At 44.3% G+C, this 130,420-nt stretch overlaps 11 protein-coding genes across 16 annotated transcripts; 8 read left to right on the top strand and 3 right to left on the bottom strand.

Annotated features, from left to right (window-relative positions):
- Positions 1-4,121: 4,121 nt before the first annotated feature.
- On the bottom strand, positions 4,122-15,043 carry LOC124470168 (septin-8-A-like). Of its 2 annotated transcripts, none has more exons than XM_047023935.1 (10): positions 14,837-15,043; positions 13,249-13,363; positions 12,918-13,113; positions 10,578-10,764; positions 10,165-10,326; positions 8,284-8,380; positions 6,208-6,376; positions 5,914-6,046; positions 5,324-5,511; positions 4,122-4,936 (listed from the first exon to the last, which is right to left on the bottom strand). In XM_047023935.1, the coding sequence occupies exons 1-10, from the start codon at positions 14,864-14,866 to the stop codon at positions 4,933-4,935; spliced, it is 1,281 nt and encodes a 426-aa protein (XP_046879891.1). In that variant the 5' UTR covers positions 14,867-15,043; the 3' UTR covers positions 4,122-4,932. The 2 variants fall into 2 exon arrangements, with proteins under 2 accessions (XP_046879891.1, XP_046879898.1); XM_047023942.1 differs by lacking the exon at positions 14,837-15,043 and adding an exon at positions 13,468-13,497.
- A 663-nt stretch (positions 15,044-15,706) lies between these two features.
- Positions 15,707-18,050, top strand: sowahab (sosondowah ankyrin repeat domain family member Ab). Its single transcript, XM_047023922.1, has one exon. It carries the CDS (start codon positions 15,780-15,782, stop codon positions 17,226-17,228), a length of 1,449 nt encoding a protein of 482 aa, XP_046879878.1. The 5' UTR covers positions 15,707-15,779; the 3' UTR covers positions 17,229-18,050.
- A 2,458-nt stretch (positions 18,051-20,508) lies between these two features.
- gdf9 (growth differentiation factor 9) lies at positions 20,509-21,780 on the top strand. Its single transcript, XM_047023953.1, has 2 exons — positions 20,509-20,647; positions 20,845-21,780. Exons 1-2 carry the CDS (start codon positions 20,536-20,538, stop codon positions 21,756-21,758), a joined length of 1,026 nt encoding a protein of 341 aa, XP_046879909.1. The 5' UTR covers positions 20,509-20,535; the 3' UTR covers positions 21,759-21,780.
- A 1,296-nt stretch (positions 21,781-23,076) lies between these two features.
- On the top strand, positions 23,077-24,598 carry LOC124481928 (cytochrome b-c1 complex subunit 8). Its single transcript, XM_047042259.1, has 3 exons — positions 23,077-23,162; positions 23,995-24,171; positions 24,430-24,598. The coding sequence occupies exons 2-3, from the start codon at positions 24,018-24,020 to the stop codon at positions 24,525-24,527; spliced, it is 252 nt and encodes an 83-aa protein (XP_046898215.1). The 5' UTR covers positions 23,077-23,162; positions 23,995-24,017; the 3' UTR covers positions 24,528-24,598.
- Positions 24,599-25,755: 1,157 nt separating this feature from the next.
- On the top strand, positions 25,756-28,316 carry gnpda1 (glucosamine-6-phosphate deaminase 1). Its single transcript, XM_047042021.1, has 7 exons — positions 25,756-25,861; positions 26,152-26,288; positions 26,602-26,703; positions 26,837-27,019; positions 27,218-27,402; positions 27,628-27,802; positions 28,081-28,316. The coding sequence occupies exons 2-7, from the start codon at positions 26,165-26,167 to the stop codon at positions 28,122-28,124; spliced, it is 813 nt and encodes a 270-aa protein (XP_046897977.1). The 5' UTR covers positions 25,756-25,861; positions 26,152-26,164; the 3' UTR covers positions 28,125-28,316.
- A 90-nt stretch (positions 28,317-28,406) lies between these two features.
- Positions 28,407-34,792, top strand: ndfip1 (Nedd4 family interacting protein 1). The gene is made up of 8 exons (XM_047042143.1): positions 28,407-28,593; positions 29,418-29,511; positions 29,943-30,082; positions 30,182-30,269; positions 30,522-30,646; positions 30,854-30,920; positions 31,104-31,212; positions 33,440-34,792. Exons 1-7 carry the CDS (start codon positions 28,558-28,560, stop codon positions 31,208-31,210), a joined length of 657 nt encoding a protein of 218 aa, XP_046898099.1. The 5' UTR covers positions 28,407-28,557; the 3' UTR covers positions 31,211-31,212; positions 33,440-34,792.
- Positions 34,793-38,120: 3,328 nt separating this feature from the next.
- LOC124466868 (putative fibroblast growth factor 1) lies at positions 38,121-40,173 on the bottom strand. Its single transcript, XM_047018803.1, is given in 3 exon segments — positions 38,121-38,323; positions 40,019-40,044; positions 40,046-40,173. Coding segments are annotated over 3 exon segments (357 nt in total).
- Positions 40,174-45,418: 5,245 nt separating this feature from the next.
- nr3c1 (nuclear receptor subfamily 3, group C, member 1 (glucocorticoid receptor)) lies at positions 45,419-62,126 on the bottom strand. Of its 2 annotated transcripts, none has more exons than XM_047042375.1 (9): positions 61,134-62,126; positions 58,672-59,912; positions 50,782-50,948; positions 49,685-49,801; positions 49,261-49,542; positions 48,961-49,105; positions 47,308-47,438; positions 46,926-47,083; positions 45,419-46,769 (listed from the first exon to the last, which is right to left on the bottom strand). In XM_047042375.1, the coding sequence occupies exons 2-9, from the start codon at positions 59,901-59,903 to the stop codon at positions 46,644-46,646; spliced, it is 2,358 nt and encodes a 785-aa protein (XP_046898331.1). In that variant the 5' UTR covers positions 59,904-59,912; positions 61,134-62,126; the 3' UTR covers positions 45,419-46,643. The 2 variants fall into 2 exon arrangements, with proteins under 2 accessions (XP_046898331.1, XP_046898412.1); XM_047042456.1 differs by having other exon boundaries at positions 50,797-50,948; positions 61,134-62,125.
- A 5,225-nt stretch (positions 62,127-67,351) lies between these two features.
- On the top strand, positions 67,352-76,009 carry LOC124482152 (BTB/POZ domain-containing protein KCTD16-like). The gene is made up of 2 exons (XM_047042583.1): positions 67,352-68,150; positions 75,036-76,009. Exons 1-2 carry the CDS (start codon positions 67,358-67,360, stop codon positions 75,617-75,619), a joined length of 1,377 nt encoding a protein of 458 aa, XP_046898539.1. The 5' UTR covers positions 67,352-67,357; the 3' UTR covers positions 75,620-76,009.
- An 11,192-nt stretch (positions 76,010-87,201) lies between these two features.
- Positions 87,202-102,414, top strand: sh3rf2 (SH3 domain containing ring finger 2). 4 transcript variants are annotated; one of them, XM_047032891.1, is made up of 11 exons: positions 87,202-87,231; positions 89,942-90,119; positions 91,660-92,013; positions 93,169-93,264; positions 94,365-94,748; positions 97,212-97,339; positions 97,577-97,747; positions 97,967-98,238; positions 99,413-99,666; positions 100,061-100,311; positions 101,731-102,414. In XM_047032891.1, exons 2-11 carry the CDS (start codon positions 89,964-89,966, stop codon positions 101,909-101,911), a joined length of 2,247 nt encoding a protein of 748 aa, XP_046888847.1. In that variant the 5' UTR covers positions 87,202-87,231; positions 89,942-89,963; the 3' UTR covers positions 101,912-102,414. The 4 variants fall into 4 exon arrangements, with proteins under 4 accessions (XP_046888847.1, XP_046888762.1, XP_046889002.1 ...); XM_047032806.1 differs by having other exon boundaries at positions 87,211-87,316; XM_047032962.1 differs by lacking the exon at positions 87,202-87,231 and adding an exon at positions 88,992-89,020.
- A 391-nt stretch (positions 102,415-102,805) lies between these two features.
- kif3a (kinesin family member 3A) lies at positions 102,806-118,239 on the top strand. The gene is made up of 17 exons (XM_047033155.1): positions 102,806-102,963; positions 103,352-103,634; positions 103,876-104,020; positions 104,191-104,275; positions 106,365-106,470; positions 106,564-106,703; positions 106,947-107,144; positions 107,931-108,105; positions 108,499-108,597; positions 112,291-112,447; positions 112,779-112,959; positions 114,206-114,316; positions 115,705-115,830; positions 116,131-116,184; positions 116,611-116,679; positions 116,775-116,905; positions 117,478-118,239. The coding sequence occupies exons 1-17, from the start codon at positions 102,958-102,960 to the stop codon at positions 117,524-117,526; spliced, it is 2,115 nt and encodes a 704-aa protein (XP_046889111.1). The 5' UTR covers positions 102,806-102,957; the 3' UTR covers positions 117,527-118,239.
- Positions 118,240-130,420: the final 12,181 nt, after the last annotated feature.

Genomic DNA, 130,420 nt, shown 5'->3' with positions numbered 1-130,420 from the left:
AACATTACGCTCGGCCTATGACAATACACAATGTATTCTCCCTCCCTCCAAATACTAAATTATGAACTCAGATTACAGAAATACACACACATTCGGTCTACGTAAAAAGTCCAAATTTGTTGGGAAATTTATGAATTGAGCTTTTCAGCGCCAGGGTGTAGGCCTATTAGCCAGCAGCTGGTTTTCTAGAACTTTTAGACCCCAACCATGGGCGTCGTTAGACCCTTTTTTACGGGGGCACGTGCCCCAGTATAAAAAATAAGCTGTGCCCCAGTCAAATCTAGAGTTTTAACAATTTACTTTATTAGTCAGTGCATTAATTTAGATTGATAATCCCGGAAAAAATAACGCAGTATCTCAATCAACACGTGTAAAATTGTTTAACCGAAAACACAAACCTATGCACGCCGAATTCCATATCAGCGCCTCTTCTGAGCTTGCCAAACAGCCACTGCAGCACGCACACAGAAGTCCAGGTGTTGGACTCGGCACACAAGTCAGAATTGAGGTAGGCTAAGAAAACATTACTAAAGATAATTTCTAAATGAGAGGCCTACCAATCATCTTATTTTGATTAAAACGTAAAAACTTTATTACATGATGCTCAAAAAACAGTATTTGCGCTCAAATTAATCTGCAAAAAATGTGCAAGCTCGCATTAACTATTGATGTCCCTGCCAAAGCTGATATCAAACTTGCGTCCCTGAACTGTTATATAGTGGGTTAAGCAATGGGAGTTTCTGTAGCCTCAGCAAGCTTGAAAGAAAAAAAGGGATATGAATAGGGGCCTGTGCCCCAGTAGAGTTTTATGTCTAACAACGCCTCTGACTCCTACCCCAGAAGATTGTAGTAGTGTGGTAGCAGATTGCTATAAAGTTGCACCCGTGTTTAGTTGTGATCTAAACATGTGTTTCATAATTTATATCGTTCAGTAACTTCATATGACACACGTCCTTTCAAAGTACTTTATTCATTGAGAAAAAAATACAAATCCAATACGGGATGATTAAGCACAAACCTCATGAAGACAATACTCAATATGGATTAACTGTATAAGAAAATGTTTGAATCACGATTCACATTTTAGTTTAGTCTCATTAAGACAGTTAAGAATGTGCGTATGTATTTAATTATATGCCTAATCCCTTCAGCCTTCAACAATGTTAGGCTATTCAATAACTCCACGATCACATTTATAGGTATTGTATATAATTTAGTGTCTACGCGTTGTTTCATTAAAGTGCGTCTTATTTATAATTTGACCAACCCTGATAACCCTTTCTGACAAGGCCTTTAAGCATTTGTTCTTTAAATACAACCCCTTTCAACTTTACAATTTCACAGTGCATTAGGATGACACCAGTCAAATTTATATAAATATGAACAGAAACAAAATACAGCAACATCAGTAAAAGCACATTTAATAGTAAAATAAAGAGAATTTAATGGTTACCTGCAAGCATTCTGTGTCAGGTGAAGAGAGAGGAGTAACCATGCTACTGAGGTTGAGGAAGAGAGTAGTTCTTTAGCTTCCCCTAAACACAGATTAAATCTCATTTTGAACTGGGAAAAAAACTGATTTCCTGTTTCTTATGCTTCAGAGTTAATCTGTACCTGGATAACCACCTGTGAGTTAGGCAGGTTGGAAGACGGTGGTCAGAGAAGATCACAAGAGATCATACATAAACAGGAGCACAGAGGGTCTTCGAAAATGCTTCATACTGTCAAAAAACAGCAAACTTGATTATTAGTTTCAAACAAGGAAATTGATTTCTGTGGTAGAAAGTCTTCTAGTGTAGATTCCTCCCTGAGGTTAAGGAGCACGCAGACGGGAGACTAAAGAAGCTACAAACAGAAGAACATCAGGTCAGAGATCCTGACAGACGTTTCATTAGTGTACAAGTGCAACGCTACTAAACTGAACAAAAGAAATGTATGGATACTGACTTTAATGAACTATCATAGACCGACATAAGCATTAACATGGATAAAACAAAGATGTTTTCCTATCACTTTAAAGTTTGTGGCAAAATAACACTTAAAAATATTAAAAGTCTGTTAGGTAAATAGTTAGTGTTATCTGGTTATAGCAAGTAAATACTGTGTCAAAACCAGCTGTTCATTCTGAGATTCAACCAGTGTTTATTAACCCAGATAAACCAAGCTAACAGAGAGAAGAGGGAGGAGAGAAAAGAGAAGGAGAGGAGGGAGGAGAGATAAAATTGATTAATGGATGGGGAAAGAAATCAAAGATGGATAATAGGAGTGTAACCATAGATATATGTATATATGTCTATGGGTGTAACAATATATTGTGGCACAATATATCCCAATGCAAATTACAATATGTATCGTAGCCCTTTTATCCTATTGGATTAGCTATTAATAATATATAATAATAAAGTTCACTTTGATAATAATAATGTATAAATATAGCTGCAAGCACCAATGAGGTGGCCAAGCAGTCATATGACCCAGAAAACATTTTAAACATCCTTAGAACAGGGTTCCAAATCTCTATACCAAGTTTGGTGTGAATCCATAAAAGATTTGCTGAGATACGACCCAACTTCCTGTTTGCTGGCTTAACGGCACATTTTGATTGGCTGTACCGGACAAACGGTTCTGAAAATCCCAAAATCATGTGATGGCCTTTGTGAGGCTTAGTCTTAAGATACTCTCAGCCAAAATTGGTTCAGATTGGACAAACTTTGTAGGAGTAGTTGAGAAAAAAGTTTTTTCACTGAATTCGTCCGCATCAATTCGGCTGTTATCACAAGTTGTCACACACGGGATGTCCCAAGATATCATGAGACAAAGGAATCACTTAATTAAGGCAAACAAATCAACATTTATTGGCCAAAACACATTTTTGCTTCCTGCAGCCACGCCAAGTGATCATATGACACCAAATTGTGTGGACATCCTCAGAAGAGGGTTCCGAGTCATCATACCAAGTTTGGTGTTGATATCTCAAAGATTGGCTGAGATTTGATCCAACTTCCTGTTTGTTTGCTTTGTTGACAATTTAGATTGGCTGTACCGGACAAACGGTTTTGAAAATCAAATATTTAAATAACACCGAGTGAGGGTTGCTCTGACGATGATGTGTGCCAATTCCGGGAAAGATTGGAAAAAAAATGTAGGAGAAGAAGCGAAAAAACGTGTTTCCTTAAAATTCTAAATGGCGGAAAATTCATACAGCCGGAAATTGACCGGTAATAGGGCGTGTTGAACTCGTCTTCATCCAGGGAATCCAACGGTACCTCATTTTTGAAAATCGGTCATACGGTTCAAAAGTTATGTGTGTAAACACAAGTCCAACTTTGACCCATTGGTGGCGCTAGAGTGCTCGAATGGGAGACATAAAACTTGGTGAGATTAAAGAGGGACCTGTCCTTCATGAGTGTGCCAAATTTCACAAAAAGTGACCATAGAGTTCAAGGGGCTGCCATAGACTCCAATGGGAGAGGAAGATGATTAATAATAATAAGAAGAAAAGGTAGAAACACTTAAGTGGCTTCGCCGCTTTGCGGCTTGGCCACCAATAATAATAAACAATAAAGTCCACTTTGACTTTGACGATTGGATGAGCTACCAGCATGCAACCTACTCTGCACCTGTGTCACGCATGCATTCACTGCATTCACAGAAATCACTGTAGAAATCATTACAGAGTTAACAAAGTTGTATGTACAACAAAGAAAGTTATTGAACATTTTTAATGTTTGGGAAATAAATCTATTAATTGAATTTCAGTTTAATTTTTTTTGTTCAAGATATCGTGATACGTAGTATATCATGATCACTGTATTGTGATACGTATTGTATCATGATTCCTGTATCGTGATACGTATCGAATCATGAGCAGAGTGTTACGTTACGCCCCTAATGGATAATCATGGAACCCCAAATCAGTCAACTAGGTCTTTGTGTTTCAAGCTGATGGTAGACAAAAACATAAACAGCACCAAGGGTTCTATCTAGAACTTTACGGAGCAGAAAGGATTCTATCTAGAACCTTACAGAGCAGAAAGGGTTCTATCTCTGGAGTGAAATCATAAAAAACTGAAGTAAAGCCCATTTTCCATTCATTGCTTTATTTTCATTATAAGCAAGAACACTGTTCCACTGTGACAGGACCGACCAGAGTGCCTGAAACATCAGACACTAACTACCTAAACACAAACTCTCACTTTGGATCCATGCATGGATTGATATCTCATATATTCTACATACATGATCTATTCCGCTTCATAAGCAACTTTTTATTTTGAAAAACTATCAGAATCTTTTAGATATAGATATTGTATTTATACTCATAGGAACTGTATTAATATAAGACAGCACTGGAGTAATTAATGTTGTTGATTAACAGACTAGTCATATTTAGTTATGTAGCTTCACAAACATTTGCATGTATAAATACACAAATGTATAATTCCATGTTAAGACAGTACTTTAACACACACACTCATACATGCGTGAATTACATCATTACACCAGAGCTCGACACATCCCTGGGAACACAGGGTTAAAAGTGCTCAACAGGATGGAAACGATTTGAGGATCATGAAACAACATAAGCCTAGTTATCGCAACAGAACCCCCAGTCGTGTTTTCACACATCTAGCAGAGTCAGCATTCGAGACACACCAAGTCCACTGAGCTTAGACGCCTTCTGATCCATAAGAACACAAGTGGATTAGGGGCGCCACATCACACACACACACACACACACACACACACACACACACACACACACACACACACACACACACACACACACACACACACACACACACACACACACACTGGTGTCACAGTGTCACTGAGTCCATGCATACAAGTCAGTAGTCAATTACAACAGTCAATAGTTCCCATGATGATGGAGCACAAAACCCTGGTTTCCCTGGATGTCAGTTCCATGAATCAACTGAAAAGGGAAAAACATTAAAATGACAAAATATGAAATATTTAAATGAAAATAAATATAAAATATAAATGACATACCAAACTATAGTAAGATGAGACTGAAGATAAGAAAAGAGAGGAAAACTTAAAAGTAGAAAGAACCAAATGAATGATCAGCGCTCTAACTGCACTGTAAGCTGGGTGGGGGTGGGAATGAGGGTGGGGATGAGGTGGGGGTGAGGGAGGAGGGTGGGGACGAGGTGGGGGTGAGGGAGGAGGGTGGGGACGAGGTGGGGGTGAGGGAGGGGGGTGAGGGGGATTAATTTGGTTATATTTCAGAGAGGGGTTGAGAGAGAAGGAGTACTTGGTAAGAGAGGAGAGAAAAAGAGAAAAAAGGAAGAAGACTTACTTCTTCTTGTCCTTATCCTTCTTGAAGGGTTGAGAGGATCCTTGCAGGGCTTGTCCCATCAGCGCCTCTGCTGCCACCTTCCTCCTGTTGAAGGCGTTCATCTCCTCTTCCAGGTCTCTCCTTTTCTCCTCCAGGTTCCTCTTCTCCTCCTGGTGCATCCTCTTCAGCTGCTCAAACCGCTCATGGAGCTGGATTTTACAGACATACAGTTTAGCAGAGATGCAACAATAAAAGTTTGATCTTACCGTTAACCAGTGTCCACTGACACCTGCTCATTTTAGCTTCGTTGTAGTCATACACCTATGCAAGACTACCTTCTGTTATATCCTCTTTGACATTTAACACAACTGGTTAAAGACCAGATGTAGGGAGGCAGGTGGCTGAAAGGTGAGGGAATCGGGCTAGTAATCTGAAGGTCGCCAGTTCGATTCCCGGCCGAGCCAAATGACGTTGTGTCCTTGGGCAAGGCACTTCACCCTACTTGCCTCGGAGGAAATGTCCCTGTACTTACTGTAAGTCGCTCTGGATAAGAGCGTCTGCTAAATGACTGAATGTAAATGTAAAGACCACCCCCTCCCAGACTGGTTTACCTCTCTCTCCTTCTCTTTCAGCTCCACCTCGGTCTCCTTCACCTTGTTAACGAACATCTGCCTCATCTCCTCCTCCTTGTGCTGCAGCTCTCCCAGGAACTCCCTTCTCTTTGTTTCATATGTCTCCTGGAGGCTGGGGTGGACACACGCACACAGACACACAGACACACACAAAGACACACACGCAGACACAGACACACACGCACACACACACACACACACAGACACACACTTTAACCCCACTGGTTCAATAAAATAGCTGGTAGAGGAGCTAGGTGTTGCTGGTAGCCTCACCTGAAGGGTTGGCTGTCTGTGTCCGCGTCCTTGAAGCCCATCTCCTCCAGCTTGCAGCGTCGGTAGAGCTCGTAGTGGCGAGTGTGTGTCTGCTCTCTTAGGTCCTCCATGTTCACCCGCAGCAGCATCTCCCTCAGCTTCACAAAGTCACAGTGGCTCTCGTTCTCAACTGGGAACATCAAATCACATTTTTAATTGTACAACCCGTTTTACAAGCGACATCACAGAGGGCTTCACAGATGCCCACAGACCTCCCTATCAGCACCATGAGACAAAGACACGTGGGTGTGTACGATACCCTGACTCATGTTTATCTTTTGTATCACACTGATCTGGGGTGTTATTTTACAGTGATATCCTGGGCTGGTGGTGCCTCGATGCTTCGATGGCCAAACAACTGTCCTGGTGCACATAACTCTGTCATTATTGCATTTTGTACTTTTGTCGATCAATTTCTTATATCCTGTTAGTTACTGTGCATCCAATCAGCGATGAAAGTGTTGTACCTACCCGTTACAGTTTTTTACAATCACTTTGACACAAATTTCAGAACCTTGCTGTCCTTTTTCAAAACTCTAGATACAAAACTCGAAACAGTCATTACTTGTAACACACACTGTCACATGTTCAAAGCATAGTATTAGCATTGTATGTTCATATCTCTAAAGACACCTTGCACATGCAGAATCATGAGTTAAAAAAACAAATTTATCATGAAATACCATAGGAACATTCACTTAGATCATCCAAACACAAGATACCCAGAGTTTCATAATGTAGTTGTTTGTACAGTCATTAAATATTGTACAACTACAAAATATGTGATACATGTTTCATAACATACTACATCACCATAAATGGACTAAGGGAGAATACTACAGACAGTGGAATCATTGAGCAAAATATGAAATGTATTGATGACGTTCAATCAAATTACAACATTCCTTTGTTTTTTTTGTATCAAAGCAAACATAATAGATACAAAGGAAAACAATGCTACGGTACGTGAACATGTACTGCAGTGTTCCTCACCTGGCTCAAAAAACAAACAAACAAAGCAAAATAAAGGATTGATTACTCTCCTGTATTTCCATCCCCTGTCTTGTGGATTTGACCACAAGTTTTCATTCACATCTCAATGGATGTTTTCATTTGACAAACATCTCTGAAATAATCTCCAGGCATGGCGAATCCAGGCCTGACACTGGTCTGCCGTGATGTAATTGTAACCCTCATCCATGGCTTGGAGAAGAGGAACTTGTTCATGAGGGTGCCTATCGTACACCTCCATGTGAAAAACAATTCCTCAATAGGTTTGAGGAAGGGAGAGTATGGGGTCAAGTACAAGGCCGTAAATTGACAAAGCAATTACAGTACAAGGTCCGCATACCTACAAGTGCTGTTGGTTTTCAAATCTGGAAACATGTTGGTTTAGTCCAATTTGTTAATGTTTCATAGTAATTGGTGTTAATGGATCTCATTATACTGAAACTTTCATGTTCTAAACTTGAAATATTGTTTGTCAGTTTATATAAAACTATGCAGTAAGAGAAATGCAAAGGTCACTTATCATTTTGAGCAGTAGTATCAATTGCCAGTTAGATCATTGTAATGTAAGGAAATTACAGACATTTCAGATGTTATGTGTGAACTAGCATTTTGAAATGGTGATACTTTGATCTTTAGTTGTGTCTTTTTGAACAGATGATTATAGTTCAATGAACAAAAGATCTAAGATGTATGTGTAATGTATCCAAGCAATTGAAAATTGTGTTAGCGTTTTGAAAAATGTGCATTTTGATCATCAGTTGTGTTTTTTTGGGAAAAAAGGACATCAAGGTTCTGAAACTTGTGTCAAAGTGATTGTAAAAAACTGTAATGTAATGTCGTTTTGAGTTAATGTAATGTCGTTTCCCATTTGGGGGACCGTGTCTTTGTATTGGGGGGAGGAGAGCAAGTCATCCTATTTGGGGGGAGTTGACTCGTATTTGGGGGGAGTGTTTTCATTTGGGGGATGTACTCATATTAGTGGGTGTGTTTTGCACTTCAGGGCCACCGTAGTGGAGTGCTACCCACCCTGCACGGTGCCCCAAGGGTAGAGTCTGGCCCGCACCATCTTGTTCCCCACCTTCACCTCCTCGGTGCTCCCCACCACTGCAAATGGCAGGTGGGCCTGGAACCAAGAGCTCACAAGGTCAATCACACATAACACCAAAAGTTAACAACACACTAGATGGTTAGTTAGGGTTAGGGTTAACCCTTCCCCAGAGTCAGCGGTATGTGTACAGTGGTCTTGGGTGTAACTAGGAATGCCTGACAGAAAGCTTGCCCCACTGTGTGTACGTTTGTGTGTATGTGTGTTTGAGTGAGTATGTGTGTTTGTGTATGTGTGTGTGAGTGAGTATGTGTGTTTGTGTGTGTGAGTATGTGTGTTTGTGTGTGTGTTACGTCTGGACCAGAGGCTCCACGTCGACGCTCGGATTCACCGGAGTACTAGGGGCGGTGCTGGCCAGTGTATTACGCACCATTGCGCACACCTGTTATTCTATTCGTTCACCTGTTTCTGATTATCATTAGTAGAGTAAATAACCTGGGTTTTTGTTTTACTTGGGTGTCGGTTATTATGCGTTACACTGTCCTGACGTATCTAGTGTCAGAGGTTTTCATTTATATTCAGAGTATGTGCCTCCGTTGTTGCAAATCCCTGGAGGGTTATTAAAAGAACCATCAAATCTGCACTTGCCTCCTCATTCCTGCAAATACCGTAACCATAGACATGTCTATGACCATAACAGTGTGAGTCAGTAGCGGCCGGGACCCCTAAATCCACTCAATGTATCTCCATCTATTATCTTGTACCACTGCCAATAGACTGTCTACCTTTAACGATAACCTATATTCAGCAATGTGAAAGAGAAATAAAAAAGTAAAAAAATTACAAAAGCACAATTGCATCAGCACAACAGCAGACAACATCATTGTTCAAAACCAAAGACAGCGCTATAGCCTTCTGATAGTTCAGCACCAAGGATAGCATCGCCACTATGAAATAACATACAATCAATGGAGGGAAAGGAAAACATTTATTCTTGACAATAAGTAAGTAAGTATATTTATTGTTGGTTGCTGGTGAAGACGTGCTGCTGTTAGCTACCTGCGGCCGCTGTAGGTTTGGTCTGAGGAGATGGTCAGGGTTAGAGTTATGAGATGCTGATGATAGCTTCCTCTCTGGCTGGTCGAAATAAGTGTGTAATCTTTGGGTGTTTTGCTCAAGCTTGTTCAGACAACTGTTTATTGCTGCGCTTTTGAGAACCGCATGCATATTTTCTTTTACTCTACCGTCATCTAGCATAACGTAATGATTAGCACTTGTGCGAGTTTAAAAGGCGTAATGGCGTAGTAGTGCACGTAAGATACGTAAAAGCCATTGTTGCAAGATTCAGGGATTTTGAGACTATTTAGCCCATGGAAGTGGATGAAGATATGTTACATTTACATTTAGCAGACGCTCTTATCCAGAGCGACTTACAGTAAGTACAGGGACATTCCCCCCGAGGCAAGTAGGGTGAAGTGCCTTGCCCAAGGACACAACATCATTTGGCACAGCAGGGAGTCGATCCGGCAACCTTCTGATTACTAGCCCGACTCCCTCACCGCTTAGCCATCTGACTCCCTATTGCCGTTACGTTGCCTACATCACGGGATTCCTTTACCCGGTAGTTGAAACTTGGGGCTCTCAATGAGCACCCTAAAAGTTTTTTCCTTTTTTATATATATATTTATATAGGCCTAGTCAGTTTTTTTGCTATGCAGGGCGCCCCCCCCCCCCCCCCCCCCTTGCCTTGCGGTGGCTGCGGGGGTTTCCCAGCCGCTAGTGGTGTGAGTGAGTGTGTGTGTTTGTTTATGTCTGTGTGTGTCAGCTCTGAGGTATGGGTATGTTTTAGACATCAGACTCACGTTCATGGAGGAGTTGATCTCCGTCACGGCATCATCCTCCGTGGGGAACTGGTAGATCTGCACCCCGTTGCTCACTAGTTCACTCATGATCTTAATCTTGAACTTGTGCAGCTCGCTCTTCGATATCGTGTCTGCCTTGGCGATGATGGGAATTATGTTCACCTGCAGAGGCATGGCATTCTGATAGGCTGAACACCTGACACACTGGACACCTGACACGCTGGACACTCAAGCTACAAAGTTTTGCTCAATACATGAGACATTACTTGTCCCAATAACAGCGTTACAACTGGTTACACATTCTCTTTTGAGAACTGGTTACACATTCTCTTTTTTTGTAAAGAAATTTGCAAATGTTGAATGTTTCGGATAATTAGCTACCTATAGCAATATTGAACATTTTGGTTAAGTACCTTGCTGTCCAGCTTCTTCATAGTGACCAGGTCCAGAGATTTGAGGGAATGTCCGGTGGGGGCAATGAAGTACAAGCAGATATGAATCCTGCTGTCGTGGTAGTTGAAGAGGGAACGCTTGATCTTCAGTTCCTCCTGAAGGTAGTTCTCAAACTGCGTGTCGATGTAATCCACAACAGGCTTGTAGCTGTGTGGAGAGAGCACATGAGAAATTGAGTGGTTACTTTGCACTGTGCCTGGTAGCTGAGATGTGGTTACTCTACACTGTGCCTGGTAGCTGAAATGTGGTTACTGTACACTGTGTCTGGTAGCTGAGATGTGGTTACTTTACACTGTGCCTGGTAGCTGAGATGTGGTTACTCTACACTGTGCTTAGTAACTGAGATGTTACTGTACACTGTGCCTGGTAAATACAGTGTCTTGACTTTGTCCACCAAAATCCTGTTAGAACCAGGGGTGTTGTTTCAGCAAAAGCTAAGGTATGTGACATGAACTATCGTGATTCTGACCCTTCATTTTTTAGTCATTTTTATTTTTTAATTTTTTTATTTGTTTTCATCTTCTGCTGCACTTAGGATAAAAGTATCTGCTAAAGGAATAAAATGTTAAATGTAGCCAATGGTACAATGATAATCACATGGTACAATGATAATCATGTGGTACAATGATTATCAGATGCAGTCCGTAATTAACTGAATACTTGTATCCCAATCGTTACATACAAAAAATGCATTAATGTGTTTAAAACAGTCTAAAATGAATAGTTCCAGGTTACCAGGCGTCTTCCAAAGGCAGAAACCATTACCATTGTATCTTGGTAACAGTCTCAACTACATCAGTTATTGCCAAGAATCCTTTTCTCTCTTGTTGGACCAAGTCCTTTCAGATCACATTAGTTCCACCAGTCATTCTCTACCATCTTTTCCCCTTTCATTCATGCCCACACAAAGTCCAAAGCCCCACACCAGAAGCCCCACACCAGAAGAGTCTTCTGGGTTAGGGTTCTTCTACTTCTACACCATGAATGGAGCTACAAAAAGCACAGACCTTGGTCAAATACTACTTGCAAACACTCTCAAAATACTTTTTGTTTAGCCAATAAGAACAGTCACATTTTGTCAAGCTTTAATGGGACATAGCAACAGTGTACAGTTTCGTCTTTCTGGGAGCATCATCACAGATCAGGGTTATACTGCCCCAGGTAACCTCACCTCTGCTCCTGGTAACCTCACATTTACCCCTATAGCCCCAGGCAAACTCACCTCTACCACTATAGCCCCTGGTAACCTCACCTCTACCCCTATAGCCCCTGGCAACCTCACCTCTACCCCTTATAGCCCCTGGTAACCTCACCTCTACCCCTTATAGCCCCTGGCAACCTCACCTCTACCCCTTATAGCCCCTGGCAACCTCACCTCTATCCCTTATAGCCCCTGGTAACCTCACCTCTACCCCTATAGCCCCAGGCAAACTCACCTCTACCGCTATAGCCCCTGGTAACCTCACCTCTACCCCTATAGCCCCTGGCAACCTCACCTCTACCCCTTATAGCCCCTGGCAACCTCACCTCTACCCCTTATAGCCCCTGGCAACCTCACCTCTACCCCTTATAGCCCCTGGCAACCTCACCTCTACCCCTTATAGCCCCTGGCAACCTCACCTCTACCCCTTATAGCCCCTGGTAACCTCACCTCTACCCCTATAGCGCCTGGTAAGCCCTGGTACATTTAGTCATTTAGCAGACACTCTTATCCAGAGCAACTTACAGTAAATACAGGGACATTCCCCCGAAGCAAGTAGGGTGAAGTGCCTTGCACAACGACACAACGTAATTTTTGCACGGCCAGAATCAAACCGGCAACCTTCTGATTGTTACATTTATTCATTTAGCAGACGCTTTTATCCAAAGCGACTTCGAGGGAGAGATTTACAAAGTGCATAAATCACTGATAATAATCCCCCAAAGCATTGCAGGTAGCCAAAAACAAGAAGTACACATTGTGAACAAACAATAAATAAGTGCTTAAGGGAAGAACCCATACGAGCATGTAGTTAAGCAAGTTACAATTACACAACATGAATCTCTAAGTGCAAGTGTACCTTGCAGGAAAACAATAAAAATAGGATTAACTAAAATAGAATACAACAGTTTAAATCAGCTACCACTAACCAACAAGAGCAACAGTCTAAGCAAGTCTTGTTAGCCCGATTCCCTAACCACTCAGCCACCTGACTTGCTGGTGACCTCACCTCTACCCCTATATTCCCTGGTAACCTCACCTCTACCCTTATAGCCCCTGGTAACCTCACCTCTACCCCTATAGCCCCTGGTAACCCCACCTCTGCTCCTTGTTGATCTGGTCCCCAAAGCCCACGCTGTCCACCACGGTCAGCTTCAGGTGGACGCTGCTCTCGTGCAGGTCGTAGGTTTTTGGACACAGGTGGACGTCATCTTGGTAGTGGCTGGCCTCCTCATTATCAAATGCTGTGTTGAAGAGGGTGTTCATCAGAGTGGACTTTCCAATCCCCGTCTCCCCTAGAAAAGAAAAAAGAATGTAATCAGTTTAATCTGATTCAGCGTATAATCCTTCTCTCCAGTTTCTGTGGCACTGAGAAGCAGACTGCACCAGGGGCAACACTCCTGTCTCCCCACATCTCAATTGATACATACCCACACAGAGGATGTTGAAGCAGAAGCCCTGTGTGACGAACTTGCTGACCAGTTGATCAGGTAGGCTGTCGAACCCAACATGGCCACCCAACTCCAGCTTCCTCTTCTCTTCATTCTGAGACACCAAACACAGAATGACTGCTTTCTCGTTTAGGCATATGTTGAGAGACTTGTTGCTCTTGTTTGTTAGTTGTAACGGTTTTAAATTCTTGTACTCACTGTGAACTATTTTACTGTTGATTGTTTTTCTACAGGTACACTCTTGTGCTTTTTGAGTTTCATGTTGTTTAATTGTAACTTGTTTAACTGCATGCTCTTATGGTTCTTTCCTTTGGCACTTATTTGGTTTTTCACAATATATTCTTCACGTTTGGCTGCTCACAATGTTTGGGGCTATCTCGTTGTTATAATCAGTGACCTATGCGCTTTTGTAAAGCTCTCTCTTGGAAGTCGCTTTGGATAAAAGCATCTGCTAAATGCATAAATGTAAATGTATGTTTTTCCTGCATTATTTATGGGAAATGTATGTACTAATTACAGGTAGAGGGTTTGAATAAAACAGGGGTGAATCTGCATGAATAGGTTCATAACAAACATATTACTAAAACACCTGACATCTTAACATTTGAAGATGCTTTGAATCCTTCACTGCCCTCAAATAAACCCAATTTATAGTTCCAACTACAACCTAGATGTATCAGCCAAGACACAAAGACACTAGCTTTCTGCAACCATTTGACAATTAAATCTTATGAAGAGGTTTTAAAAAATATATACTATACATATATATAGTATATATACTGTATATAATATACACAACATCGTCTACTAATTGTAAGGTTTTTGAAACAGTTGTGATACTTTTTGATTATATGATAGGAATGATAGGGGCCTGTCCCATGTGTGTCCCATGTGTGATAACTGGTCTATGTGTTTCCAGTGTGGAATACACAGACCTGGGAGGAACACACAGCTGGTACCTCACTGCTGAGAGAAACCATGAGGACTTGGATATGCTTCACACAACCATCAACAATATCCCCTGGTGCACACACACACATGTGCACATGAGTGCTTTTATCTGGCTGTTATTTTACAGGATGAGAGGAGAAAGAGGAGTGTGCTCTTTATCTCATTATCCCACTATCCTCTTGCTCTGTCCATGTTACAACCTACTCTATAAACACCAGCCAAAATGAATACATGCAGTTAAAAATAACATGTAACTCTTACAATTTAGCAACGTCACATCCACTGATCTGTGAACTGAGTATGTGTCATCGTTTTACTCTTGACTGCGAGAATCGTGTGCAGTAGTGTGATTTGCATAGCCTATTTAAAAACCGGAATTTCACAATAGACCTAAACCTGAATATTGACATAATAAGCAAGTCTCATTTTACGCAGAAATTAGCTAAGACCGACTGTTGACATCTAAATAGAAATCACGGTTCGTAACCCTCGTACGATTGGCGCATTCTGACTACACCTGAACGTTGGTCCACAGGCAGCATCACAAAAGCCCCAGTTAACGAACAAGGGTAATTGAAAACATGACAACCCTAAACCAATAGGCCTGGCTACTTACAGTGAAAATGTCAATGTCCGTAGCCGCCATCGTGCAAGGAGTACGGAGAGAATCTGTGAGGACCTATCTTCATCGGAACTGGGGTTGACTGAGGGAACGGCTCAATTCATTCAATATGGCTACTTCGTGGCTACACCCCCTCGGTGCTGGAATGCCATTCACCAAGCACGTCTAGAACTCGGGCACTCTCGGCTTCTTGATTTGAACCGATGTTTGTCAAAAGCAACCAGACTTAACTGCAAGCAGGCATACTGCGTTATTACAGGAGTGGGTATACCAAATACTAGCCTACAGGACGTAGATGCTATAATAACTCGTTATTATCAACAAAAACGTATAATCAAACACAATGTGACCTAAAAATGATGTTAATAAAATGTAGGGGCCTACCGATGTAAATAGGATGCTTTACCACATAGGCCTATGCCTCACAGAAACCTATCGACAAACATCGCAACAGTCATAACAACATGTAACAGGTGTTTAGGCTATTAACAAACAAAAAACGTAGGCTAATTAATTGAATGCAACTTACAGATATAGCCTACATTAATAGCCAAAACATGTTCAAATATGTGCGTAGGCTATATAGCTTTAACCTATTTACTAAGTAATGTATGAGCCCCACTTGGGCGCTGACTCCACAGCATCAGTCGTCACCGAGCACAAGAACAGTCAGAACAAGAATCGGGGGGGCGCTTTTCATGCGCGTTCTGCCTTTTAGAGAATTAAATCCCGCGTTCAAGCGAAAAGAAAATTGCAAGAAACTATAGTCCAGACACCGGAAGCAGCAGGTAGTGACGAGGGGGAAGAGAGAATACTTGACCATCACACGGAGCAGCTCAAGAGAAGAGACGGACGGCGGGATTTGCTGCAGGAGTCAAAGAAAACAGGTTTTCCTGCATCCCGCTGATATCTTGTCAACGGATTGGGAGGTGAAAAGATGGCTTTGACTCAAGAATGTATTGTGACATTTTTGTTGGAGAACGGCGGAAAAGTGAAAAATTCTGAGTTGGTAAATAATTTCAAATGTCAACTAAATTGTAGCGATCCCGCAGAGAAGACGCATAATAGGGATATTTTTAAGAAATTCGTGAACAGTGTTGCGGTTGTGAAACAAGTCAATGAAGTCAAGTTTGTGGTCGTGAAAAAAAGATACCAGGACTTTGTTAAAGTGGGTATGAAATATAGCGCGCATAATTCGGATTTAGACGACAGCTTTAGTAGCCAGACCTTGTCCCTCTCACCGACGGTATCGGAGCTCAGTGCTTTAGTTAAGTACGAGTCTGTCAACATATCGAACTTGGATATTCAAAACAACAATACGTGCAACTCCTCAAACAGGAATGGAAATCGTTTGAACAATAGGGCTGATTTCCAACACACGCCTGTGCGTATGAGTAACATAGGAAGAGTCTTAAGAAACGGTGGGTCATGTAAGACTTCTAACGAAGACCCCCCTACCGTAATCAAGGTCATGAACCTTTCTTATGATCAGGTGATCAAAACGGGAAAAACTGGCCCAGTGTTTGCCATCGTGGCAGTCAAATCTCCATCCCGTGGTGATTCACCCCCGGCAAGACAAGATGAGTTAAACTGCATACCAACCTTTTCTGGGTTGAAAACCCCAGTTGGATCAAAGTTTCTGATTCAGATGCCAGTTTCACTGTCAGAGGGAGATTTCATGCCTCTTCCTAATGGTCCAGGACGGGTGGGCTCAGAGCAGAGTGTCTCCCTGTGGAGAGAGCGGTCCCAGGAGGAGACACGCGCCCCAGGCTCCCCCCTGCTCAGGAGAAGTAGGACCTGTAGAGCAGCAGAGGACCAGCAGGGCCTGGGGTGTGTCCCCCTGCCGCCGGGGGCCCACCGGTGGATGGTGACGGCAGCGTCTGGGCTGTGGGGTCAGATCCATGGCCAGCTGCAGCAGGACAGCCAGCTGGTGACCAGGAAAGACTTCATGTCTGGATACACAGCGCTGCACTGGGTGGCTAAGAGCGGCCACAGTGAGATGGTTCACACCATCATGGACGTGTCGCGCAGGACAGAGGTGAGAGTGGATGTGAACGCCCGCACGCATGGAGGCTACACACCGCTACACCTCGCTGCTCTGCACGGCCATGCAGAGCTGATGCTTCTGCTGCTGAAGCTCTACGGAGCCAACGCAAACATCCGGGACAATGATGGGAAGAAGCCGCTGAATTACCTTGGGCCAGGTGTGTCTCCTGAACTGCTGCAGCTGCTGGGAGGTGGGGCCCAGGCACACGGGGGGAGGGAGGAGGAGGACAGGGACATGCCCAGAGGGATAAACACCCTAAGCAGACTCTTCATGCAGCCTCACGGGACGCACCGGAGGAAAAACAAGCTGCTGCCTGGGGGCGTCTCACCCTGGGACTAGGAGGCTGGGACTAGGAGAGGCTGGAGACATCTCACAGTGGGACTAGGAGGCTGGGACTACGAGAGGCTGGAGGCATCTCACACTGGGACTAGGAGGCTGGGACTAGGATAGGCTGGAGGCATCCCACACTGGGACTAGGAGGCTGGGATTAGGAGAGGCTGGAGGCATCTCACACTGGGACTAGGAGGCTGGGACTACGAGAGGCTGGAGGCATCTCACACTGGGACTAGGAGGCTGGGACTACGAGAGGCTGGAGGCATCTCACACTGGGACTAGGAGGCTGGGACTACGAGAGGCTGGAGGCATCTCACACTGGGACTAGGAGGCTGGGACTACGAGAGGCTGGAGGCATCTCACACTGGGACTAGGAGGCTGGGACTACGAGAGGCTGGAGGCATCTCACACTGGGACTAGGAGGCTGGGACTACGAGAGGCTGGAGGCATCTCACACTGGGACTAGGAGGCTGGGACTTCGATAGGCTGGAGGCATCTCACACTGGGACTAGGAGGCTGGGACTACGAGAGGCTGGAGGCATCTACTAGGGGCAGGAGGATGAAGATGCACATGTACAAATAAGGATTTTTCAATATAGACCAGGGTGGGTATTAACTCGCTATTTGATATTTAGAATATTGATATTTTTATATCCTCTAACATGTGAATTGTATTTAATATTAATAATAGTCTTTAAAGTATTGTAATTGCCTAGAATTACATTAGGCTAAGCTTGAGTCCCTTGTCTTGAGTGACACTAAACATTAATGCATGTGATGCTCTTATTCTGTTTCTGAATCTGGTTGTGTCCCCAGGGACCTGTGAGTGAGATGATTTAAAGTTTAAAATGATATCTTAAATATATAGAGCTCTTAAATTGGTAATTGGTAAAAGTAACATTATTTTTGTATGAAACTAAGAACTTAATAAAGATAAATACACATTTACACATTCTAACTAGTTTTAAATGAATTACATCTTGTTTACCTTGAATTTAAACATGAGGAAATGCAGAGATGGGATGTATCAAAGTAAAAATAGTTTGTTAAGTAGAATTTTCTGGTATCATTACTTTCATTCACTATTTTTTTTCTGATAACTTTTTTCTTTCACTCCTTACATTTTTTACACAAATATCGGTAGTTTCTACTTCTTACATTTTTACTACTGCAGCCTCCAAAAGATTTTGGAAAAAATATGTTTTTGTTTTGTTTTGAGAAAAAGTTTCAAAAAAAGTTTGGAAAGGTAGAAAACGTATTTCTAAAAAAAGTTTCACAAAAATGTTTTGCATCATCGATGAGGACTCTACTGTACTCGATTGTACTCTGCTCTGCTTTAATCTACTCTGTTTTAAGCTTCTCTGTTCTCCTCTCTCTTTCCTCTCCTTTCACTGCGTGTGGGGGGAAAAAGTTTAGAAAAAATTTACATTAAGGATGAGACAGAAGGAGTTAGCGATGTCTACAGGACTGAGAATTGCCCTAAATGAGGGAGATGTTCGAAATTGTCAACGTCAAAAAGGATTCTTGGCAAATGCTCGGCGTGTCTGTAGTGTCTCTTTGTATTAATGTATTAATATGAGGTGTGACACTGAAACAGGACTTTTTTCAGTACTTCAACTTTTACCAGAGTCTGTTTGAACATGAGTATCTGTACTTCTACTTGAGTAAAGGATGTGCCATCTGCCATCTCTGAGGAAATGTAGAAGCAAGCTCACCACACCATGGCTACTGTAGACAGAAACCTTGTATTGTTCATATCATAATTTTCACTCTGTTCTTTCCCACAAAGAGTGATCTAATTGTTGTTTATCACAATCTCTTGTGACAGATGGGTGTGCTTTCCATGACTGTACAGGAGAGTAACATAACTAGTCTTTCAGAAAAAAGTAAAAGACAGCACTTCATACTTGAAACAGTTACTGTCATTGCAGTTTAAAATTCCAATTTTGAACCTTCATTCAGAGTATAGTTGTGTTCACAGTATTTATAATTATGCTTATTCATAAAACAAAACATCCTTATGTTTGACTCATTCATGACAGAACTCAAGACAATACTTGTGAATGCGTGTGATGGGGAGGTTGGTGGGATGAACAGACATGTGAGGCTTAGGAATGTTGATTTGCATTAAACTCTGTTCATGTGTAGGAGACATGGAGGAGGTGGTTTCATGAAAACTATCAGCTCGTTATCAGCTCGTTATCAGCTTTCAGAAAACTATCAGCTCGAGGAATTTCAGCAGGAATTAGAACAAGAATAACACATTATGACCACAGTTCCTCTTGTGAGTAATGATGATGTCAAATCTTTTTCTATGTTTTTTCATCCCCAATCTCAAACATCAATGATCAAGTAACTGGTGTTTTGGTTAAGTGCTGCCGAAATGAAGCAGGAGACCGGCCAAATCCCGCCGACCACCCTGCTCTGCCGCTCCTCTCGGCCTGCCGCTCCTCACGGCCTGCCGCTCCTCTCGGCCTGCCGCTCCTCTCGGCCTGCCGCTCCTCTAGGCCTGCCGCTCCTCTCGGCCTGCCGCTCCTCACGGCCTGCCGCTCTTCTCGCAGAGCAGAATGCAGCAGAGCTTTTCCCGGAATCCCCTCGAGTGAAAGAGATGCGGTGGAATGTTAGAGGGCTCAGGCCACAACAACAAAGGCGCATGGACAAAATAAGAAATCAGCAAGACCGAATACATATTTACAAAGAAGTAAAAAAATATAGCAACATTTTAGTGCATGGAGTTGCCACAGACTGCAGCTCTGGAAAACGACCAATATGACCGGTGATACACCGAGATAAAGACTAATACCTGTTCACAATTAATTATTAAAGTCATATAGCGGGATGACCTTACAGTAGCAGTATATTTGACACGTCTAACAGATCATTCACCTTTAATATTAAACTGTTCGGTTTTCATCCCGGCATCTTCTGTTGTTCTGCATGGCGACCTGCGGTGATTACGCGCACCTGCTTTATGAGCAGCACGTGCATAGGTTGGTTGACATCCGTTTTCACCGCAAAGTTCTCTCAAATGTTGGTGGATTTGTTTACTATGGCAGAAACTAATGTGCGGATGTCAGTCGTACTTTATAATCTGAACACTTTTCTTTTACTCCATCTTGTGATCTGTGGTCGTTCCCTGCGATCATCCCCTTCGACGACAAACGGATTAAACAACTTTGCCGACTCCTCTCTCTTTCAACATGGAAATATATTATCCCCCCTTTTGAGGGCATTGTCGGAACAAGGTGGAGAGTACTGGCGAGATGTAGGCCCAAACCCAAAGCAGCAAGCGAAGCCTACACATGTTCGGTACATGAAAAGACTGTACAAGAAGTCCGTTAGCCAGAAGGGTGCAGCTGGGACTAACCCGCTGTTCAACACAGTTCGACTCATAACCCCAAGAGAATGTCTCGAGCGGAGCAAAGGTAAGCAGACCAGTGAAACAGTGATACAACACTTAAACATTCTTACACTTAAATGAGAAGATATATATTCTTTGTTTATGAAGTGCATTCAAAATTAATGCAATTATTGTGGCCCAGACAGGCATGACTAAACAACACAGACAAACTGATGACAATGATCTGATGCACTTAAATGTTTTTTCCATATTTCCCAAAAGAGATCTTTATGCAAGACCTCTCCTTCAACCTTGAGCAGGTGAGAGCCAAAGAACAGCCTATGAAATCTGTGCTGCTCTACTCTTTTGAACGCCCAAGCCTGGTTCCATCTGTCTGCCACCTGTCAGTGCAGCAGCAGCAGGCAGAGCAGTGCCCCCTCGGTCTCGGGGCCCAGCATGCCTCCAGCTTCCTGCTGGGGAGGGGGCGCCAACCAGCGAGCAGAAGCAGGTGGGTAGAGGTGGACGTCAGCTCCTTCCTGCTCCCCCTTGTACAGGCCCACCAGAAAGACATTAATCTCCTCATCAACCTGACGTGTGCGGAGGAAAGAGGGGGCAAGATGTCCAGAGGGGGCTCTGTGAAGATGACCCTGAGTTCACCGTCTCTGCTGTTATATCTCAATGACACCAGCGAGCGGGTCTCCCACCGCCGGACCCCCGGTCCAGGTCAGAGGTCAGCAGGCTGGAACCGGTTTGAAACCCAGACGGACTCCGAGGCAGAGCGCTGGGTGGGGCACAACACGGGCCGGCTGAGGAGGAGTGCACCCAGAAACAGAGCAGCTAAAGCCAGCCTCCCCGAACTCAAGTCCACCTACGACTTCCCCACTAACGACTGTGCTTTGTACGACTTCCGTGTGACCTTCAGCCAGCTGAAACTGAACCACTGGATCATCTACCCTCACTGGTACAACCCCAGGTACTGCAAGGGAACCTGCCCTAGAACCATGGGCTTCATGTACGGCTCCCCGGTCCACACAATGGTGCAGAGCATCATCTACGAGAGACTGGACGCCTCAGTGCCAAGGCCGTCCTGTGTTCCCTCAGAATACAAACCCATGAATGTAATCACGGAGTACAATGGCATCATCACCTACAAGGTGTACGAGGAAATGATTGCTACTCGCTGTACTTGTCGCTAATATCCATGAGTGACACAGTGTGACAACGTTGTTTTAGTTTTACAAGCATCCTCGTCATTCACACGTGGCTTTCACCTGAATCAGATATGCGAAACTAACAAGCCAGCCTCAGTGATTTCATACATTGTAAAACCATCTTTGTGTGAAATTGTATTTATCAAGAGCAGATGCATTTACTTCATTCAGTGTTTTCTTTGCTAAGCACTGTGTTAAATACTAAAAGTTATTTGCAAATATTAGGATACATTTTGTTTTTGTTGTAGTGACGTGATGGCAGGAATGTTGTTAACACATATTTTAGTGCATCCGTCTTGTTTTGTTTTGCGATGTGGTGTTGCAGCTGAAGACACATGAAAATATTATCAAAATGATTTTTATGTTTAAGTTATATTTGTTTATTTATTTTGGGTGGGGGGTTTGTCCTTATCGTTTATTACTTTAAACACTATCTGCTCATTTTAAGTAGGCTAAATCTGTTCTTGACTAAATATAAAAGTGGTTCCCTCTCTGACTGAAACACTTTTACATTTTATTTCTTGGGATTGCAGTTGTCTCATGGACAACCTCTTTTCATAATATCAAAAAAGAACATTTCAATGTGTATTCATAACCTTTGGTCATGAAAGGGCTCCATACCAATGAATTTGTATTGACGAATATAACTAAATGCGTGTCATGTACTATTTATGCATAACAAATGAATTTACTCTAAGCTCTTGATCCCCTGCTGATTTTTCAAAACAGGAATTTTTGAACAGGGTCTATTCTGTGGAAGGGTTAGGGTTAGGGTTAGGTAACCTTAGCTAACCCTAACCCTAACAGGGTCTATTCTGTGGAAGACTAGAATAAACAAACTGCATAGTTCGTGTGTGTGTTGAAAGATTATATTAAGTGCCAACTGTACTATAAATGTGGTATTTTTCTGTCAATTGAGACTGGATAGTAACCTTAAAGTTTATTCCAAGCCCCGCCAACTGTAGAGATGCCCCGTGAAGAGAAAGCCTTTAGCTTATACCGTGCTCGTCCACTCAAAAGATTAGGTCCTGTGATATCATGTGTTCTGGTTGTTGGATCGCATCCAACTGTTAGATGCATACACCATCTACTGTGCTGGAGTGTGAACCCAGTCACTGCCTACTTAACCCTAACCAAAGAGTATGTAAAACTTATATACTATTTGGCCTAAACTTGTTTTCACAGTCAATGGCCCTAACCCTCCGACTGGTTGTATGACGTGTACAGTTGGTTGCAAGCGTGAGTGGGACTGGCCATTCACTCCTGCACAATAGGTGGCGGTGTAGGCACTCCTAAGTTGGATGTTTTCCACTAATCGAAGTTAAAGAAGAAGAAGAAGCACTGTCGTCACAACAATTTATCCGCCATTACAAGTTGTTGCGGCTAAAGGTTAGTGATGAATGTTCTTTCTTTTATTAATGTATTGCACAACCTTATTTTAAAATGATATAAACTGCTACTTAATGTCGTAATTTAGCCCATATGACTACACCTTTTTGCAATATAGCTAAATTAACTTTGAGACTTCGTGTGTTTTCATGTGAATGTCAAACAAGGTCTCGAGGACCCAATGTTGCCTATAGCTGCACGTTCTGCTAGCTCCTTGCGCCATTCACAGCAATGTGTCCAGATAATCACAAACTATCGTGTTTACTTTAGGTAGTCTTGTGGCCGTCCTGTGTGTCAAATGCCACTTATCTTAAAATATACTCTTTCGAGACGTGTATTACGTGGGCAATACTAGGCACCAAGTGATCTTAGCCAACATTACTTATCATTATTTGTTTGCTTTTGTTTGTCTTGAAAACATTGAGACGTACACAAAGCTAAATGTATCTAGGCTAGTGGGCATGTTATAGCAGGTACACTAGTGTGGCACAGTGCCATGCTGTCATGAGTTTACTCCGCAAATAACCTCAATCAGAACAGACTGCCCTTCTGCCCATGTCTCAGGCATGGACATGGGTGAGTTCAAGTATTTTATTGGTCAGGTACACAGAACAACACAAGGTTAGACTGGGCACTGAAATTCTTAAGACAACGCAAGCACCTGGCATGACACAACATATAAATACACTGAACATAATTTACATCTATGCTGAATGAGCACTCTGACTTGACTAGAACCCTAAACTATGGTAGAAAGATTAAGATAGTAGTTACTGTTATGCTGATTTGTGAGGTGCACATGCTGCAGTCACTCAACTTCTATTGTTTTCAGATCAGCTCATCTCGTCTGACATCATGGGTCGCCACTTTGGAGATTTGGCCAAGATCAGACATGTGATCACATACAGTCTGTCTCCCTTTGAGCAGAGGGCTTTCCCAAACTACTTCTCCAAGGGAATCCCCAACATGTGGAGGCGGTTCAGAGCCTCCGTCTTCAGATCCGCTCCCCGTGAGTTTTGTAGTGCTTAACTGTACCACTTGCTCAGGGAACTTACAAGTTATCTTATTCTTATATATATATATACATATATATATATAATATGTTCTAAATCGGAAGGAAGATTATTTCCATTTGGAAAAAGTAGTATAATACTACTTTTTCCAAATGGAAATAATCTTCCTTTTACCAAAGAGCTGCTCTTATTTGATCAAAACACAAACATGGAGTAAACATCGCACGGCTGAATGTGTCGTTCATCTGTTTCAGCCATGATCATCATGTACCTGACTTATACCTGGGGGAACCATGTCCATGAACAGGGCAAGAGGAAGAATCTGTCTGACTTTGAAACCCCCGAGGAGTAGAAGATCCTATACTGAGCTCCTGATGTTCCTGTGACTGTGTTTCTCTAAATAAAGATGGTATTTATCACTAACCTGTATTCATTTGGATGTATTATTCTGAGATCCACTCATGTACACCTCTGTTTCCATAGAGATTTGCTGTACAGCTTATATAAATGTTGGTGGTTGGACTGTATTTCCAGTTTGCCCGCGCAGCAGGTCACTAGTGCTTCTGTTTGGGGTCACGTGGGATGGAGACAGTAAAACTGTAGTAATGCTACGTTGTTCTTTATTGAAGTAAACTGCAGTGTATCAAGACAGCCTTTGTTTGCAGCTTAAATAATTGAGCGTGTTGGTAATTTATTATTTCATTAACCTAACATGCAATAATTACTGGAGATGAGCTGAATAATTGTTTAGGCTTTTCTTTTTTCATAGTTCCCGTGATTGTACATTTCATGCCATGTCTGATTCCTATGATAACCTATTTTACATGATGCCACTGATCATAACAGTATAGAACGTTGGGGACTTTTATGGTGAAAGTCAGAACTGGAAGGAAGTGTCTGATGTCAGGCTGTGAGAGACCAAGGATTTACCGGTACGCAAGAAAAGGTGCCGGTACGCTTAAGAATAAAATATATAGGTGCCACCGGTAGTACCGGCCCACTTCGAGCACTGCTTCTAAGTATCTGTTTACTGAGGTTAAAGTCAAAGCTGTGTTCTTAGTTTTGGAGAACAGGTCGCTGTGTTGAAGGATTATAAATCGTCACTAAGCGACTAAAGAACAAAAATTACACGGACATAATAAGAACATGACTGTTTCAGTGGGTGCGGGCTGATGGTCAATGGTTTGCTAGTTAAACTGTAGGTCCCTGATCATCACCTGTCAGTCTGCTGCCAGAGCATTTCCTTTATATTTTGCTGAAACGAAATTGAAATCCTTTGGCAATAAGCCTGTTGATTGACAATAAGCGCTGTACACATAATGGTATTTATTTCTGTTGTGTGCCCTCTAAACGTTTGGGTCAATGTAACAATTTGGTTTTAATAAAGTAACTGAAAATCAGTATTTGTTTAATGATTTTTAACTTTATTCCATATCTTACTGTGTTTTGATTTTCAATATAACTTCTCCTAAAAAAAACAGTCCTTTTTTTGTGACAGAATATAAAAAAGACAATTTCTTTGACATCTACATATTGGTTGTTATGCCCCGTCGCCCCGCCTCTGCCGCTGTGCTGGACTCTGGTCCTCGGTCATGTGACCATAGTTCTCCCGTACCTCGCGCACTCCTTGATATCTTCCTGTTTCTGCGAGAAAGACGGGGATAGATGAGTCGGATGCGGTAACAGGTAGGCTACGTTTAATTAATAGCTTTCTTTTTCACGAATCTGCAAATAGACCTACCAAACAAAACGACGCTAGTCCGAATATAACTATAACCATAGAAAGTATTTAACCATGACAAACTTAGAAAAACTGCTGACAGTGCAAAAAAAAAAAGTTAAGTGTCGACAAATATCACGTCTCCTGAATTGTATAGTCCCAACCCTTCATGGGTCTAAAGTCTCTTTTAAGTGTGTGACGAATGCTATTTGTATCTCGTGATAACAGCTTTTTCCTTCTTTAACTTACTTTTAAGTTCATTCAGCACAATGAAGTTGATCATCCTCAGTAACTATGACCAGGCCAGTGAATGGGCTGCAAAGTACATTAGGAATAAAATCCTTCGCTTCAATCCTGGTCCCGACAGATTGTTCACGTTGGGACTTCCTACTGGTAAGACACACATATTTATTCATTTAGCAGACACTTTTATCCAAAGTGACTTCCACATGCCACCGTGTTGAACACCGAAGCTGAACCGTAGCAAATTTTTAATGGGGGGGGCGGATAGATGCAGAATGTTATGTTGGGGTGGCACATTTATCAACATAGTTTTTAGCATGCAAAGTGCGTTTAACTGCTGTATTTAGAAAAATGATTTGTTCATCAATCAACATTTAAGTGGGAGGGGCACTCCCACCTACCCCCCCCCCCCCCCCCCCCCAATGACTATTCTGCTTTTAGTGTCTCTTTCTTCCTACAACAGGCAGTACACCACTAGGATGCTATAAAAAGCTAATTGAATATTATAAGAATGGAGAAATATCTTTCAAATATGTCAAAACCTTCAACATGGATGAATATGTCGGTATGTGCTTCACCTATTTTTCTGCATAAAACCTTCTGTTCTTAATACAGATAAATAACAAATGTGGCCAAACTTACCGGGACCAAGGTTAGGGTTAGACTGACTTGGATGAATTGTTGTCCAAATCATACAGGACTTCCCAGAGAACACCCTGAAAGTTACCATTCGTTCATGTGGAACAACTTCTTCAAGCACGTAGACATTCGGGCAGAGAACACCCACATCCTGGACGGCAATGCGTGCGACCTGCAGCAGGAGTGTGAGGCCTTCGAGGGGCTGATCACTGCTGCAGGCGGGATTGAACTGTTCGTAGGAGGTGAGGAGGATGGTCCTTCACAGCCCAACACCAGCCCTGCTCCCCTATTCTGTTCAGGCAGTTACAATAGCATTGTAATGTCTGTTGTTCAAGGCAGTTTTGTGAGCACAAACACACACGCGCGCTAGTTATGAGTAAGTGAAGGATATAAAAGCACAGTGACACAGTCTGCTCTAACGTGTGTCGCTCCATGTCTAGGCATTGGGCCGGACGGCCACATTGCTTTCAACGAGCCGGGATCCAGCCTGCTATCCAGGACGCGAGTGAAGACCCTGGCCAGGGACACCATCCTGGCCAACGCTCGCTTCTTCGACGGGGACCTGTCCAAGGTGCCCACCATGGCTCTGACCGTGGGTGTTGCCACCGTCATGGACGCCAAGGAGGTGAAGCGCGATGCTCTGGCGTGTTCCTCTGACAGGGGTCAGCCGTTTGTCCCTGACACAGACCACTAACACACTGTCAGAACTATTCACTTCTGGTTCTTGATTATCCTGCTTTACTTTTTATATGCACTATTTGTTTGTTGCTTTAGATAGAATCGCTCTGCTTTATGAGGGATCTGAAAGCATTCCATCTGTATCATGTGTTAATGTATGTTTGGCGGCCAGGTGATGATCCTAATCACAGGAGCCCATAAGGCCTTCGCTCTGTACAAGGCCATTGAGGAGGGTGTCAACCACATGTGGACGGTGTCCGCCTTCCAGCAGCATCCGCAGACCATGTTTGTGTGTGACGAGGACGCCACGCTGGAGCTCAAGGTCAAGACCGTGAAGTACTTCCAGGGTGAGAGTTTCACAGCACTTGTGACAACACTGAAGAACACCAGATTCTCTGGTGAAAGAGCTATCTTGGTGCTACAAACCCTAAATCTAGATATTTTTATTTATTTATTTTCAACTCTGCTGTAAGAAAATACAGGGGCTTACAATGTTGGAATGAGGATAATTAGCTTTGGTTTTGAAACAAATTAAATTGAATACAAGTCTGAAAAGACAGGAAATGTAAATGTAGGGGGACTTGGGGGTGTTTACCACTTCATGTGTTGTTTTTATTCCTAACAGGAATGATGCATGTGCACAACAAACTGGTGGCGCCTCCAGTCTGAGTGAGCTGGGATGCTGCTTTACGTTTCTGTGTCGTTGTCTGGTTTTAGCACGTAGGCCTACTATTGAATGACTTTGTACTTATATGTTGGTCGATAGTTCCATTGCTGTTTCTTTATGATCACATGAACCAATTATTCCACAACCTTGCATTTGCAAGTATTTGTCCTTTAAATAAAATACCTTCGATTGTCTTTCTTAAGTAATTATGTAATCATTTACATCTCGGTTGATCTTGTTACGTCTTTTGTTGTTGAACCAGTCAGTTGGTCTCAATCAGTCACATGACAGTGCGAGGGAGGAACAACAAGCACTCTCGCCTTGACTTTACAAGAAGCGATGGCCGACCTGTGCTAGTTTGCTATCAAGACTACATTTACGCACACAGGTTGAGAACTCGAGTGATCAATTGAAAGTGATTGAATCTTGGACGTTATGGCAGAGCAAGGCAGCAATGTTCGTTATCAGGAGGTAAGACATTATTTTTAGTATTACACTCAGCTTGCTCGATACCTACCTAGCATGGTATCGCAGTACAACGAAAAAACGGGTTCTGACATGCCAGCAAGTCAGCCAAGCCAAGCCCAATTGCAATTATGAATGCAGTGAAGATTTAGCAAACTAGCAACTCTCCAACTAGTTTTCTAGTTTGAAGTCAGCTATAAGAATTGTATAGGCTGCTTTGATGAATTATTGAAAATCACTCGTTCGTCACACTCATCGTTCGGTTTGTGTTTTGTTTACAGATTAGGCTAGTGTGTTAGCCTAGCTAGCTGCCGTGCTAGGAGGGCCCATTCAGAAAACGTCCCACCCAATATTTTCGAGATAGTCGACCGCAGCTGTAGGTATAGCTGTCTGTCCTTTAATTAGTTAAAATGGCCAGATTTTACGCAGTAGGCTAAGGTAGATTCTAAACAGGCAAATTCTAAGATCAAGTCTTGTCGTTGGTGTTAGTTTCATTGGATGTTAATAAGGGGTGCTGTCGGGAAATGAGTATACATTTGACTGGATAATAGCCATCTACACGAAGCTGGAATGGTACTATCGAGCCAGAGTGGGAATGGTCCATGGCGTACGGATCAGTACTATTGTAGTAATTGGTGTTATTACACATTATAGACGAGCCCTCCCGTCCAGTAAAGTGGTTACCCTGTCCTCTTAAGTAGCGTCAATTGTATCTTGTCTTCAGTTGTGTAAATGCTTGTATCAAGTAGTGTTAAGTCTTATCTGTAAGACTGTATTCTGCAGTAGTGTAAAGTGTGCTCAGCTGTAGTGAAAGAATGTTCTGTCTGCAGCTGGTGAATGAAGAGGAGCCGGGGGCGTCTTCCCAGGAGGCTGTGGGGCTGGACGCTCCCCCGCCCTACAGCAGCATCACAGCAGCCAACGCAGGTCGGACCCTCGTCACTTGGGAGTGGCTTGTCAACCAGAAATACTTTTAGATAATCACTGGGAACTAATCAACGATTCTTTTAACTTAATATCATGGCAGGGAAAGGTAGTTGTGCACTTAAGTAAAGCCACACAGTAGGTGAGCTCTTAAACCAATCACGTTTGATGGAAGTGTGTCACAAACACTTTCTTGATATGGTCGTAGTCCACCTTTAGACCTCAAGCAACATCTTCATTTCATCTACCCTGATAAAGGTTACTCATTTTGACATCCTTAGTTTAGTACTTGGCTGTAAGATCAGGTTTCACTTTAAAAGGGTTCAACAAGACCAATGTTATATCACCCTTCAAAAACCTGAAACAGAACTCTGACCCTGGCCTTCCAGAACTCTTCATTACCTGTAGCTCATGCAGCTTCCACTCCTCCACAGCTTTTTTTGACTACAAGGAAGATGGTGGCCGGTTCCCCAACCCCCCGTCCTACAACGTTGCCACCACACTGCCGTCCTACGACGAGGCGGAGCGGTCCAAGGCCGAGGCTGCAGCGCCCCTGGTGCCTGGCAGGGTTACGGTAAAGCTCTACCGGGAACTTCTCTTCACTCTGGTTTGTGTGTACGTGGTAGATTTGGGTCCTGAGATTATACGCTAAAATAGTTTCTTCTTTCTGCAGGAGGAGGACTTTGCTGCCAGGGATGAGTTTGATGATGCTGACCAGCTCAGGATCGGCAACGATGGCATCTTCATGCTCACCTTCTTCAGTACGAGTCCAGAACAAGCCCTACCTAACATATAAACAATATGTTAACATTCTAACATAATATTCCGTTTATGTAACTTCAGATGAAATTCTGTTTTAATGTTATGTGTCACTTGGCCTTGCATTGATGCTTTGTTAGTTGTGACCAGCAGCTCTATAGCTCAGTTGGTCTGTCCTCAATAATGTTGCACATGGTCACAGCTATTGTGGATTTGCGTTTGTTAGTGAGTGTGATTGTCGTCTCTCCCTCCAGTGGCATTCCTTTTCAACTGGATCGGGTTCTTCCTGTCCTTCTGCCTGACCACCTCGGCAGCCGGACGCTATGGGGCCATCTCTGGCTTCGGCCTGTCACTCATCAAATGGGTCCTCATTGTTAGGGTGAGGTGTTACACCACCATCTTCTCACCATCTAGCCTAACCCTTTACATAGAAAGTCAATGAAGTTCATAGTTTTAACACCACTTCGGTAATCAGTCAAGAAACGGTCTGTTTACCAGACGCAGTGCAACATAACCACATCTCAGCCAGGGTGTGGCATGGTGCAACAGTTTGTATCTAACGGGTGTCATCATGTTTTCCTCACAGTTTTCCACTTATTTCCCTGGATACTTTGATGGGCAGTACTGGCTGTGGTGGGTGTTCCTGGTTCTGGGTAAGTGTGACAACCAACAGCTGCCTTTTGCCCTCCTTAGGATTGTAGAGTACCCTCTGCTCAGTGGTGGAGTCTTGAGTCTTGACATGCAGATCAAGACACAGTACACTGCTTCAGATAAAAGTATCTGCTAGATGAACATATGATTGCAAAAGTAACACATTATGACCTGCTCTGCTCCAGGCTTCATGCTGTTCGTCAGAGGGTTTGTGAACTACTCCAGGGTGCGCAAGCTAGCCGACCCCTCTTACGCCACCCTCCCCCGCACCAGGGTCCTGTTCATCTACTGAAGGTGATGTACTCTGTTAACCACGAACACCGTTAACCAGATATGGGAAGTACGTACGTAGATTTTTTGGTGTTGATACTTCACTCAGAATCTTTTCAGACAACTTTTTACTTTCACTCAAAAAATAATAATGGTAAAAAAAATGGTTTGTAAAAAAGTTCACACTTTTTTTTTTTTGAAAGGTAGAAAACATATTTTTGAAAGAAAGTTTCTAAAAGACTGCGTGTCTGTAGTGTGTTGAGCTCCCCGGGGCTCTCCCCTGGAGAGGGCATTCCACGTAGACAAAGGCGTTCCCATGTGTAGTACCCTAAATCGGCCATAACTTGAGTGAAAAAGTGTAGTCAGTTTCTTTAAACATGAGTACTTGTACTTCTACTTGAGTGAAGGATGGGTCCCAGAGCCTCGCAGGGGTTAGATCATAATATGTTTATTGTTTGCAAATTCCTGCCACAGTAAATTCTGTGTTTGTGTAAACCTACATGGCGAATGAAGTGGATTCTGATTCTGAACTCAGACGGGTGTGCTTTGCCTTCGGCAAGGGCACAACCATTATTATCTCACATATATATTTCTTCATCTTATTGTTTCTTTTCGCCCCCCTAAAACTCAGTCAATATTTGGACTACATAGACAACCTAGGTGTCAAAAGTTTTGTCTTGATAGCGATTGAGTTGCTTGTATTGGGATTTACGTTCCGTTGCATGGTTTAGTAGAAATATTTTTTTTGTGGCGAAAAGTGAAGCTAATGGTGGCTAACTTGCTTGCCACAGTCACTGACGCTACTAACGTCACTAACGTCACGAAAACTCGCGTGACTATCTCTAGCAGAACATTAGTTTAGCAGCTCGTTAACTTCTGGGAGATGGCTAGGCTAATTGCTTTACTGCAAGGCAGCTGCAGAAACTCCCCAAGCAAAGAAAAAATTAAGTTTAAGTCATAGAGTTTAGGTCCATTTTTACACCGGTCTGCCAAATGTTTTTTTTTTTTTATTATTCAGCTATGAGGCTGCTGATCACCATTCCCTCTTGAAGGGGAAAGACAACTCTTTCATTCTACTTTTCACTCTTAGTATTTTGAGTGGTAAATAAGCAGAAATAAAATAATAATAATAAGTAGGCTATGCATTTTTTATATAAAATATACAGAAATATCAGTTGTAAAAATGTCATTAAAAAACGGACCCTTCTGCAACCGACGCAAGCAAGCACACCCTACAAATTCCCCAGAAATGGTACCCTCTCTAGTTTACATATGACTTACATATGTCATGGTTTATGGCAGGGGTGGGCAACCTTTTTTCTGCCAAGGGCCATTTGGTTATTTATAACATAATTCAGGGGCCATACAGAATTATAAACAAAAAAATGTGCCTGCTATATCTAATCAAACATTTAATTAACTCACCCCTGATGTGATGGCTGGAACTGCTTCTCTTTGGTGAGGTTTATGACGTTAGCTGGCAGGGCCGGATGCAACCTGCTTTGACTGGGGGTGCAGTGAACATTTCTGGGGGGGTATCATGATTACGGAAAGGGATCATATTATTTTTCATATTGCTACCATTTTTTAGACTGCTTTTTGATCTAGTGTTAATCAGGTGCGGAGCCAGACGTTGAAAACATTCGGGTCTTAGCCCAAACCTAGGACGTATTCTGGGTTTGATTTGATGCTCGAAAGGGAATTTCACACTTAATGCAGAGCGCGCAAGGAAATGTTATGGTACATTGGTACACAATGCTGCGGGCTTTCACGGACCTCCTCCATATATTAAAATAGTGCTGCTGCCGGCCGCGACCAACGAATAATGCAGCTAAAATCACCCAGACAATGCAGCTAATAATATGGTGCCTGCAGTGCCATGGGGGGCCGGACGTTGCCCACCCCTGGTTTATGGGATGGGTATGGCTACAGGGTGGAACCCCGATGTATGTTGCTTTGGATAAAAGCGTTGTTATTATTACATTATTATTATTATTATTACATTATTTACCATTTTCAACGTCATGAGTATTACTCTATTTTCATTATTATTATTATTTACTAGTTCAGGGTTTCCGCAGAAAATTTGTAGAAAAAAATCATATATATACATAGTTTATTTTACACCATAGTTAAGGCGGCAGGCGTGTGTTGCTTAGGTGGCCGCCTTAACTGAAAAGTGCTGCGGGAAACCCTGCAGTTCTATGTGAACAAGACTGTTATTGAATAAGCTTGTTTCCTCTTCATGCAGCTGCTGAAAGCCTGGAATCTGAAAGATCTGTTGTATGTTGAAAACAAAAACATCAACTCTGCAAAAGTCTGAAACCAAACTCCCATCACACACCCGCTGAAAGACAGCTCAAACATTCAGGAAATAATAATCACTTTTTTGGGGGGGTGGGGGGGGGGGGGACCGTATTCATGGATGTTGATAAAGGTGTTAGTTTGTTCAACTGTGTACTCATTAGTGGCAAATGTTGCTTTTTACATTTGAAGTTTGCAATACTGGGTGATGCCTTATATCTTTTGATGTTGGCATCCCAGCATGCACCTGCCCAACAGTCCTATGTACAGTTGATGTAACACCACCAGTAGCCCACAGATCAGGGTACACAGTTACTAACATAACCTTAGAATCACTTCAATGGCTTAGTCTGCTATTCATCACTCAGTGCTCTCCATGCTGACATGTACAGAGACCTTAGACCTTATATATAAGACCTGATTTTGAATGACTTCTTTTAATGATTTCATGAACCGATCTGTTGCAGGTGACCCTAACTCTGTGGGCTTGAAGTAGTGTTGCCTTGTTGTAGCCAGAAGTGGGCAGTGTTCTTTGCTACATTTATTCTGAGTTTTAATGATCTCTTCAAGGTCAGTAATGAGAGGAGGTCTTTAGGCGTAGTTATGTCTTGAGAAGGTGTCTTTTTTTTCTAGGCACGGTAGAGCACATTGTTAGAACACCAGTGATGTCTGTGTGCATCTCAATTTATGATTCATAACCATTGTTGTTTTATTCAGATTCACACTGATTTGTATGAAGGGATCAGAAGATGTTTCTTTTTTTGTTTATGTTTTAAATGGACTTTCTGTTTGGAGAGGTGGGGAGGGAGTGTGTGTAGAAGTGTAATAATCAAACTATTATCAAAGATTGTTGTAAGGAGGTGCACTTTTAGATCATACCAATTAAACCCTGGGGATTCTTCCTCATAGTCATCCAGAGTCCCCGAAAAATCATCCCAAACCATGCAGAAACATCATCCCAAACCATGCAGAAACATGGACATTACCGATGGGTTACATTTATTCATTAGCAGTCTACATTCTTAAAGGTTGGTGAAAAGGACACTCAATAGGCTACTATTACTTTGTCTTGATAATTATGAGTAATGATTTTGGATCCATTAATTGTCGTTATGGATGTTTTCAACATGTACAAGCTAGCTGACCCACCCAGCGGTGGACCTGCCCTGGGTGATGGCCCAGCTGCAGCCAGGCCCACACACCCCTAGTCCACACAGTCTGTTGCATCCTTATGGTTTGTTATGAGCTGTTTAAAACTGTAAAAAGCTTCATGTCTAATAAATGTCACTTTTAAAGTGTTCTCCTGTCTCTTGAGTCCCTCCTCAGATGTTCCTAAAATAACGCTTTCAAGACAAATTATTGTGTGTAAATTGGTAGATTTTATTTGGGTATTATTTAAATCTTCTCTTTTGAGTTAAGTTGCAAAGTGTAGTCTGTACTTCTTCTTGAATGAAGGATGTGTTTAATTTACCCATCTCTGCATTTATATGATTCATTCATGTATTCATTTGATTCATCGTGATTTGATAAATTACAGTGTGCAACCGCAGCACATTTGTTATGAGTGAGCAGCAAATAAAATTAGCTGTGTCAGTAAAACAAGTACTGTCAGTACAACAACCAGTGGCGACTGGTCATTAGGGGCAGCCAATCAGATCTACCGATTCTGTTGACCTGTCGTCAACAAAAAGAACTGCTACAAAATTGTTATTTTTATTTCTAGAGGATTACTTTCTATAATGTATTATCTATGAATAAAGCATCTTTCTAAATTGCATATAATTTGTGTTACGATTTTATTTCATGTTCATTGGTCGATGCATCAGACTGCGTTCGGCCGATTCGAGTTTGCAGTAGTAGGCTAAGCGTGAATGTGGTGCTAGCCAGTCTCACATTTGCAATGTAGCCTACATTGTACGAGTGAAAGTACTAACTTTCACAATAAGCCCCAAGAGGCCGTGTTTTGCGCTGATTTTAGAACAGGTAAGGGGAGTTGTTGTGCCTAACAATTTCAAGAGCGTTGAAATTGCTCTGATTTCAAAAGCGTTGAAAGAGAATTAAGACATGTTCAGAATGTTAGTGCTGCTGGTACAGCGTCATTTTGTATTTCACACCTGATTGGCTGTCTGTCTGGCGCCAACATTAGTCGGCAAGAAGAGCGAGGAGGGGAGATTGTCTCAGCTAGCTAGTTAGCTTCACAAACGCCAGATAACTCGAGAAAATAAATCAAGTGGATTTCATACTCGAGCACCGGTTATATATGGAGTGGAGGAGAAACTTGGAAGTAAAGCGACTTTGTGCCCATCAGCCACGAGATATGTCTGGCAGCCTGCGGAAACCCGTCGGATGTCGCGGCCGCTCATTGTTGGCTATAAGCCATACAAGGTCGAAAATCCAGACATCCCAACCTGCTGAGACTCATTTCCAGGTGGAAATCCGCATGCATGATGTACCCCCTTAACCAGCGCTAGTTTCCAAATATGTATAATAACCAGACAGTCAAATGTTCACGACGTGAAGGGTTTCCGCAGGCCTCCACACGTATTGTCATCACTCAGATTGCTGGTAAAAGGAACCGCAGGTTTAACGACGTGGAGTGGTGTTTGAAGAAAAAGTGGCTTACGGTTAGCATACAAAAGAAGGCACCTGTCTCTTCAAGTGAGCCCTCAGCCTTGGTGAGTGAAAACATATTTAATCATCTTGCCTTTGTGGTGCTGGTCCGTGCATTGTAGCAGTTCTGCTAACGTTGTAAACAGTAATGGCCGAGGCGCAGGGGAGGGTTGCTTTATACACAGCAAAATTTGGGTTGGCCCCACCAAATCTTACTCCAAGGTTTTTTTTTTTGTTGGCAGCCCTGGCTTTGTGGTGGCCAGTGGTGTTGAGCTCATTGCTGTTCGCGTATGGCCCTGTAAGCAGGGGCGTAACTATAGGGGGTGCAGCAGGTGCGGCTGCACCTGGGCCAGTGGGGTGTCGGGGCCCGCACCAGGGCCCAAAGACATACACGGGTCACTCAACGGGTGTATGTCTCCAAGTACCGTCGCTGGACGGGCCCTCCCTCAGTACAGTTCTGTACTCCCTCTCGGATATGCTTATGTTCAAATACGCGTTGTCAATCATTTAACGGTAGTGTCAAATGCTATTTATACACCTAAAAAGGCAAACTTATCTCAGTCATGGTAGTTATTATTTTTTGGGCAAAAGTAGCAATTTATACCAAAATCATATGCTTATCCTACTTAAGAAACTATCAAAAAACTATTCAATGAAATGAATAAGTTCTTATTTTCTTTGGTATTTTTGTGATTAGCATGATTGCTGGGTACTATGTATGTTGTTGTCCAATGTCAAGTCTCTATTTTATCATGTGACGATATAATACGCTATAGATACACCAATTCGAAGGTCACGACAACGCAGTTCATTGAGCACAGCACAACTGAACGTATAGCAATGCCATTTAAGCATAAAAGTGGAAGAAGGAAAAGGCAAGAGAAAAAAGAACAAGATGAGAAGGCGGCAAAGCTGCCGAAATTAGATTATTTTATAACTAGACCATCAACTAGTCGCCAGCCCACGAAGTCCGCCCACGGACGACCCCGGTACGGACGACCCCCCTGCTAGCAGCAGTGCAGAAGTTCAGCTGGGATCAGTATTGCTGCCCTCAGACAGGTAACCTACGGCTATTGTGATAGATATACATTTCAAGCCCAGTTATAGCCTACATACATTATGGTCGGGGAGGATAACTAGGATACAAGTTTGGTAAATAGTGGTCACTACTAGGTGGATAGCAAATTATTATGTTAAGCTAGCCAATAGCCTAGCAGGGTGCTAGGGAGGCTATTCCTAGGAGAGGCAGGGGAGCCCAATGTAACAAAGTGTTTCCTCATTTATTCCAATGTGAAACAAAATTATTTTTGCAGTCACTAAGGGGGGGGGGGGGCGTCATAATATCTAGCACCTGACAAAACACTAAAATGGTGTTCATGAGAAAACTGCACTTTAAAGATGATTGGGTTGAATCTGACCCTGTACAATGCACCATTTAAATCCATATGGATAATACGTACAGCTAGGGTGACCAGACATCCTCTTTTACCTGGACATGTCCTCTTTTCGAGACCAAAAAAACGCGTCCGGCAGGGATTCCAAAATTGCCTCGTCGGATATTTCTTGTTCCCTGGGATCTTTCACAAACTATTACGCCCTTACAAGTTTTGGAAAGGGTATCTCCCTTACGTTCCACCTTCTTGCGCAAGCTCTGACTGTAGAGAGAACTGTCATTTTGATTACAAACTCAAATCTGGTCACCCTAGTACAGCTAAACTCACAAATCCTGTTCTGAATTATCACAAATCTTTACAAAAGTGTTTTTATATAGTAGTTAATTCCTGCTTTTTTGCCCATGGTGGTTAAATACTTTTGAAGGAATTTGTGACGTATGAGTGCCAGTACTGACGTATCACAGGCAGGAGGTGAGGATAGTAATTCGCTGTGTTCATGTATCATGTCTAGCGTTTGGGAAGTCCCCAAAATGAGACAGGGAGTAGGTAGGACCAGGTGTGTACATTATGGTCAACAACATCCTCCTCCCCTATAAACGTCAGTGGTCTGCTCTGAGCATCTCTTCACTCGCCTGTGTTCTCCAGCCTCCTCGGCAGGAAGTAGGTGGCTTTCTGTCCAACGTGGGTTCTGTGACCCAGTTTGGGTTTGCCGTTCTTCTTCAGACCGACGTACCATCCCTTGTCCTGGTTGGTCAGGGATCGGTAGGTGTTTTGATGGTTCTCCTCCAGGTTCTCCAGGAAGTAACAGTCCTCTGTCACAGTTAGGGCTGCAACAAAGAATTATTTTGATAATCGAATAATCTAACGATTATTAGATAGATTAGTCGACTAATAATATATATTTTTTCATTAATTGATCAGAAAGCTTTGAACGATTATTCAGCTTTTGCAATTCGTTAAAACATTGAGTTATAGTTATTGTAACAAATAAATAAAACCAAGAAATCACTTCAGCTTTTGAAAAAAATATATGTATTGCACTTTGAGCCAACTGAACAGGCTATTACATCTCTTTTTGTCTAATTGTGACCAACCTAAATAAAAAATGCTCTCTAAGCATTGTTTCAATCATGTTGCTCTAAATTATATAAAAGATAAAGACAAAAGTAAGTCAGTTGTAATACAGACAAAAAAAGTAGGAATGTAAACAAATCTCTTGTAAGACAACAGGGTTCTGTTCAATGAAAAACTGTGAGTAACAGTATAATTTCTGGACTGGCTTTTTGTTTGGCTCATTACAATGGTCGTATACACTGAACTGTCTAACTGCTGTCTGTGGACATGTTGCTACGGTGTTAGTATCCATGAAATACTGCGTAATTCGTTATTATCAACTGGTGTAGCTAACTAGCCATCCAGCTTGAGCACACTCACCTCCTGCCGTTTCCATCTCCTCTCGTGCGGGGATGCTTTCGTTTTAAATGTTCATGCATACACGTTGTGCTACCCTGGAAAACAATTTCCGCCTTGCACACATTACATATTACAGTATTTTTAGTTGGATCTTTGGTGAAACCTTCCCACACAATACTTTTTCAGGCCTGTTTACAACCTAAAATGTTTACCGCTGTTTTTATTCTATTGGATATCATACGGGAGCCTGCATTAGTCTAGCGCTACAGCGCCGCACTGGTCAAATCACGTTATTGCAGGCACTTAAAATAGGTCTTATGAGATCAAACGATTTGTCGACCACAGAAATACTTGTAGACAATTTTTTATTGTCGACGTTGTCAATAACGTCGATTAATCATTGCAGCCCTAGTCACAGTGGGCTTGGACAGAAAGAGAGAAACACTGGTGAAGGGCTGGGAACTCAACGAAGGACTGACAGTTAAAATCTAAATTCACTGGTTAGAAACTGTTAGTAAATATGTAACTATAAAGGCAGTAATCTCTGTATTTCTGTCTGTGTCTCGATAATCTCGAGAACCGGACACTGTACGTTCAACTTGGTTACATTTACTCCTGCATCCAACATGTTGACCATGAACTGATTGTTTGTTTACAATCCAATCTACCCAGACCTTGGGCCTGTTCATTAAAGGCTGCTCAAAAAAGCTAGACTTAAAGTCTTAAACCAGACTTGAATAAGTTGAATTAGTCAAGCTGGGCATTAAGCGGTTCCACAAAGTCCAATTTCAGCTCAAGCAGTCCTACTAATTCAAGTCAGATTTAAGTAGTCAAGCTAATTGAAGTCGCTTTGGATAAAAGCGTCTGCTAAATGCTTAAATGTAAATTGCGCGTGCTTATACTGCTGAACGACAATGATTGTTTACTGAACTTACACTATCCTTTCAACAAGCTTTTTATTTGGGAATATTAAGCCATGCTTTATAAATATACCTTGTAACCTTTTATACGCTTCCAATGTTAAGCCTCAAAATTTTAATATTAAGCTACCCACCAGATGCGGTGTATGAATTTTCACCAAACAAACATGTAAATTACAGACTTCTTACTGTGGATGTCACCATTGTCTCTCTGTCACTGTCCCATCGGGAAGAATTTGAAGATGATGTCCGCAATACAGGCGAGTCAGGTTTGTGTAATCCTGCAGGTCTATCCCCTGCCTCTCTTGCCCGCCTGGCAGTACTTTTAATTCTCCATCCGTCATCTTGGCCAAGTGAGGACGTTATCTAAAGAGCGTGCTATGGACTGTCCGACCTAAATGATGGGTCCAGTAACTATGGCCTTTATAGTTACCCGAACAAGCAACAGTAGTGTCAAACAATCTGAATCAGGCTTGGCAAAGCAGTGACCCTTGAACAAAGAATCAGCCCCCCCCCCCCCCCCCCCCCCCCCTCTTATAGAATATAGAGCTGGAATGTACAAGACAAGTCATGTAAACACATTGTTGCATGGCCTACCACAAACATGATACCAGCCAACTCTTCGATCTTTCATCCATTTACTTGGAAAACATTTTTTATACATGATTTTAAAGTTCAGAACTGGAGAGGAACGCATCCCCACACAGGGAATTAGAACCTGTGACCTCATGATCTAAGGTCAGATGCAGTCATACCATAGTGTGCAATGACTATTTAATCAAAGCAATTCAGCCCCCTCCACTATACAAGAATCATCCAGCAATTAATGATGACACTCACAGCAACAGAGATGCGCCTTTATTTTTATTTATTTTAGTGGCTTCTAGCTCACTGCTGGGTTTGAGTTCATATATCAGCATACATCAACTGACAATTAGTTTGTTTTGAAAAGTACCACACAACAAAAGACAACCTGTTTAACATTTAATCAGATAAAGGGAAAAGATCAACCAGATTCACTCTACAGGGAGAAATTATACAGGTGGATATAGAAAACTATTATTTTGGGACAAGTACGCCACATTTTCTTTACATTGGGGTTATATGTACACACAACAAGAATTTGAAAGCAAAAAAAAAGATTTAAAGAAAGCATATCAGTAACACTTGATATTGATTTTTCTCAAAAGTTAATGTTTGCATATGTTTTATACAAAATAGAATTTTAAACAATATTTGGGGTAGTGCAAATTTTCAGGTTGTGATTACTTTCACAAGCAGTGTGTGAAAAGAAGAAGCCGACTCCTATCAAATTCACAGTATTACACATTTTGACCAAAGCAATATGGGGCTAAAATACAAAAAACTATATATGAAACCAAAGTACTGTACATTTGTCTGGCTAAAGGCTGCTAATTCTAGATTGAAATATGCTGAACTTGTCAAAGCTTTGGTCACCTTGGAGTTCGAGCACCAGAAGCTTCCGAGGACTGGTTTACTGACGTACAGGTAAACGTTTCCTGAAAATCTGTCCTGCAGAAGTACTAAGAATGTCCACTAAACTGAGTGTGGAAAAGGTATGAAAAGTCTAGTGTAAAAAGGACAGATCACTGAAGTCTAATCTTCTGTTAGTCTATTGCATATTATGAAGGCCTTGCCTAAGATGTAGCAGCTTTCATCCACAGAGGAAAGCAAGATGAGACAAGGAGTACACACCTGCAGGGGGTTGAGAAGTGTGACGCACTGGATGTGAAAGTAAACTATAAGTAAACCTGGGGAGCCTTGAGGGATCATTAGCTAATAAAGTTGAAATATAATAAAAAAATGTACACACAAGCATCCGTTCTGGGGAAGGGGGGGGAACGACACACAAACCAACACTTACCCAATCTGCTAAGCACTTCCTGTCAAAAAAACAAAACCAACAAGTAAACAATGTTGAAAATTAAAGAGTGTGTTTTTGGTTCATTCCATGTACCGGTGTACATAGATGACCACCTGCTCCACATACACCTGCTCCATCACACCCCACCTGAGCATGTCTTGAGCACGGCTGGATAGCTTTGACTGATGTTGGCTTTGTGTGTTACACAGAAACATGACACCTGTGCTTTTCCACCATGCACCAATAGACCAACCAAGACAGCAAACAAGAGATAAACATAACTATTTTAATTTGATTAAAGTAGAATCACACTGCAGCTTTCCTAAAATATTTTTCTAATCTACATCATTATTGTCCTCCAGTTTCTCCAGACTAAGTATGTCATCATGATATCGGAGAAGTGTCTATGAAACCATTCTAATAAAGGGCAACAAGCCCCTCTGGATTCATAATATTTCTGATATCTGGGTGAGTCTGTGCTTCACAACACAAACAATACAAGGTTAAAATTCAACTATAGGTAAAAGCTAAAAGACTAGGGAACTGTTCTAATTACATCAAAGACACACTAGAAAAAAGCTAGGTGCAGTGTGATAATACCAACGGAGTAAATATGACAATTTATTAATTTCTCTTCTGTGCTCACTAAATTAATTCATAACTCATTCTCACAAAGGGCATTACTAATGGTCCAAAGCACTGTACATATCCAGAACTTGACTTCATGAACCGAATAAAGTCTCTGATTGGGGATGCGTTCTTGGTTTCTGTTGATAAACACTGACATCTGTTCAGATTTCCCAAACTTAAAAACAGAGGAAATAAAAGATTTGGCACTGCGTGATTCCAAGAGAGTGGAGAGGATAATGGTAGCAACAAGATGATATGGGTTGAGATAATAGGTACTACTAAGAAAGGGGTTTCTTAACATGGCCACACACGTGTACACACACACACACGAGTACACGTACACACAGCAGGAGGAAAACTGAGGGGTTAATATCACAATGCCTTTCATTCAGATGCACCAGAGATGTTTAAATATGTATGGGTCTGAAGACATTTTGTTGTTGTTGCATACTTAAAAACTTTTTTGTTGATGACAACTCCCTTACTGGTGTGCCTCCTGGTGGTCAGTGTAGACACTACAGGACGGAATGCCCTCTCATCAAAACCATGGCAACCAGTTTTGTTTTTATGCCCAGGTCTCGTTTACCTATTTCTGATTGGCTAACGCAACTACCTAACTAACTATCACATTCCAGCAGTAGCATGATGGGAAAACAAGAAAACCACAAACATGGAGTTAAGGGATCAGTCACACGACTAAAACATCCCCCACCTCCCATGCAGTTTAAATTCAAACCTAGTAATGTATATCAGAGAATGTCTAGTATGGGGAGAACTGCCACTCTCTGGACATTTCCGGGTTCTGAACTGGTTGCAGTTCCACTCTAGTTACATATAAGGGCACTAACGAGCGAGTGCAGAATGAATGGAGGTCTATGGAACTATACCCCTCAAAATCCACTTTTCTCAGGATATCATTTGTGTCTAGTAATTTGAATTCAAAAAGGGAGGCAAAAAAATACTGTCTGTAACATAACACCTGTCTGTTCTAAAAAGCCTTTTAAAATGTCAATGACGTCATACACATCGTACGACCAGAGATACTGCTTTACGGCAAGCTCTGGTCACTTTTCTCTCTCAAGGCATTGACAACACAGCTGAAAGGTTAGGCTTTGCCTGTCAATACACATGCTAGAAAGAGTTTTGGCTTGCTAATGTTGTTGCTAATAGTGCTGTCCGTTTAACGCGTTATTAACTGCGCTTTTATCGCACGATTAACGTTCTTTTTGGCCTAGCAAACGTTGTAGTTTTTTTCCACATGCTGTTGGAACAACTACTGACAATAGAAAAACTTCAACAACACACTGGATATAGCTAGACCGGAAACAAAACAAACAGGCAAACCGCACACACTTGTTTGGGCTTGCGAGCCGGCTAAAGAGTAGTTAGGCTAGCGTTAAGTTGAGTGGATGGCGAGCGCAAGACACCAAAATGGATGCCAACCAGATTCTGAATGGAAAGTTTACTTTTAAAAAGTTACCAAATGTTTCCATTGACAAGACCAAAGTGATCTGTGTGTTTTGTCGTTGTGATCTGAGCTATCATCGCAGCACGTCCAGTCTGAAATACCACTTGATGGCCAAGCACACAGCTGATGCGAATTCTCCGCCCCCTCGTCAAAGCCAGGCAATTGAAATGTTGTTTAAAAAGTAAACATTTGCACCAAGCAATCCGATCCACTTTTCCATGTTGATAAGAGCATTAAAATGAGAAAAAATAATTGGACATAAAGAAATCAAGGGACATTTAGAATAGATAAATTTGCGATTAATTGCGTGAGTTAACTTTGACATGAATGCGATTAATCGCAATATTTAATATTTTAATCGTTTGACAGCACTAGTTGCTAATGCTCTGACATTCTGATTCTGCTTCGGATGCCATCAAGCGGGATGTCTGGTTAGTGAAGGACTGACTACGACCAATCAGCAGAATGCTAGTGTATTATGAGCAACAACGACTCATCCTGTAAGAAATCGAAATTACATAAGTACTCGTTCATTCAACTTTCGACCTATAATCCATGTTGAACATGCAAAAACTACAATCAAATCTGAGATTTCTCAACGACAATCAGGCGAAAGAGACAAATCTAGCCATTTAACTCCATAGACACCCAATCAGCATGCACTCGCTTGCGATCACCCCCAGTGGAACTCTAGTGCAACCAAATTCGGTACAATGGGGCATAATAGGGAGTGGACAGGCTCTCCTTAAACAGGCTCTGATGTATATAGCAGTGTTCCCCAACCGGGTTGCCGCGTCACCCTGGGGTGCCATCTGATGAGAGCAGGGGTGCCGTGTAAAAGTAGAAGACTGGCCATCGGGAGCATTCCCGGTGGGCTGAGACACTTTGGGGCCGGAGGGCCGCTTGCATTATGATTTTTTTTACTACTAATAAAATGTCGGCAGAAGATTGAGCGACACGGTTGGCCGGCCTCCCTTTCCCCAATGCCGGTTGGTCTATTCCAAATGAAAGTCTGTGCAGCCCTATCCCGCCGCCTTTGTCTCGCTTACACACGACAGTGACACTGAGATCGAAAGCTAGCTAGTAGAGACTATATAATGATCGAAAACCAGGGGGCTGAAAAATAAGAGACAAAAATACATAATCTTCGCTTAACGTTTTACCAATTGAAAAACGATGTTTAGGCTATGTTACATAAAGCTCCAAAAACTTTTGCACTCAAATAAAGGCAAAACAATTTCGCTCGCACACCATGTGCGCTCGCATGGACTGTGAAACTCCCTAACTTGCATTACATTAAACACAGAATGTGTTTTTACATAGGGAGGCACTGGTAGCAAAGACACTCCCGAAGGAACTCTGATGTACTGGACAGAGCGGTAGATTAGTTGATTTCATCAAGGCACGCCCAATGAAAAGCCGTCTATTTTCGATTTTATGCGAGTGTGATGAGCGGAACATCAGACCTTGTTATTACATACGGCCGTTCGATGGCTATCACGCAGCAAGGTTTTGGCACGACTCTGCGAAACGAGGGAAGAGTTTAAAACGTTCTTCAATCAGGAAAATTCTGAATATGCACAGTGAAGTCCTTTTCATTTTAGGAGGGGGGGGGGGGGGGGGGGTGCCACAGCATTTTGAAACTTTTCTAAGGGTGCCATGACTGAAAAATGGTTGGGAAACACTGGTATATGGTATCATTCTCTTTTAAAGCTTTTCATAGTGAGGGGCGGTGGCGGCTTAACAGCATATTTAGTATGAAAAGGGTTTCAGAGAGCAGAGTGGCTTGGTATAGTGTGGAGAACTATATCTACCCATTCATAAGAATCACTTGTTAAGAGTTCACACAGTAACACCAAGCTGCCAACTTCAACATGACTGTTTACAAGAAGGAAATGTGGAACTGCATGTCATATCAAAATACAATCACATACAATGATGGACATGGTGGGTTTAGATGGAACAAAGTGAAACCAGCCTTAAAGAGTTTAGGAGGGTGGATGGGTTAGGATGGATAAAATCCGACTGAGCTGAAAAAGGCACATTTTTCCCTTTTATAAAAGACGTGTAAACCTGTTTGCAATTAGCATGTGAGAAGTTGTATCTGACTGGGGTGAACGTTTTCTACAAAAAGTAATCTCTAAAAACCCACATGAAAAAAAGAGAAAAGCATTTGAATGTTTACACACAGCTGCTGTCTGGTGTCAGAACCCTCCCAGAAGACAAGGGTCTACGAGTTGTGGAAAGTATTGACAGCAAGTTATATAGAAATTACCTTTGCTCATCTAACTTTGATCTGTGAAACTGTTTAAACTATGACATACTGTAAATCGAGTAATGTAAAAAATATAATAATTACCTGTACACAGATACTTATTTGATCTACTTATAGATATCGTTATGTCAGAATCCTGAGATAACATAGATGGTTAGATTATTTCATGGTTGATTATGTGGATTATGTAAATTAGATCCTTCCAAAATGTTTCATACTGTACTGAGACCATTTAGAACATAAACACACTGTGCTCTCTCACGCTTTCTCTCACTCTACAAATCTCTGCTTCCTGTGATCAACCCCTGACCCTCCCATCTCATTGCATAGTTCTCCCCACACTTTCTCCTCTCTCGCTCTGTCGGTCTCTGTCGGTCTCTGTCGGTCTCTGTCGGTCTCTGTCGGTCTCTGTCGGTCTCTGTCGGTCTCTCTCTCTCTCCTCTGAGTGTGCTCCTGCCCCCAGTGGAGTGCTCCTGGTGGGGTGCTGGGGGACTTTAAGGCATTGTGTTGGGGCGCTGGGGGGGTCACAGTCATTTCTGGTGAAAGAGCAGAGGCTTCACACTGCAGCCTTGAACTTTGGTAACTGATTACTGATGATCTCCGCCAGCATCTCAGGGAACTCCACACTGAGGGTCTTGTTAACGAACGTGTAGAAGCAGAAATTCAGAAGACCGCCCACCATCTGCCGAATCACAGACAGAACATTTGTCTGACACTACTCCATCTCCGGGTGGACTAGCATGAATAATCCATGCTAATCCAGGGTTAAGGTTAGACACTGTGTGTGTGTGCCAGTGAGTGAGTGAGCATGTGTGTGTGTGTGTGAGCCTGTGTGTACCTCATGCATGGAGTCCAGTAGTTTGGTGAGCTGGTAGAAGCGTTGCCAGTTCTGGCTGGAGTTCTCCTCACGCTTCACGATGGCCTTGCCCAGCTCCTTTATGTAGGACATCCGGATCTCCTCAAACACCGCCTGGCTCTTCAGGCCGTCCTTTGGCACTGAGGGACAAGACACAACCGGGATTGTTGATACAAAGCTGAGATGTTATTGTTGAACAACAATTGAGATAATACTATAGACAGTCAGACAGACACATACACACAGACAGACAGAGACACATACAGAGAGACAGTGACAGACAGACAGACAGAGACACATACAGAGAGACAGACACAGACAGAGAGACAGACAGACACAGACAGAGAGACAGACACAGTCTCACCTGTGCTGAGCAGCAGGAGAACCTTCATACACAGGTACTCATCATGAGAAACCTGCAGCCTGACAAACTCGCTGGAGATCTTCAGCATCTGCTCACACTGGTCTGCCATGTAAGGCAGCTTCATACGCTCCCTGCGAGAGACAGAGAGGGATGTAACCTAGGGCTGGGCGATATGGGTAAAAAATTATAGATATAGATATTTATATTTACATTCGATAACGATAATTAAACGATAGACCACAGATCTGTAGTAGTAGCTAAATAAGTCTCCTCCTCAACTTTTTCCCTACACTCTGCGTAAGGTTTAGGCAGAGCGGTGTGAGAAAAATGTTTGCGGCCAGGAAGCACGTACCTGGGGTCAAGTAACTTAAGCTTTTTTAAACCTTGCTTTTTATCAATAGCCTTCTTATCAATACCTTGGCGCAAACTCACACTTTCTGCATGTTCCAACGAGTGATTTTGATTCAGGTGGTAAAACAAGGTTTCATATATATTAGTATTATAATTGGACATAAAACGCTGTTCTTATATGTCCAGAGACGTTATAAGAAATCCGCAAAACCGTTTGCGGACCTCTCCAGAGGTCCGCAAACGATTTACGGAGCTAGCAAGCGGTTGCCTTGGAGATGTTGACAACATGGCGTCTGCACCTGATTTGTTGTGTTTGATTTGGGATTTTGTTACGTGTTGTTATGTTATATATATGGAGTCAGATGGCTAAGCGGTTAGGGAATCGGACTAGTAATCTGAAGGTTGCCAGATCGATTCCCAGCCGTGGCAAATGACGTTGTGTCCTTGGGCAAGGCACTTCACCCTACTTGCCATCAGAAGTCGCTCTGGATAAGAGCGTCTGCTAAATGACTAAATGTAAATGTATATAAAAACGAATATGGACTTTCGACAGATCTGTCAACACCTTTGTAAGCAGAGATTTGTTAAAATTTTGTTAACCGAGACCGTAGGTCGAGGTCAACAAGAAGTCCACATTTGCAGTTTGACCTGTTTGTTTACTACACCAATTTGCACCGAACATTGCTCTGCTCTTTGTCGGATTTCAAAAAGCCAAACGACTTCCAAATAACTGGACAAGACCCAAAACCCTTTTCATCAACAATTTCTTCATTGGAAGTTGCTCCCTCGCCATGGCTATCGCTGCCACTGTTTTCGTCAATAAGACTAATTTTCCTAATTAACATTAGCTTCTCCACTCGACGTGCTCAGAATATTTTAGTGAGCGTAGGCTACCATTTCTCCGCAACTTCCTGCTGCATCACAGAAATTAAATGGACTGCTGTTCCTAATTATTCTCTATCGATATTATGGAAAATGACTTAATGTTACGATATCTTTATCGAGGGAAGTCATCACTTCGATAGTTATTTTGATCGATTTATCGCCCAGCCCTAATACACAGTAGTAGTAGGTGTAGTCGGTTAATCAGCGAGCGTTTTGTAAAGAAATGAAAACAGATCGCACCATAGATTATTTGCACGAATGTTCCCAAATATATTTAGAGGTCGCAGACACAATTTGGGGAGCATATGCACCTAAAATGGTTCAGACGATGTAACCCATGGTCAAGCCCTGCAGACGGATGAAGGATGTAACCTACTAACAGAGCTAACTGACTGACAGGACAGCTGGACTGCGTACTCATTGATGACGAGGTCAGGAGCGAAGCAGAGCATGTCTCCGTTGCACTGTTGGTAAGACCTCCAGCCAAGCCCAAAGGACATGAGGAACAGCCAGGAACACTGCAGCAGCGTCATCTGGTCGTCTAGGTGAAGGTTCCGGAACCCTGGACAGACGACATCCTGAACACTCAGAACAGAACATCCTGAACACTCTACAGACAGAATATTTTGAACAGTGGCACAGAGCAAATGTTCAGATGCAGGTCTGTCGGTCTGCGGGTGTACGAGGCAGGGGGGCCAGGCAGAAAGGAGCTCCTACCTGGCAGGGCCTTGGCCCACTTGACAGCAGAAATGACCTGCCGGCCTCCCAGCCGGTTCAGGGTGGTCATGAGTCGCGTGGAGGTGTCGGGCACCGTGCTGTCGTAGCCGGCATAGATGGTGTCTGGCTCAATGGCCTTGAGAAGGGACAGCATGGTGGGGATGAGCTGGGGCATGGACCGGGGCACCAGGGAACGGGCCTCGGGCAGGGGGGGCGGGCTGAGCTCCGCAGGGGCGCTAGGCTGGATCCCCTTCAGACGGTTCAGCTTCTTGGTCTTACGAGCTGACAGGAGAAACACAGCAGTGATCACACCTTCAGAATGGGCAAGTACACTTTCAATATGAAGGGGGAGGCATGGATGACAAAGAGAGACAGACAGTGACAGAGATCACACAGAGAGACAGACAGACAGAGGGAGATTTACCCTCCAGGTTCATTCCTGCCACTAGACACTTCCGGAATCGGCAGGCTGGACAGTTTTTCCGTCTGATCTTGTCGATGATGCAGTCGTTCCTCCCAGCACACAGGTAATTATGTTGTCCTGAGCGGGGGGGAACAGTTTAGTGTGTGAATATCAGTTAAGACTGAGTTGGCCAAGTCAGGCTGAAAATAACAAAAGGTCTCTATCAGACTTTAATTTAACATGTCATCGTCTCTGACATGCACCAATACAATAGCTTTTTTTTAGCAGTTGACTAAAATTGCTTACGTGTGTATACATGTGTTTTTATGTATGTGTGTGTTTGTGCATATTTGTTAATGTGTATGTTTATGTGGATATGCTTGTATGTACCTTTCCGCATGTGTGTGTATATACGTCTGTATTTGAACGTGTGTGAGTGTACATGCTTGTGTGTGTGCGCGCGCGTGTACATGTGTGTGTGTACGTTTGTGTGTTAGGTGTTGACCGATATACGTTTTTCAGGACCGATACCGATTATTACAGATCCAGTAGACCGATAACCGATATGTCTAGAGTAAAAATGAAACTTAAAGTCAAAATGTTGAATAAAAAGGCCTTTGACAAAGACTCTTTACATTATTTTAACCATATCTTTATTTCTGAGAACTTAATAATAACAACATTAATATTAATAATAATAACAACATAAAAAGTGCAGGGAGCATCCAGCAGCATTCTGTAAACATTTAGTAATACTTAAGAAGTAAATTTAAACCACAACAAGCAACAAATGAAGAAATAATGGAAAATAAATGTAATAGTTCCCTGAAGTTTTATAAGCTAATAAAATAGGTAACAATTAGTCCCAATCCAGCAGCACCAGGTTGTGGTGCAGAAAAAAATAATAATAAATAAATACAAATATCAGCAAATCGGTTTGGAAAATGACCAATACCGATAACCATAAAGATTCTTAATATTGGCGCCAATAATCGGTCGACCCCTAGAGTGTTTACATGTGTGTGTGCGTACATGCGTGTGTTTACATGTGTGTGTGCCTACATGCGTGTGTTTACATGTGTGTGTGTACGTGCACGTGTGTGCTTGCAGTGTCCCACCTCTTGCGACCATACCTTCCACAGCTCTCTTGAAGAAGACCTTGCAACTGCCGCAGGTGAGCACCCCATAGTGGCAGCCCGACGCCTCGTCTGAGCACACCAGGCAGACCTTGGTGCCACTGGCCTTGCTCTGAGACACAACGCCCCCCTCCTGCCTGGAGGTGGAACTGCAGGGAGAGAAGAGGCAGGTTAGGATCAGAGCCAAAGACTGTTCAAGTGCTCATTGTTTTGATCAGTTTGTTATTAATTGGTTACTTGACAATATAAAAAAGGGGTTAGTGTGTGCTCTTCATTGGGTCGGGCGAGTGTATGGGTGGGACCTCAATACCGCGGCTCCACCACCCGATCACTACTGCGCAGACTGGCTCCAAAAAACATCACCACAGCAAGATGGCAGCACCCGTATCCGGGATATTTTGGCTTCATTTTTGAACAGTGGGAAGAAGCAGTCGCATCGTCCATTCTTTTTACAGTTTATGATCAGGGCTCTATAAAGGGAATTGGTCACCCTTTACATCTGACATTTTATTTATCAGACACTTTTAGCCAAAGTAGAGTTAAAAGTCAAGGATTAGAAGTGAGTGGTTTTCATGGTAGAACATTTGGTACAGGGGACAAACACCACACTGCAGCAGTGTTCCCCACCAAAATGGAACATTTCCTTGATTCTCAATAACGACAGCTACCCACGCTGTATACTGTTTGAATGGACTTTTAAAAGGTCTATGAAATGAATGCATCAATCCCCTGGGATGCTCCAACTGGCCACTAGATGGGGTCTGGCTTTGCTGCAGTCCTGCACCACAAGTACTGCCTCCTATTTCGGCCTCAGCAGCAGCAACAACAACGCCCACACAGAGAGAGCTAGGACTGTACCATCTACCAGGACTAGGGCTGTACCATCTACCAATGGCTAGGACTGTACCATCTACCAGGGCTAGGACTGTACCATCTACCAGGTTAATTCCGTACCATCTACCAGGGCTACGACTGAACCATCTACCAGGTTTAGGCTGTACCATCTACCAGGGCTAGGACTTTACCATCTACCATCTGGGGAATCAGATGGCTGAGCGGTGAGGGAGTCAGACTAGTAATCAAAAGGTTGCCAGTTTGATTTCCGGCCATGCCAAATGATTTTGTGTCCTTGGGAAAGGCACTTCACCCAACTTGCCTCGGGGGGAACGTCCCTGTATGTAAGTTGCTCTGGATAAGAGCGTCTGCTAAACGACTACATGAAAATGTACCAGGGTTAGCACTACAATCTACCAGGGCAAAGGCTGTACTGACTACCTGCTCCTACAACACAACCAGAGAGGATTAGGATTATACAAGGCCCTAAACACCAACACAAACATCTGTCTCAGCCAGCATTACTGCCTGCCTGTCTGTTCCTCTCTGCCAGCATTAATGCCTGCCTGTCTGTTCCTCACTTTGCCAGCGTGTCCATCTGTCTCTGTCTTTCTCTTGCCGTTCTGGTTTTTGTACCCAATGGTATGCTTATTTTCCACACCATCTGTCACACCTGTCTGTCCTTCATCGGCTACGTAAACATACATGCACAGATCAAATTTGCATTGAACTGTGGTAGGTGATGGCTCTGCAACACCCCTCACCACCCACTAACCCTAACCCCTCACACACCACCCACTACACATTAACCCCTCACCACTAAACCTAACCCCTCACCACCAACCACTACCCCTCACCACCACCCATTAAATGTGTGTGATCTTATCTGAGAGTGATGTCACAATGAGGGAGGCTTCCAATTGGTGAACTGGGATTGAGGCTGAAGGTATGAGGACAGCTTTGTTAAATCCTATTACTGCACCAGCAGTGTTTGGACTCTACTCAACCCCCAACACAACACTCCATTTGCCACGCCTACGTTAAACAACTTAGCAGGTACTTTAAGACAGGCGGCTACTAAAGTGTGTACACCAAAAGGGCTGGGCGGTATGGCCTAAATGTATATCACTAGGGATGGGACTTATGGCACTGACGCATCGATGCTTGTGTCACAAAACCAATACGCACAGTTTTGAAAAAGTGTTTTGGAACTTGTATCAAATTACGATAACCACGTGATAGATGACGTTCAATGCTTCAAATGTCACAAACTGGTTAAAAGTTTTGCCGCTCTTGTGACCCAGAGCCATAGAGGGAACGAAGCCACCACTTCTTGGTAAAGACAAATCACACATTGCCAGAGAAGCAGCACCTCAAACCAACATGACTCCAGGCATCGCTCGAGTTTCTTCCATCGGTCATTATTAATTAATGGAGAGCAAAATGTAAACATGTAGTTATGCAATGTCTAGTCTCGTAGCCCAACCCATCCTGACACTTGGTTTTAGCTTGGGGGGATTGCAGGTTTCTCTACGGAGCCAGCAGCTTCGTCAACAGGGGATGGTTAGGCTGGTGCTAGATTGGCTCAGCCGGAGGATACCAGCAGCAGCATTTGTCCAGAAGCTTATAAATAATTTGGTACAGACTAGGGTTGCACAATATTGACAAAATGTGATATTGCGATATTGAGCATGAATATTGCGATATCAATATTCATGTCGATATTCTTAAACGTGTGGTGGTGTGCAAGAACCCGTCGGATGTCGCGGCCGCTCATTGTTGGCTATAAGCCAAAAAAAGATAGAGAACCTGTTATCTGTCAAAATTGAGATTTTTTATGTTTTGTATAGTTAACACCCTAAACTTCATTGCAATGTACAAAAAGTATATGATTACTTCTGAAAAACGGTGGAGGCATTCTTTATCGACTATATAAATGGTAGGGGTGGGCGGTATACCGGTATGAACGCGAATACCGGTATTGCGTTGTGCCATGATATGGATTTTGCCATATCATGGATATCGCAATATATTCATAAATGTATTAGTAAAGTGTTTCTGTTTGGTATAAAATATATGTCAAGTGATACTGCCTAGTGGGCTAGTTCAAATTTGTATACAAAAAATAAACATGCAGCATGGATGCCACACGCATTGTGCCAGCCAATGAAAGTCAACAAACAAGCTAGCGCAACTCCAGAGGAAGCAAACATTCATATGAGTGAACTGCTTTTGTTGGCAAGTGTAAGCAAGCGTTAATGATGTCTGAAAATAACGCCAGTGGGGTTGATTTGCCGGACAAAAAAGAATTGGTAAAAAAAAAAAAAAGTCTCTAAATTGCGTTCTAAGAACGCTCAAGAATGCTCTTAGAACGCTCCTAAGAAACTCTTAGCGTTAAGAGCTTCTTAACGAATCTGGGGAACCCGGCCAATGTCTGTTGTCAGTCAGGCATTATGAAACATTTCTCATGAAACAAAAGAAAACATTTTGGTTTCCTGGATTAGCTCAGAGAGGAGGGACCAGGAGGAACAGTGCTTGGTGCTGCAGTATACAGAACCTCCATGCTCCCTGGACCTGATGCTCTCCTGCTGATGCTGCTAACCTGCTGCTGCTAACCTGCTGCTGCTAACTTGCTGCTGCTAACCTGCTGCTGCTAACCTGATCCTGCTCTCCTGCAATTAAACCAATCCAGAATATCCAGCATCAAATTTAGTTAAGTAGGGGGTCAGATGGCTGAACGTTTAGGTCCCAGGAATCGGGCTACCAATCAGAAGGTTGCCAGTTCGATTCCCGGCCGTGCCAAATGACGTTGTGTCCCTGGGCAAGGCACTTCACCCTACTTACCTCAGGGGAATGTCCCTGTACTTACTGTAAGTCGCTCTGGATAAGAGCGTCTGCTAAATGATGAAATAATATATGTAAGTAACCTTGAGTTTTCCCTCCGACACACACCAGGCCGGGCCAGAAAGCCACCTCTAGGGAGGACCAGAAGGAAATGGGTCTTCCCCAAGTTACTATGAAAATAGAAAAGAGGAACTGATCTATTGAGTTTTTAAAATGCCTACTCTACTGCTGTGAGAGAAGATTAGAGTAGAAGCAGAGTACAGTACAGTAGGCTGCTTTCCTCCAGTAGAGTACAGCAGAGTAGAGTAGGAAAGCAGTCTACAGTGAGGAAAGCAGGTCAGACGCGAGGTGTTAGCAGTGTTGTGGTCGGAGAAGCCACGCAACACGGGGGCGTGCACAAGACATTTCCTACACAACACACGCGTTCCTACACACCATCCAGCACCCTCCTGACATCACACACACATCCACACAACACATACACAACACACGCACACACAACCGCATCGAGGGGATTTATATCTCTGAGGTTGACTGCCTTGTTGCCACTGGCTACGGGGAAAGAAGGGAGGCAGAGATGAGAGGGTGTTTTTAGAGCAAGCCAATCAAAATAATAAAAGCAACAATACAAAGTGAAATAATGTACCTTAATAACAGTAAGTGCAACAAACGTGCAAGTACAAATTGAACTACTTTCCACACATCTCCGAACCCGTTCACACATCTCCTCACATCTCCAAACCTGACCACACATCTCCTCACATCTCCAAACCTGACCACACATCTCCTCACATTTCCAAATCTGACCACACATCTCCTCACATTTCCAAACCTGACCACACATCTCCAAGCCTAACCCCTCATCCCCTCACATCTCCAAACCTGACCACTCATCCCCAACCTTAACCACTCATCCCCTCACATCTCCAAACCTGACCACACATCTCCTCACATTTCCAAACCTGACCACACATCTCCTCACATTTCCAAACCTGACCACACATCTCCAAGCCTAACTCTTCATCCCCTCACATCTCCAAACCTGACCACACATCTCCAAACATCTTCACCAACTCCCCCACAACCTTCAACAGAATGACCAGACATCTGGGAGCCACAGGTGGGACAGGGTTAGGGTTGCCATTGCGTGAAAGACCTGTAAGAGTTACTTCCTCTATCTGAAGTCCTCATCAAATGCACAAATAACTGCAAGATGATGACATCTTTAATCTATATGTCATCTTTTGTTTAAAATGTAAGATGCCAGTACTGTATGTCTGTAATATGTGCACTGCTCAAAATTAACTTAAATACTTAACTTGAATTTTTTTGCTTTTTAACTTTGCTCCCAACTTTAAAAGGTTAGGAAAGCAAATATTGAACCCACTGATATTTTTTATCTTTAGCTGTCCAGGAGAGGACAGCTAACGAGACTTGTAGCCAGGAGAGGACAGCCAACCAGACTTGTAGCCAGGAGAGGACAGCTAACCAGACTTGTAGCCAGGAGAGGACAGCTAACCAGACTTGTAGCCAGGAGAGGACAGCTAACCAGACTTGTAGCCAGGAGAGGACAGCTAACCAGACTTGTAGCCAGGAGGACAACTAACCAGAATTGTAGTCAGGAGGACAGCTAACCAGACCTGTAGCCAGGAGGACAGCTAACCAGACTTGTAGCCAGGAGGACAGCTAACCAGACCTGTAGCCAGGAGGACAGCTAACCAGACTTGTAGCCAGGAGGACAGCTAACCAGACTTGTAGCCAGGAGGACAGCTAACCAGACTTGTAGTCAGGAGGACAGCTAACCAGACTTGTAGCCAGGAGGACAGCTAACCAGACCTGTAGCCAGGAGGACAGCTAACCAGACTTGTAGCCAGGAGGACAGCTAACCAGACTTGTAGTCAGGAGGACAGCTAACCAGACCTGTAGCCAGGAGGACAGCTAACCAGACTTGTAGCCAGGAGGCCAGCTAACCAGACCTGTAGCCAGGAGGACAGCTAACCAGACTTGTAGCCAGGAGGACAGCTAACCAGACCTGTAGCCAGGAGGCCAGCTAACCAGACCTGTAGCCAGGAGGCCAGCTAACCAGACTTGTAGCCAGGAGGACAGCTAACCAGACTTGTAGCCAGGAGGACAGCTAACCAGACCTGTAGCCAGGAGGACAGCTAACCAGACTTGTAGCCAGGAGGACAGCTAACCAGACTTGTAGTCAGGAGGACAGCTAACCAGACCTGTAGCCAGGAGGACAGCTAACCAGACTTGTAGCCAGGAGGACAGCTAACCAGACCTGTAGCCAGGAGGACAGCTAACCAGACTTGTAGCCAGGAGGACAGCTAACCAGACCTGTAGCCAGGAGGCCAGCTAACCAGACCTGTAGCCAGGAGGCCAGCTAACCAGACTTGTAGCCAGGAGGACAGCTAACCAGACTTGTAGCCAGGAGGACAGCTAACCAGACCTGTAGCCAGGAGGACAGCTAACCAGACTTGTAGCCAGGAGGACAGCTAACCAGACTTGTAGCCAGGAGAGGAAGAACCAGTCCAACTGTCTGGCTCTGACATGCTGAGTCACAGCAGGAAGGAGGATAAGGAGGGAGACAAAGCGGCAGTGTGTGTGTGTGTGTGTCTGTATGTGGTGTGTGTGGTGTGTGTGTATGTGACAGTGGTGTGTGTGGTGTGTGAGTGTACATGGTGTGTGAGTGTACATGGTGTGAGTGTATATGGTGTGTGAGTATGTTGTGTGTGTGTACAGGGTGTGTGAGTGTACGTGGTGTGTGTGTACATGGTGTGTGAGTGTATGTGGTGTGTGAATGTATGTGGTGTGTGAGTGTATGTGGTGTGTGTACAGGGTGTGTGAGTGTGTGTGACAGGGAGCAGCATGTCTGTGTGAAGAGGCAGAGGAGAAGGTGACTTGAGGCCTACCAGACAGAGGACGAGCAATCAACCGCAAGCTGCTAAATGTCACAGGTCGAGTCCAACAGATGCATACAAACCCTACTCCCGATCATCTCTAACAGACACACACCTCAATACCACAAAGAGAGTGTGAGATTAGACCCACATGAAAATTGAGTATGAGGCCTATCCTTTTTTTCACCAATCTGTTCTCAGTCTCCATAAAATTAAGGCTGAACTGCACCAACATGAACTGTCTGGGTATGTATGCAGGACATCTGCATTTATAGTATATGTTTATGTCAATTAACTTGATCCCTAAACACTGACAGGGAACTGCAAGGCTGGAGTGGGTGTTTGTGTCTGGATAATTAGTGATGATGATAAGTACAAGATGTTGAATGAGGTTTGATTTAGAGTTGACGCACAGTAGTTAGGCATGCTCCAACATACCCTCTCCTCATAAAGAGAAACGTCAGGCGGAGTCTTTAATGTTGATTGCTTTTCTACAGGTACACTTGCACTTATAGCGATTCATGTTGTTTAATTGTAACTTGTTTAACTACATGCTCTTATGGTTCGAGTTTCCACTACTCATCTGACTGTGTGTGAGTTGGCTCGGCACTCCCTCATGCAGTAATTGGTTGACACCGCGCGTATGATTGACAGAAACAGAATGTGAGGCTGATCAGACAGTTGAAACGAATGTGTGCACCTTTAGGCGCAACTAGCTTGAATCTTCATTGTTGCCATAGGGAGGAGTGGTTCAAAACAGGTAGCACTGTTGTTTATGTCAACTGTCTGCATAGAGGCTGGAATTCCCCTTCAACACTACACACACCAGCCCAGCCATGGTGCCATGCCGCTCTTCACAAACGTAATTCTTTTTTGACTGTTCAGAAGTTGCAGCAAGACACAATTTATTCACATGACCTAGTTTCTATACCCATTTGTGGAGGCAATAGCTAGCTCTACTGGAAAGATAAAGCAGGATAACAGTTGGCAATCTACCCAACACAGAACTGTAGCTGGAACTACAATAGGTCTATTTAATTCTGCACACAAGGCACACACAAACACAGAGATTTGGTGCAAGTCGATACAAGCCAGTTTAGGACAGAGCTGCAGCCTACCATCACCGCTATGGATAAAAGCGTCTGCTAAATGAATAAAAGTACATCTGAATTGCCTTCCATCTCCCTCCAGGGCTGGCTAGCAAGGCCCCTTTCCAGATCCACACCACCTCCTGCCCCCTGGCCCAGCCCACACCTCCTGACTGCTTATGTTTACTAAGAACATTCCTTACCTGGAGAAGCCAGCCGAGAAGGAGGCGGGGGAGCTGGAGAAGCCATCTCCCCTCTGCATTCCTGAGGCGTCCACGTAGCCTGGCGTCCGGTTGCTCCAGGCTTCCCCGATGGTCGTCAATGCAGGGTAGAGGCTGAACCCGGGCTTCTGGTCCTTGTGAGCGCCTCCACTGCTGGAGCTGGAGGCCGGGCTGGAGGAGCTCACCCCAAAGTGGTAGCTCTGCCCGCTGGAGGTGCTTACCCCACAGATGGAGATGGGGCTGGGGAGGCCGGAGGAGGACGACGAGGTGGAGCCACTGCTCATCTGGCAGTAGCTGCGCCCAGCAGATGTCTTCTCCTGCTTGATCACCCCTGGGGTGCACAGCTGCAGAAAACCAGCGTCCTTCTCCTTCTTCACCACCAGGGCAGCGCTGAGCGTGGGCGTGGTGGAGGTGGACGTGCTTGAGTTGGACTCATCCTGAGAAGGTGTGAGGCTGCTGCCGTTCAGGCCAGAGGAGCCGCCCCCTCCTCCAGGCTCAGCCAGGGAGGGCTTACTGTCCCTCTCAGAGCTCAGCTCCCCCATCAGGGAGTCGTCATCCCCCAAGGTGGAGAGGAACGCATCGTCCCCTACATAGAAGTCTGAGGGCGAGCCGGTTAGCTCAAAGTCCTGGAGCAGGTCCAGGGTGTTGTCGTTGAACAGCTTCTGGCTCACGTCAACGTCCCTGTGCCCAAAGGCGTCATGATCTAGGTCCATGGGGTCTCCTTTATCCATGGAGAAGTCCTCAGTCTTCAAGAACAGGCTGGGGTCGGATCCCCCTATCAGAGACTCCATGGAAGGGGAGGCACTGGTGAGGTCAGCAATGCTAGCCTCCAGCCGGGAGAAGTTCTCCCCCGCAGCACAGAGACCCAGGGAGCTTGAGGCGTGGCTCTGAGCCTGATGTGGGGGAAACTGCAGCTGCTGCTGGGGCCGCTGCCCCTTGAGCTCCAGGTCTTCCACGTAGAGGCCGACGGAGGCTGTGACAGAGCCTGTGGTGAGCTCCTCTGGGAGGGGGCTGGTGCTGAGGCCGTTGAGCACGTCTCCGGGCTGCATGAGAAGGCTGGACGGAAGCCCAACAGACGTGGCGGAGGCTACGGACATGGCACTGCGAGGAGTGACTCTCAGTGGGGCTCCCTCAGCAGGGCTCTCTCTGTACACCAGCGTGCTCAGATGGGCATCTCTGGTACTCTTTCTCCTCTTTACTCCTCCTTCATCCATCTTTTGGTCCTAATTGTTTGAGAGAACAAGACAAAGAGAGAAGGTGAGGGTTTGAGAGAGAACCAATTAGCAGATAAAAACACAGCATCCTGTGAATTGCTAACTGTTTGCGCATGTAAAGTGGCTGACGGTAGGTTTTGTTGTAATGACAGCAGGAAAACAAATGTACAAATATTGACACCATCGCATCTTAATCTGAAACTCAAGATTATCTCAACAAAAAAACATAGGCAAGCAACACAAATAATTTGATGACATCCTCCAGCAAAAATTTGCTACTAGCACATGATCACTTAGATAAATAACAGCCTAGTACATTCAAGAATATCTTTTGGGCGTGACTTAATGGCGATGGGTGTAGGAGGAAGGTGACCCATCTGGACAAAATGTATTACTAAAACCTTTCAAATTAGACTAGCAAACCTGCACTGCCATAATGTAGTCAAAAAGAGAACTATAGATATGACTTACTTAAATATCTAATCGAGTTATATTTCTGTCTAAGTTCCAAAGAGGAATCTAGCACTACTGGTACGGTTAGATTACAAGATTAGTTTGAAAATGTAGACAGGCATACAATTTATAATTATTTGGCAAGCTAACTAATGATGTCTAAGTAAATGTATTATTAGGCCCCGCGTCTGTGAGCAATGCGCGCCCTTGCCTTGTAGCCAAGTTAGCATATTTGGCTAGCTAGCTAACTTGGAAACTATCGTTCCCTATTTAGATACGTCATTTTTCACACAAACCTAAGGGCAAGTTAGTAAAATAAACTAAAAATAGGAAGCTAACTAGCTGCTTGTTAATACGATGATAATTTGACACCAATATTTGCCCAACATGCTAACAAGCAAAACTAACTAGCTAAGCGGCAACGTCATAAATAATACTGTACTAGTAGTCTAGTAGTGCACTATTTCCTGCATGCTAGCTAGCTAGCTAGCCCTAGCTGCTGCGACAACGCTATCTTGCCACAGCGTTAGCTAGGAGCTATGCTCCTTAAACAAATTACTTTAACAAGTTCACCCCCCCCACCCCCACCCCAAATGTCGCTGCAGTGAATGTAGGCTAGGTAGCTAACTAATGTCCGTTTAGTCAAGTTGCTTAACTAGCTAGCAACCTTTTAGCTGGTGCTTATAATTTGAAAACAGAAACGCAAAATGCATACAACATTGAATGTATGGAATTGTGAATTTAGAGAGAAAAAAACAATCGTTTGCATTTGCCTACCCGTCAAACGATTGGTAGTTGATGCGAGTCCATGCATCGTCTGACATTGTTTTGGTTATGGACTACTTAATGCTAGGTATAAGTAGCACCAAACTGCGTGTTTATTTGCAGATCCTCGATATAAGATTAGATTGGACAGCTATTATCGAAGTAAAATCATTTAATCCACGTCGAGGAAATCGACAGCAAAATGCATACGAAATGCAAAGAATTCGCTAACTACTTAAGTAGCCTGCATGCTATGACACGGTTCATAGCCAAGAGAAAAGTAGGCGCTAACCTCTAGGAAAAACATACAAAATGGAGATCTGACAGCACGGCCCGAGCGCTGGGCTTGACCTGTCACATCCTGCATGCTGCAACGCCCTCTTTCGACAAAGAGAAACACTGTAGTTGCATTGGCTCACTGCAATCTTACAGATGGTAAACATGCCACATCGCTCCCATTCGAGGTCAGACCACAAACGTATTTTTCATTCAGATCAAACAAAGGCCTACGATGCTGCGAGGAATGGACTATTGTTAATTCAACACGTTTTGGACAGGCTTACAAACTGTATGTTTTCTGATATTTTAACAAATAACCTTTCTTCCTTTTCTGTCTTGACTTTGAAAAGTACATATCATTTTATACCACCTTGAAATGTTTCTCACACACAATAATGTAGTTTTTTTGCAATAACAAAGATAAATCTCAACCTTTCTTAAACTTTCCATGAGGTATGAAAAGTGAAAAGAGAGGAGTGGAGAAAGGAGGAGAGGAAAGAAGAGAACAGAGAAGACTTAAACTGAGTAAGCAGATAACAATAGAGTACAGTAGAGTATAGTAGAGTCCTCATCAAGTACATCATTGCATCAACGATGCTAAACATTTTTGTGAAACGATTTTTTTTCCTTGTTGCCTTCCGCTTGATCCATTGTAGCTTAGTAGACTATTTTACGTTTGTTCTGCGTGAGCCAGGAAATAAAAAAACACCAAATACAGATGAAAACCAAAGTAACAAGCTTGGCTTGAAAATGTAAGAATATTTTTTTTAAATGTAAGGATTAAAAGAAAAAAAAAATCAGAAAAATGTATAGTGAAGTGAAGTACTGATACCAGTAGCGAAGTATTTGTACTTCGTTACTTCCCAACTCTGGTATTGAGACATTAAAACTTTTCCCAACCTCATGCTGTATTCCATATCATGTCAGCCTCCATTTTTGTTTTGAATGCATTCTTTATTTATGTCATTATGCAACATTATATTTGTGAGTAGCCTTGATTCAGATTAGAACACTGTCATTTGAAGCTGAAAACCCCTGGACTGTGTGTGTGTGTGTGTGTATGTGTGGTTGTGAGTGTATCACTCAAAGCAATCACATTGCACTTGGATTTTACACTTTGTAAAAACTGGAAGATCTTGCACTAACATTGCCCCCTAGTAGCAGATATGACCGACAACAAATGGACTATTGCACATCAGAATCAGAATTCGGTTTATTCGCCATGTATGTTATACAAACACGGAATTTACTGTGTCAGGGGGGTGCAAAACACTAAACATATACAAATCTTCAATTAAGTGAAAGTGCAAAAGTTTAACTATTTCTAAGAATTACCCAATCTAAGAATACAACAATTTAAATATAAAATAAAACATATACAAAAATAAGAATAACAATGACAAATACAACTGCAAGCAGCAATGCGGGTTCCTCTGCAAAATGGCAAAATATTATTAACATGTACACTGTAGAACAGGGGTGTCCAATCCTGGTCCTTGAGGGCCACTGTCCTGCATGTTTTAGATGTTTCCCTGCTCCAGCACACCTGTTTCAAATGAATGGGTCGTTATCAAGCTCTGTGGAAGCCGGATAACGACCATTCATTTGAATCAGGTGTGCTGGAGCAGGGAAACATCTAAAACATGCAGGACAGTGGCCCTCAAGGACCAGGATTGGACACCCCTGCTGTAGAAGATCGAGAGTTGGACAACAAGAGAACAAAACTACTTCATGTTTGGCCAACAACGGCTGAATGGGGATTTGAACTCATGAGCATAAGGTTATAAGTCAGTCACTCTATCCTCTCTGCTACACACCAATTGTTGAGATCTTATGAATAGAAAGGGTAGAGTATTAGCTTTGGTCAGCTTGTTGTTTAACTAAACAGATAATCAAAATTATGACAGGACAAAACATAATGGCTGGATTCCAACCTACTACCTTATACTTTACAGGTCACCATCCATTGAGCTATTCTCAGTGTTGAATAGTTTCATGTTCAGTAACTGTATAAAAAAGTAAGCTGTTTCTCCTTTGGTAAGCATTGTTAGATTCAACATTGAAACTGCTCTAATTCTCTAATGTAAATTTGTGCAACAGGCAAGGGATCCACCTGAACAATCAATTTACTTCATTAGAGATAACCATTAGTTATCTATACCATGCGTAGACTACAAGTAGCTAGCTACTATGGTGAACCTGGCTTGTTTTGCAGTGGTTTACACAGCCTCGCTAAACAGATAATCGGAGTGTTGTGATGGGATAAAATAAACACGCATTGCTATGTTTTACATCCGGAGGATTGATCGGAAGACTGGAAACCGTTTTGTCCGAATAAAAAATAAAAAACAATGCCTCTGACTGGTTTTGAACCTACAACCCTTTGCTTAGCAGTTCAACATCTGAGCCAATTGAGCAATTCTCAGACATGGACTATACTAAGTTTAGTAACTGAATAATAAAAAAAGCCATTTCTCCAATAGCGAGCATTGTCAGATTTGGTCCAAGTTCAAACAGCTGAAATTCAGTCATATTTTGACATATCAAGGTGAAACTTTGCATGGTTCAGGGACGTGTCACCTTAAAGCCTATTAGGTTTGAACCATACTTCAAAAATACATTTGATTCAGTGACATAAACATAATGAGGCAATGTGGACATTTACATAAGTACACCCCTTTCAGCCATTTTGTATATGATTAAAATGTTTTAAGTAACGTCCTACCGGAGGAACCCTAATAATGATAAAACGAACAAAAACAATAGGTTTACTCCTACCGGAGGAACCCTAATAATAATAATAATAAAACTAACGAGAACAATAGGTTTCCTCCTGCCGGAGGAACCCTAGTAACAATAAGTAGCGTGATTGGTCGACATAGTTGCATGCACAACTCATAATCATTGGACTCAAACCCATGTGTATGCCAAAATCCAATTACTTCATACTAATTTACTTTCCCTGTCAGTGAGACACTGCTGTAATTGAACTAATATTTTCAGTTGATAGCATTGGGGGAAGGTCATCACAATACGGGTAGACTAGTGCTCACACCAAATGTATTTTTTATATAACGGGACATATTGTGACTAATAGAAGATGTTAAACAGTGTTTTTATGGGATGAAAACAAATGAGACAGCATATACAGGACATGCAGCACATTTGGTTTCATACGGGTATGCAGACAGGAAAGTTAGTTCGTTTTTTTCACAAGTGGCAGAAATATGCCAAGGAATATCCTCTCTGTGTATTGCTTTGCTGATAACCCTGGCCCCCAAGAACAACTTCTGTCTTCACATGGTCTGTCTGTAATTATGCTGACCTACCAATGTTGTGCAGGACTGAGGCAGCTGTCACAATGCAAATGGCACCACAGTAACATCAACCTCAAATAAATTCTGATCCATTTGGGTTCCTTTGTTTATTCAGAAAATGAGATTAAAGACCCAGCCAAAAGGCGGATGATAATCCACCCGCAGTGTTCTGCAAACTAAACAAGTAGGCCAGTACAACAGCAGTTTGTATAATCTAGAGGATGAAATCTCATTTTACAGGGGCTTGGAGTGAGCGGCTCTGTAACTAAAGCCCGCAACCCACTCAGCAACCCCGCTGCTTAGCAACCCCTTTCGAGAACAATGCTGCGAATTTGCAGCGTGGCCGCAGCTTCCCCGAGACGCTATAGGGCTGCTCTGACACCACCAATACCTTATCTTAACATACACAATGAATCTAACAGCTATTCTGTTCTGAATCTCAGATCAAGGTTTAGGTGTCCCAACACAGGAGGCCAAGAGACGCTACGGGTGCGGAGTCATGATATTACACAGTGGCTGAAGCCTGTGTTGTAAGGCTAATTGCTTTGAAGGTAGGATTAAATGCACACATTATCTACACTGCTAATGAAAAGAAGATTTGCACATTGGTGTTCAGTTATGATGTGTATCCAATCTGGTGTTTTGCCGCCTCCAAAATTCCTGGCTACCTATGGAACGCCGAGTTAGTCAGAATTAAATAAATAAATATATCAGTAAATAAATAAATACATTTAAAAAAAACATATGGCTATGAAATAAATTCTTAAATTAAAAAAAGATGGCAATAAATATATAAATATAGCATCATATAATTGTATAGCTGAATCCATTTACCTACATCGGTAAATAAATACATTTACTTATTTCAAAATGACGTTTTTGTGAAGACAACATTTATTTATTTCATGGGACTTTTATTTCTGAACACCACATTTATTTCTGTGCTGTATTTATTTCCAATCTCACATGCAAACGAGAGGGGCGAGGTTATCTTCAAACCAACGCAGCTGAACAAGATCGAAGGCAGATAGGGACACCTAGATTCGAGAGATGATGGAAGACATTAGCACTTATCCGCCCAAGCAACTCTACTATGTGTGCCAAAATGATATATCCTGACAAGCCATGCTGATCAATAAGATCTACTAAGGCCAGCATGCGATCTCTGACACGACTTATGTCTTCCATCATCTCTCGAATCTAGGTGTCCCTATCTGCCTTCAATTTTGTGCAGATGCGTTGGTCTGAAGATAACCACGCCCCTCTCGTTTGCATGTGAGATTGGAAATAGAGCACATAAATAAATGTGGTGTTGGAAAATATATGACATTAAGAAATAAAAGTCGTCTTTACAAAAACGTAGTAACTAAGTAAATGTATTTATTTATTGATGTAGGTAAATGGATTCAGCTATAAACTATATGATGCTATATTTATATATTTATTGCCATCTTTTTTAATTTAAGAATTTATTTCATAGCCATATTTATCTATGTATTCATGTATTTATCTATTTATTTACCTATTTATTTATTTAATTGTGACTATCTCGGCGTTCCATAGCTACCTGTCTGTCCATGAAGAGGAAAGGTCACATTCGTACGTTCACAGCTAGCCAAATCCAAGCGCATTTTTACATTTACATTTAGTCATTTAGCAGACGCTCTTATCTAGAGCGATTTACAATAAGTACAGGGACATTCCCCCCGAGGCAAGTAGGGTGAAGTGCCTTGCCCAAGGACACAACGTCATTTTGCATGGCCGGGAATCGGAATGGCAACCTTCTGATTAATAGCCCGATTCCCTAACCGTTCAGCCATCTCACCCCTTCGGTGTTACTTCGGTGGAAATACCACCACAGTAGTTAGTCAAAGGCTGATCCAATATGAGAACACTGGTCCTAAATACCTCTAATATTCAATTCTACTGTTTTGTTGTCATGCCTATATTATGCCTTTACATTAAAATCGAGACAGATAGCCTATCTATGGGGAAAAAACTCCCCGTTTTTTTAATTTTCCTTTAAGATGATGTAAGACATTACTCCCTAGGACTCCCGCATGGCTGGATCAACATCATCTCGACCGTCTTTACGCCGTGCCAGTCCGATAGTCACCGTTCAGTGGTTTGGAGTTTGGAGAGATCGGCGCGCGCTGGAGTCCCATTTTTAATCTGGTGGTATTCCCGCGCGATAGCGCCTGTAGGCTACGTTGACAGCAAAACACAGATGTTTGATCTAAACTGATTAACTCTTCGAGGTCAATTGGACTGTATATATCTGCGGGAAGGACATTACGCACCACAAAAACATGTCATACTAAACAGTAGCATCGACATCTCTTTAACAGACGGGTTGTAGAAAGTAGTTGATTAGAGTAGCAGGCCGAGAAGAGAAGAGGATTACTTTCATGGACCAGCATCAATGGCAGGCACTGGATATAAATATAAAGTGTAGCGAGAAGCGCTTTAGTTTCGATGGCATGCACTGTGGTCAAACATTTACGCATTCAGTGAACCGGAGGATTTAGCTCTTAAACTGTGGGCGTTATGTAGGGCCTTAGCCAAATGAACCCTGGGAATTAAACTTTTTGGATAACCTCTTTTTCGTGACCTAAAGCTGATTCCGCGCTTGAACTAAGAATGGCACTGAGCGAGAATGGCCGAACCCAGCCGGCTAAAGAGCAGGGTTCGCTCCAGTCTGACGTTGTTGAACTGAATGTGGGAGGACAGGTGTACTATACTCGCTTTGGTACTTTAACAAGCATCCCGAATTCTTTACTCGGACAATTGTTCTCTAACAAGAAAGGTTCATCGAATGACATTGCAAGGGACCTTAAAGGACGATACTTCATCGACAGAGATGGTTTTCTGTTTCGATATGTTTTGGATTACCTTCGAGATAAACAAGTCGTTCTTCCCGATCACTTCCCTGAGAGAGGACGGCTGAGAAGAGAGGCGGAATACTTTCAGCTGCCCGATTTGGTCAAACTTTTGACCTCCGATGAATCTAAACATTTTCCTGATGATTACAGTGATTTCGATGACAACAGTGACCAGATATTTTCTCCGTATGCCCTGGACCATAGGTACGGCTATATAACAGTCAGGTTCAAAGGACATTGTAACACGGGTAGAGAAATTCAGACTGATTTCGAAGTCAAGAAAGTTCCAAGAATCTTTATTAGCGGCAGGGTTGGTTTGGCTAAAGAAGTGTTTGGAGACACGCTGAATCAGGGCCATGACGTGGACAGGCCACCGGACCGATATTCCTCTCGGTCCTACCTCAGATTCCGGCACATGGAAAGAGCGTTTGACATGCTCTCAGAAAACGGTTTCCACTTCGTTGCCTGCTGCTCCTCTCTGACGTCGTCCTCTCTCAGTCATTACACAGACGAAAAGGTCTGGTCCAACTGTACGCAGTATGTCTTCTACCGTAAGTGAAACTTATGTTCACTCTCACATCAAACCTTCAGACCGTAGTCTTTTAATGAGGAGGATGACGTTGTGCTCGAGGGAAAATTCTGCAGAGCAATTTTAAGAATGCTACATAATCGCTGCGCAGGGCATTTGCACGTGAACTGCCCATGAAAATGCAGTTGTATGGAGTCCTGCTTTCACTCCGCATATACCTTTCAGGTCAGCTCTTCGGCTGCCTACCTTGTGCTAGCACTGCCAGGCCACTGTGCTGCTACTCACTCATCAGCCAAACTATCTGTGACGACATGCAGCCTGTCAGCCCAAGGGCGTGGGTACATGAATAATATACAGCAGCACAAGCCATGCAGGTCTCCACATACCATATTGAACCCTCCATGTAAACCAGCAGGGCTGATGCTAAAAAATATGACACAACACAAGCCCACCAGAGACACAAGTTATTCACTTTGGTTTGATTTCTTACATTTACATTTATTCATTTAGCAGACGCTTTTATCCAAAGCGACTTCCAAGAGAGAGCTTCACAAAGTGCATAGGTCACTGATAATAACAACAACAAGATAGCCCCACAGCATTGCGGGTAGTCAAAAACAAGAAGTACATATTGTGAACAACCAAAAAATAGTGCTAAAGGGAAGAAACCATAAGAGCATGTAGTTAAACAAGTTAAAAATTACACAACATTAATCTAAGTGCAGGTGTACCTGTAGGAAAGCAATAAAAATAGGATTAACTAGAAAAAGAATACAACAGTTTAAATCAGCTACCACTAACCAACAAGAGCAACAGTCTAAGCAAGAGTCATTGTGAACCTTGAGGAAACTAGCGTTGGGTTCAGCAAACCATTCCTAAGTACCATTGTACTCCCGGAACAAGTGTGTCTTGAGCCTTCTCTTGAAGGTGGAGAGACAGTCCGTGTCTCTGATGGAGGTGGGGAGTTGATTCCACCACTTGGGTGCCAGGCAGGAGAACTCCTTATTTGGAGTGGGGTGTAGGTGCAGCATATGGCCAATTAGAGAGCATTGTGTTTATTCCTCCAAATGGATCTCCAAACTGAGGCAAGCCGGGTGTTCTGGTCCCTTTACTTGACACCAGCCCTTGGCAGATGGGGGGAGGACAGAGGAGACAGAGAGCTGGAAAGGGAGGGAAGGAATAGAGAGATGAGAGAGAGAAAGAGAGAGAGAGAGTAAGACCGAGTGGCAGATAGAGATATATAGATGTCTGTAGAAGTACAGAGGGAGAGGAAACAGAACAAATGTTAGCAAGATAAGAGACAGAATGAGAACACATGCTTTAGACAGAAAGAGTGAGTGATAAAGATAGAATTAGAGATAAAGGATCTCTAGAGAACAGAAGACAGACAGGAGGGAGTGAGAGGGAGGCGGGGGGGAGTGAGAGGGAGGCAGGAGGGAGTGAGAGGGAGGGAGACAGGGAATGATAAGTGGAAGAGAAGAGGGGAAAGAAAACATAAAGAGGGAAGTGAAGACTGATCTCAGAGACGGATTACAGCTGACTTCTACATTTACCATTCAAACAACCTAAAACTGTAAGCTGATTGTGGGTGTGCTGCAGAGAGCGGCCCAGTAAACTGGGAACTATGAACCAGTGGACAGATTCAGTGAGTTTGACTGGCTCTGTACTATAACTATGTGGATCCACACTCTCCCTGAGGTGTGAGTGTGAATGGAGGCTGCATCATGATGGAGTACCTGCTTGTATCTGTGTAGTCTGTAACTCCCAGATATCCTTAAAGATGTTGTAAAGTAGAATTGAAAATGAGTTTAAAGTTCATCACACCAGAAGAATCCAAATTTGAATGAAAAAACACACAAGTAAGTTAAATTAGGCTTTGAAATTGTGAGAAAATCAGCAGTCTGCTTGAGACTGGGGGGGTGTGTTGCCTGAAGGAGCTGAAGCCCCGCCCCCTCGAATTTATTGAATTTAGCAACAACAGCAACACTAGCTAAATCAATTGCAGATATCAGAACAGACCTACCTGCAGTCTCTGAGTGTTTTATATGTTAATTACTTTGTCTTTGCATCGTACCAGCTGAGTAACAGAATCCAACCGTCTATGATCTGACGTAGATAGGTCGCTGTAATGTAGATAGGTCGCTGTGACGTACATTGGTCGGGTTGTTGCCCCGCCTATACAAAACCTGAGCTGAAAGACGTTTTTGCGCTTTGCACATGCTTTCAGGAACTAATTTCACACGTATATAATGTACTGAGAAGCAAATCATGGAATTTGCTTTACAGCATCTCTAAGTCGCTCTGGATAAGAGCGTCTGCTAAAAAAATAACTAAATGTAAGTCTGTGGGACTACAACTCCCAGAGGGCATTGAGACTGTGAAAACTACGCTTCCCAGGGCATCCTGAACAGAGGTCAGAAGAGAATTCCAGGATTACTGTCAAGAGAGTGATTTGTGACCCTGATGGAGTTGGAATAATGTGTCAAGAAGGCATCGAGAGGAAGATGGAGAGGCCAGGAAAGCAGGAAAGGGAGAAAAGGACGGAAGAGAGACAGAAGAGAGAAGAGGAAGGAGATACGTTACAGCATAGGAAGCAGAAGTAGATGGAGAGGTAAAGAGAGAAGGTGATAAACTGCTGGACTATAATGAAAACTGAACCTGAACCCTAGCCTCCTCCAATACATGGTTGGATGGATGTTGGGATATGGGAGGAGGAGAGAGAGGGGGGGAGTGGAGGTAAAGAGAGGGGGGAGTAAAGGTAAAAAAAGAGGTGGAATGGAAAGAGAGCGGGAGCAGACAGACAGGGGAGTAGTGGAGGTAGAGAGAGACTGAAAGAGAGGGGGAGTGGAGGTAGAGAGAGACAGAAGGAGGGGGAGTGGAGTTAGAGAGAGACAGAAGGAGAGAGGGGGGCTGGAGGTAGAGAGAGACAGAAGGAGAGAGAGGGAGTGGAGGTCGAGAGAGACAGAAAGAGAGAGGGGGAGTGGAGGTAGGTAGACAGAGACAGAAGGAGAGAAGGAAAGTGGAGGTAGAGAGAGACAGAAGGAGAGAGGGGGAGTGGAGGTCGATGTTCCCTTTTCGTGTCACAGTGAAGCAAATTGTAAAGTCAGCTAGGCAAAAATCCATCGACCCTGAATCTCATCTTCACCAATTAGAGAGAGGGGAGATCAAGAGGGGGAATGGAGATAGAGGAGTGAAAGAATCTCATCTACACCAATTAGCAGCTGCAGATGCTGTAAACTGTCATGTCTGCACCTCTGTGTTGACTTCCACCTGACCCCCACTTGTGATGCCCCTCCTTATCAGCTGGGTTTACTGTGAAACTGAGATTATTTGCATCATCGATCAGACCAGAGCAACCAGGAAGCCATGACAACAGAGGCTAAGAATCCTGTTGCATGGTGTAACCCTGACCCTGTCTCTTCTGAAAGAGGGATATGGGGTAGAGAAAGAGAGGAGTGGACAGAGAGAGAGAGTAATGGATGGAGCAGGATGGAGAGATTGTTATTCCTACTGAAAAAGGTGAATGTTGCACTGAGCTAACCCTAACAGACCAGGTTCTAACCCAACCCTAATATCATCTCACTCTATCCCTCTCCAACCATCTCCCCTATCTCCGCCTTCTCTCTCCCTCTTCCCCTCTCTCTAGCTTTGCCCCTGCCTCTCTCCTCTCTCTGTCAGTCTGTCTGTCTGTGAGGACAGCTGAGCCCTAGAGTGTTGAGCAGTTCCCCTCTCCTACACTTGCAAGGACACTCTGGCCTCATTTCAGAGTTAAAAAGCAGATAAACAACAGCACTGTAGAGTGCTACTAGGAGGAAGCATCTGGAACAGTCTGAGGAGAAGGAAACAGGAGGAGGAGACGGGGGGACAGAGGAGGGGGAGACAGGATGAAGAGACAGGAGGAGTAGACAGGAGGAGTAGACAGGAGGAGGAGACAGGGGGGGCAAAGGAGGACGAGAAAGGGATGTTTTGATCATTGGAGTACATACAGTAGTAGACTAGATTGAACACAGAGATTCCTTGCGTTAGTAGATAGATCTGTGTAGTGTAGCGCACACACTGTGGTGTAGTGTAGTTACATCTTGAACACAGAGACCATGTAGGAGCCGTGTGTAATGAGACCATGTAGGAGCCGTGTGTAATTAGGGTCAGATGTCTGAGCGGTTAGGGAATCAGGCTATTAATCAGAAGTTTGCCGGTTCGATACCCGGCCGTGCCAAATGACGTTGTGTCCTTGGGCAAGGCACTTCACCCTACTTTCCTCAGGGGGAATGTCCCTGTACTTACTGTAAGTCGCTCTGTATAAGAGCGTCTGCTAAATGACTAAATGTAAGACACCATGTAGAAGCCGTGTGTAATGACTCCATGTAGGAGCCGTGTGTAATGACACCATGCAGGAGCCGTGTGTAATGACTCCCTATAGGAGCCGTGTGTAATGACACCATGTAGGAGCCGTGTGTAATGACTCCCTGTAGGAGCCGTGTGTGATGACACCATGTAGGAGTCGTGTGTAATGACTCCATGTAGGAGCCGTGTGTAATGACTTCATGTAGGAGCCGTGTGTGATGAGACCATGTAGGAGCCGTGTGTAATGAGACCATGTAGGAGCCGTGTGTGATGACACCATGTAGGAGCCGTGTGTGATGAGTTCAGCCACACAGGCGAGTAGTGGACATGTCCCCAACTTCAGACATGCTGATATTTGCATGCTAGCATGTGTCATAGTCAAACACCCTCAATCTGTGTCTATGTAGAGTGGAAAATCCCCCCCCCTCTTTCTATCTGCCCCCCCACCCTTCCTCTCTTTCTCTCTCCCTCTACCATTTTCTTACCCCTTCTCCCTCCCTCCTCCCCCCCTCTTTCTCCATCTCCTTTTTCCTCCCTCTCTCCATCTTTCTCCCTCCCTCCATCTTCCTCCTTTTCTCTCACTTTATGACTCTTATTCTTTCTGGAAAATATTGAGCTTTGCATTTGTATCTGTCTATCTATCTCTCTCCCTCCCTGTCCCTCCCTCTACCTCTACTCCCTCTTCTCCCTCCGTCTCTGTCTTGCTGTAATATTGATGAGCTCCCAAAGCATCAGTAGAGAGATGTTCTGCTGTGAGATCCCCAGACATCCTCTCAGGGACTATGATAAACATGAGGCTCCAACTAACACAACCAGTACCTTCCTGAAGAGATGCTGTGGTCCCTACACACTCAATACAGCAGTGACTAGAATGAGTCCATGGAGGGGATTGAACTCGGGTCTTCTCTGTACCAGCCAGGTATCATCTATTAGCCAAGAAACCTCCAGTCTCAGCCTGGCCACTAGACACCCTCTGCTGAGTACTCAAACACATTCAGGGTCAAGTATTGCTATCACAGCACCAAGCTATACATAGCAACCTTGGTTCAAGCCAAACAGCACATGGAAACACAATGTCTGACTCATAAATCATTTGTCTGGCATTTCAGAAGCTCGTTTCAGAAGCTCATTTATTTTCCATGTTTGAGCTTGGCTGTTGCTAGTTGAGTTGTTGTGTGAATAAGATGGAACATTCTGCTACCGTCAGTACATTACCACTAATTTTCCTCTTATGTCTTGAAACTTTTATGATGCTATTACTGGGTTTAGGCCGGGCTTCTCTTGAGACGCAGAGCCTTCCACTTTGCCTCAATCTCTCCCTCCACCCCTTTCTCTCCCCCTCTTTCCTCCCTCCACCCCTCTCTCTCCCCCTCTTTCCTTTCTCCACCCCTCTCTTTCCCCCTCTTTCCTCCCTCCACCCCTCTCTTTTCCCCTCTTTCCTCCCTCTATCCCTCTCTCTCCCCCTCTCTCCTTCCGCCATCCCTCTCCCGCTCCCTGAGTCTGGTGTTGTAGGAGCCGAATCTATTCATAAAATGTTGTTTGGTTGCCGTGTCCAATGGCGTCTTACATACATGTCGTTCTTGTCAAAAAGTCCAGGGGGTAGTTGTGTAGGTTTGGATTTCAGCAACAGAATATGGTTTGGGGTAAGGGTCTCTCGGTCCTGTGGGTCACTAGAGACGGTAGTGATTAGGCGGCTGTTCAGAATGGCCTCGACTTCACATAAGATGGTTTGCAGTCCCTCTTCATCCAGAATCTGCTGTCTCAGAACAGAATGGAGCGCCTGTCTTACGGAACGAATAAGCCCACACCCCTCCATGGTGGAATGCTCGAGGGGGGTTAAAACTCCACTGTACGCCGTTTTGCAGTATTGCTCCATGTGTTTGGTTCTGATTTAGAAATGAGAGGGCTTCCCTTAGCTCTCTCTCAGCCCCAACAAAATTGGTTCCATTGTCGGATCTGATACATTTCACTTGCCCTTGTCTACTAATGAAACGCCTCAGGGCATTGATACACGAGTTGGTGTCGAGGGAGTTGGCTACTTCAATATGCACAGCCCTACTGGTCATGCATGTGAATAACATGCTGTATTTTTTTTATAATGTGTGTCCTCTCTTAATTTCAATAGGGCCGAAATTATCAACACCCACATTTGAAAATCCAGGCAGGTCTGGCTGGTAGGTCAGCCATCTTCTGCTCCCATTTTGGCTCTGTGCCGCCTGCACACAACACATTCATTTAGTGTCCACAGGTGTAGTAGGGCTGAATCTGCTTCCACCTCTGGGGAAGGGTTGCTGATTGAGTGATGTTTGAGGATGTTTGCTGATCATATTTTAATTGCTTGATTTTATGTTGGGTCAGTGTTTAGTCAGCTATTGTTGCCTGCAACAGACAAATACTAAACATTGAAAAAGGAACTAAATATTTTTCATCCCTCCCTCCCGTTTATTCCTCCCTACCCCCTCCTGCCTCCCTTCCTTCTTTTCTTCCCTTCTTTTCCTCCTTTCCTGGCTCCTTCTTGCGTGTATGTGTATGATGTATGTGCATATGTATGTGTGTGTGTCAGGCGGGCCTGCCAGATGGTCGTCCTCACACTGCGACAGCTGCAGCCGGGGCCGTGAGCGAGAGAGCGGCACTTCTGTTAACGAGCTGTCTACTTCCTGCTCTGAGACCCAATCAGAGGCCAGCTCTCCTCAGGGGACGGTGATCTACCGGCCCCCAGTCAGTGCTCACATGCTGGAACGGACAGGCCCCGCCCACATGCTGGACCGGACAGGCCCCGCCCACATGCTGGACCGGACAGGCCCCGCCTACACGCTGGACCGGACAGGCCCCACCCACACGCTGGACCGGACAGGCCCCGCCCACATACTGGACCGGACAGGCCCGACCCACACGCTGGACCGGACAGGCCCTGCCCACGTGGCCTCGCAGGTGGAGCTCATGCGGCGCCAGACGGACTTACTCCGTGTGCGCACCATGGGTCTCCGCCAGCGGGAGCCTGCCAAGAGGAGAGGGAAGGACAAGCTGACGCGCGAGCAGGAAATGGAGAAGTGCATCCAGGACTTCCACAGGATACGCATCCCGGAGCACTTCCCAGAGCGGAAGCACATGTGGCAGTCTGAGCTGCTGATGAAGTACAGACTCTGAAGGAGGCAGCGGGGGGTGGAGTATTTAGATCCTGGTAGAGAGACAGAGAAAAGGTGTACAGAGAGAATGAAAGAGAGGGAAAGGAGTATGAGGTGAGTGTGGGCCCATGCCGTTGCATGCAGGGTGACTAGTTACTGCACTGACTGCACATAGGTCAGCTCCTCTACATGCTGGATAGAGTGATGAACAGCCTGCAGAACAGAACATTAATGGCGTCATGGTTAGTTGGCCGAGCTAAAGGCTCTCTAAACCTAACCCTGATCCACCCCTGTGCTTGTTGTTGGACGACTGTCATCCCGTCTTCAGGCTTGGTTGAAGACTAATACACTTCTACACTCCCTGATAAATGTAAATGTAGTCATTTAGCAGACACTCTTATTTACATTTAGTCACTTAGCAGACGCTCTTATCCAGAGCGACTTACAGTAAGTACAGAGACATTCCCCCGAGGCAAGTAGGGTGAAGTGCCTTGCCCAAGGACACAACGTCATTTGGCATAGCCTGGGAATCGAACTGGCAACCTTTAGATTACTTGCCAGATTCCCTAACCGCTCTGCCACCTGACCCCCCTGATGCTGTTGGACTCATGGCCTTCATTTAGACCATACAGCACAATATCACTCTATTATCCCAAATGAGCAAAACTGCTTGTCATTTCTCCTCAGTAGCAAACGGACATCAAATGAAAACAAAACATCAAAATATATGCAATTTGTGTGTTTAGAGGAATCAACCAGCACCATCTAGGTGACTGAAGCAAAACTACATTTACATTTATTCCTTTAGCAGACGCTTTTATCCAAAGCGACTTCCAAGAGAGAGCTTTACAAAGTGCATAGGTCACTGATAATAACAACAAGATAGCCCCACAGCATTGGGGGTAGTCAAAAACAAGAAGTACATATTGTGAACAACCAAAAAATAGTGCTAAAGGGAAGAAACCATAAGAGCATGTAGTTAAACAAGTTAAAATTACACCACATTAATCTCTAAGTGCAGGTGTACCTGTAGGAAAGCAATAAAAATAGGATTAACTAAAATAGAATACAACAGTTTAAATCAGCTACCACTAACCAACAAGAGCAACAGTCTAAGCAAGAGTCATTGTGATCCTTGAGGAAACTAGCGTTGGGTTCAGCAAACCATTCCTAAGTACCATTGTACTCCCGGAACAAGTGCGTCTTGAGCCTTCTCTTGAAGGTGGAGAGACAGTCCGTGTCTCTGATGGAGGTGGGGAGTTGATTCCACCACTGGGGTGCCAGGCAGGAGAAGAGCTTGTGCTGGGACCGGGCGGTCTTGAGAGGTGGGACCACCAGGCGGTTGTCTGAAGAAGACCGTAGGTGGCGGGTGGGGGTGTAAGGCTGCAGGAGAGACTTGATGTAGTCGGGCGCAGTCCCGTTCACTGCTCGGAAGGTCAGTACCAGGGTCTTAAATCTGATGCGGGCCGTTATGGGTAGCCAGTGGAGGGAGATGAGGAGCGGGGTAACGTGGGAGAGTCTGGGTAGATTGTAGACCAGGCGGGCCGCTGCGTTCTGAATCCTCTGAAGAGGGCGGGTTGCGCATGATGGGATGTTGCGCATGAAACTACTACAAGGAAAGCACTGCCTTTTGCTTTTACAAACAATATTTGTCCACCCTTGTCATATGTGTAAAGTGTAGCTGAGATGTTGTGAGTAGGTCAAGCTGATGGGTATTGAACTCTGTTCATATGTGAGATATTGTGAGTACCAGTTGAACTCTGTTCATGCGTTTGTATAGAAGAAAAACCTATTAAATGAGTTCAAAGTGTAAAAATAATTGTTTTACTGACCCTTCAGATTTCAGTACAGGAAGTAATCATCGTGCACCAAATGAATAGTTTGGTTCAAGTAGGTGAAGCTCTGTGAAAACTGTTGAAGTGAAAGTGTAGTTTTAGACCAATCCTTCTTATTGTTATCCTTATTTTCAGAAGGAGTCTTGAAACAGTAGTCAAATCAAATCAAAATGTAGTTGTATAGGCATTTTTACAAGCAATGTCACAGAGGGCTTCCCATAGAACTGCCCCCAAACCAACCTAAAACCTCAAGGAAGACAAGAAAAAACTCCCAGAAAAACTCACTAGAGGAGAGAAAATTGAAGAAACCTTGGGAGGAGCAATTCAGTGAAGGATCTCCTCCTCCAGAGACGGTTGGTGAAAGAGAGGAGCAGAACACAGGCTTAACATAGTCATACAGCAGGGAAGTGTCAATGGGTGTTGAAACACCAAAATCCAGTCTTCAACTTGGGTCAGTTGGTAAATGTTAATATAAGCAGAGATAGCCACAAGCCTGGGGACTGTAATCGGCGCAGTATCACAGGCAGGGGGGTGAGGAAAGGGACCGGGAACTCGCTGTTGTCCGTCATGGAGACTGGTTTACACTTGACGACTAGAAGAAAACTCTTATAGGAATAAGAAGCCCCGTCCCCCGTCATCTCCAACTAGTAACAAAAACAGGATCAATATACAGTAACAGGACCAATATACAGTAACAGGACCAATATACAGTAACATGACCAATATACAGCAACAGGACCAATATACAGTAACAAGACCAATATACAGTAACAGGACCAATATACAGTAACAGGACCAATATACAGTAACAGGTTTACTTTATTTGTAAAATCAAGATGGGGAAACATGAACATATAGAAGCTTTATTTCTAATTTTAAAGTTATATATGATACATACAGACAAACACACACTTCAGGTTTACATACACACACACACTTTAGCAGTCGTAGAACTGACTAAACAAAAACGTTTTTAACCTAATTTGAATGTCGAAACGGAATCAGCCTTTTTAATTGAGACAGGTCATTTGTTCCAGAGAGGAGGTGCTCTATATGAGAACGCCCTACCTCCAGCAGTTTTTTTCTTAATTTTGAGAACCACCAGATAGCCGGCATCTTGGGATCTAAGTGTCCTTACGGGGTGATAGTGTGCAAGAAGACCAGAGAGGTATAGTGGTGCCAATCCGTGCAGAGATTTGTAGGTTAGTAATATAACTTTGAAATCAGCTCTGGCTTGGATAGGGAGCAGGTGTAAAGAGACGAGAGCAGACATTATGAGATCATTCTTTCTGGTTCTGGTCAGTAGTGTAGCAGCAGCATTTTGCACCAGCTGTACATTTTTTAAGTAGGTACTTGGGAGGCCAGAGAATAATACATTGCAGTAGTCCAATCGGGATGTAACAAATGCATGTATTCGTTTTTCAGCATCATCCTTTGAGAGGAAATGTCTTATTTTGGCTATGTTACGTAGTTGGAAAAATTCAGTTTTTTGTTTAGTTACTTAGATCCTTCCTTTCTTTTTTACATTGCAATGTGTATCTCCTCTTCACAAGGAAACGTGAAGAGCAACGACTAGTTGAGCATCAAGAAACATTTATAGAAAGCACTATTTTTAGCAAAAATGGATTCTGCAGTGTCACCACATTGAAACCAGAGAAGGGGGATGCTAGGGGGAGGAAGAGAAGGTTGGGGGGAGAAATAGGAAGAGGAGGAGAAGGAGGCTGGGAAGAGGAGGAGAAGGAGGCTGGGAAGTGGAGGAGAAGGAGGCTAGGGGAAGCTGGGAGGAGGAGACTGGGAGGAGGACAAGAAGAAGGAGGAGGCCCGGGGAGGACAAGTAGGAAGCCGGGAGGAGGAGGCTAGGGGGGGAAGAGTCTGGGAGGAGGAGAAGGAGGAAGCCGGGAGGAGGAGGCTAGGGGGGGGAGAGTCTGGGAGGAGGAGAAGGAGGAAGCCGGGAGGAGAAGGCTAGGGGGGGAAGTGTCTGGTAGGAGGAGAAGGAGGAAGCCGGGAGGAGGAGGCTATGAGGAGGAGGAGGCTGGGAGGAGGAGAAGGAGGAAGCCGGGAGGAGTAGGCTATGAGGAGGAGGAGGCTGGGAGGAGGATTCTGGAGGCTGGAGGAGCCACTGCTGCAGCAATCACAGTAATCGGCTGTGATGATTGATGATGCAGAGTCTTGGGACTGCCAATGTCCTCCAACTGAAAGTTTAACTTCTCAGAATCTCCATGGTGACAAAGTAGAAGCACCTGCCACTGAATGGAGCTTTATAATCCAGGCAACAAATAAGCAACAATCCTCATACTATAAATACAGAATAAGAAGAACATTTCTTTAAGTCATAGCTTTCTCGCAGCTCAGTTTTAGACTTGTATTAATGTTTCAGTAGTAACTATAAGAACCAAACAGTGTGGGATTGAAGTGTGTGTATCAGCCCCTGATACACACAGCCCCTGCTACACACACAGCCCCTGCTACACACAGCCCCTGCTACACACACAACCCCTGCTACACACAGCCCCTGCTACACACAGCCCCTGCTGTACACACAGCCCCTGCTACACACAGCCCCTGCTACACACAGCCCCTGCTACACACACAGTCCCTGCTACACACAGTCCCTGCTACACACACAGCCCCTGCTACACACACAGTCCCTGTTACACACAGCCCCTGCTACACACACAGCCCCTGCTACACACAGCCCCTGCTACACACAGCCCCTGCTACACACACAGTCCCTGCTACACACACAGCCCCTGCTACACACAGCCCCTGCTACACACAGCCCCTGCTACACACACAGTCCCTGCTACACACAGCCCCTGCTACACACAGCCCCTGCTACACACACAGTCCCTGCTACACACACAGCCCCTGCTACACACAGCCCCTGCTACACACACAGCCCCTGCTACACACACAGCCCCTGCTACACACACAGCCCCTGCTACACACACAGCCCCTGCTACACACACAGCCCCTGCTACACGCAGTCCCTGCTACACACACAGCCCCTGCTACACACAGCCCCTGCTACACACACAGCCCCTGCTACACACAGTCCCTGCTACACACACAGTCCCTGCTACACACACAGTCCCTGCTACACACACAGCCCCTGCTACACACACAGCCCCTGCTACACACACAGTCCCTGCTACACACACAGCCCCTGCTACACACAGCCCCTGCTACACACACAGCCCCTGCTACACACACAGTCCCTGCTACACACACAGTCCCTGTTACACACACAGCCCCTGCTACACACACAGCCCCTGCTACACACAGCCCCTGCTACACACACAGCCCCTGCTACACACACAGCCCCTGCTACACACAGCCCCTGCTACACACACAGCCCCTGCTACAAGCAGTCCCTGCTACACACACAGCCCCTGCTACACACACAGTCCCTGTTACACACAGCCCCTGCTACACACTAAGCCCCTGCTACACACACAGTCCCTGCTACACACAGTCCCTGCTACACACACAGTCCCTGCTACACACACAGCCCCTGCTACACACACAGCCCCTGCTACACACACAGTCCCTGCTACACACACAGCCCCTGCTACACACAGCCCCTGCTACACACACAGCCCCTGCTACACACACAGTCCCTGCTACACACACAGTCCCTGTTACACACACAGCCCCTGCTACACACACAGCCCCTGCTACACACACAGCCCCTGCTACACACAGCCCCTGCATCAGCTGGATGCCTCACTGGGAAACACAGCACCTCTCCTCCATCGTTAAAAGCAGATACATTTAATCTCTCCCCCACTTTCTACTTTTCTCTCTCCATGATCTGAATACTTGAGCTGATGAGAAATCGATTTATCAGATTTCACATATCAAGTGTTATCATATTGGTGTATCCAAGCACCAAAGCCTCAGATCAACCTTAGATCCTTTTCCCCTGGCAATAATGATGCCCCTCCCATCCAAGTGCCCTATCCCACAAACTGAACTGACCCTTTCCAGGCACACCCTCAGATGACAGGATCAATTACCCTGCTGATCAATACTGTTTCTCATAAACAGGTTCTCCTCACACACACACATTCTTCCACACGCACAAACACACATACACAAACACACACATTCATAGACACACCAGCTACCCCAACATCTGGTCCGGTATAAAACCCCAAGGTTGAGGTTCTAGAATATAGATAATAAGGTGCTCTTTAGAACTTTATATGGTTCTTGCTAACCTGAAATTGTTTCTTAAACAAAGGTGACCTCAACCAGACAAATGTGTTCAGTAGATAAAGTTGAATAAAATCACAAATGGATTTATATTCCTTGTCTTCCTAGTAGAGTTGCAACCATTTTAAATCTCTTTATGTGGTTTTCTCACCTGTGTGTTCCCACAGAACCAGACCAGTCTGTTGACAGCTCTGGTCTGCTGCACCAAGGAGCTGCCAGCTCCATATCCAGCTACAGAGGAAACTACATCATGCATTTATTAACAGGGTTGGGAATAAAACATCTAAATCCTGACTAGGAGAGTGAAGAAGTCTGCTAGCAGCCTGCCTGAAACACATCTACAGAAATAACCCCAATATACAAACTCTGCAATGAAATGATTGACGGCAAATCATTTCATTTATGCAGGGGAAGTTAGGGTTGGTGTGGATGGCTGATAAACAGTAAACACATAAAATAAAAATGTTGAGATGTTTACTACTGTATATGTTAGTTTGTTGTTTGTCACCTACATGGAGGTCAGCAAGAGGGGTCATCTTCTAGCACAGCTAGATCGAGCAGTGTAAGTGGTCTGCTGTGGGATCTCTACCAGCTGTGAGGAGAGACCCACCATTCTGCCTCTACCAGCTGTGAGGAGAGACCCAGCATTCTGCCTCTACCAGCTGTGAGGAGAGACCCAGCATTCTGCCTCTACCAGCTGTGAGGAGAGACCCAGCATTCTGCCTCTGGCCACTCTGGGCCTCACTCTGACCTTATTCTGCCAAGCCTGTGGTGGAAATACCAGAGGATTAAAACTGTAGGAAGGAGCAGACTAAATAGCAAGCGTCTCTGGATGATCTCGTCACATTTAGCGGAACAAGACAAACGCATACAAATGCATGCAGGCGCACACACGCACAACCACTCTCAAACACACACACCCTCAAACAACCACCCTTACACATACTGCTCCCTCACTCCATTGTCATAAGTGGAGGTACAAGTCGGAAGCCTGTTAAGGACGGTAATGGAGGAGGAGACTGACTCTCTCCTGGTGCTGGGAGGAGGAGACTGACTCTCTCCTGGTGCTGGGAGGAGGAGACTGACTCTCTCCTGGTGCTGGGAGGAGGAGACTGACTCTCTCCTGGAGGGGAATGCACCCCCCCCTGGGACGAAAAAACCTTGTGCCGCCCCCTACCCCGTCGGCCGCCCCCCGACGGTACACGTAACGAGCACCGCTAATACCTGACAGAGCAAACGAAGGGAAATGCTGCACGGCACCGTCTCAGCAAGCAGGGATGCCTTCAGCTGCCTGAAGGGGGCGCCAATATGCCAATTCCCCACAAAGTGAAATGATAGAAAAGAGAAAACCGCGCAGTTTTTATTTTTTATTTTATGCTTGTGAGCCCCTCACGTGACATGAAAAAAATGCTGCCCCAGGCGGCTGCCCGGTCTGCCGGTGCCTAAAACTGCCCCTGCTGGGAGGGGAAGACTGACTCTCCCTGGTGCTGGGAGGGGAAGACTGACTCTCTCCTGGTGCTGGGAGGGGAAGACTGACTCTCTCCTGGTGCTGGGAGGGGAAGACTGACTCTCTCCTGGTGCTGGGAGGGGAATACTGACTCTCTCCTGGTGCTGGGAGGGGAATACTGACTCTCTCCTGGTGCTGGGAGGGGAATACTGACTCTCTCCTGGTGCTGGGAGGGGAATACTGACTCTCTCCTAGTGCTGGGAGGGGAATACTGACTCTCTCCTAGTGCTGGGAGGGGAACACTGACTCTCTCCTGGTGCTGGGAGGGGAAGACTGACTCTCTCCTAGTGCTGGGAGGGGAATACTGACTCTCTCCTGGTGCTGGGAGGGGAATACTGACTCTCTCCTGGTGCTGGGAGGGGAAGACTGACTCTCTCCAGTAAATGTCACAAAATCCATCCTTCATATCTGTCCACATTTAAGGAAGCTTTAGGATGTTGGACAGTCTAATCAACCAGGCTAGTTACCCATGGTAGTTAACTAGGCCAGTGAGCAGCTAAATGGCGCAGTGTAAATCCTCCAGAGCAGAGCACTGTATATCTGCCCCCACAGCAGACAGAGGAACCCTTGTCTACATTAATCTCCATTGCTGCGTGTCTCAGGTAGGAGACCTGGAGTTGTTGGAGTGGTCCTAGATTACTCCCATCTCACAGTCTCATTTAGCCACCTGTCAACAGACATTACGCAAGGGCCCAGAGGAGACACAAAACAAGTGCTGTGTAACATACAGCCTCCTACAGCCTGTAGTACTGCTGGATGTTTAACCTACAGCCTGTAGTACTGCTGGATGTTTAACCTACAGCCTGTAGTACTGCTGGATGTTTAACCTACAGCCTGTAGTACTGCTGGATGTTTAACCTACAGCCTGTATTACTGTTGGATGGGAGAGCAGTGCAGAGCAAAGGAGCCTCAACAGCCTCAACATAAAAAATATGCACTTGGGTGTTTATTGTGGTTATAAAATACCAGTTGTAGACTAGTGTGTTTATTCCTTTTCATTCCGTCTACATAATCTGACTCCCCATGATTTAGCTGATCAGATGACTTTACTCCAAGAAGCTTTGAAACGACAGAGCCAGATGTCTAAAAATGATCTTATATAAAAGCAGAACTGTTCCTCAAAATGTCACCCATGCAGCCGTCTGCAAGGGGAGAAACAGGAAGTGATCAATCAAGGTCACCTCAAGGTTAAAGTGCACCTCTGCTGGTGTGAGCTCAGCAGCCTAAACGGAGGATGTCTAACCCTAACCCTAACCCTAAACGGAGGATGTCTAACCCTAACGGAGGATAACATGAGTTACACACAACTAGACTCACAAGTAGCAGAACACATCCAATCTTTTGCTAAATGAAACACTTCGTTCAAAACTATACAATCATGTATAAAAAACAATTTCTGTCACCGTATGCCACACACATAGTTCATAAAATTGGATTCTGTTTGAACCAGTTACACACTGTAGTGCAAAATTGTAAACAGTTTTACACTAACTATTCTTTTCTAATGATATGACCTGCTTGATTTGGTCAGAGATATTGTTCCAGTAGAGTACGTGCAAGTACCTGAATATGTTGACCAAACACAACACACAAGACCAGTACTGCACACTGCTGAAAATATTTACTGTATTTTTCCACATTGTCTACGTAAAGGTAGCATTTTGTGCAGATCTGATAGCAAATATAGCAAATCTGAACATATTTCAAATCAAATACTATAGTAGGCTACATAGTAGTCTGTAAACACAGCAAATACATTTGTGGAGACAAAAGAAAGAATTTAGCAAATGAAATACAGTACATTACTGTATTTCAATCATGGACTGCAGTGAATGTGTACAAAAAAAGTAATGATGAAGTGCATATAGCTGTAGCTACATGAAGCTACATTTTACTGTAAAGTATGATTTGCAAAATACTGTGTGTAGTAGTTTGCAAATAGTGTGAGGATGAGAATGTGCTTATAGTTGTGCAGGTCTGGGGTTCTGTTTTGCTCCTTGAGTGTCAAATTTCACTCACTGTGTGTTATTTGACATTTTTGTATCCAAGCAGTTGGAAAAACTGTAAATTTCAGTCAAAACAATAACATTATACAAACTGTATAAGACAGAAATTTGCTACATTTCTACAGTAATATTGTAATGAAAGGTATTTTGAATAAAAAAAAAAAATCCTATTAAAAGATCTCTACGGAAGGGTTGTGCTAGGTGAGGAAAGGGATGCAGAGAGAAGAAATCAGCTAACATTTGTATAGGACAATGTGGCATTTCACCACTCCCGTGCAGTCACCGAGTGGTTTGCAGCCCATCCAAGAATGGTATCACTTTTCCTCCCACCTTATAGAATCATTAGTTTCCTCATGGAGGTGGAAGGTTTACTGTATGACCACCATCCACATGATCCAATGTCCTTCCTGGACACAATGAATGCTGGATGCCTGGACATTGCCAGGGATGGATCAGGCATGCCAGAAGATTCTTTCCTAGGTGTATTGCCCTAGATGACATACAGTAAGAGGTGATGTGGATATGAACCTGCGGCCAAATGCAGAAGATTAGCAGTCCTATTGTATCTGTATCAGTGGATAATGTGTAGACAAATTATTGTATGCTGGAATTAGTGAAAAAGAAAATATATATATACAACATATAGAAGCATACTGTGTCATGTCTGATTCCAGTAAATATATAGTAATATATACAATAGTATATATTGCAGTGAATTCTAAACAGTAGGAGGTGTCCTTGTTTTACATAAGAAAACATTGTATAATGCCAGCTGTTGTTAGTGTTTTTTAGGTCATTGTTTGGTGGGTGACAAAGTATGTTTGTTGGCTGTCAACCATTGCTAGTGTTATGAAAGATTGAGTTGATTTGAAGTGATTTGGTAGTTTTAGTGCATTTTGAATGTGAAATGAACTGCTGTGCCGAGCTGAAAATTGTTTAGGAGAACTGCGTTAAGAGTTTTGAAAATGTAAATTAAGTATTGAGAAATGCTCCCTAGCGACAGTAAAAAACTGTAATAGGAATGTTATGAAAATAATGAAACACATAACTCTTTACAATTAAGAGATTGATACACATTTTCAAATGTTGTAATATTTTCATCAGCATTGATTTACTTTTAAAACATTCCTCCATACCAAAACCAATCCATGACCTAGTACACATTAACCCTAAACATTCCTCATAGTACATATAGTGTGTGTGTGTGTGTGTGTGTGTGTGTGTGAGCAGCGAGAGTAAGGTGTGTGTGTATGTATGTGTGTGTGTGTGTGTGTGCGCACATGCGTGTGAGCGGTGAGCTGAGAGAAGCCGCCAGCAGGGGGAGACACGCGCATGACCTCAGGAGGAGACAGCAGCTTCCCCTGACAGCCTTTAACCTTTATTTAGCCACCATAATACCAAGTTTCATCTATTACAATGATTGTGTTACAATACAGACAGTGTAGTAGTCCTTGTTCAACCTAAACACACCCAACACTCCTCATCACTGCAAGAGGTTCTGTAAAATTTGATTAGAATCTATTTGTTACTAATTAACAGTAGATGTAATTTCTATCATTCAATGAAAACCTGTAATAAACCCCAAATTGCTACTTAAATAATAATTAAGATGGAAAATGATTAGTCTTGGGAATGTGAACTGTAGCGATGTGAAATATCTTGAAAGCACAAAGTCATGCAAGAGGAAAGCATGCTGTTTAATTTTTTACTTGTTAAACTACTTGCTCTTATGTTTCTTCCCATTGGCACTTGGTTGCTTTTCACAATGTATGCTCATGTTTAGGCTTCCTGCAATTTTTGGGGGGGCTATCTCGTTGTTTATGATCATTGACCTATGCACTTTTTGTCAAATCACACATTCGTGATTTTCACCTCAGTAACAATGCAGTCATGGCTGTTAAATGCCTTCTCTTTACATTCTCATCCTTGCAAGTTCAAAAAGTACAAATTTGCAAGGAATGTATGCACTACATTTTCACTTACAAGGAATGTGTTCTTCACTCATATTTCCAGTTCTACAAACTGTACAAGTCGTGATGTCATCAGAACGCCGCCACCGTCTCATCAGGTAACAACTGCACAAGTTCTAATCTGGCAGACTTTTATTTTGGACAGAGCCACTGAAGACGGTCTCCTCCAAATATAGGCTTTAGGTACGTAGGCTCCTGTTTCAGCTGGTCATCATAGTAAATCGGTGTCCTTGTAATTTACGAACAAAATACTCTCGAAACGGAGTTCGCTGTTTTTGTTGATATAGACTTATACAAACCCTGCGGGGATTCAGCTGCGTCAGCTTCTTGAAAGCGCGTGCCTCGTATTGCGTGACCAATTGAGGCAAAATCAACTTGTTTATTGATGCATACACTTTATTCATTAACAAATAAAAAAGTTATAAAAGCCTGTCTTCGATACTGTCAGTGTTGGATAAGTGAGCCGACGCTACAGGTGTATTGCCATACTAGGAGAACCCGACACTTCCTGATAGCAGCGAATGCCGAATGACAGGTGACATGACACCTCGCTGTAATAGCAATATATTTTATGAAAGACCTGCGCAGTGCTATGTAATATTGAGATGCTACCAGACTTTAGAGGTAACGAAGTAGGATACAAATAGTTTAATACCCTACTTTGTTACTGTACTTACAGTTTTTCACGATTGCTAAAACACTAAACCCCATTCTCTGAATCAAATGGTCAGTGAACTAAACCAATTTGTCAAATCAGACACTCTTTTGGCAAAACTTTAAACACATTCTCATTCACTAACACATTTTGCACTGTGATGCACTTGTGCTGCAAAATGGTAAACACAAGTGGCAAACAGTAAACTCAACTACAACACAGTTGTCATCTGTAAAACACAATGACTCAAAATTGTTCACACTTTTTTCTACTGCTGGTTTGGGACAATGTAAGCTTTCACCGTGGTGTCCTTGTACGAGAATAGTTCAACATCAACCAGCATTTTTTACTGTAAATGTTTGCCTTCCACCATACAGCCCCTTTCTCAACCCAAATGAAGAGTTTTTCTCTGTGTGGCGGTGAAAGTTATATGACTGAAATCCATATACCAGGGTAAATCTCCTACAGGCGATGGAATTGGCCTGTGGTGACATAGGTGTGGAGTGTTTTCATGGCTGGATCCAGCACACCAGAGGGTTTTTCTTTGTTCTTTGTTGACAGTACTAAGTTGGGATGGTTACTGTAATATTTTCAAATCAAACCAAATGTACAGTATTTGTATAGCCCTTTTTGCAAGCAATGTCACAGAGGGATTCACATGCGCCGATAGAACTGCCCCTCAGCCAACCTCAACCCTCAAGGAAGACTCTCAGAACAACTCACTAGAGGAGAAAAAAATGCAAGAAACCTTGGGAGGAGCAATTCAGTGAGGGATCCCCTCCTCCAGAGACGGTTGGCAAAAGAGAGGTGCAGAACACAGGCTAAACATAGTCATACATCAGGAAAGTGTCAATGGGTGTTGAAACAGCCAAATTCAGTGTTTCAAAATCCAAAATGCATTTTCTTTATTGCTACGTAAGTGCATTTACTGTTTATACATGAACAAATTTGTCTTTACAAATAACTACATGGCCTGGATTCTGTGTTCTCCATTTTTTTGTGTTGTGTCTAATGATTGCTCCATAGTGTTTATATATTGATTGGTTGTGTTTATGCTCTGAAAGCATAGTTTGATTTTGAACACAGGTTACATGGTTTAGGAGCGAGTGTTTGATTTTGCCAGAAGAGTCAGAGATTTGGGAAATTGAGTTTGAATATTTGGTTTTGTGTTTACAGTTTTGAGAAAATGGTTGACTGTTTCAAGAAATGTGTTTTAGCAATCGTGAAAAACTGTAAGTAGATTTTTCTGGTATCAGTACTTTACATACAATTAATTTGTCTGACAACATTTAAATTTCACTTTTTACACAAATATTTGTAGTTAATACTTCTTACATTTTAAAGACAGGCTTGTTACTTGGTTACTGGTTTTAATCTGTATTTGGTGGTTTTTCATTTACTGGCTATAACGCACAACAAACGTAATATAATCAACTAAGCTACCATGGAGCAAGCAGAGGGCAACAATATATCAATACATCAATGATATTTTTATCATTGATGAGTACTCGATGAGGACTCTACTGTACTCTATTGTTCTCTGCTCAAAAAACACAGTTTCGAAAGGTTAACAAAATATTTTGGAAAAAACCTTTGTGAAAAAAACATTTGTGTTTTTTTGTTTGGCAAGGTTGAAAGAATGTATGCATCATTGATGAGTACTTGAGGAGAACTACACTAACTGTACTCTATTGTACTCTTTTACCAGTCTTTTAAACACGAGTATCTGTACTTCTACTTGAGTGAAGGATGTGTGTACTTTGGCCATCTCTGGATATGACACTGCACTGTTGATACATTTACAAGGCTCTCAAGTTTTATCCAAAGTTTGTTGTGAGATTACCGTACCTTTGAAAGTTGGGGTACGTTGTCAGGTATCCGGGAGACCGGGGGTGGGGTGACACTGATGGAGGGACAGTTGCATGACATTTTCTCAAGGGCAATTTTGAGGGGGGGACACCAAAAGTAGTGCTGTAATACATTAACTACATTGTATATTGGGGAGGACAAATTGTATTTTTCCTTGGATTGTGGGGTCGTGTCCCCCGCATCCCCCCCAGGATTTCTGCCAATGCAGCTATGAACTCGGCAGAAAACATACCTCCGTATGCCTGCGCCTCGTCCCTAATGTCATTTTGTCACTTTTTCCCCAGTATGACCACTGTTGCCTGATGCATGAGGCTCCATCAGAGCAGACAGCCCTCTTCAAAGATGGAGGAGTTGGCCTTCCGGGGGCAGGATGGCAGGACCAAAGAGGTTTCCCAGGACACGGAACCCTCTCTGGGGCAGGAGGGCAGGCCCACTCAGCACAGAGAGAGGCAAGGAGGCAAGGTAAGCACAGCTTACAGACTGATGTGGTGATCACAGTTTAGAGACTGATGTGGTCACAGTTTAGAGATGGGCAAGCTCATATAGACATTTTGGAAAATGAATGTATTGCCATTTGTATCTAGGCAAAAATGAATCAATTTCATAGTTATTTAAAAAAAGTTTACTTTATTTTTCAATTTACACCCAGTACCCCCGAGATACATTACCCGTTTAAAGATCCTGTAAAGTGGAATTGAAAACAAGTTTCAAGTTCATCACACCACAGAAGAAAGTGTTGTTAACTACCCATCCAAATTCGAATGAAAAAAAAAAAAAACACTGTGAAGTATTTTAAATTAGGTTTTGAAATTGTGAGAAAATCGTCTTCTTCTGCTTGAGACAGGGGGGGCATGTCGCCTGAAGGAGCTGAAGCTCTGCCTCCTCGAATTTATTGAATTTAGCAACAACAGCAACACTAGCTAAATCAATTGCAGATATCAGAACAGACCTACCTGCAGTCTCTGAGTGTTTTATGTGTTAATTACTTTGTCTTTGCATCGTACCAGCTGAGTAACAGATAGGTCGCTGTGACGTACAAGCGGCCACTCTCGCTGGTCGTTTCATGCAGCCGCAGTCCATGTCGAACGCACCTATTGTGTTGTCTTGGCCGGAGAATATATTAGGTGCGTTTGGCTCTGTGAAGTCGGACATTTCAGCTTCTCGTGGTTTGCTGCGTTGACCTCAGTCACGGCCGATTAAGCGCTGTTTTCTTACTGTACTTTATTTATAATTAAACGTAGTCTTTCCGTTAGTGAAGAGGCAGAGTAAAACCCTTTCTTCCAAATATTTTTTATTCAATTAAACAGTTTGGTATGGATTTGAGCATTGGCGAAACTTAAGGTGTCAGAATAATTACAAAACACGCATCAAAGTTGTGTGTGAGTCTGGCCAATCATGAAATAGCTGTGTCGTCACTTGAACCTGTGCAGTTGCTCTTGAGAAAATGCGCTCGGCTACACAGCCGGCAGTTCTCGAATTGATCTCACGGTACTTTGATGGTTACGTCACAGTGACCTAGCCTTGGCGAGACCTCCAAGAGCATATCGACCAGAAAATCGACTAGTCGACTGAGTGGGCACAGCACTAATGATTTGCATAAAAAGTTTTAAAAAGGTTAACAAATGTCCAATTTTCCTTAAAGAATATAGTTCTTAAAACTATAAAACTATCTTCTCCAGAGTGGCGGGTACCATTAGGGCTGTGCTGAACTGGGTCAGACTGCGAGCCTCATGTTGCCCTGCAGGGAAAAGCATTTGTATTGGCAGGTTTACTAGAAAAGCAACATCCTTCTAATACACCTGGATAAAGGTCACCTAATGAAACACAAGCATCATTGTACTGCATTGTATTGCTTCAGTAATATGCCCAAAAATATAGACTTCTCTGTCAAACTCTTCGACCAATAAAATAGAGCAGCTCAAACCCATAAACACTGTCCAGTCTTTTGTGTGCGCAAGGTGTTTGAGCGCTTGATCTGTGTGTGTTTGATCTGTGTGTGTAGGGTGTATCCAGAGAGGCCCTCAGCTTCTCAGGGGAGCCTGAGGGGGCACCTGGTGACATCATCATTCTGGGACAGAAGGTGGAGGAAGACATGCATTATGGTGACATAATCATGATAAATCTAAGCAGCTCTGAGCTGGCTCCTTCCAACACTGTGAGCAGTCTACAGGTCCTCAAGCAGCAGCATCAGCACCAGCCTCAACGACAACATCACCACCAACAACAATATCATCATCATCAACAACAACTAGAACTCCAGCCACAGCCTCAGATGGCCCTCTGCAAGGCCCGGTATAACTTTGACCCCAAGCAGCTGGGTCTGGAGGACTGCAAGGACTGCCTCACCTTCCTCAAGGTTGGTCTGGAACCTGAGTGAGGCAGGGAGACAGAAGGCAGGGAGACAAAGAAGTAGGGAGAGTGACAGAGGCAGGGAGAGAGAGAGGAAAGGGTGTGCATGTGTTCTTCAGTTATACAGGGAACCTGTATACTTAAGAACTTGGTTAGGTTTCTGGTGTTTAAGGGAATGCATGTCTGCATGATTCATCCCTGTGTTGGGTTAGTGTCAGGGTTAGTGTTGGCGTTGCAGGCTGTAATTAAAGTATAAGTAGGGTTTTTTTGCCAAGAGCTTAGTGGCTGCTACGACTTCTATGGCTCACACACCCACACTCTCTGTCTGAGTAGTGGGGTGTGTGTGCACTGTGAAACACCCCACCTGGCAAGCTACTAGCATGACAGTACATTGAGCATTTACATGATTTAGCATTAATGCAAAGCAACATACAAAGACTGCATGTCAAAAGTATAGCAGAAAACCCAAAATCAGAAAAGCATCAAACTGCATTTCAGTGGTCAGACTTAAGGGAACGGTTGTATCAGACACGGTGTAACCACATCTTAGCTACCAGGCAGAGTTCACTACTGTTAATGTCTGTATGACAAATCACAGCACCCTCATGTTGAACTCATCCTGTTTGCTCATTACTAGTTGAAATGCAGGTTTTCTAAATCACTGCCAGCTCTTCAACCAGACTATTTCTAGATTGCTTTTCCTTGCTTTCTATTCATGGAGTTTTGAAAAAGCTCAGAGACAGCAAGAAGCAGAGCCAGAGGCATGCGCTGGACAGCTCCAGTGGAGACTGCTCTCCTTACAGGCACTGTTTCAGAGAGACCGTTATATAAGAACCTTGAAGCACACACTCTCCATTAAAGCATACTGTATCTGGGTTGTTTTTTTAAAAGCAAATAGTCAGATGGGTTAAGAAAGGCTGGTTATCCTAAAAGAGGCCTTGGCCTGCTCTACTTTCTCTCCCTCTCTCTACCCCTCTCCCTCTTTCTCCTTCTCCCGCACTCTCTCACTCTCCCTCACTCTTTCTCTCTCAACCCCATTCCCTCCATCTCTCTCCTCACACACATGCACACTGTCTCACTTGCTTGCTCAGTTATTTAACACACCACCCTTTCCCCCCCCCTCTCTCCTCCCCTCCCCCTGACTCTGCCTTTCCTCTCTAAGGGAGACCTCTTTACAGTCATCAGGAGAGTAGATGACGACTGGATTGAAGGGAAGCTCGGGGACAAAGTTGGGATTTTTCCTCTTCAATTTACAGAGGTCAGTGGTCTTTCTTTCTTTCCTTTTCCTTTTTGTCTACCTTTCTTTGTCTACCAAGCATGTCAGGTTTCATATCTGCCCTTTCTCCAGTGCTTGTTGATGAGTGGACTGTGAAGTCCTCAACTCTGAAGCAGCTGCTTGATTCTACTCTTTGATGCATCAAGGGATGTCAGTCCTCATGTCCCTCTTGTCTGCGTAGCCAACCGATTACTTGGTTTTCTCAGGAATTGCAGTCTACACACACACACACACACAGACAAGTGCATCACTGTTTTAGAGTTAAAGAAATTATGAAATAACGTATCTTCATTATTCTCCTTTCATCTCTTCTCTTCTCTCCATTCCTCTCTTCTCCTATCCTTTGCTCTCGTGCAACCACGTATGAAGTCAAAGAAATGCTTTCTCTGCTTGAATGGCATAACAACACATCCATCACAGAGTGAGAGTGTTATGCCTGTCTGCTTGCCTGCCTGTCTGTCTTACCACCTCCCTGCACAGCACTAGTCACCACTGTGTGTCTGCCTGACTGCCTGTCTGCCTGACTGTCTGTCTACCTGACTGTCTGCCTAACCAACCAGTGTAAGGCCTAAGGGAGGTTGGTGAGGACGATACTAAGAAGACGCATAGCTGTAGAGACACTGGGAGAAGGCAGGAGTAGAGGCAGAAGAGAGAAAGGGAGAAGTCAGTAGAGAAAAGGAGGGATTTAAGGTTGGAAAAGGAGGGATTTTTTAATGATGTCTGGAGTCAGGTGGCTGAGCGGGTACAGCATCGGGCTAGTAATCTGAAGGTTGCCAGTTCGATTCCCGGCCGGTGTACATGACGTTGTGTCCTTGGGCAAGGCACTTCACCCTACTTGCCTCGGGGAGAATGTCCCTGTACTTACTGTAGGTCGCTCTGGATAAGAGCGTCTGCTAAATGACTAAATGTAAATGTAAATGATTTATTTAATGATCGATTATTTTTTGTAAGATGTGGAATTGACTGAGAGTTTCTGACTGGGGGATATATTTCTGTTTTCTCTGTGTTCTGAGTTTTCAGTTTTTCTTTTAATCTCTCTTGTTTATCTATGTCAGATACTAACTGTTTCCATTCTCTTCAAGCCAAACTCTGCAGCTGCCAAGCTTCTCGAGGGAAGGAACAAAGTGAGTGACTCGTCAGATTATCCCCCTCAACTAGGAAGCGGTAATGGGACCAAGCTTGACCGGAACACTGCTGATGTGTCCAACTGGATAGCAGTCGTAGGGGCACCCCAGGGTCCTGCCAAGATTCCCAACATCCATGACCTTCCTGCCCAGGCCCCCCAGGCAGCACCCCCCCACTACATCAGCCTGAAGCGCCCCCCTCGGGGCCGCCCCCCTGGCCTCCCCAGGCCCCTACAGCCCCGGGACCCCCCCCACAACTTGACCAGCACAGTTCAGCACTCTGGGACCTTCTTACGGCGTGTCAAGCACTGCTCTCAACACACACACAGACACCTGTCACACGTGAGGTCACAGTGTGTATGTGTGTGTGTGTGTGTGTGTGTGTGTGTGCTGGGAAGAAACAAACAGGGTATGTCAAGTGTTTATAGTATGTCTTTCTCTGGGAGATACTTATTCTACTTAAGCTTGTTGTCCTGCAGTTGTTGAGAGTATTCATGCTTTCTGCTTCCTCTAATAATAGGCAGAGGAGGATAACACTGCAGGAATGGTAGGGAGGGTGTTGATGGACAAGGATTATCATAAATTCTCACAAAAGGAAAGGTGAAACACTGTCTAGTGGAAGTAAAAATGTGAGGAAAGAGGATGCTTACTTCTCCAGCTCAGTCTCTTTCTATCCTTCTTACATGCTTATGATGATGACTCACTAGGCAGCAGGGTTAGTTACATAACAAACCCCTCCTCTCCTTTCCTCTGGTTCAGATTTCCTTCCTATTTCTCTTTACTGAGAAGGTAAGACTCTTTTTTGGATGAAAATAGCTAAATTAGGCCCTGCCTCAGTTTAGAGTGGGCTTTCTAAATGCCTAGTGACTGCAGTGAACCATGAGGAGTGGAGGAGATGAGGAGTGGTAAGGAGAGGAGGAGTGGAGGAGAAAGGGAGAGGAGAAGATGAAAAATGGTGTCGTGATGGAGGAGAGGGAGGCGTGGAGTGGAAAAGGAGATGAGGAGTGGTGTAGAGATGGAGGAGAGGAGAGGAGTGGAGTAGAGAGGGACTGGAGGAGAGGAAGAGTGGAGAGAAAGAGAGGAGAAGATGAGGAATGGTGTATATGGAGGAGTGAATTGGAGTGGAGGAGAGAAGTGGAGTGGAGAGAGAAGGGAGTGAGAGGGGGAGTCGGGAGAGACTACAAGTAGGAAATACAGAGAAAGAATTAGTTATTCTCGTACATCAGTAGGCTGGTAACCGTATATCCATCTCCCTCTCTCCTTCTATTTTCTGTTACTCTCCTGTCTATCATATGGCATGAATACTGCACGGGACTAGGAACTGGCAATGATGACCGCCGGGCCTTTAGTTTCTAGATCTGTCTTTCTCATCTCTTAGAACACCTGACTCACTTCAAATAAGTTGTTAGTTGCTCTAGAGGAAAACCTTTGAAAGAGACATACTGTAATGCATTTACATTTACATTTATTCATTTAACAGACACTTTTATCCGAAGCGACTTCCTAGAGAGAGCTTTACAAAAGTGCATAGGTCACTGATCATAACACCGAGATATCCCCAAACATTGCGGGTAGCCAAACATGAAGCATACATTGTGAAAAAAAACACAAATCACAAATAAGTGCCAAAGGGAAAACCCATAAGAGCATGTAATGAAACAAGTTACAATTAAACAACATGAAGATGTATCTAAAGTATCTGCCATCGACAGCAGGTAGAATAGTGAAGTACCATTACCCAGCATCTTGACAAGCAGGCAGCCTGTCCTCGGGCTAGCTTAGTCTCACAGCGCTTCTTTTCACTCAGCACACGTAATAACGGCATCTTAGCCACGAGTCTGAAGAGCAGCTGCATGTGAATGTTATTTCTGAATGGGAGCACCTCGAGGCTGATTCCCCCTGACCTACACAGGAACGTGCTGCTAATCCTCACCAAGATGCAAATGGTTTCATATCTGGATAATGATGGAAATAAGCATGATTATAATAACAGTTGTTGTCCTTGAAACTAACCTGGGAAGGACGCCACTTCCATAGCTATGTGTGGTTGTTTTAAGTCATAGAGAAGAAATCTGTAATTCCCTGTGTAGCGACTGAAATGGTCATTAATTAACAGCATCCTATTAGGTGCAGAGGGGACAGACTGAAGTGACAAGAAGAGAGAGAGATATTGGGGGTAAAGACAGTGATATGGAGGGAGATAGAGGAAGAAAAATAGCGAGAGCAGGAGAGAGAGAGAGCGAAAGAGGGAAAGAAAGAGAAAGAGTGAGTGAGAGAGAGAGAGAGGAAGCAGCGTCATGGTTGACTCACTGTTTTGCTAGGGGATGAGAGAGCCTGACCCCAAAAAGAGTAAAGACATTGGAGCCTAAAGTCAGATACTATAAATCCCTGATTTGTTCATCATTGTTTTTTACGTCTCAGTGTGGGAGGGAGGAAGAGGCTTTGGTTGTATTATGTCTTATATATTTATAATATTTACTAAGTTATAATAAATATATTTACTAATGTAGATGTAGCTGTAGATCTCAGCACACAATCTAATGTGCTGAGATGGTTACCAAGGCTACATCAGGTGTTTATACTGGCTTGAATGCATGTCTGTTTACAGAATATCCTCAGTATCTCATGCTTTCTTTTCCTTTCTGCTTTCTTCCTCTGTCTCTCCCTCGTGCATTCTCCTCCTCATCTCTCTCTCTCCTCCTCTTCCCCATCTCTCCTTCTCTATCTCTATTCTTCTCATCTCTTGTCTTTCTTCTCTATCTCTCTCTCTTATTTATGTCTGTCTTCTCTGGTTCTCTGTGTCAGGGTGAGAGGAGGATGAACGAGACTCCTCCCACTATCACTATGGCTCTGATCAACCCCCAGACCTCTTCCTCCTCTTCTTCAGCCGATACCAAACTGCCATCTTCCACCCAGCAGCTCTCCATCAGCGTGTGAGTAACGACTAGCGGGTAGCTATACTCCCAGAGAGAGAGAGAGGGAACAGTAATGACTTACGGGCAAGTGCTGTTGTCCCAGCAGTAATGACTGGCGGGCAAGGGCTGTTGTCCCAGCAGTATTGATGGTGTTCTTGTTGCCTTGTGATGATGTTCTTGTTGCCTAATGATGGTGTTCTTGTTGCCTAGTGATGATGTTCTTGTTGCCTAGTGATGGTGTTCTTGTTGCCCCAGGTGTGCTGCTCTGTACTCCTACAAGCCCCGGCGTCCGGAGGAGCTGGAGCTGAGGAGGGGGGAGATGGTGGGCGTGTACGGCAGTTTCAAGGAGGGTTGGCTCCGTGGCCTGTCACTTAGGACGGGTAAAGTGGGCATTCTGCCCGGCAACTATGTCACCCCAGTGCTCAGGTGAGAGGGCGGGACCCTAGATAACTTTGAGAGAACTTAATTAGCTGGCTGTGAAGAATGAATGGAATTTTAATCAGGACTGTGATGTAGCTGGCTACTGTGATTGGAGGAGGAATCAGTAAGAAAACTGTTCACTTTCAAGAAGTTTACCTCTACACACTGTACCGTGTCATGTTGGTCTGCAAAATAACCTCTTTGTATCTGATTCTCCTGCTATAGAACTTCAGCCAGGCTTCTAGAATCAAAAGTTGCTTCTGTGGCCTCCGGAACAGTGCCTGGAAAAAGAACGTCGGGTTCCAAAGGCCCAGCGGTGGTCGTCGCCCTCAACAGAGTTGATTCAGAAGGAACTTCCTTCTCAGCAGGACAGGCCACGTCTGGCAGTGGGGGGAGGCCGCCTATGTTGTCATCAACAGGCGCAGGGAGAATGTCCCTGAACGGGGGGTCCCAAGGATGGGACAAAGTCAGACGAGCCTTCCATTCATCACATAGAGGTGAGAGAAGGGACCTAACATTCATAGTGCTCAATTATAGTGCTTTGTAAACATGTATATTCAGGCTGTCTTGATAGACCTGAAGTTTACAGGTTTAATTTACTTTTCTAGTCAAGCAGATTGACCCTAACCTCCCTCATACCACATATCAATGTGCAATAGCTTACAATACAATACTTACAATAACTTGCACCGCTGAACCGTAATGCAGCTCCTATGTAATTAGTGTTGTATCTAAATGTATTGCTACATAGATTAACGTTTGTCATTGTAAGTTAATCGGGGGGGGGGGGGCGTGGAGGAGGTGGTTTAAGACGGGTGGAGAAGGTAGAGAAAAGTTTGTGAGGGTTTGAGGCAGAGTTAATTTTGTCCAGGAAGTAGTGGGTTTTAGAACCAGTTATGTGAGCAGAGAAGGATTTAAGGAGGGAGTGATACTTATCAAAGTTCAGACCGTCTTTGGACTTACACCATCTCCTCTCAGCTCCCCGAAGGGTGGACCGTTCTTCACGAATAGCATCTGTGAGCCACGGGCAGGAGGGAGAAGATTGTGCAGGCCTGGTTGACAGGGGACAGAGAGTGTCAAGTGATGCAGTTAATATGGATAACAGGGTATTGGGGGTAGTGTCAGTGGGATGGGACGTGAACTTACATTTACATTTAGTCATTTAGTAGACACTCTTATCCAGAGCGACTTACAGTAAGTACAAGGACATTCCCCCCGAGGCAAGTAGGGCGAAGTCCCTTGCCCAAGGACACAACGTAATTTGGCACGGCAGGGTATCGATCCGGCAACCCTGTGATTACTAGCCCGACTCCCTCACCGCTCAACCACCTGACTCCCTAACTTGTCAATGGGACGGAGGACGTTGCAATGGAGGATAAATGGGAGGGGGATAGGGAGCGGAGGTTGCGACGGAAAGTTACGAGGGGTGGGGAGAAAGGAGGAGCTGGGGGGAGAGAGACAGAGAACTGGATAAAGAGGTGATCAGAGATGTGTAGTGGGGTTACAGAGGTTAAGTCAGTAATACAATTATGTGTCAGGATGAGGTCAAGCTGTTTGCCTGCCTTGTGGGTCGCTGGTGTGTTCAGCAGTGTCAGGTCGAAGGAACCCCGCAAAAACACTACAGATGAAAAGAATGGCTGCTGTTCGAGTCCCTGACCCTGTTGTCCTCAGGCTCAGCTCAGAGAGGAAGCCATTACACCTCCTCCAGCTGGGGCCTCCAGGCACACGGCTACTCCCCTACTCTGCCCAGGAAGAACCACAGCCTGCTGCCCCAGCCCGCATGGATGCTGGGGAGGACGTCTGATTCCATAGCGCCCTCTGCTGCCAGCGTTGTGAAGGACAGAGAGTTGGTGGGCAGAAAGGCCTCCAGCGTTCCTCAGTCCATCCTGGTGAGGCCAGAGGCAGGCAGGAACCACACAGACAAGGTATGCAAACACCACCTTACCCAAGCCTTTACCCTACCCTTTACCCTTTACCCAAGCCTTTACCCTACCCTTTACCCTTTACCCAAGCCTTTACCCTACCCTTTACCCTTTACCCTACCCTTTACCCTTTACCCTACCCTTTACCCTACCCGTTACCCTTTACCCAAGCCTTTACCCTACCCTTTACCCTTTACCCAAGCCTTTACCCTACCCTTTACCCTTTACCCAAGCCTTTACCCTACCCGTTACCCTTTACCCAAGCCTTTACCCTACCCCTTACCTCCATAGATCCATGCAAGATGGATGTTTATGGATGTCAGTTCAGATGGAATATTATATATTATTATATAATATTCTATATATATTATTATATTATATATATCTGTTTTTTCAGGCCACCAAATCTGTGAGGTTTGTCACCCAGGATGAGCCAGGGTCTGTGGCTGGTGAGGAGAGCTGGAAGGGCGAGGTGTGGGCTCCCTCCCTCACACTGGGCCGCGACGGCCCCGGCATCTTCCTCAGAGATGGCAGGGTGCTCAGGACGGCCTCTACAGACAGCCTAACCTCTACTCAGAAACCTTCCTCATACGCACCCTCATCCACCTCACAGTCAGCAGCATCATCAACACAGGCCAGTCCCTGCAGGTAGAGTGTGTATATATTGATTCATCCATGAAACAAAACGCTAACAACATCAAGCATAAGTGTAGACTAATACACTAAGGCTGGGTTGCACCAACAAGGATTAACTCTTAAATTGAGTTTAAACCAGGTTTGTATTTTTATCCAGTTGCACCAAACTTTAAACCTAGTTTAACCTTAGTTAACAATTAATCCTGGGTAAATCTAACCCTTTTACAATCTCTGTTTAATTTCCATTTAAATCTAGATTAAATTTAAATCTGTTGCACCAGTCCTTTTAAACCTAGTCTAAACCTGGATTAGCTGTTATATTTAAACCACCCCTGGAGGAGGTTAATCTCAGTTTTATTGACAACATGGCTGCATATCTTCACTGAATGGGGTTAGACGAAAGAGTTCCTCGCAGGAAAATTTGAGTTAGGCTAAACCCAATTGAATTCTATGACAACAGCAAGTTTTCACAGCGGTATAGATTTACAAAAGAGTCTGTCATATACCTAAATGGGAAGGTTGGACCAGCAATCAAGCATGGAAGTTAGAGGAATTTTGCTGTGCCACCGCTTCTCCAGCTCCTAGTTGCTTTGCGATTTTATGCTACAGGGAGTTTTCAGATGGTTGATGGAGATCTTTTCGGAGTTCATAAATCCACAGTCTGCAGAATTGTCAGCAGAGTGTCCAAGGCAATTGCAAGTTTAAAGGCTCAGTACATTCACTTTGTACCAAGGAGAGAGACAACAGCTGGATTCTATGGGAGAGCAGGTTTTCCAGGAGTAATTGGGGCTATCGACTGCACCTACATTCCCATTACCAACCCAGGTGGTGAGACTGGGGAGCTGTTTCGGAATCGAAAGGGCTACTGCTCAATTAATGTCCAAGTTGTGTGTGATGACCAGGCCCAGATCACACACATTGTTGCAATATGGCCAGGATCCACACATGACAGCCGAATCTTTGACAACAGTCAACTTTGTGCACTGCTGGAGAGAGGGGAGATCCGTGGACATCAAGTGGGGGACAATGGCTATGCATGTCGCCCATACCTGATGACTCCACTTTTGAACTCTGAGACCCAGGCAAAATTGCAGCTAGTTTAAGAAAAAGAGTGCATTCATTCATTTAAGGCTATTTAGTTCCATATATGTTAAACATACGTTGTGAATTTGTTTACATTTCGTCGGAATCCATCATGGCGGACATTGAACATAAACGAAGCCCGTTTTAACCCTTGTTTAAACTAGTTTAGCTAATCCAGGGTTAAAATTAAGATGTGCAACACATCTCAGATTAATTATAAACCAGTTTAAACATAGATTTACTAACCCTAGATTAACTCTAAACCAGGATTAATTTAATCCATCTTGGTGCAACCCAGCCTAACACCCCTCCCCCCTGCTTCCCCCTTCCCCCCTGCCTCCCCTCCAGGCACAGGCTGACGTCCTCCTACCGGGCCCAGACAGACTCCGAGTTGAGTCTGACCAAGGGAGAGCTGGTGCTGGTCCATCCACACCGGCCTGACGGGCGGGTTCTGGTGACCCAGGAGAGCAGTGCCCAGACTGGCCTCTTCCACAGCAGCGTGCTCCACTTCCTAGAGAGGCTGAGCTGACTGGTGGTCTGCAGGGTGAAGGGGGAGCTGACTGATGGTCTTCTGTCCTTTAAAGGAGGTTATGGCTGTACATGTATATTAGTCATTAAAATGTGCTGTGTAATGTGTCATTTTGCTGTTGAATGTGTTGAAGATGAGATGACCGGCCTGCCAAAGCCAAAGCAAACGTGTGTGTGTGGATGATGTATATCGTGTGGAAATGTGTGTGTGGATGTAAATCCTATGTATATGCGTGTTTGCATGTCTTCCAAGAGATTTACCCAACAAATGGCCAACCTGTACAAACTATATTTTTCCCTAGAAATGTTTAATACTGTGGTTAAGATAAAGTTCTAAAATGTATTTTTGTGTATTTGTCTGTGGCCGGAAGTGTGTTAGTTGCATATACTTCAAACATCTGCACAAACTCACCTCTGACTTTAAGAGTGTTTTATGTGTTGACCTATATTATTGCACACTGTAGTCAGTGCCTTTGTAAAAAGATATGGTAATAAAAAATGCTTCCATCAATAATGTATGTGTCTCACTTTTCTAGACTTCAAGTGTGCAAAAAAGCCTTACCCTTACCTTTTTTTTTACACACATAGTGATATGTATTGGCGCTGAATGTAAAGAAGGCACCCTGTTGTTCCATTTTCACCCCAACAAATAAGCGCACCCCTTCTATCCATCAGGGGGATATCTCTATTGCTCCCTGCCTCACATTTCATGTGTGTGTTGCATCGATGAGGCAGAGAGTGCTTCCCTTAGATCATCCACTCCGCCAAAGTCAAACCTACAAGCCCATGTCATTTAACAATAAATGCTCAAATCTAATAGCCTACGTGATTGTATTGACTGAACTGCATTTACTGCATACGCGTCGCACAACGTATTTTGCGCAGCCGCAGACTCAGCCAAGTCTTCACAAAAAATGGCATCAATCTCGGATATGGGTAGCTCTAACTGGTAGCGGTTGCATTATCTTAAAAAGAGAAAAACAACAATTGGAATCCCGAGGACGTTTCGGTTTTCGTAGCTTGAATAGTATAGTAACACTTCTTAAAATGCCGGTAAGTGTGTTCTGTTTTTGTTAGGCTTTTTGTGAGCAGGGAAGGGGTACTGTACAGTAGCTGAACTAGTCTACCTTCCTTCCTCCACCCGGCTAACGACGGAAGATGCATAGCAACTAGCCTGTTTCCACGTTAGTCGTCGAGTTACTGTTAGGTAACGAGTTGAGTCTGTGATTTTATTTTTATATGGTCGTTATTTGTAATCTGTAATTGCGCTTGTAAAGTAGCCGTCTTAATTTGTTTTTATTAGCAATATGTTAGCCTGCTAGCCTAGCTGGCAGCGCTGTGGCTTCTTCTAGTAACAACAGAAAACGAAACATCTGGTCGCTGGTTGCTATGTTGGCTAACATGGTAAAATGGTTTGAACGCTCATGGTTTGTTTTTTCAGAGCAACAAGATTGATAAACCCGAGAAGCCGGAAATCAGCGACAACGTCAAGGTGGTGGTGAGATGTCGGCCTCTCAACCAGAAAGAGAAAATGATGGCCAACAAACAGGCAGTCAGTGTGGACGAGATCCGAGGCACCATCACCGTCAACAAACTAGAGACACTCCACGAACCCCCCAAAACCTTTACCTTCGACACAGTATTCGGTCCAGAGAGTAAACAGCTGGATGTTTACAATCTCACAGCCCGCCCTATCATCGACTCAGTTTTAGAGGGTTACAATGGTAAGTAGTGTTATTGTCAACACTCAATGTTACTGTACAAATCAAAACACAAGGAGATCTATAACGTATTCCTGACACTTAAATCGGTTATGTTGGTAGTTTCGTTTAAGTGATATTCACGTCAGTAACATACTTGAATTTACTGTTTATCTTCAGTGTTACCATTATAACTATCCAATAACAGATTGTTAGATAGTTTTGTTGGATTTGTTTAGTGAGTGCTTCTTGGTGTCCATTACAGGGACCATCTTTGCATACGGGCAGACGGGAACAGGCAAGACGTTCACCATGGAGGGTGTGAGGGCAGTGCCAGAGCTCAGAGGCATCATTCCCAACTCCTTCGCTCACGTCTTTGGCCACATTGCCAAGGCAGAGGGTGACACTCGGTGAGGCAGCCATGACTCACCGCACCTGGCTTGTCTGACCCTAACCCCATGGGCTGGCCCTCTGCCAGGAAGAGATGAATGAGTTCAGGGCCAGTTCATAACAGACTCACAGTCTGGATGTATGATTGTTAGTTGACTGATGTTTTCTGGTCTCTCTTTCTCTCCCCCAGGTTCCTAGTACGAGTTTCTTACCTGGAGATTTACAACGAAGAAGTGAGAGACTTACTGGGCAAGGATCAGATGCAGAGATTAGAGGTCAGAGTATAACATGGCCAGAACCCTGGAACCTGTCATTATTATTATTTTTCAAAGGATTGTAATAATTGTACTGTCAGGATCGCACTAATATTTGGAGACAAAACCTTCATGACCAACACAAACATATTACCACATCCCTAACTCTGATGCACAAACGGTGCATTGTAGTTTGCCTGTGACAACCTACCAAACAGATGTATAATATTTAGCCTTTTTTCTCATGAGGATAAAAAAAGCCTCAAGAACCTATAACGGCCGCCATATTGTAATTTTCTGTACAAAGAAAATGTGACCAACACTACAAAAATCTACTCCTAATCAACCATAGTTCCAATTGACTTGAAACATGGGATGTGTGTGAAGGATACATGTTTTTCAATTTGATATTTAGCAAAAAGACTGTAATACTATATGGCGGATTTATTAGCATTTCGATTAATTTATATCTGTTGTACATATTTCATTTGTCCATAAATCAATGCTACATTGACCGAGGGACTTGATCTGTTCCACACACAAGGAAGAAACCACAAAAAGTCTCAAGGACCCATAACGTCAGGCTTATGGATTTTCTTGTACAGTCCATATTTGGGACAGCCTTTAAAACTCTTCTCCTCATGAACCATCGGTCCAATCGATTTGAAATTTGTTATATATGTGTAGGATAAACAAGCTTTATTTAGCAAAAATGAATGCATTATGGCTGAATCAGGCGTATTTATGTAAATGTCCACAATGCCTCAAAGTCTGTGTCTATAATGCAAATATCGTTTTGACTGATAATTTTTCTAACCTAATAGGCTTCAAGATGACATCCCTCTGAAGTACCATGCAAAATTTCAACTTGATGTCAAAAGATGATTCAAACTGACCATAGCTAATACACTGCCCTTTCTATTTAGAAAATCTCAGTTTGAGTCAACAGTTGATGTGTAGCAGCGTGGATATAGGGTTAGGTTGACTTGACATCACATACTCGTAAATATCCCTTCAGCCAGCTATTTAGCCACTTTGCCAAGCGTGAAATATTTTTACCTCTTGTTGTCCCAAGTTGCCATATTGTGTTTTATAGATAAGATCATGCTACATCTAGCCAGTGTGTTGGAATTCTTGTCTCATGTGTGTAAAAGTTGTATTTTGAGCAATATTGTGAGACTGCTTTGGACACTGTAAAAGTTCCTTCCATGTCAGTGATTGAGTGATTTACAATTACATGTATTAACAGAAGTGCCAGTGGCTCAGTGGGTTATAGCGTAGCAGTTGTATCCAAAGGAAATGCAGTTTGAATCTTGATGACTGCTGCAGGATGAAACTTTTTTAACATTTCCTACCATGTACATTTTTTACAGCTATATATGTTTATTATTTATTTTATTTGGGCACTAGGGGGCACACCTCAGTCTGTCAGTATATGAGCGGTAATCAGGCTAGGACATAAAGCTGGCTTGGAGAAGTGTTTTGTGCCAAAGCAAAAAGAAGTCAGAACAAGAGAAAGCCATAGTATGTCATACAGTAGTCATTCAGAATGGTAGTTTTTTTGTCAATCAATTAAACCTACCAAAAAAGCGGAATCTGTTTGGACGTTGAACTTTCTTTTGCCTGTGTACAGCCAGACTTTTGTTGCATCATTGTCATTGATGGAAGTGGAAATTATATTTACAGACAACAATCATCGCCATTACAGAAATGCAAACTGCTAATTGTCTTCTTTTTTTTTTTTTTTTTACATCCATTTCAAGTGGAGGCACAATACAAAGGCAACATAAGCAATTTGATGTGTTTTTCTTCATTAAGAAACACCTTCCCTAACCCTAATCCTTACTTTTAGCTGGCTATTAGCTTTGTCGAGAAGGCACATCATTTTTTCTTTTTATTCTTTGAGTAACTATAATGCTTCTTATACCCCCCCCCCCCTTAATTGGTGACTACACTGTTAGTTGCCATGGCTCTGTAAAGATGTAAATTGGCGATGTAAGATATTAAAAGGATTTTGCGTGATTTGTTAAAAGCTACCACAGCCAAACATGCTGATTACAGCCCCGTTGCATTTAATGGATCAACATTTGTTGCTGTGTCTGTTTCCTAGGTGAAAGAGAGGCCTGACGTGGGCGTGTACATTAAGGACCTGTCTGGGTACGTAGTGAACAATGCAGACGATATGGACAGGATCATGACCCTGGGACACAAGAACCGTAAGCTCCTTCCCTTGCCCACCGCGCTGCAGACCATACTGTGGTTCTGTGAACACAACCGAATGGGTTTTCTTGTGTTTTCTTCCTGTCCAGGCTCTGTTGGTGCCACCAATATGAACGAGCACAGTTCACGCTCGCACGCTATCTTCACCATCACCATCGAGTGTAGCGAGAAGGGCATGGATGGCAACCAACACGTCCGCATGGGCAAGCTACATCTGGTGGACCTGGCGGTACAGACCCTAACATCTCATATATAACCACTCAGATATAACCTCTCTTACCTCTCATATATTACCTCATATATTACCCTGTCATATATAACCTCTCAGATACAACCTCCTATATAACCTGAGATATAACCTCTCGTATAAAACCTCTCATATATTACCTCTCACAGTATAACCTCTCACCAAACACCAAACTGACCCAACCCTTTCTCTTGTGGTGTGATCCCCCTCCCCTTCCACATGCAGGGCTCAGAGAGGCAAGGCAAGACCGGAGCAACAGGCCAGCGCCTGAAGGAGGCCACCAAGATCAATTTGTCCCTGTCCACCCTGGGGAACGTGATCTCCGCCCTGGTGGACGGAAAGAGCACCCACGTGCCGTACAGGAACTCCAAGCTCACCCGGTTGCTGCAGGACTCCTTGGGGGGAAACTCCAAAACCATGATGGTAGCCCACTTAGCAACTCATACACACCAGCTTCCATCATGGCTGCTACCATTCTCAAAACTTCAGACCAAGTTTCCAAGTCCAGGATAATAGGTTGATAGATAATATGTGCCATTCTGACTTCCCGTATTCACATGCAGGTCTGAGATGTAAGGATGCTCTGTCCTGAGCAGATTATGGCACTGGAAAATTATCTTGTCATTCTTGTATAGAATATAATTTCCAGTTACAGACCGACAGCTCCCTGTAAATGCATACCGTATTTTTGGGAAATAAAGCCACGGCTTGTACCCCGATTTAAAATGTTTCTTGTGGTGGTGCGGCTTCTATTTTGATCCAGCTTATAGCACAACAACTTTTTTATAACAAAACAACAGTAGAAACACTTTTTTTCGTGAATGCTATTTAAATATTAGTTAATTCCCGGGCAATAGAAAACATACATTACGCACTTACTTCCGTTTTCGAAGTGTGGTACACAACAGCATGCTGTAAGACCGCCTATACTCGTGCATTGCTTGGTATCATTGTACCCGTATCAAGTGGGGCCTATATTCCAGTGCAGTTTATACTCTGTTATACAAGCACAAAGCTCCAATTCTGGTGTGGGGCGAGTTAAAGAAAATGCGCCTTATTTTTCAAAAAATATGGTACTCCTTAAAGGTTAGGAATAGGAATTAACCAACTTTCTGTGTCTCTGTCTCTTCAATCTCTCTCCACCTCTTTCATCTCTCGTTCTCTCCCTCTGTTCCATCTCCCTCTCCTTCATTCATATGTGTCTGCCAGTGTGCTAATATTGGGCCGGCAGATTACAACTATGACGAGACCATCAGTACGCTGCGGTATGCCAACCGGGCCAAGAACATCAAGAACAAGGCCCGCATCAACGAGGACCCGAAGGACGCGCTTTTGCGCCAGTTCCAAAAGGAGATTGAAGAGCTAAAAAAGAAGCTGGAGGAAGGTAGACTCTTCACTGGGAGCACAATTAGCATTTAGCATTGTAAAGAGAAAAGTCCTGACACATTTTGTTGATTTAGCAGACGAATGTATGCAAAGCGACATTCGACAAAGAGTTCATATAGAAATACCGCAAAAAATGAAGGATCAGATATTCTAACTGTATTTTTGTGGTCCGAATCCAGGAGTTGAGTGGTTATAATCAAGTCTTTAGCAGGCATAGGACCATATTTTGGCTACTAGGAACGGTACTACAATAATACTCAGTACAGTGCAGAAAGAAACAAAGTTCTCCAATCTACCAAGTTTAAATAAATGCTTTAACAGTTTACAGCCTGTTTTCTAAGGTCTTCCAAGCAAGTTGTTCCTTAACTAGATATTTTTTGTGCCCTTTAAGGGGAGGAAATCTCAGGGTCAGAAGGCAGTGGGTCAGAAGAAATGGATGAAGGAGAAGATGAAGGAGGAGAGGTTGGAGAGGAACGCAGAAAACGAAGAGGTAAGACTGTCTCACACACACTTGAGGTAAGACTGTCTCACACACACTTGTGTGAACGATGTTTGGGTTTCTAAGAAGACGTTCTATTTTTAAGTTGTTAACTTTTTTCTATAACCTGTAACAGAGTCTTGCATCAGTAGATAGACAAACAGCAAACAGAAACAGGTGCATGTTCTGATTATCAGCTGCTGATAGGATCAGTAAGGTCATCCTCCCACACACCCCAGCCTCCTCACAGGATATTTCACCTGACGCTTGCTGTGGGTTTGAATTTCCTCGTTAGGTTAGTGACTCATCACAGCAGCATCTGTCCTCCTGGTAATCACCCCACAGCACTGATGCTTTCCTAGGAACCACCCCCGAGCAATCCTCTCCTAGTAATCACATTAGTAATCACCCCTTAGTGATCACCCTTGTAATCACCCCTTAGTAATCACCCGAGGAATAACCCCCTAGGAACCACCCAGCAGAAATCTGCTGGGAACCTGCAAAACCTGCTGCAAAATGATGTTCAGGATGTGGTGAGGTCAGGCTATGAAATGGCAGGAAACTATGTTCATATGATGATCCTCGTGTGTTTCAGTCAGGCAGTCGTCCTGGTCACTGCTGGAGTTCATGAGCATGACACAGGGTTGTTGTTGAAGTTCATTGCATATGGGCCAGATTTGGTCATTCCACACAGTGTATTTCCATGGTCTCGGTCTGCATTAGTGTGCCTCTCCCAAACATCTTTTCACCTTGTAAATGTTTATTGCCTTATAGGCTTGCTGCTTTTCAGATCTGATATTTACGCTGTCTTTCACCCAATCCCCCTCTTCTTTATCCACCCCCTTCTTAACCACCCTTTATTTATTTAAGTTTTCTTTGGGCCTAGGTGTGGGTGACTCTCTAGCCCCTCCCCCTAACACTAATCTTGGCCTGCAGATGACAGGCTTATGGTTAAGGTTAGGGTGTCAAGTGTAAGACTTGCTGTGAGTAAAACAGCACTCTAACCTTCAACCCAACCTTAATGATAATCCACAATACAATCCAAACCCTGCTCCTTCATCTAAATGCATCCCTTCTTTCTCACTATTGTGTATTTCTATCAACTGTTGGGATTTGGAATTTTCTAAATGGACGTGGACATATTTTCCTTTTGTAATATGGACACAAAAGTAAAAACAAAAAGATTAGGGATAGGACACAGATATTCCACAACTCCTGCACAATAACCCGGTTGGTATGTGCCACAAAAATATGGCCACTGTGCAGACAGATCCGTAACAACACACAGTAGTGAGAACGCAATGTCATGAGAACCTTGTGCTGGGCTCCGCTAGTACCACATACCTGCAAACTTGTCACTTTTCGGTGAAAATAGACGTTTTGAATGAAAAAAATGTCATCCACGTGAATCGTGTAGATCCAGAGAGTTTTTATGTGGGGGGGGGGGGGGGGTTCAAAAACCTACTGCGGTCGTCTTCACAATAAAGCATCTTTGGTGATATGTCAGGCGAGTCATTTAGCCAATCACAATCAAGTGAACTGCAGCGTCTTCTTTGAAAAGAGTACAGTAGTCAGCTTGTCGGCTAGTCATCTTGTCAGCTAACATAAGATCAGTGAAATGTGTTGCAGTAGCCTACATACAATGTTGGAGCAAAAAATGTTCGTAATTTCATTACGAACACGTAATGAAACAAGACCAATTGGTGTCTAGTTTAATGAGTGATCGAAACACCTGCTCTGGTGGATCATTTAACATTGATTTAATGCAGTCGGAGTTAGCCTTAACAAATGTTTATGATCATGAAATAGTTTTTCCAGAATTAGCGAGCTTAAAGAGAAGGCTTCAATTTATATAGCACAGCTGGAGTAAGGGCTAAAGATCGAGGTCAAGACCCATGTGAAGGGGATTTGGGCAATTTTTGGGGGGCCGCTTCCCACACGGTTAGCTGTGTTGCTCATTTCACAAATGCACGATCCTTACAAGTTGTACCTCGTTGTAAAGGTGACTAATCAGGCTTTCCGACGATGGAACAAGGAATATTGGACCGAAATAATGTTTCCAAACTGTTTGTTGTTGTTGTTTTGACTGTTACCTGACGTCTTTTCCTTTATGTTCTTCGGGGGGGGGGGGGGGGGGGGGGGGCTGGGCTGTATGAAATGTCACCTTTTTCAGCCCTTTAGAGTTTGCAGGTATGGTACCTACAAGTACCCTGAAATAGATCTTGTTGGGGAGCTTAGATTAATAGTCCAAGCCATTAACGGCTACTTTAAATTGAACACGCCACACTTGGTGGGATACAGATCACACAGCTTCCTCTGCTCCTACAATGCATGTCAGCTACTGTGGGGTTCTCTGACTCAGGAGATTAAATACATATCTGATCTTTCTCACAGGTCTGCTATCTGGTTAATCTCCTCTTGCAGAAGCAAACGTCTGTGGTCTATCTACTGGCCTCTCTTTTATTCTTTCTGTCTTCCCCCCCTCTTTCTTTCACTCTACTAAATCTCTCTTTATCTGTTATTCCTATGCTCTGTAAAGTCATAGAACTTTTCCAGATCACTGCGTAATGTGAAACTTTTTTTCTCTCTTTCTTACTCTGGGTGCCTCCTGTCTGACTTGCTATGTATCTTAACTCAAGAAGAAAGAGGTTGGTCCGAAATCTCCACAGCTTCTGTTCAGTAGATACAATTATTAACATTTACATACAGACTTCTGTTTGTTTCAGCTAGAGGATAGGTTAGAGTGGGGGTTAGGGTGGTGGGGTAGGTGGTTTGGCTTAGGGTTTAGGTTTAGGTTACATTGTGTTTGAACTAAAGGTTCGGCTCAGTACCATCTGTGTGGCTTGTTTTTCCAAACAATGTTAGCGTTTTTATCTAAAGCTATCAAAAGATATTTAGATAAAGCCTATCTAATTAGCAACAGGGTTAGGGTTACAACCACTAATCACAGTACCGTAATTTTCTGAAATAAAACCATGGTTTATAACCCGATTAAAACATTTTCTTGTGGTGGTGCGGTTTATATTTCAAAGCGGCTTATGAAACGTTTTTATAACAAAACAACAGTACAAACTATTTTCCGTGAATGTTATTTAACCCATTAAGGAGTAGTGGCGCACATGTGATCGTTCGAATGCGGGTCTCGCAGCGTAACGTCGCATATATGCGTAGCCGGTGAAGCCACCTCCCTGAAATCAATTTTTGCAGGTTGGGATGTCTACTGGTTTCTCAGAAAAAGCGGCTTATTTCCCGAAAAATTCGGTACACGGAATATGATATTTACCACATATACCGTATCTGCGAGTTTAAGTTTTTTTTACAAATTTCTCCAGAAAAGAGACATCCTCCATTTACATGACCAGAGTTAAGATATGCTCCTTTCTGGATTTTTATAGGGTTAGGGTTAGTTACTCTATAGTTAAAACAAAAATGGTGTGCAGTTCTGAGTAACCCTCCCTTATCTATAAATGCATCTAACAGGGAATGTGATAGAGAGAGACAGCAACAGAGACTAGCTGTCTGGACTTGTGAAACCATTCTGATAGACAGCAGCTTAGATATGATGTTGTTTTTTAGAAAAACCCATCTTGACAAGAAATGTTCCCTAAAGTTAAATCCCAAAAACTAATTTCATGAAGCATTTTAAATCTTCCACAGCTCTCAACTTGGCTAAATATACTGTGAACTCTTAATGAACTCCTCTAGGGAAGAAGAAAGTTTCTCCAGACAAGATGGTGGAGATGCAGGCGAAGATTGAGGAGGAGCGCAGAGTGCTGGAGGCGAAGCTGGACATGGAAGAGGAGGAGAGGAACAAGGCCAGGGCTGAGCTGGAGAAGAGGGAAAAGGATCTGCTGAAGGCCCAGTGAGCAGCACTCTCAACACACACACCTATTGAAGAAACCATCCTTCCTTTATTGACTTCTGAAAGGATGCAGTGAGAGATTAAGGAGTTCTGTTGAGTAGATATTAGGTTCAAGGCTGTATGTGATCCCTGGACTAATTTAATACAAACCCCCACACAATGCAACACACAGCAGTCAGCAAGTGACTGTTCTGTAATTCATTGTCTAAATCCAGTAATCAATTAGTAAATTAAAGTAAATAATCCTACATTAAATAAATCAACCAACCAATCAATACATTTAAGTGTGCTAATAAAATGAAGACTTTTGATTGAGCCCTCTGGCCTGCAGACAGGAGCATCAGCTGCTGCTGGAGAAGCTGCTGGCACTGGAGAAGAAGGTGATCGTGGGCGGCGTGGACCTGCTGGCCAAGGCCGAGGAGCAGGAGAAGCTGCTGCAGGAGTCCAACAACGAGCTGGAGGAGCGACGCAGGAGGGCGGAGCAGCTACGGAGGGAGCTGGAGGAGAAGGAGGTGGGAGGGTGGAGGAAGAGGAGGTGGGGAGGATGAGGAAGGGGAGACTAGTAGGGAGTCCACCAACACCCTCACTGACACCACCATGCTATCAGAAACCACTACCATGCTACCTGAAACCACCACTAACCATAGAATTACCTGGCAGTCTTTTCACCCCTGCCAGACATAGAAAATACCTCATGACTGTTTCAGATGTGTTCAGAATTGTTTTGAATCATGTCAAATACCAAGCGTAAAAAGGCGTAAAAATAAACAGCCGAAACATATAATACAAGGGGAGGTCTTCATGACATTCAGTACACATCAGCTTCTACAGATGAGGGCACCTCCCCCCAGACAGGATGTGTGGGGTAATGTCATTAACATGTCTGGTTTCCTCTGCTGGGAAGCAGGGGTGAGTCATAGCTGGTAAGGGTTAGGTGGAGGCAAGTGCTGCATCATGCTGTCAGAGTTCTGACATAGTTTGTTCTTTGATTTGATAACTGAATGCATTATGGTGGATGCCAATGTTATGAGTAAAATTATCATATTTTGCTTGTTTGAAGAATTGAAAGTTATCTTCTGTTAGCTTTTAGCTCAGGGTTCTGTTGCTATAGGTGACGCTGCTCCTATGAAATCCAAACTTCAGCGTCAACCGTCTAATATTCCTATTCAACCTAGTCTGTAAATAGGCTTTCAGATGCTGGGGAAATTACTGATTATTGTTGTTTCCTGAGGTTATTGGTGTATTTCTGTCATGACTCTCTCTATGGTTCGTGTCTGTCGAGGGAGAGACACGGGCCGAACAAATATATGAACCATGTTTGGAAGGGTAAAAGGTTGTGTGCGTAGCAACAAAGGCAAGCCTTTTTTCATTATCAAAGGTGACATTTATTACATGAATGCAAGGGGAATGTTGGTCATTCCAAACGGGAACAAGGGAACCATAAAACAAACACAAAAAAACTATGATCTAACTTGCCTCACCAAATAACGCCTCTCTAGAAAGGTACATTGGGTGGCACCCATTCCTCACATAGTGTTTTTAACAAGATGGGAGTCTAAATGGTGATGCATAACAGTGATTAGCCAATCACAGATGGACACCTGAATGTGTAAATAAGAGTGAGGGGAGAAATGGAGATTATCACAACTATACGGACACAGACAGAAATACAGTATATATGTACATACCATGTAGCCGCTTTCCTTTTGGAAAGTGAGTGCTTACTGTGTGTTCTTGTTGTTTGTTGAAACTGAGCAGCAGGAACGCGTGGACATGGAGGAGAAGTACAGCAGCCTGCAGGAGGAGGCCCAGGGCAAGACCAAGAAGCTGAAGAAGGTGTGGACCATGCTGATGGCAGCCAAATCTGAGGTGAGCGCTCTCCACTAGCTGTAACCCTCACCGCAAGCTGTAAACCTACCCCTCCCCGCAAGCTGTAAACCTACCCCTCCCTGCTAGCTGTAACCCTACCCCTCCCCGCTAGCTGTAAACCTACCCCTCCCCGCAAGCTGTAAACCTACCCCTCCCTGCTAGCTGTAACCCTACCCCTCCCCGCTAGCTGTAACCCTCACCGCTAGCTGTAACCCTACCCTTCCCCGCTAGCTGTAAACCTACCCCTCCCCGCAAGCTGTAAACCTACCCCTCCCCGCAAGCTGTAAACCTACCCCTCCCCGCTAGCTGTAACCCTCACCGCTAGCTGTAACCCTACCCCTCCCCGCTGGCTGTAAACCTACCCCTCCCCGCTAGCTGTAAACCTACCCCTCCCCGCTAGCTGTAACCCTACCCCTCCCCGCAAGCTGTAACCCTACCCCTCCCCGCAAGCTGTAACCCTACCCCTCCCCGCAAGCTGTAACCCTACCCCTCCCCACTAGCTGTAACCCTACCCCTCCCCGCTAGCTGTAAACCTACCCCTCCCCGCAAGCTGTAAACCTACCCCTCCCCGCTAGCTGTAAACCTACCCCTCCCCGCAAGCTGTAAACCTACCCCTCCCCGCAAGCTGTAACCCTACCCCTCCCCGCAAGCTGTAACCCTACCCCTCCCCGCAAGCTGTAACCCTACCCCTCCCCACTAGCTGTAACCCTACCCCTCCCCGCTAGCTGTAAACCTACCCCTCCCCGCAAGCTGTAAACCTACCCCTCCCCGCTAGCTGTAAACCTACCCCTCCCCGCAAGCTGTAAACCTACCCCTCCCCGCTAGCTGTAAACCTACCCCTCCCCGCAAGCTGTAAACCTACCCCTCCCCGCAAGCTGTAAACCTACCCCTCCCCGCTAGCTGTAAACCTACCCCTCCCCGCTAGCTGTAAACCTACCCCTCCCCGCAAGCTGTAAACCTACCCCTCCCCGCTAGCTTTAACCCTACCCCTCCCCGCTAGCTGTAACCCTCCCCGCTAGCTCTAACCCTCCCCGCTAGCTGTAACCCTCCCCGCTAGCTGTAACCCTCCCCGCTAGCTGTAACCCTCACCGCTAGCTGTAACCCTACCCCTCCCCGCTAGCTGGTCCTTTTGCCATTTAAAATGTTATCCTTTCCCGGTTTTCTGCAACCACGTTGCGCGCGCATTCCGAATGTTTACAAACAAATAATTAGTCTATTCATATGACATACAAAAGAAGGAGATATTATGCATCAGTTACTTGTTAATTAAATGGTGAATGACAATGTCTTGATGGTTAGTCAATTAATTGTTCTAATAATTGTTAGATTAGTCGATTATCAAAATATTGTTGCAGCCCTTATGTAGTGTGGTGGTGTGTGTGTGTCAGATGGCAGACCTGCAGCAGGAGCACCACAGGGAAATCGAGGGTCTTCTGGAGAACATCAGGCAGCTGAGCAGAGAGCTGCGTTTGCAGATGCTGATCATAGACAACTTTATCCCTCAGGAGTACCAGGTACTGAGCTTGCTCCACCAGGGATGTGTGTCTCTACCTGGGATGTGTGTATGTCTCTACTGTGGGACTGTTTGTACCAGGGACGTGTGTGTGTGTGTACCGTGTGTGTGTCTACCAGGGGTGTGTGTGTGTCTACCAGGGATGTGTGTGTCTGCTGGGGGATGTCAGTTTGTTCAGTTGCAGTGCCCACTAGTGAGTGTGAATGTGTGTATTTGCTTGTGTGTATTCATATTTGCGTGTGTGTATTCACATTTACATGGTGTGTGTGTGGTCTTAATGATGCTTGTGTCCTCTGTACAGGAGATGATTGAGAACTATGTGCACTGGAACGAAGACATTGGAGAATGGCAGCTGGTATGTTTAGTTGCAGTAGTGCATCATTGGGAGCTGCTGGTGCAGTAGCAGCAGTGCATCATGGGAGGTGCAGTAGCAGTAGTGCATCATGGGAGGAGGTGGTGCTGTAGCAGCAGTGCTTCATGGGAGGTGCAGTAGCAGTAGTGCATCATGGGAGGAGCTGGTGCAGTAGCAGCAGTGGTGCATCATGGGAGGTGCAGTGGCAGTGGTGCATCATGGGAGGAGCTGGTGCAGTAACAGCAGTGGTGCATCATGGGAGGTGCAGTAGCAGTGGTGCATCATGGGAGGTGCAGTAGCAGTGGTGCATCATGGGAGGTGCAGTAGCAGTAGTGCATCATGGGAGGAGCTGGTGCAGTAGCAGCAGTGCATCATGGGAGGCGCTATTAGTTCTCCGCTCATGGTGTTGCTGTTGATCTGTTTGTCCAGAAGTGCGTGGCATACACTGGCAACAATATGAGGAAACAGACACCCCTACCAGACAAGAAGGAGAAAGATGTAAGTTCTTCCTCATGATTCGCTGGACTACAACTATTAGCATTTCAGTCTCTTTATTTCTCCCTCCCTTGACCGACGCCCTTGTGTGTGTGCAGCCGTTGGAGGTGGACCTGTCCCATGTGTACCTGGCCTACACAGAGGAGAGCATGAGGCAGTCTCTCATGAGACTGGAGAGGCCACGCACCTCCAGGAGCGCCAAGAGTGGCAGGCCCAAGACTGGACGCAGGTAAACATGCACTACAAGCAATCAACAAAAGCAAGCTGCTCTTCTTGGTTCAGTTTTCAAGTATTTCAACATTTCCATGCTCCTGTATGTTCCTGCCCCACTGGGAATAATAGGCACAGGGTGAAACCAAGACATCTACTAGATAACTGTCTGGGAATAATAGGCACAGGGTGAAACCAAGACATCTACTAGATAACTGTCTGGGAATAATAGGCACAGGGTGAAACCAAGACATCTACTAGATAACTGTCTGGGAATAATAGGCACAGGGTGAAACCAAGACATCTACTAGATAACTGTCTGGGAATAATAGGCACAGGGTGAAACCAAGACATCTACTAGATAACTGTCATAAAGGATTCATACAATTGTGAATGTATGGTAATGTGATGACTGCAGTAATGCTTGCTGCCAATAAACGCCTCTGTATGAGCAAGTCTCCACTTAGAGATCCTCTTTGATTTAAATGATGGAAAGTTCTTCTTGCCATAAGTTGCAGTTCTCAGAAATCATGAAGCTTTATATCAGCTATCAGTTGTCCGGGGTGAAGTGATGAATTTATCTCTCTACAGGAAGCGCTCTGCAAAGCCTGAGGCGGTGATCGAGTCGCTCCTGCAATGAGTTGAAGACGGGGACCTGCAACGCCACACTGGAACAACAAGAGACCGAGATCTGGCTCCTGAACGTTGTTTAAAACATGTATGTGAACACACTGTATAGATGTGAGAGGATCAGGGAGCACACACTGTAGTATTTAGACACAGTGAGATTACTTTAACTTTTTTATTTCATAAAATGTTTGGCTTCCTCAAGAGGGTCTTAATGTGTAATGTTTTTTGCAGTAGTGTCTGCACTGTTCCTCCTAAACAGAACCTTGTTCCTGTCTGTGATGTCTGGGGGTTTCCTATGCCAAACAATCTGTTCAATATCCTTCAGGATGGTATAGAAATGGGCAAAAATAAAAGTTCGAAAACCAAGAAAATACACTTCCTGCAATTAATCACAGTGTACGCTTATGGACGGTAGGTATTTTGCACCTCTATGTAGAGAAGTTTGAGTTCTGGAAATCAAAAATGTGCTTTAAGCTTTATATACTTTAGGTCAGAAAGGTAGGACATGCATGCTGGACAGGTCCTATGGTTAGGGTCCTATGGCCATTTGCTCAAAACACATTGTTTTGTTTCATTATTATTCTTGTCTTTATTGTGCAGCATAGTCGAAGCAGAGTGACATTCTGTATTATACTGTATGTCTGAAATGTTTACATCTATTGATGCCCTTTACCCCCGTATACTGTATTTAATTTATTAAATTATTTTACATGTTTTATCTTGCTTTGTGTATTTTTCCCCTCTTTGTATTTCTATTTTTAGTTAAGGCATTGGTGGTTGGTGTTCTGGTGAAGTTGGCAATGTGCAGCTCTGTCCACAGTTCCATTCATGTGTTCATATGTTCAGAGATAAAGCAGCTTTGCTACCTATTGGTACAAACTTATACTTGATGCCGAAACTTGTGGTTTAGTAATAAATAGATCAACTGTACACAACTACTGGAGCATCAAATACTGTATTTCTGCATTTACATGTTTTTGTGAATTATTTTTATTCATTAATTAGTAGATACAGTACACATTATTTCAGAAGTAACATGTTTTAATAAATAAGGTTTAGAACTTAAATAGATTTTCATTCTTGATACTATGCCTCAAAGAGTATTAACCTTTTGGTTTAGGATGTGGAGTGAGAGTGGTTTGTGCGGTAGAGCCTTTTAGCACAATCCCTGACTTGTGTCAGCAGGGCTCTCAGCTCGTACTGGTCCCCGCAGTGTGGTACATGGCATGTGGTGTTCTAGAAGAAAAACAATTTGTCAGAACCAGCAAGTCCATCACAGGTCCCTGACTTCCATGGTTCTTTCAACCAGAGCTGTCACCTGAAGTGTGGGGATGTTGGGCCCTTTAACATGCATAGGGATCAGTGGTGCCATGTGAATTCAATCCCTAAATCATTGCCCTAAATCAGTCCACTGGACCACCTGTCCCGGTGTAGGACTAACAAGGCATTTCAATGTAAAATCCCCAGTGACATTTATGTTTCTCTAGGGCTAGTGTTAATCCAAGACTGTAATACTGTTTAGGTTAATGCTTGCCACAACCCTGTATTTGGGTGCAATCTACACTGATCATAAGAATGACATGTAAACCTTTTACTTTAGAGTCCCAGAGACCCGTTAGACCCTACCCGGCTAAAGGCAATGGTCAGTACAATCAGATTTGTTAGTTACCATTGTGAGCCTTACATATTCTTTCAGGCTTTGCGGCAACTTCCAATTCATCACCCCAAAGTCCTCTGACTTGATATGAGACAGGATCTTCCCAGCAAGGCAGAGGGAAGTGTTCTGAAAGTAAATAGTATTTAAATGATACACTCATGCATAAATCAATTGTTCCATATGTAGCAATATTTTGCAGAAAATTGAAAAACAGTCTAAGACATGCTAAATTGATGTAAAACCTACTGCAAGTGTACTTAGATTCATTTTGATAGGTCACTTACGTTACACTGCTGCAATATGGGCAGCTCCTGAACAAACTGGTTCATAAATTTCTACAGGTAAAAAAAGTTAAATGTTAGTAAGATAATAGTAGTCTGTCCTAAAGAAGTGAGAAGTGTCCTGTAGCTTTACAAGGAATCCTCAGGAGGTTTAATCGGTCCACTACCATGTCTTCTTACCTCTGTATAGGTTCTGTTGGCTTCTGTGATGATTTCCAACAGAAGCTGTTTTATTTGTTTTTTGTTTTTTGAAGTTGGTGCAGAGCAGACCAGCACAAACATGAGGCAGAGAAAACTCACAGTCTTCATGGCTTTGAACAACTGTTGTTCAGGGCAGGAGGTTAGGGCTGGAACCAGGTTAACTTTAAACATAAAGCCCTAGCCACTCATATATTGACATTAAATGCTGACACTCACTCAGAGAATCAGATGAGATGATTCAGATTAGAGCAGCGTCACAGTGACGTCTTCCGTTGTCCTATTAGGTCGGGACTTTTGAGTTGGTGCAGCTCAAACTGAAAGTTTGATAACAGGCCAGATGTGATGCTGAAATTGATTGTACCATATTAAAACAATGCAATTTTATGTATTTTTGGCTTTAAAAAAAGAAAAAAATATGAACTCTAACATTATCAGATGAGCTGATGAGTCAAAGATTGAATTCCAACCCAGTTTCTACAAAAGTAACAAACCAGTACTACTCCCCCAGGTGAATATAACACAATCTACATCACGTCCACATGCACGGATACTATAGGTTACAAAGCTCTTAAAAAAGGAAACAAAAGGGGAGTGTTGGATACTTGAGATTTGGGGTGGGGTTAGCTGGGGTGCCCCTTACACATGTGCCCCCAAAAAAACCTGGATTAAATTTGACCAACACTGCATATCAATGGTTATGATGAAAAAGAGTAGGCCAGATCCTCTTGATGGTCCCAGTGTTGTTGAGCAGCTAGAAAATTCTCCTTGTGGTTTAGTACCTTCATCATGGTGTCTCTGGTCTCCGGCACAATGTTTGCCAATTTAACAGAGATGGCAAAAGTACACATCCTTCAGTAGAACTAGAAGTACAGATACTGGTCGGGTTTCCCAGATTCGTTAAGAAGCTCTTAACGCTAAGAGCGTTCTAAGAGCATTCTAGAGCGTTCAAAGCGTTTAAAAACACTGGTAAAAGTTGATGTACTTACTACACTTTTTCACTCAAGTTCAAGTAAAGAAGTGTGGGCTCTGACATAAGTAAAAAGCAGCCATTAGAATCAGATTGTTTTTTTGTGTGTTTTTGTAATCTTTATTTAATTAATTTAATTTAATTTACTAAAACAAGATCCTTGACAGAGCGTCTCACACAACATGGTACAAAAACAGATAGTGTTGACATGCACTTATATACACAAAAATCATGCTACTACGGACACACAAGATGTTAGAGGTTACTTTCCTAATTGCAAGTGTTCTAGGGTGGGTGGGGTTTAAGCCAGTTCTTTGTAATAATTTTATGGGCTACTAATACCAGAGCTCTGAGCATATACCATTTGTTTTTTCTCAACCCTCTTAAATGTGTGTTCCCTAAAATTAATCTCTGTGGTTTAACTAATATGTTCAATCTCAATATCTCTCCAATTACTCTCATTACCAGGCAAATTCCCTCCAAATTGGACTATTTAGGGATTTATGCCAAGACACCCAGGACTGTTCCCACTTCTCATCCTGGATAACGGTATCGGCCTCCAGTTCCCATTTATTTCTCACATTTAATGTATTATCTGTCAAATCCAGGAGAATTTTGTTGTATAAACTAGATATTATTTTACTTGTGTGATTTTGATTCTCCACCGCTTTGATCCAATCTGTTCAAAATTAGATGGTGAATTTTGAATTTTGTCCCATTCCTTGTGTTGTCAAATAGTGACGTATTTGAAAGTACCTAAACAATTCATTAGGCGCAATTCCATATTGCGTTTGAAGTTGTGAAAAAGCCCTGAGTGTCATACCCTCAAATAGTTGGTTTGCTGTGGTCAGACCTTTCCCTGCCCATCCAACAAAACCCCCCTGTCCATTTTTGCAGGTAGGAAGTCACTAATGGAAGCTATATTGGTTACTGCCCACATTGCTGCGGTCTCCCGGTCGTGTAGATTCACCCTCTGCAACATCCGGATGATCAGGAGATACCTGTCTGAGCACTCCACCCAGCTTCTAGTCCAAGCACTTGTCCTCTCAAAGTTGGACTATTGCAACTCGCTGCTCGCCGGTCTCCCAGCATGCGCAACCCGCTCTCTCCAGAGGATTCAGAATGCGGCGGCCCCTCTGGTCTTCAATCTACCCAGACGCTCCCATCTACCCCACAGAACGGATCTGCACCCGACTACATCAAGTCTCTCCTCCTGCCTTACACCCCCACCTGCCACCTACAGTCTTCTTCAGACAACCGCCTGGTGGTCTCATCGCTCCTGTCTGGCCCCCCAATGGTAGAATCAGCTCCCCGCCTCCATCAGGGACACTGACTGTCTCCCCACTTTCAAGAAAAGGCTCAAGACGCACTTGTGCTGGGAGTACAACGGTACTTGGAACGCTTGGCTGGATCTGATGTTAGTTTCCTCCAGGTTCACAATGACTCTTATTGAGAGAGTTGTTGCTCTTGTTGGTTAGTTATAATGGATTTAATCTTTTGAACTCGCTGTGTTTTTTTTACATTTACATTTAGTCATTTAGCAGACGCTCTTATCCAGAGCGACTTACAGTAAGTACAGGGACATTCCCCCCGAGGCAAGTAGGGTGAAGTGCCTTGCCCAAGGACGCAACGTCATTCGGCACGGCGGGGAATCGATCCGGCAACCTTCTGATTACTAGCCCGTCCCCCTCACCGCTTAGCCATCTGACTCCCGATTCTTTTTTTACTGTTGATTGTTGTTCTACAAGTATACTCTTGCTCTCTAGGGTTTCATGTTGTTTAATTTTACTTGCACTTTTTGAGTTTCATGTTGTTTAATTGTAACTTGTTTAACTGCATGCTCTTATGGTTCTTCCCTTTGGCACTTATTTGGTTTTTTACAATGAATGCTTCATGTTTTGGCTGCTTGCAATGTTTGGGGCTACCCAACTACTATGCTCTTTTGTAAAGCTCTCTCTTGGACGTCGCTTTGTGTTAAGATAATTTCTCAAGTAATGCACAGAGTCGTCGGATTCAAAGAAAGTATAATAATTTAAATCTTGCCAGCAAGAAGACAAAGTCTGATCGCAATACAAAGTTTGTCTGTTAGCATGTTTTGCTAGCTAGCTATTCAAGCACAAGCGCTCTTTACAGTCATTGGTTAAGACAAAGGCATGCAAATGTTCCATGGCTCTTCTTCATTGGCTCCTTGCGTAGACCTGGGTGCGAGTGTGTGCGTGTTTGAGTGTGTGCGTATGGGGAGTCAGGTGGCTGAGCGGTGAGAGAATCGGGCTAGTAATCAGATTGTTGCCAGTTCGATTCCCGGCTGTGCCAAATGACGTTGTGTCCTTGGGCAAGGCACTTCACCCTACTTGCCTCGGGGGTAATGTCCCTGTACTTACTGTGAGTCGCTCTGGATAAGAGCGTCTGCTAAATGACTAAATGTAAATGTTTGAGTGTGTGCGTGTGTGCCTTTTGACCACTGTAAGCTTGACCACGTGATTCACCCAACACAGGTAAGACCAGACATCTTTTATGGCCTCTCCAGTAAGAGAGAGTGTGAGCTTCCTAGGCAGAGTTATGGGCCTTGCAAGAGGGCAAGGCGAATATGGCTCAAAAAAAGTCCAAATCCAATGGAAAATATGACCGTAGGGGGGACCCTGATGAACAGGCCAGGCCAACTTTGGGGCCTCTAGGGCCTTCCTAGGCAGAGTTATGGGTCTTGCAAGAGGGCAAGGCGAATATGGCTCAAAAAAAGTCCAAATCCAATGGAAAATATGACCGTAGGGGGGACCCTGATGAACAGGCCAGGCCAACTTTGGGGCCTCTAGGGCCTTCCTAGGCAGAGTTATGGGTCTTGCAAGAGGGCAAGGCGAATATGGCTCAAAAAAAGTCCAAATCCAATGGAAAATATGACCGTAGGGGGGACCCTGATGAACAGGCCAGGCCAACTTTGGGGCCTCTAGGGCCTTCCTAGGCAGAGTTATGGGCCTTGCAAGAGGGCAAGGCGAATATGGCTCGAAAAAAGTCCAAATCCAATGGAAAATATGACCGTAGGGGGGACCCTGATGAACAGGCCAGGCCAACTTTGGGGCCTCTAGGGCCTTCCTAGGCAGAGTTATGGGCCTTGCAAAAGGGCAAGGCGAACATGGCTCAAAAAAAGTCCAAATCCAATGGAAAATATGACCGTAGGGGGGACCCTGATGAACAGGCCAGGCCAACTTTGGGGCCTCTAGGGCCTTCCTAGGCAGAGTTATGGGCCTTGCAAAAGGCCAAGGCGAACATGGCTCAAAAAAAGTCCAAATCCAATGGAAAATATGACCGTAGGGGGGACCCTGATGAACAGGCCAGGCCAACTTTGGGGCCTCTAGGGCCTTCCTAGGCAGAGTTATGGGTCTTGCAAGAGGGCAAGGCAAATATGGCTCAAAATAAGTCCAAATCCAATGGAAAATATGACCGTAGGGGGGACCCTGATGAACAGGCCAGGCCAACTTTGGGGCCTCTAGGGCCTTCCTAGGCAGAGTTATGGGCCTTGCAAAAGGGCAAGGCGAACATGGCTCAAAAAAAGTCAAAATCCAATGGAAAATATGACCGTAGGGGGGACCCTGATGAACAGGCCAGGCCAACTTTGGGGCCTCTAGGGCCTTCCTAGGCAGAGTTATGGGCCTTGCAAAAGGCCAAGGCGAACATGGCTCAAAAAAAGTCCAAATCCAATGGAAAATATGACCGTAGGGGGGACCCTGATGAACAGGCCAGGCCAACTTTGGGGCCTCTAGGGCCTTCCTAGGCAGAGTTATGGGCCTTGCAAAAGGGCAAGGCGAATATGGCTCAAAAAAAGTCCAAATCCAATGGAAAATATGACCGTAGGGGGGACCCTGATGTACAGGCCAGGCCAACTTTGGGGCCTCTAGGGCCTTCCTAGGCAGAGTTATGGGCCTTGCAAAAGGCCAAGGCGAATATGGCTCAAAAAAAGTCCAAATCCAATGGAAAATATGACCGTAGGGGGGACCCTGATGAACAGGCCAGGCCAACTTTGGGGCCTCTAGGGCCTTCCTAGGCAGAGTTATGGGCCTTGCAAAAGGGCAAGGCGAATATGGCTCAAAAAAAGTCCAAATCCAATGGAAAATATGACCGTAGGGGGGACCCTGATGAACAGGCCAGGCCAACTTTGGGGCCTCTAGGGCCTTCCTAGGCAGAGTTATGGGCCTTGCAAAAGGGCAAGGCGAATATGGCTCAAAAAAAGTCCAAATCCAATGGAAAATATGACCGTAGGGGGGACCCTGATGAACAGGCCAGGCCAACTTTGGGGCCTCTAGGGCCTTCCTAGGCAGAGTTATGGGCCTTGCAAAAGGGCAAGGCGAATATGGCTCAAAAAAAGTCCAAATCCAATGGAAAATATGACCGTAGGGGGGACCCTGATGAACAGGCCAGGCCAACTTTGGGGCCTCTAGGGCCTTCCTAGGCAGAGTTATGGGCCTTGCAAAAGGGCAAGGCGAATATGGCTCAAAAAAAGTCCAAATCCAATGGAAAATATGACCGTAGGGGGGACCCTGATGAACAGGCCAGGCCAACTTTGGGGCCTCTAGGGCCTTCCTAGGCAGAGTTATGGGCCTTTCCAAAAGGCCAAGGCGAATATGGCTCAAAAAAAGTCCAAATCCAATGGAAAATATGACCGTAGGGGGGACCCTGATGAACAGGCCAGGCCAACTTTGGGGCCTCTAGGGCCTTCCTAGGCAGAGTTATGGGCCTTGCAAAAGGGCAAGGCGAATATGGCTCAAAAAAAGTCCAAATCCAATGGAAAATATGACCGTAGGGGGGACCCTGATGAACAGGCCAGGCCAACTTTGGGGCCTCTAGGGCCTTCCTAGGCAGAGTTATGGGCCTTGCAAAAGGGCAAGGCGAATATGGCTCAAAAAAAGTCCAAATCCAATGGAAAATATGACCGTAGGGGGGACCCTGATGAACAGGCCAGGCCAACTTTGGGGCCTCTAGGGCCTTCCTAGGCAGAGTTATGGGCCTTTCCAAAAGGCCAAGGCGAATATGGCTCAAAAAAAGTCCAAATCCAATGGAAAATATGACCGTAGGGGGGACCCTGATGAACAGGCCAGGCCAACTTTGGGGCCTCTAGGGCCTTCCTAGGCAGAGTTATGGGCCTTGCAAAAGGCCAAGGCGAATATGGCTCAAAAAAAGTCCAAATCCAATGGAAAATATGACCGTAGGGGGGACCCTGATGAACAGGCCAGGCCAACTTTGGGGCCTCTAGGGCCTTCCTAGGCAGAGTTATGGGCCTTTCCAAAAGGCCAAGGCGAATATGGCTCAAAAAAAGTCCAAATCCAATGGAAAATATGACCGTAGGGGGGACCCTGATGAACAGGCCAGGCCAACTTTGGGGCCTCTAGGGCCTTCCTAGGCAGAGTTATGGGCCTTGCAAAAGGGCAAGGCGAATATGGCTCAAAAAAAGTCCAAATCCAATGGAAAATATGACCGTAGGGGGGACCCTGATGAACAGGCCAGGCCAACTTTGGGGCCTCTAGGGCCTTCCTAGGCAGAGTTATGGGCCTTGCAAAAGGGCAAGGCGAATATGGCTCAAAAAAAGTCCAAATCCAATGGAAAATATGACCGTAGGGGGGACCCTGATGAACAGGCCAGGCCAACTTTGGGGCCTCTAGGGCCTTCCTAGGCAGAGTTATGGGCCTTGCAAAAGGCCAAGGCGAATATGGCTCAAAAAAAGTCCAAATCCAATGGAAAATATGACCGTAGGGGGGACCCTGATGAACAGGCCAGGCCAACTTTGGGGCCTCTAGGGCCTTCCTAGGCAGAGTTATGGGCCTTGCAAGAGGGCAAGGCGAATATGGCTCAAAAAAAGTCCAAATCCAATGGAAAATATGACCGTAGGGGGGACCCTGATGAACAGGCCAGGCCAACTTTGGGGCCTCTAGGGCCTTCCTAGGCAGAGTTATGGGCCTTGCAAAAGGCCAAGGCGAATATGGCTCAAAAAAAGTCCAAATCCAATGGAAAATATGACCGTAGGGGGGACCCTGATGAACAGGCCAGGCCAACTTTGGGGCCTCTAGGGCCTTCCTAGGCAGAGTTATGGGCCTTGCCAAGGCGAATATGGCTCAAAAAAAGTCCAAATCCAATGGAAAATATGACCGTAGGGGGGACCCTGATGAACAGGCCAGGCCAACTTTGGGGCCTCTAGGGCCTTCCTAGGCAGAGTTATGGGCCTTGCAAAAGGCCAAGGCGAATATGGCTCAAAAAAAGTCCAAATCCAATGGAAAATATGACCGTAGGGGGGACCCTGATGAACAGGCCAGGCCAACTTTGGGGCCTCTAGGGCCTTCCTAGGCAGAGTTATGGGCCTTGCAAAAGGCCAAGGCGAATATGGCTCAAAAAAAGTCCAAATCCAATGGAAAATATGACCGTAGGGGGGACCCTGATGAACAGGCCAGGCCAACTTTGGGGCCTCTAGGGCCTTCCTAGGCAGAGTTATGGGCCTTGCAAGAGGGCAAGGCGAATATGGCTCAAAAAAAGTCCAAATCCAATGGAAAATATGACCGTAGGGGGGACCCTGATGAACAGGCCAGGCCAACTTTGGGGCCTCTAGGGCCTTCCTAGGCAGAGTTATGGGCCTTTCCAAAAGGCCAAGGCGAATATGGCTCAAAAAAAGTCCAAATCCAATGGAAAATATGACCGTAGGGGGGACCCTGATGAACAGGCCAGGCCAACTTTGGGGCCTCTAGGGCCTTCCTAGGCAGAGTTATGGGCCTTGCAAGAGGGCAAGGCGAATATGGCTCAAAAAAAGTCCAAATCCAATGGAAAAAATGACCGTAGGGGGGACCCTGATGAACAGGCCAGGCCAACTTTGGGGCCTCTAGGGCCTTCCTAGGCAGAGTTATGGGCCTTGCAAAAGGCCAAGGCGAATATGGCTCAAAAAAAGTCCAAATCCAATGGAAAATATGACCGTAGGGGGGACCCTGATGAACAGGCCAGGCCAACTTTGGGGCCTCTAGGGCCTTCCTAGGCAGAGTTATGGGCCTTGCAAAAGGCCAAGGCGAATATGGCTCAAAAAAAGTCCAAATCCAATGGAAAATATGACCGTAGGGGGGACCCTGATGAACAGGCCAGGCCAACTTTGGGGCCTCTAGGGCCTTCCTAGGCAGAGTTATGGGCCTTGCAAAAGGCCAAGGCGAATATGGCTCAAAAAAAGTCCAAATCCAATGGAAAATATGACCGTAGGGGGGACCCTGATGAACAGGCCAGGCCAACTTTGGGGCCTCTAGGGCCTTCCTAGGCAGAGTTATGGGCCTTGCAAAAGGCCAAGGCGAATATGGCTCAAAAAAAGTCCAAATCCAATGGAAAATATGACCGTAGGGGGGACCCTGATGAACAGGCCAGGCCAACTTTGGGGCCTCTAGGGCCTTCCTAGGCAGAGTTATGGGCCTTCCAAAAGGCCAAGGCGAATATGGCTCAAAAAAAGTCCAAATCCAATGGAAAATATGACCGTAGGGGGGACCCTGATGTACAGGCCAGGCCAACTTTGGGGCCTCTAGGGCCTTCCTAGGCAGAGTTATGGGCCTTGCAAAAGGCCAAGGCGAATATGGCTCAAAAAAAGTCCAAATCCAATGGAAAATATGACCGTAGGGGGGACCCTGATGAACAGGCCAGGCCAACTTTGGGGCCTCTAGGGCCTTCCTAGGCAGAGTTATGGGCCTTGCAAAAGGCCAAGGCGAATATGGCTCAAAAAAAGTCCAAATCCAATGGAAAATATGACCGTAGGGGGGACCCTGATGAACAGGCCAGGCCAACTTTGGGGCCTCTAGGGCCTTCCTAGGCAGAGTTATGGGCCTTGCAAAAGGCCAAGGCGAATATGGCTCAAAAAAAGTCCAAATCCAATGGAAAATATGACCGTAGGGGGGACCCTGATGAACAGGCCAGGCCAACTTTGGGGCCTCTAGGGCCTTCCTAGGCAGAGTTATGGGCCTTGCAAAAGGCCAAGGCGAATATGGCTCAAAAAAAGTCCAAATCCAATGGAAAATATGACCGTAGGGGGGACCCTGATGAACAGGCCAGGCCAACTTTGGGGCCTCTAGGGCCTTCCTAGGCAGAGTTATGGGCCTTTCCAAAAGGCCAAGGCGAATATGGCTCAAAAAAAGTCCAAATCCAATGGAAAATATGACCGTAGGGGGGACCCTGATGAACAGGCCAGGCCAACTTTGGGGCCTCTAGGGCCTTCCTAGGCAGAGTTATGGGCCTTGCAAAAGGCCAAGGCGAATATGGCTCAAAAAAAGTCCAAATCCAATGGAAAATATGACCGTAGGGGGGACCCTGATGAACAGGCCAGGCCAACTTTGGGGCCTCTAGGGCCTTCCTAGGCAGAGTTATGGGCCTTGCAAAAGGCCAAGGCGAATATGGCTCAAAAAAAGTCCAAATCCAATGGAAAATATGACCGTAGGGGGGACCCTGATGAACAGGCCAGGCCAACTTTGGGGCCTCTAGGGCCTTCCTAGGCAGAGTTATGGGCCTTGCAAGAGGGCAAGGCGAATATGGCTCAAAAAAAGTCCAAATCCAATGGAAAATATGACCGTAGGGGGGACCCTGATGAACAGGCCAGGCCAACTTTGGGGCCTCTAGGGCCTTCCTAGGCAGAGTTATGGGCCTTGCAAAAGGCCAAGGCGAATATGGCTCAAAAAAAGTCCAAATCCAATGGAAAATATGACCGTAGGGGGGACCCTGATGAACAGGCCAGGCCAACTTTGGGGCCTCTAGGGCCTTCCTAGGCAGAGTTATGGGCCTTTCCAAAAGGCCAAGGCGAATATGGCTCAAAAAAAGTCCAAATCCAATGGAAAATATGACCGTAGGGGGGACCCTGATGAACAGGCCAGGCCAACTTTGGGGCCTCTAGGGCCTTCCTAGGCAGAGTTATGGGCCTTGCAAAAGGCCAAGGCGAATATGGCTCAAAAAAAGTCCAAATCCAATGGAAAATATGACCGTAGGGGGGACCCTGATGAACAGGCCAGGCCAACTTTGGGGCCTCTAGGGCCTTCCTAGGCAGAGTTATGGGCCTTGCAAAAGGCCAAGGCGAATATGGCTCAAAAAAAGTCCAAATCCAATGGAAAATATGACCGTAGGGGGGACCCTGATGAACAGGCCAGGCCAACTTTGGGGCCTCTAGGGCCTTCCTAGGCAGAGTTATGGGCCTTGCAAAAGGCCAAGGCGAATATGGCTCAAAAAAAGTCCAAATCCAATGGAAAATATGACCGTAGGGGGGACCCTGATGAACAGGCCAGGCCAACTTTGGGGCCTCTAGGGCCTTCCTAGGCAGAGTTATGGGCCTTGCAAAAGGCCAAGGCGAATATGGCTCAAAAAAAGTCCAAATCCAATGGAAAATATGACCGTAGGGGGGACCCTGATGAACAGGCCAGGCCAACTTTGGGGCCTCTAGGGCCTTCCTAGGCAGAGTTATGGGCCTTGCAAAAGGCCAAGGCGAATATGGCTCAAAAAAAGTCCAAATCCAATGGAAAATATGACCGTAGGGGGGACCCTGATGAACAGGCCAGGCCAACTTTGGGGCCTCTAGGGCCTTCCTAGGCAGAGTTATGGGCCTTGCAAAAGGGCAAGGCGAATATGGCTCAAAAAAAGTCCAAATCCAATGGAAAATATGACCGTAGGGGGGACCCTGATGAACAGGCCAGGCCAACTTTGGGGCCTCTAGGGCCTTCCTAGGCAGAGTTATGGGCCTTGCAAAAGGGCAAGGCGAATATGGCTCAAAAAAAGTCCAAATCCAATGGAAAATATGACCGTAGGGGGGACCCTGAT

Source organism: Hypomesus transpacificus, chromosome 1 (assembly GCF_021917145.1).
Source record: "Hypomesus transpacificus isolate Combined female chromosome 1, fHypTra1, whole genome shotgun sequence".
Taxonomy (NCBI): Eukaryota; Metazoa; Chordata; class Actinopteri; order Osmeriformes; family Osmeridae; genus Hypomesus; species Hypomesus transpacificus.
Note: the sequence above shows the minus strand (reverse complement) of the source record. Positions and strands in the feature narration are given on the sequence as shown.

Bases quoted from the DNA above. Each gene is read 5' to 3' on its own strand.
- gdf9 (XM_047023953.1), top strand. From the start codon at position 20,536: ATGAAAAGACTGTACAAGAAGTCCGTTAGCCAGAAGGGTGCAGCTGGG. The intron at 20,648-20,844 runs GTAAGCAGACCA...ATTTCCCAAAAG, and splicing joins ATGTCTCGAGCGGAGCAAAG to AGATCTTTATGCAAGACCTC.
- LOC124481928 (XM_047042259.1), top strand. From the start codon at position 24,018: ATGGGTCGCCACTTTGGAGATTTGGCCAAGATCAGACATGTGATCACA. The intron at 24,172-24,429 runs GTGAGTTTTGTA...CATCTGTTTCAG, and splicing joins CGTCTTCAGATCCGCTCCCC to CCATGATCATCATGTACCTG.
- kif3a (XM_047033155.1), top strand. The intron at 103,635-103,875 runs GTAAGTAGTGTT...TGTCCATTACAG, and splicing joins AGTTTTAGAGGGTTACAATG to GGACCATCTTTGCATACGGG. The intron at 114,317-115,704 runs GTGAGCGCTCTC...TGTGTGTGTCAG, and splicing joins TGATGGCAGCCAAATCTGAG to ATGGCAGACCTGCAGCAGGA.
- LOC124470168 (XM_047023935.1), bottom strand. From the start codon at position 14,866: ATGGCGGCTACGGACATTGACATTTTCACT. The intron at 10,765-12,917 runs GTGGGGTTACCA...CTCTCCACACAG, and splicing joins CAGATCAACAAGGAGCAGAG to CTACAAGCCTGTTGTGGATT. The intron at 6,377-8,283 runs GTGGGTAGCACT...TGATGTTCCCAG, and splicing joins CCCTTGGGGCACCGTGCAGG to TTGAGAACGAGAGCCACTGT.
- nr3c1 (XM_047042375.1), bottom strand. From the start codon at position 59,903: ATGGATGAAGGAGGAGTAAAGAGGAGAAAGAGTACCAGAGATGCCCAT. The intron at 49,543-49,684 runs GTAAATCTCCCT...TTCTCCTGTCAG, and splicing joins GGCAGGAATGAACCTGGAGG to CTCGTAAGACCAAGAAGCTG. The intron at 49,106-49,260 runs GTAGGAGCTCCT...TCGTCTGTCCAG, and splicing joins GTGGGCCAAGGCCCTGCCAG to GGTTCCGGAACCTTCACCTA.
- sh3rf2 (XM_047032891.1), top strand. From the start codon at position 89,964: ATGAGGCTCCATCAGAGCAGACAGCCCTCTTCAAAGATGGAGGAGTTG. The intron at 93,265-94,364 runs GTCAGTGGTCTT...ATTCTCTTCAAG, and splicing joins TTCCTCTTCAATTTACAGAG to CCAAACTCTGCAGCTGCCAA. The intron at 98,239-99,412 runs GTGAGAGAAGGG...TGTTGTCCTCAG, and splicing joins CTTCCATTCATCACATAGAG to GCTCAGCTCAGAGAGGAAGC.
- ndfip1 (XM_047042143.1), top strand. From the start codon at position 28,558: ATGGCAGAGCAAGGCAGCAATGTTCGTTATCAGGAG. The intron at 30,270-30,521 runs GTACGAGTCCAG...CTCTCCCTCCAG, and splicing joins CTTCATGCTCACCTTCTTCA to TGGCATTCCTTTTCAACTGG. The intron at 30,647-30,853 runs GTGAGGTGTTAC...TTTTCCTCACAG, and splicing joins AATGGGTCCTCATTGTTAGG to TTTTCCACTTATTTCCCTGG.
- gnpda1 (XM_047042021.1), top strand. From the start codon at position 26,165: ATGAAGTTGATCATCCTCAGTAACTATGACCAGGCCAGTGAATGGGCT. The intron at 26,289-26,601 runs GTAAGACACACA...TTCCTACAACAG, and splicing joins CACGTTGGGACTTCCTACTG to GCAGTACACCACTAGGATGC. The intron at 26,704-26,836 runs GTATGTGCTTCA...CAAATCATACAG, and splicing joins CAACATGGATGAATATGTCG to GACTTCCCAGAGAACACCCT.
- LOC124482152 (XM_047042583.1), top strand. From the start codon at position 67,358: ATGGCACTGAGCGAGAATGGCCGAACCCAGCCGGCTAAAGAGCAGGGT. The intron at 68,151-75,035 runs GTAAGTGAAACT...TGTGTGTGTCAG, and splicing joins TACGCAGTATGTCTTCTACC to GCGGGCCTGCCAGATGGTCG.
- sowahab (XM_047023922.1), top strand. From the start codon at position 15,780: ATGGCTTTGACTCAAGAATGTATTGTGACATTTTTGTTGGAGAACGGC.